The following is a 144,179-nucleotide window of genomic DNA, read 5'->3' on the forward strand; positions in this document are numbered from 1 at the left end:
GATACACACATTACCCTGAGGGTAAGGCCCTGCTGATACACACATTACCCTGAGGGTAAGGCCCCTGCTGATACACACATTACCCTGAGAGGTAAGGCCCCTGCTGATACACACATTACCCTGAGAGGTAAGGCCCCAGCTGATACACACATTACCCTGAGAGGTAAGGCCCCAGCTGATACACACATTACCCTGAGAGGTAAGGCCCCCGCTGATACACACATTACCCTGAGAGGTAAGGCCCCCGCTGATACACACATTACCCTGAGAGGTAAGGCCCCCGCTGATACACACATTACCCTGAGAGGTAAGGCCCCTGCTGATACACACATTACCCTGAGAGGTAAGGCCCCTGCTGATACACACATTACCCTGAGAGGTAAGGCCCCTGCTGATACACACATTACCCTGAGAGGTAAGGCCCCTGCTGATACACACATTACCCTGAGAGGTAAGGCCCCCGCTGATACACACATTACCCTGAGAGGTAAGGCCCCCGCTGATACACACATTACCCTGAGAGGTAAGGCCCCCGCTGATACACACATTACCCTGAGAGGTAAGGCCCCGCTGATACACACATTACCCTGAGAGGTAAGGCACCCGCTGATACACACATTACCCTGAGAGGTAAGGCCCCTGCTGATACACACATTACCCTGAGAGGTAAGGCCCCTGCTGATACACACATTACCCTGAGAGGTAAGGCCCCTGCTGATACACACATTACCCTGAGAGGTAAGGCCCCTGCTGATACACACATTACCCTGAGAGGTAAGGCCCCGCTGATACACACATTACCCTGAGAGGTAAGGCCCCCGCTGATACACACATTACCCTGAGAGGTAGGCCCCCGCTGATACACACATTACCCTGAGAGGTAAGGCCCCCGCTGATACACACACACACCTCCATCTCCTGGCCCGTGTGTGTGTGTGTGTGTGTGTGTGTGTGTGTGTGTGTGTGTGTGTGTGTGTGTGTGTGTGTGTGTGTGTGTGTGTGTGTGTGTGTGTGTGTGTGTGTGTGTGTGTGTGTGTGTGTGTGTGTGTGCACTAGCTGCTCAGCAGACTAAATTACAGATGTTTCAGTGGATTGGAGTAACGGGACATAATGAAGCAACGCTGCGCTCCAAGAGGTAATTACCCAGAAGCACCCTCTCCCTGCACCCGCCTGCCAGCCCCAACGAGGTGAGCGAGAGAAGATGAATAGCCCAAGTACAAAACCACTGACCCCTCAAAAGTTTCATTTACCGTCTCCCCTACCCCTCTATCTCCCCTCTGCCTCCCCCTGCCTCCCCCCTGGCTTCCCCTGCCTCCCCTGCCTCCACCCTGCCTCCCTCCTTCCTCCCTCCTGCCTCCCCCTGCCTCCCCCTGCCTCCCCTCTGCCTCCCCCTGCCTCCCCCTGGCTCCCCCTGCCTCCCCCATGGCTCCCCCTGCCTCCCCCTGCCTCCCTCCTTCCTCCCCCCCTGCCTCCCCCTGCCTCCCCCCTGCCTCCCCTGGTCCTCCCCTTGGTTTTGGGCTGGTTTGGAAGAGGTAATCATCTAGGGACTGTTTTGGTGGCTTGATGAATGATGTGTGTGGTTTTGGCACTCGTACACACACACAGCTATTTATCTACTGCTGGTCCGAATGCAGCCAAGCAGCTCCGGGAGGTGTGGAGCATGCTGGGACTTATTGAGTCACCAGGACCAGCAGAGCGGAGAGACAGACCAGGGAGGAGTGGAGATGGGGAGGGGGAGGAGAGAGGAGAGGGAGGGATGGATGGAGGACAAACTGGTGGTCAATGGAGGAGGAGAAGAGGAGAGAGGAGAGGGAGGGATGGATGGAGGACAAACTGGTGGTCCATGGAGGAGAGGACAGGGGGAGAGGAGAGAGGGTGACGGAGGGATGGATGGAGGACAGAGTGGTTGGCCAGGGAACGTAGGAGCCGATCAATTCTCTCCCCCACTCTATCAGTCATGTCCTCTCACTCTGTCCGTTTCTGCTGATGACACACTTTCTCTGGCCAGCCACTCATTTCCAGGCTAGGAGGGAGGGGAGGGAGGGGAAGGTGTGTGTGCGTTTGCTCTTGAGTGCATGCCTTTATGCATGTGTTAGTGTGTGTGTGCGTGTCGTCCAAGGAGACTGCCTGCCTTGTCGTTGGTTCTGTCAAAGTCTCCCCTCCCAGAAGAGAGTGGGCAAGGAGCTGAGAGCAGCCCAGATCCCAGTTAAGGCCCCCACAGGTAAGAAGGCCTATCCAGCCTCTCTCCTCCTCTCTCCCAGGCGTGCCAGCCAAGGTGGCAGCAGCCTCCAGGTTTCAGGGCTCTGTCAATGCATAATGCATTAGAGGCCTCTCCTCTCTGCTGTCTGACAGGCCCTCTGCCTCCCTGCTCACTCCAACAGCCTACACACTAATCAAAGACGACACATCCGAATGTCCAGACACACACACACAGAAATGTACTAATCAAAAAGTGTATTTCCTAGAGGCCGACTCCCAGGAGAAATCCAGCTGGAAGAAATTGGAATAATTTATTAGCTTACAAGTTTTCGTTGACAGTTAGCCCGGGGCTATTTATCTCAGTAATAGAGAACGGCTCCAATGTGGCAAAATTGACCAAATCAAACAGCTTTGATCAGAAAATGAATCTGGCAAGGCTGTCTGTCTTCGGGCATCCCGCGAGGCCCAGAGAGAAACAAACAAAACGGAAATAGGGAAGAAGGAGAGAGAGATTTAACAAGTGGCCGGAGAAAGAGAGTGAATGATAAGTTCACATTGACAGTGAAATCTCTTAGTATGACTTATTAAATCCACAAAGGGTTTGGTAATATTTAAAATGGAGGACAATGCTGAGGAATTGATGTGACAACATCAAACTAACTGGCAGAGTTTACACTCGCTCTCTCTTCATTGAGTTTGATATGACAGAAATTGTTCTGCTTTTTCACATTACCACAAGTGGATAACTAATACATTTTGTCATCTGCAAAAACAGTTGTGAAATAGAATAACCAAAAATAACCGTCTAACTGAAAATGTAACAGAAAGGGTTTTACACATAACTCTCTGTAGAGCTCTGTCACAGCTGGTGTGGTGGAGGAAACGCTGTGATGGTGTTTTTCTGTCACATCCATTCTCATCTCATTCAATTAACACTCCAAATACAGTATGTTGAGACTATAGAGATGGAAAGAGAACTAATGATTGTATCCGTGCCATTATGGTGTACGTGACATCTCCATTTTGAAGTAGTACATTTTCTTCTTCTCGATTAGCTAATCTCTCCTGATGACCCAATTGGACATGAATCCAACAGGGTCACCAGGAGGGATCTGCCAATGAAGTTGGAGTTCCACCCAGTTGACTACATTAAAATGGTGGAAGCCCTCAATGGTGCTGCCCATGCTAAAACAGCATTTTGGCCACTAGAGGCCTCTATCATTCTCTATGGTTGAGACAGGAAAAGTGACATGATTTCCAACTTACAGCTGCAGTTTACAAAAATAAATCTGGGTTGCTGGATACTTGGCTAGATAATAATACATTTAATTTATAAGCCACTTTTTATTAAAACACAATGTCAAAGTGCTACATTGAGTGTATAAACGATGATCTAGATATATAACGATGTGATAAATGTTGCTTTGTCCTTTTCCAAAACATCTGGATATCCAGTTTGATTGAACAGGCCCTTCAGTTCCACCACATATAACTTTTGATGGCAACCTGGGATTTTGTGCATTCACCATATGAGAATATAGTCTGACTTCTGTTCTGGGGATTTTTACGTTTCTTTTGGGACGTGAACCATGACACTGATCACATAGATATAACTGCCATGACAAGGCCTCACTTCTCTTCTCTTCTTTTTGTCTCCATGCCTCCTCTCTCTCAGGGACACACAATCTGTTTATTCCTAGACTGACGGAGGGATCTGCAGGGTCGTCAGGCTGACACTGAGAGGGACGTAAACACGCCACAGCCATCTCAATTAACAAGCAGGACTCTGATCCACACTTCACATACACACGTCACACACATCATACATGTGATCTGCTTGTGTTAAAGGCATGTCAATCACACCGACTCATCTCAACATCTCCTACTGACACTTTCAGCAAGACACACACAAGTTTTTCTGTAATTTGTAAACCGATGATAGCCCGTCTTCACATTCTAAATAAATCCTCTCCTCTATTGACACAATGGTGGGTTTGCAGGAAAACTGTAATGAGAGCATTGACAGAGTAGATCTCCCTACCTGCACTGTAGACTGGCATTGGAGTTAACCTGTCCTCCCTCCTCTCCTCCACCCTTTTTCTCTCCATCTCATCCTCTTCCTCCCCTCCCCTCCCCTCTCCTCCCCTCCCCTCCACCTCTTCCCTCCTCTCTTTCCCCCTCCTTTTCTTCCTCCTCCCTCCACCCCTTCATCTAATGAGTTTTTACCTGGCACAGTCTGCTGTAAACTCCATTTGGACCTGAGCCTACAATTACCTCCTCCGAGTCTCCAAAGTAACTGCGGCCGGCCTAATTAGTATGCATTATCAATTAAAAAATGTAATAGCTGGCAGATTGATTAGATCCTCTGTAGTGGAGGGGGCAGAAACTGTAGCGAAACACACAGTGCAAAATCATCTCTGGTCTCCCACACTATTTCACTCTTTCACTTAGAGACACACAGAGAAACACACAAAGGTAGAGGCAGGCTTGCACACACACTTACTCACGTGAGTGTATACACACACGCACAAATACACACATGCATGCATAAAAAAATATTTACTTATATATACGCTTATGGTTCACACATACGCACACTTTTTTAAAACACATTAATTTGCACTTTCTGCATATATATTCCAATATCTGAAAGGAGCAGGCTTGATAAGATACTTTACAGAATAAAGGCCAATGGACAGGCAGTAAAATACATACACACTGGTCTATTCAAGTCTGCACATTCAGGAAATATAGGCACTGCACAATTTCTGTCATTCAGAGGACTATTCATTGACTACAATTATTATTTAACAAACAAATAGGAAAATATTAAGTGGAAGGAGTAACTAGTATTGTGTGTATTGTGTATGCAAAGGTTTAATCAAATAATGAGTTGTGTTGTTATAGCTTGCTGCACAAATCTTGCAAAAATAGAAACCTGCTTCCTGGAAAGTAAGTGGAGCCATGGGAAGCGTTAGGCAAAGGAAACCAATTTGTCAGGGAAATGAATATCGCAGTTAAAGCAAGCATTCATTTTCTGGACATTGACGGCGCCATTAAATTGTGCTGTCTGACATAAAAGTCGCTGAATAGATAGGAATGTCTAAACTTTTCCCTCTCCTTCTCCCCATTTATCTTTTTCTAGACCTAATGGTTTTTTAAATAAATTGTTTACAAGGTAATCTGTTTTTGCACACCCATCAATTACTGTTTATTCAAAATCTGTAATTTTGTGTTGTGGACAAATATTACATTTCCATGTTCAACTGTTCCATGAATTGGTCATTATTTAAAGGCTCAGCTCACATCAAATGTTTCTCCATGTTCCGTATGTATTACCAAAGGCTTGGCATGTAGATAGAGTTGCTATATCTGATAATGAGAAAATAAAAGAGTTATAGAATCAAGAAAATATAGTCGTTCCAGGTTGGAGGCCAAGTCCTGTTTACATCAGCACAAATAATACAAGTAAAATAATTCAGCCAAATGACAGAGCATAAGTCACATTACAGCAGACAAACCATGGATTTATTTTCAAAACATTCAAATAAGATTAAATGATTTATGACTACACATGAACAGATTTGAGTGAGCAACTTTGTCCGAATGCTTCTTCTTCCTCGAGCGCTGTCCAAGGTGCTGAAAATTACTGCCGCCCTCATTTTCCACGTGCTCAATGAATTCATGCACGATATTCAAACGTTTTCATCTATCTTAAATGATTGAATTAAGAATAGTTGCTTATTTACATAAATATCAATAACGACACATTACGTGAATTACCCCCCCTATTGGCCACAAACTTTGTACGCCTGAAAATATACTTTATTTTCATTAGGAAGCATGAAATGCGATCATTATTGCATTCATTAAGGCCACTATAAACAATTACCCAGGTTCGCCTTTCCTTATCATGTAATGGGTCATTGTGGTAATGGAAGAAACTTCACAGTATCATTTTTACACATGTCCACTAATACAGAGGCCATTTCAGCGGAGTTGGGTTAGGCAGAGATGCAACAAATAGAATAAAAATCTGCCTTTTGGTGGGGCCTGTATCATTTATGTATAGCCAGGCCTATGCTGCATTTCTCTGGTATTTTCCTCACGCCAGTCGGTTCGGGCAGATCCATTACCTGGGTAGAGAAGCGACAAACGCCAGTTGTCCGGATAGTTCATAGTGCGGTAATACAGAGACAGGAATGGGCAGCAGATTCGGGGAAGCAGCGGAATTGAGGAGTCACATACAATGAGCGTCACACCGCAAGGGGACAGTGGCCGAGGGGAAGAGTGGCCCCCGCCACGTGCTCTTTGGTGACTGTCATCACGGTAACAACATTCTGAGGTGAGGGGACAGAGGTGGAGAGAGAGAGGAGAGAAAGTATAGGCCAGGTGATCTATCTTAACAGCAATGACAAATCTGTAGTAGAGGTTTAGGAGTGTGTTTGTGCTGAGTGTGTTATATTACACCGAAGGAAACTGCACTTCTCTGCGGATTGCACAGTTTCACTGAAAAAGCGGGAAAAGCGGTGTGCATTAGTGCTGACCCATGATATTGGACTAACAGTATTTTGTTTGTAGGTATAGGCTTACATTTGGATGCATTATTTCAGGGCTCTATAGTCATTCCCCAATGATAACGTTTTATACCATTTTACTTTCCCATTCATACCACTGGCCTGTGTGTGTTTGGGACTGATCTCACAAGATTGCAATTATGCAACCACTTCTTAGAAATAAATGTTAGTATGAATTAATAAATTACGTTAATAAATTACAATCTAAATGAATGAATTAATAAATAAACATCTAGATGAATAGCCTGTTTCTGAGAAATATGGCGGCACAGAAGAGTGTGGAGGCAATTCAAAGCATCTGAACCTAATGCAGTATTCTGCCTTCAGTGGTGTTTTTCTAAAAACTGAACGCTGCTGGCCATTTGAAAGTTCAGTAAACCTAAAGTCAATATGACATTAACCTTCAACACGTATTGTCACAGTTTCTTACAGATGTAAGTATGATTAGTACTGCATTTTAAGTTAACACAAGCCATCTGCTCCAAGGTAACAGTATAAAGAGTAGGCCCAGGCATAAAAGTACATACACAACAGAAGAGTTCGGCTCAGCTCACACACAGCTTGCTTCAACAGAACAGAGCATATGTCCCCGCAGTCGACGGTTGCGTTGCCTATGAGCCTGCTTCAGCGTCAGTTTTCACTGGTGTGTATTTCGTTGTCCACGAGCTTAATTTTGATTTATCGTCCGTCCATAAATTAGAAAATATGTTTTAGAATTCCATCCTGCGGAAAAGCGGCGCGTGATGTCAGGGGATTGGGTGATATTTAAGATGTCAGAAAAACGTATTGGATTAGCGCGCTTTGTTCCCCGGCAACAGCAGGTGTTTAATCACGGTTGATGGCTGAGGCTAAATGCGTTAGGACAGCACAGGCCCAAAACTGGAGCTGCGTTCCACGGATCGCGATAAATCATATGGCCGAATGTTGCTGCTTACCTCGCCACCCCCCATCAACACCCCCATGCCCCCCTTCCCACCACACACACATGGCAAGCGTCTTGGAACAGCAGTAACCTATTTCAGAAGCGCGTTTATGATGTGATGTCGTTGTGAAAATACCAATCCATTGAGAACCACGCACAGCCCAAAAGTCTATCCTATAATTCACACGGTGTTGCTTGCTTTCACTAACCCTTTGTCCGCTCTGTTTAAATAAAGTGATACCAACAGTGTACTATTAACATTGCAACCATTATCGAGGCCTGGGGTGATAACAACGGTGGAACATTTGTGGTGAATATAAGGCCTAATCTATTTTTTTCGGGTAATCATGATTTATGTAACATAAATATATCTGGATAATATCTCGATGCAACTCACAAAATTGGACTGAGTGTGAATGAACTAGTTTAGATTTGACACTTTAGCTCAGGCAGGAGTCTCAGCCTGCTCTGCTCCATCAGCGTGCTAGAAGTTTCTCATATATAGCCAGGCTCTCTCCCCATGCACCATCATCGTTATCATTATCACCTTCTAAAAAGTGATTACTTTGCCAATACACGCTTTCCCGTTTCACACTGATGTGTATTTACCCGGGTAGGTAGAAATGGATGAGACTTGGAGAGCTAGGCTGAGGGAGAGAAAGGGGAAAAGTGAGAGTGTGTGTGTGTGTGTGTGTGTGTGTGTGTGTGTGTGTGTGTGTGTGTGTGTGTGTGTGTGTGTGTGTGTGTGTGTGTGTGTGTGTGTGTGTGTGTGGGGGGGGGTGTGTGTGTGTGTGTGTGTTTTAGGAGAGCAAACATTTTCAAGGTCACCCGGTGAACTGGAACGAGCGTGAGGAGATGCATGGCGAAAATAGCGAGTTTTGACACGAGCGCGCGGTTTGATTAAAAGGCAAAGTAATGAGTTTAAACACACGCCACGAGCATGCCGCCAGAGTCCGTCGGATTTTTTCGCAAATTACTTAACGGTGCAGTGATGGAAATAAGATTGTACTGTTTGGTAATGGAAAAGAAAGCCCATATTCTTTTTCTGACATACACAAAATAAATTACACAAGCTAATGGTCATGGCGTACGTTTTTTCCCCTCTCCTCCCTGAATCCTTCTGGGGAATTCGAACGCTCCTTGCGGGTTCATTTTACATTGTTATCTCGGAACAATATTGGCTAAAATGAGGAAAACATCAAACACCTAATGTAACATTAACTGTTGTGACTGCTGAGAAAATAGCTGGTGTGGGTTTGCACAAAAAGCAAGTCAACCGTGGAAATAGGAGGCAGGAGCCTCGTTACAGAGCGCCTTTAAATATGCCTAATAGTGGAACCAGAACGCTGGGAACCTTCGTGGGTAGAACCCTCCGAGCAGAACAAAGGGGATTGCAAAACAAACTGCAGGATGATTTAATGCTGTGTGCGTGGGGAAAAAAATCCGGACCACATTAGCCAGCAGAGAAACGTGCTAATCATGCATACCTGCAAGTGGGAACTCTGACAAGCACGACCAAGCAAGAGCTCATGTCCATATAGCTTGCAAAATACACTATGGAAATGTATCCAGGTTTCTGATGTGTATGCTATGAAAAATAGGCTACCTGATAGACCAAAAGTCACTGAATAAGGCATCCAGGTTTACAAGCTGCAGAAGACAGACCAATGTCACTGAATATAAGCAGGTTTCCAATGATATGCCTATGCATATGAATATATACTGAACATAAATATAAGCCCAACATCCAACAATTTTCCTGAGTTATAGTTCATATAAGGAAATCATTCAATTGAAATAAATGTAACATGACTGGGCAGGGAGGCAGCCATGGATGGATCTGGGAGGGCATAGGCCCACCCATTTGGGAGCCAGGCCCACATACAGGGGAGCCAGGCCCAGCCAATCCAAAATATATTTTTGCTAGAAAAAGTATTTATTACAGATATAAATACTCCTCAGTTTCATCAGCTGTCCGGGTGGCTGGTCTCAGACGATCCCGCAAGTGAAGATGCCGGATGTGGAGGTCCTGGGCTGGTGTGGTTGCAGGTGGTCTGAGTTTGTGAGGCCGGTTGGACTTACTGCAAAATGATCTAAAATGACATTGGGGGGCGGCTTATGTTAGAGAAATTAACATTTAATTCTCTAGCAATAGCTCTGGTGGACATTCCTGCAGTTAGCATGACAATTACACATGCCCTCAAAACTTGAGGCATATGTGACTTTGTGTTGTGTGAGAAAATTGCACATTTTAGAGTGGCCTTTTATTGTCCCCAGTACAAGGTGCACCTGTATAATGATCATGCTGTTTAATCAGCTTCTTGATATGACTGTCAGGTGGATGGATTAACTTGGCAAAGAAGAAATGTTTACTGACAGGGATGTAAACAAATTTGGGCACAAAATAATATTACAGATGTCGGCTATTCTTTGTTTGACATCCGACCACAAGTAAAAAAAAAAAGAACAACCATTCAGTCCCCTCCTATCTACAGTATCTATCGTTTCTTAAACTCCTCTCTTTTCTGTCTATCCTGGAACTACCTCTTCATTGAGGCTCTTAATTCGCCTCTAATTCTGCGTGTCAGAACCGTGTTCCCCCCGCTGTCCCGCCAGCAACCCCCTGTCTCCCCGTTTTCAACCCTCTCTCTCTCCCGAGCTACTCAGCCCAATGACACAAGGCAAATTGCGTTTAATAAATTAGCTTAATGGATCCGGCGATCGGTTAGCGGCAGCGATGTTTCCTCTGGTTAAGCAAAACATTTATATCCTCCACATTCCCCCTTCTCTCTCTGTGAGAAGTGGAAACCGTGGAACCGGGCTTCCGGAGATGCACGTGCGAGCAATGAGGCCCAATATAAAACCCTTCTTTGGGTGGTGCACGCTTTCACTTCACTGTTGGTTTGCATTACAGGGATAGGCTATTTAGCTTGCCCTTGTTCGATGCGTAACTGGCCGTCCATGGCAGTTACAGCATGATGATGGTAATCAGGCCTATAAAGCGTAATTGATTAAAGTTGGTTTCGGATAAATGTTTTAATGCTGCTGTGCCAAAATAGTTCAGATTCATGCGTTTGGGAGCACAATTATTTTCATGGCGTGTGCCATTAGACTACATCATCATCTGAGGAAGTTGTCACCTTTAAAAATCACACCCTCTTTAGCGAGATCATCCAACCCAGTTTAAATGGTGTGCTGTGCCTATGCTGTGGGTTAAATGTCAATGACGATATGACCCTCTCCCCCCCTCCTTTACGGCCTCTGCATGTGTGGTTGCGCAAAACAATCTCATCGGACATTGATGTTACAGATGTTATAGTAATCAAATTATCGGCGTGTGAAGGGCCTCGTCGTCACTGTGTTGCCTGATGAATTACAGTAAAGGTCACAGACTGCTGCGACTTTATAGGAGCGATCTCCGGTTCACACAGCAACGCTCAGGTGAGCTCCTCCAGGGCCTTGCGCTGCTGACACATTTCCGTTCAGGTTAACGGGTTTCTCACCGAGGGGCAGAGGCAGGCAGGGTGCCCTAAATGGCTGTTGTATGGTCTGAACATCAGAGATTTTCAACGTCAACTTTAATAAAGTTACACTGGATAACTCTGTTTCAATTATTCGCAGATGTAGCCTCCCTTTTTACAATTCTAAAAGTTTTAACTAGTATGGCTGAATGGAGTACCATGGGGAGCCAACTACCTGTAGCGGTGTAGGCCTCTACATGGGCTTATCCAAGAGGTCAGTAATGTGCAGCGTCACATGAAACAGTCGCTATCCACTGACTTGTGGTGCTGAACATCATACAAGAGCCCCGGTTTTGTCGCTGCCAGTGGATCTGAAATGGTACCGAAAAGTTTTAAAGGAAAACAACGCATTGCCTTTATTTATGATTCAATACACACAAATCTATGCAGTCGTTTCGGTTTGTTCGAGCTCTGAAGCGAACAATATTCTGAGCTGATTATCCAATTACGCTACTTTTAATAATTTGTTTAGATTGCTGAATTTAATTAAAGAACCTGTCATAACAGTGGCGGATCAGAGTTTGATCGGAAAGGACTTTTCCACATTAAGTGCTGTTTTTATCACCGTCTTTTAAAATCAATGTTTATGGAAAAAAGTCGCTCTAAACCATCTGAGCATCCAACTGCTTTTGATAGTGTCAGGAGACTGCACCTGACATAGCCTCTAGGGAGGGATGTGTGTGACTTTTCGTACAAGGCAGCCATTCATAGAATAGGCAACACATGGGTCTGTCTGTCTGTATATATAAAAATCCTATTCTCAAAATCTAAATGTGGCGTCATCAAAGAAGTGACCATTCAAATATGAATTCATCGTTTTATCAAAAAGGCTCAATTTGGTAGAATATCAGGTCACTGTTGAGGTGCACCAGTCCTCGAGTTATGGCACTGTTGTGGTTATTGTGTCGGGGGAAGGGAGGAGAGATGCAGGGAGGGAGGAGAGAAGCAGGGTGGGACGGGGACGGAGGCTTTGCCGCTGTCACTCTCGGCCACATTAATTCACACGCAATTAGATGTCAGAACGCGCAGGGCTTCTCTGTTTGATGATCGCCTTGGGCTGCGCGAGCCACTAATCAGGAGAGTAAACTCCGCTATATTTCAATTTGGGAGAGCGCTCTTCCGCTAAGGGGGGCCCTGGCACTGCGATAAATAAAACGCCCATTTACTCCACAGCCTCGTGGAGTCATCCAAACTGCACGCAGCGCCTCGCCATCACCAAGCCCCCTAATCATAGCCTACATTTAGGGAACCCACATAAATCACACAATTGGAAACGAAATTATTAGGGATGCCGTATAACTACAGCCGATACACTGCCTGGCTGTTTCCGCTTTTCCTAGTCGTCGATTGGAAATAATATGAAATAATTTTCAATCAAAAACTAAATGACATTGACGATTAGTAACACATTTTCAAATAGAAGGCTAAAGCCTACTGTTTATTTTATAGTAGTCCATTTAGGCCTTGGAGTGATTTGGGCACAGGTCTAGTCTAGAATAGAAGAGCGTGAAGAGTGACAAGTTTACAACTATTAGGCGAGTAATCCCCGGTATTTAAACACATCTGTCTTTCACCACACGACACAGTCTCTACCGAAGTGCCCCGAACTCCTTTCAAATGTTAACCAGCCTGTTCCTGAGCTCGTTAAAGTATTAATTGTATGAATATAGTCCATTTTTATAAGCCCCATGGCTTCGCCGCCGCCCTTCCAATAGGTTACTTCTAACTCTCTAAACGGAGTGGATTTGAGTGAAGTACAGCACATAATCTCTATTCAAATATTTCCATATGACAACTGCTTACCGACCACTCCAATTAAAGGCCAGTCACTTTCTATTTGAGCCGTTCCATGGAGAGCCAGGCGGGTACGTGGAGAGAACAATACAACCCTTTAAAAAGCGTTTTATTTCTCAAAACTGCAGATCGACTGGACTGGCCCAAGAGCCGCCTCTGAGAACCTCTAAACCGCAGGCCAGGGACCTCAAGGGGATTAAGGGGTGGACATGGAGGTTTGGAGGGGTATCAAAACTGTCATTTTTTCTCTCTCTCCAAACAAAGTGGCAGTCTGTGCGGTGCTTGCATGCTCATCATCATGAAAATGAGATGCGCATTTAAATCTGAGAGCGTGAGCGAGTCCACCGCCTGTGGCCACTGCAGGAGTATACCTGCCCGCCCCACAAGGCCCGTGGGTTAATTAATTGGGCCTGAATGCGAACAAGCGCGAGGAGAAGCAGCCAGCAGCAGCGAGGGTTTGATACTCTACATCTGTGGTTTTTAGAAGAAACATTCAGTCCCCCTCCACACACCCCATCTACGCGCATGAGGGAGGATTTTAAATAGGAAATTAGCATTCAGATGAGAGCGCATGCATGGAGCGAGGCACTCGGACGGGAGGCCTCTGAAAAGAGAGGGAGCAGGGATGAGGTATATTAATGACTCCACGCGTACTCCCGTGACATAATCTCCAAACGCCGTGCTAAAATGGGAGTTCTCCATCGACACGCTATTGGCATAGTCCCCCGCTGGATCGGTTCTAAGTTCACACACACAAATAGACAATTTGTCAAACATTCTGATCTAGCGAGGTTGGTGTGTGGTTGTGCCTGGAATGGGATTTACACGGTTTGAGCTGGTTGTTCCCAATATAAATTACAGTAGGCTAATTGTTTGTTCTCAATACACATTCTAGTAATCTCCTCACCATTCAGTCACTGACTCCAAATGTCAAATGCTCTGTCATATTGACCAACATTTATCTTAATACAATTAATATTGAATGGAAAAAAGATGTATCCCTCATTTCTTGTCTGGTTGGACTTGGGCCTATATAATGTTAAATTCACTCTATAAGACAACCAAAATTTGGTGAAACATGTTCAAACATTTAATGTAAACATGTGAAGCGTCCATGGATTGAGGAGACCTCACTTCTTTGCTGCTGCCAACCATGTTATTGTACAGTCTTCTCAGTTCACAACAATAAAATACACTGATTTAACATGGGCCCTAAAACAACACATTTCATTTGTGGAAACGTTTTTAATTTAAAAACAGACCATTTCCTTTTTCATTTGGTGCAAATGAGAAAGTATTGTTTACTATTTGTACCCACTTTGCATCTTTTCATGCTTTTCGACAAACACATGTATCTCAGCTCAGAACCTTTTCAACCCTCATGGTCTGTCAATGAGACCCCTAATTTAAAAAGCTACATGGTGGATCAACCCAAATAGATATTGCCTGGCTGTGTGTTCTCCTTTTCTCCACTATGACTTTTACAGTCGCGGTTGGAGAGGGAGGAAGAGGCAAATGCAAAGTGCTTGTATAGGCCAGGAAGGGTACCAGCCCTGAGCACTCCACTCCGCTATGCTTTATTGTGTAGGCCCTGTGAAATACAGGTCTTCATTAGGGGCCTGCCTGGAGAGGAGGGCTGCCAGGGGCTTTGTGAGTGTGAATCATAGAGGTTTATGCGTCTTTTGTGTGGCTAATACTCCACTATTTCAGACTGAGTCTGTTTTAGTGCAAGCATTTATGGGCCCAAATTGCTACTGAATAGGACAGTCAAGCACTTTAACGCCACTCACCTTCCTCTCACCCCTTTTAACTTATTACCTTACATTAACACATTTTAACCTGTCAGGGGCCTCATGCCTAGCTCCTCACTACTTTCAAATAAATTATGATCACGGTAAATAAAGTGCTTGTGTAGGTGGGGCGCAAAATGTGTTTACCTCGGCTTGAATCAACACACTAAATCTTTTTATCCCCTCATCCTCGTTAATGAAGCCAATCTCCGTTTGGACTGCGTTGATCACTCTTTAATGCACTCCGCTGGTTTTTACAGCGCAATCAAACGCTAATTAAGAACTGGGGAGGGTGGAGGGGGTGGTTTCTTACAGAGAGCCATCAGAAAGACATTCTATGTTTCTATTGTGCGTTCACTTGGAGAGCACAGAGAAGAGAGGAGAGGCAAAATGCACCTGGCTGCATGCCGCTCCTCAAATGACTTGGTTTGCTAACACTTTACATGAAAGTATACTTTATAAAGGGTTTATAAATCGATGATAAAATATATAACATAGGTTTTGAAAACGTTGTAGTGGAATGTTTTACTGCAAAAAAGTTCAAATGCAAGTTCTTGGCAAATACATTTAAAGTAAATGTATATCTCATGAGACTGGGTTACTCTATCACTATGGACAGTTCTATTAGTGTGTGCGCTCACAGGTACAAATGCACGCATTCTCCCCCCCATCTCAACAGAACATGTTCTTCCCCTACTTCAGTCTGCACACAGCAGATAGATACACATGTGAAGCCAGAAAAAAGTAAAGTGAAAAATCTAATGTACTGAAAGCCTGAATGTGTGTGCGGTCCTAACGAAGACCTGATTGAACATTTCTGAGTGGGAAGATGTATTTCATTAGTCTCCATGCTTCAGAGCAGCATTTAAAAGAAACTTCAATGCAGAAAAAAATCTAATTACAATAAAGGAGAGTCACACAATAGCTGTGAAGCATCAATTTAAGCCTAATCACCACAATCACCATCCCCAGGGGTCCCCTGGTGACAGACAGAGATGGGTTTGGGGGAGAAGATTGTATTTGGGGTGGATATGACACTTTCCACTTCCCTCCAAAACATAGTATTCATCAAACCCTATTCTGTTCCACTTTATCTCACGAATGAATAAAATCAACGTTTAAGTATTATGGTTTGTAAATGGTCTCCGCATTGACTGAACATGTGAGTTTTTGTTTGCAAGTATTTATTTTGATTTGTTATCATATTGGAGGGTAATCAATGTGGAGAGACAATGTACATCTGCAAATACATCTGCTGTAATACATGTTTGAATGTACAGGTAAAATAAGTGGTGGGAGAGATAAGGAAAAACCTTGAAGTTGCTGAGGAATTAAGAGCAGGAGGTCTGACTGTGAGGAAGGAGTCTGGATTAAAGGCCCCGACTGTGAGGAAGGAGTCTGGATTAAAGGCCCCGACTGTGAGGAAGGAGTCTGGATTAAAGGCCCCGACTGTGAGGAAGGAGTTTGGATTAAAGGTCCTGACTGTCTACAGTTCCTGTTAGTGTACGGATGAAGACCTAAAAGGTCGAAACGTCACCTTTCAGTTCAGGTATAGGCTTCATATTTTTCTGGTAATATAGCCCTATATTATACCGTATATTACTGATATTCAAATGTGTGTTAGAGTGCAAGCTCGCTAGGGAAGGTGTCTTTGAAATGTAACGTGTGTGTGTGTATATGTCTGCACATCTGTGCACAGGGAGACACTGTGGTTAATGAGAAGTGCCTTATCTGCTCAGGTCAGACAGCAGTTTCCTTTAGTGTCTGTCTGGGACCCTCTCTATCCCCCTTTCTACCCCATCCCTCCCTTTGGCAATAAGACAGGCGTGTCCTTAACTGGGACCTTCTTTTTCCCTCCCTCATGTCCCTCTCTCCTATTCTCAGACAGACACCATGAAAAGTCCATATTAACAGGCCCATCATGTCGCCCTGAGAGAGCGAGCACGAAATCAAGCTGTCACCACAGAGGGGAGAGGGAGAGAAGGGGAGGAGGGAGAGAGGCAGGCCCCTCACCCCCAGCCCATTATAGTAGGTGCCAACCTGGGAGATGGATCACACATGCAGGGAGTGTAGACTAGTGGGTGTGTGTGTGTGCTTCTTAGTTCGTCTACATCAGCCTTTCTACAGTTTCTTATCCAGTCTAACATTCAGTCAAAGACATTGAATACAAGACCAAGAAGGCCCAGTTTAGTTGTTCTTCGTATTGTTTCCATTCACACAACTTAGCCGCTGCCTACATCAAATTAGGAAGATGACTGAACTTTGAGATAGATGTGGAGCTGTTGCCGTGGTGATGTGATGATCACATCAAGGAGGAGCAAAACAACCACCAACGTTTGGTATAATAAGCACTAATGTTTCCGTTCCTTTAATCAGTCAGATCAGGTAGCTAGTCAGATGAAAACCTTATCAACATAAGCATCTAAGATATGTCTGCTATCATGCTTCAATTTTGCCAATCCCCAAAAATAAACTTTTGTTTTAATGAGAGGAAAATTAATCAAATGAATATGAAATAATTAAGAACATTAAATTGCTACTTAGACTGCCTGTCTGTGTCCTGCTTGTGTTCTGTATTACAACGTCATTATAGTTACAACAGACAAAGACGTTTGTCCAACATGTTGATGATGTCGTTAACAGTAACTTTGACGTGCGACCCCATTTGGCAAAAAAATAAAACCACAACACCACCATGTAACAAAACATTATGTAATCAACGGCCAATGTTTACTTCTTTAATTGGAGCTATTACAAAATCAGCCTGACCGTACTTTTGACAGTATTCAATCGGAATGAAGTATGGTTGGAAGTAACTGAAATGCATCAGAAAGGTATTGGGATGTTCAGAAGACCATCAGGCAATCATTTTGTATGATCTTCAGTGTCTTCATTGATGAGGTTCTTTTCCCCCTCTGATTTAGTGTCTGGTCCTGTCCACTCTGTTCTAATGAGTCTTGAACAGCTTGTGGTCATTGTAGAGGGAAACAGAAGACACATGTGTTCCTGAGAGTCTTATCTTTTCAGTGATGGGGTCATAATATGTTGTAGCTTAATAAACCATGCAAAAGATAGAGCCATATTTGTAGGAAGAAAACAGAAACCACTCTGTTTATTAGAACTGCATCTAGTGTCTACTATGAAATAAGTGTTCATTTCAGAGTTTCACTCACGGACCGTTGTACAACATGTTGATCATCATGTTCTTTAAAGTAACAGCAGACTAAGAGGTTTGTACAACATACCTTTCACAATAAAGTAGCACATGCACAGAACGCATGGTTGTTTAGCTATTGGGGAGAGGCATCCAGAGAATCAGGTCACTCAGCCACTCAGAATATTTAAATGAACATGCTGTTGGTACCACCTTTGTTTGTTGTTATCAAATGATAATTGTCCGCTCTCACGTGTTTCCTGATTTGTGTTGTAATGAAAAATGGCAATCTAGTAAAAATGTACAGTCTGTTGGATGTTGACTTAGTGTTGCCAAAACAGACGTAAGCCCCCCCACACACACACCCACTAGAGGCTCTTTACTACACTACACCTTCTAATGCCCAAACCTTCTAATGCCCGAACATGAAGGGAAATTGCAATCACAGTACTTAAGCTTCCGTTTAGCGGGCTTACACAGTCTTGTGACCCACAGTCAATCCCGGCTCAAACCCAGTCTCTCACACAAATTCCTATAAATATGTCTGATAATGATAGCCTAGTGGTTAGAGCGTTGGACCCTTTCGGTTACTGGATCGAATCCCTGAGCTGAGAAGGTAGAAATCTGTCATTCTGCCCGAGCAAGGCAGTTAACCCACTGTTTCCCGGGCACCAAAGACGTGGATGTCGATTAAGGCAGTCCCCCGCACCTCTCTGATTTAGAGGGGTTGGGTTAAATGTGGAAGACACATTTCAGTAGAAGGCATTCAGTTTTACAACTGACTAGGTATCCCCCTTTCCCTAATGTTAACTGGAACATGAAAGAAAGCATCTAAGATACCGTACATATTCAATACAACAACATCGAACCAATCTCCATAGTGGAAACAATATCTAATGCAAACATACATGACTTCAGTTCAGCCCAGTAAGCTACAAGTATGAAGCAGCAGGCCAGGACGTCTGTGTTGAGTAAAGTCTGATTTAGCAGCAGGCCAGGACGTCTGTGTTGAGTAAAGTCTGATTTAGCATCAGGCCAGGACGTCTGTGTTGAGTAAAGTCTGATTTAGCAGCAGGCCAGGACGTCTGTGTTGAGTAAAGTCTGATTTAGCATCAGGCCAGCACGTCTGTGTTGAGTAAAGTCTGATTTAGCATCAGGCCAGCACGTCTGTGTTGAGTAAAGTCTGATTTAGCATCAGGCCAGCACGTCTGTGTTGAGTAAAGTCTGATTTAGCATCAGGCCAGCACGTCTGTGTTGAGTAAAGTCTGATTTAGCAGCAGGCCAGCACGTCTGTGTTGAGTAAAGTCTGATTTAGCAGCACCCCAGCACGTCTGTGTTGAGTAAAGTCTGATTTAGCAGCAGGCCAACACGTCTGTGTTGAGTAAAGTCTGATTTAGCAGCAGGCCAGCACGTCTGTGTTGAGCAAAGTCTGATTTAGCATCAGACCATTCCTTCTCTAAATGGGACATAAAAACGTCAAGCCGGGAGTGTAAAAGCTCCAGATTTGTGTGTGTGCGTGTCAGACGAAGCTGTAAGTTACCGCTGCAGTAGGCCTTAACGGCTTGTGTCATAATGGCAGATAAAGCCGTTTCTATACACTGCCAGTTGCAGCTCTCGCTGTGTGTGTCTGAGAGGAGAAAATGGCAGAAGAAGTGGGTGTGAAAAAATATTTTGCGGTCTGTTGTAGTGATTGTCTATGGCTTGTCGGTGTGTGTGTGTGATGAACAGCTGGCAGGGGGAGTACGTGCGTAGGGAGAGGTGATGGATGATCTAACAGGTGTTCTCTATAGCCCTCAGAGACACCTCGCTTATGAGCTGGAAAACACAGCCAGACAAACCACAACACAAACACTGCACCCAAGACACAAACACACTATACTCTAACACAGCCAGACACAAAACACAGCACCCTAACCCAACACAACGCATCCTAACCCAACCCAACATTGCATCCTAGCCCAACACCCACATAGCCAACGCACCGAAACCCAAGACCCAGTTAGTCACACTGCACCACAACCCTACCCATAAACACACTGGAAAACAACCCGACACACTAACCAAACACACAAAGCACCACAATCAAGAGAGACTCATTCAAAACAACTGTCAACAACCATAATTCACGTTACAGTTTTAATATATTCAGTTCTTTTCACCAAAAGTGATACAGACCTCATTGAATGATGAACACATTTTTGGTTACCTGGTCTGGGGAGAGACACAGAGTCTCAGGTCTGGGGAGACACAGAGTCTCAGGTCTGGGGAGACACAGAGTCTCAGGTCTGGGGAGACACAGAGTCTCAGGTCTGGGGAGACACAGAGTCTCAGGTCTGGGGAGACACAGAGTCTCAGGTCTGGGGAGAAACAGAGTCTCAGGTCTAGGGAGAAACAAGAGTCCTGTTGAAATGAACATTGATGCTCATTGCTGACAATAGACTGTCACAGTGTAAAAAAATATGATGAGGTGTGTGTATGAGTGTGTACCATATGAGAGGATGTTTAAGCATGAGAGAAACCATATCAATCTCTTTGCCTGCATGTAAGTGTGTATTTGCGTGACAGAGAATGAAAGAGAAGAAGAAGAATTGAGATTGGGAGACAGAAATAAATGTTGTGTATGTGTGTTTTTGCATGCATGTGTATGAGACCTCTCCATGGCAGCTGTGCATTTCTCCCCGTGTTGGAGGACTAGGGCTAGGGGGCGATGTAGACTCTAGGCCAGGGCCAGTTTAAGGTCTCGGAGCAGCATGGAGCCCATGACACTCTTCTCTGTGTTGATGGTGATCAGGGCTGTAGACGACTCCCTCAGCTCCACCATCACCAGCACCACAGCTCCACTACTGGCCGTCTTACCAGCAAACCTACAGGGAACAGGATATACAAGAAACAGGGTTACAGGACTGACTGGATACAAGGTTACAGGTCTGACTGGATACAAGGTTACAGGTCTGACTGGATACAGGGTTACAGGTCTGACTGGATACAAGATACAGGGTTACAGGTCTGCCTGGATACAAGATACAGGGTTACAGGTCTGACTGGATACAAGATACAGGGTTACAGGACTGACTGGATACAAGATACAGGGTTACAGGTCTGACTGGATACAAGATACAGGGTTACAGGACTGACTGGATACAAGATACAGGGTTACAGGACTGACTGGATACAAGATACAGGGTTACAGGACTGACTGGATACAAGATGAAGGGTTACAGGACTGACTGGATACAAGATACAGGGTTACAGGACTGACTGGATACAAGATACAGGGTTACAGGACTGACTGGATACAAGATACAGGGTTACAGGACTGACTGGATACAAGATACAGGGTTACAGGACTGACTGGATACAAGATACAGGGTTACAGGACTGACTGGATACAAGATACAGGGTTACAGGACTGACTGGATACAAGATACAGGGTTACAGGACTGACTGGATACAAGATACAGGGTTACAGGACTGACTGTGGTCCTTCTGTAGCTCAGTTGGTAGAGCATGGCGCTTGTAACGCCAGGGTAGTGGGTTCGATCCCCGGGACCACCCATACGTAGAATGTATGCACACATGACTGTAAGTCGCTTTGGATAAAAGCGTCTGCTAAATGGCATATATTATTATATAAGATACAGGGTTACAGGACTGACTGGATACAAGATACAGGGTTACAGGACTGACTGGATACAAGATACAGGGTTACAGGACTGACTGGATACAAGATACAGGGTTACAGGACTGACTGGATACAAGATACAGGGTTACAGGACTGACTGGATACAAGATACAGGGTTACAGGACTGACTGGATACAAGATACAGGGTTACAGGTCTGACTGGATACAAGATACAGGGTTACAGGACTGACTGGATACAAGATACAGGGTTACAGGACTGACTGGATACAAGATACAGGGTTACAGGACTGACTGGATACAAGATACAGGGTTACAGGACTGACTGGATACAAGATACAGGGTTACAGGACTGACTGGATACAAGATACAGGGTTACAGGACTGACTGGATACAAGATACAGGGTTACAGGACTGACTGGATACAAGATACAGGGTTACAGGTCTGACTGGATACAAGATACAGGGTTACAGGACTGACTGGATACAAGATACAGGGTTACAGGACTGACTGGATACAAGATACAGGGTTACAGGACTGACTGGATACAAGATACAGGGTTACAGGTCTGACTGGATATACAGCGGCAAGAAAAATGATGTGAACCCTTTGGAAATACCTGGATTTCTGCATAAATTGTTCATAAAATTTGATCTGATCTTCATCTAGGTCACAACAATACACAAACACAGTTTGCTTAAACTAATAACACACAAACAATTATAGGTTTTCATATCTTTATTGAACACAGTGTAAAAATTCACAGTGCAGGGTGGAAAAAGTATGTGAACCCTTGGATTTAATAACTGGTTGACCCTCCTTTGGCAGCAATAACCTCAACCAAACGTTTTCTGTAGTTGTGGATCAACCTGCACAACAGTCAGGAGGAATTTTGGACCATTTCTCTCTACAAAACTGTTTCAGCAATATTCTTTGGATGTCTGGTGTGAACTGCTCTTGAGGTCATGCCACAGCATCTAAAATCGGGTTGAGGTCAGGACTCTGACTGGGCCACTCCAGAAGGCATATTTTCTTCTGTTGAAGCCATTCTGTTGTTGATTTACTTCAGCCTAACATTCTCCTGCAAAATGTCTTGATAAACTTGGAATTCATTTTTCCGTCGATGGACTGACTCCAGGCCGAGGCAGCAAAGCAGCCCCAAACCACGATGCTCCCTCCACCATACTTTACAGTTGGGATGAGGTTTTGATGTTGGTGTGTTGTGCATTTTTTCTCCACACAGTGTTGTGTGTTCCTTCCAAACAACTCAGCTGTAGTTTCATCTGTCCACAGAATATTTTGGCAGTAGTGCTGAAGAACATCCAGATGCACTTTTGCAAACTTCAGACATGCAGCAATGTTTTTTTTTTTGGACAGCAGTGGCTTCTTCCGTGGTGTCCTCCCATGAACACCCATCTTGTTAATTTTTTTAACGTATTGTAGACTCGTCAACAGAGATGTTAGCATGTTCCAGAGATTTCCGTCTTTAGCTGATACTATAGAATTCTTCTTAACCTCACTGAGCATTCTGCGCTGTGCTCTTGCATTCATCTTTGCAGGATGGCCACTCCTAAGGAGAGTAGCAACAGAGCTGAACGTTCTCCATTTATAGACATTTTGTCTTACCGTGGACTGATGAAGATCAAGGCTTTTAGAGATACTTTTGTAACCCTTTCCATCTTTATGCAAGTCAACAACAACTCTTAATCTTAGGTCTTCTGAAATCTTTTTTTGTTCGAGGGATGGTTCAGATCTGGCAATGCTTCTTGTGAATAGCAAACTCAAATTTTATGAGTGTTTTTTATAGGGCAAGGGAGCCCCAACCAACATCTCCAATCTCGTCTCATTGATTGGCCTCCAGGTTGGCTGACTCCAATTAGCTTTTGGAGAAGTCATTAGCCAAGGGGTTCACATACTTTTTACAACCTCCACTGTGAATGTGTAAATGATGTATTCAATATAGACAAGAAAAACACAATCATTTGTGTTTTATTAGTTTAAGCACACTATGTTTGTCTATTGTTGTGACTTAGATGAAGATCGGATCAAATTCGATGAGTTGTGAACAACTGTAGCATTTTGGCGTTATAATAAGGTTGGTAGCAACATGGAAATCGTTGTGGAAATCTGTTGCTGCTCAAGTCCACTACAAAATCCACAATGCAATGCTCTTTCTATGGGCTGGCTAGCTACACACAATAATAGCAAAGACAATATCAGCATGTAACAGAGCTAAACTCAGCAAAAAAAGAAAGGTCCTCTCACTGTCAACTGCATTTATTTTAAGCAAACTTAACATACGTAAATATTTGTATGAACATAACAATATTCAACAACAGACATAAACTGATCAAGTTCCACAGACATGTGACTAACAGAAATTGAATACATGTGTCCCTGAACAAAGGGGGGGGGGGTTAAAATCAAAAGTAACAGTCAGCATCTGGTGTGGCCACCAGCTACATTAACCTCTTGAAACTAGGGGGCACTATTTTCATTTTTGGAAAAATAACGCTCCCAATGTAAACGGGCTATTTTTCAGGACCAGATAATAGAATATGCATATAATTGACAGCTTAGGATAGAAAACACTCTAAAGTTTCCAAAACTGTAAAAATATTGTCTGTGAGTATAACAGAACTGATATTGCAGGCGAAAGCCTGAGAAAAATCCAATCAGGAAGTGACTCTTATTTAGAAACCTCTGCGTTCCTATGCGTCCCTATTGAGCAGTGAAAGGGATATCAACCAGATTCCTTTTTCTATGGCTTCCCTAATGTGTCTAGTGTAACAAGACAGTTTCAGACTTTTATTTTGAAAAATGAGCGTGAGTGACAACATTGCGTCAGTGGTCAGCTGGTGGCTCTCAGAGTGATATGTGCGTAATAGACAAATGCGGCCATTGTTTCTCTCGCTCCTACTAAGAAGCCAACTGACCCGGTTGATATATTATCAATTAGATATTTGAAAAACACCCTGAGGATTGATTATAAAAAACATTTAACATGTTTCAGTCAATATTATGGATGTAATTTGGAATATTTTTTGGCGTTGTCATGACTGCAATTTCCGGTCAATTTCTCAGCCAAACGTGAAGAACAAATGGAGCAATTTCGGCTACAAATATAATCTTTATGGAAAAAAGGAACATTTGCTGTCTAACTGGGAGTCCCGTGTGTGAAAACATCCAAAACTCATCAAAGGTAAACGATTTAATTTGATTCCTTTTCTGATTCGTGACCAAGCTGCCTGCTGCTAGCTAGGCATAATGCTATGCCAGGCTATCGATACATTTACACAAATGCTTGTCTTGCTTTGGCTGTAAAGCATAATTTCAAAATCTGAGATGACAGGGTGATTAACAAAAGGCTAAGCTGTGTTTCAATATATTTCACTTGTGATTTCATGAATATGAATATTTTCTAGTAATATTTTTTGTCCGTTGAGTTATGCTAATTAGTGTCAGTTGATGACAATTCTCCCGGATCCGGGAGTGGTAGTTCCAAGAGGTACTGCAGTGCATCTCCTCCTCATGGACTGCACCAGATTTGCCAGTTCTTGCTGTGAGATGTTACCCCACTCTTCCACCAAGGCACCAGAAAGTTCCCAGACATTTCTGGGAGGAATGACCCTGACCCTCACCCTCCGATCCAACAGGTCCCAGATGTGCTCAATGGGATTGAGATCTGGGCTCTTCACTGGCCATGGCAGAACACTGACATTCCTGACTTGCAGGAAATCAAGCACAGCACGAGCAGTATGGCTGGTGGCATTGTCATCCTGGAGGGTAATGTCAGTATGAGCCTGCAGGAAGGGTACCACATGAGGGAGGAGGATGTCTTCCCTGTAATGCACAGCGTTGCGATTGCCTACAATGACAACAAGCTCAGTCCGATGATGCTGTGACACACCGCCCAAAACCATGACGGACCCTCCACCTCCAAATCGATCCCGCTCCAGAGTACAGGCCTCTGTGTAATGGTCATTCCTTTGACGATAAACACGAATCCGTCCATCACCCCTGGTGAAACAAAACCACGAATCGTCAGTGAAGAGCACCTTTTGCCAGTCCTGTCTGGTCCAACGATGGTGGATTTGTGCCCATAGGTGAGATTGTTGCCGGTGATGTCTGGTGAGGACCTGCCTTACAACAGGCCTACAAGCCCTCAGTCCAGACTCTTTCAGCCTATTGCGGATAGTCTGAGCACTGATGGAGGGATTGTGAATTCCTGGTGTAACTCTGGCAGTTGTTGTTACCATCCTGTACCTGTCCTGCAGGTGTGATGTTCAGATGTACTGATCCTGTGCAGGTGTTGTTACACGTGGTCTGCCACTGCGAGGACGATCAGCTGTCCGTCCTGTCTCCCTGTAGCGCTGTCTTAGGCATCTCACAGTACGGACATTGTAATTGCCCTGGCCACATCTACAGTCCTCATGCCTCCTTGCACCATGCCTAAGGCATGTTCACACAGATGAGCAGGGACCCTGGGCATCTTTCTTTTTGTGTTTTTCAGTCAGTAGAAAGGCCTCTTTAGTGTCCTACGTTTTCATAACTGTGACCTTAATGGCCTAGTCTGTAAGCTGTTAGTGTCTCAATGACCGTTCCACTGGTTCATGTTCATTAATTGTTTATGGTTCATTGAACAAGCATGAGAAACAGTGTTTAAACCCTTTACAAGGGATTATTATGAATTATCTTTGAAAGACATTGTCCTGAAAAAGGGACTTTTTGTTGTTGTTGCGGAGTTTAGTTAGCTGTAAAATTGCCTAAACAAACTGTACTATCAATTTAGGAGTCTACAATCTCACCATGTTGGGACAGCAGGTAGCCTAGTGGTTAGAGCATTGGGCCAGTAACTGAAAGGTTGCTAGATTGAATCCCCGAGCTGACAAGGTAAAAATCGGTCGTTCTGCCCCTGAACAAGGCAGTTTCCCATGCTACGTCAATGGACCGCGCGGTGCATTCTGGGCAATTCTGGGACAAGGAGCGCTCTCCTTCAAGGAGTGAATGTTAGTCTATTGGGTGCTAGCTAAAAAAAAAAAACATTAGCATGAATTTAATCAACAAGAAGTACAACAAATATTTTCCGAAATGTGTGATAATTAACATGCTGTCTGTAGTATTGTATAGCTTTGGAATTGTGACATAATGTACTTTAGAGGAAAATAGACACATTTCTCGACATATAGACTCACTTTGAGAAGGGATTGCGTGGCGATTAGCTTAGCAATCACGTGACACAGCATGACAATGTGAATGCGATTGGTCAAAAGTCTGCTGGGTGGGGTGTTATATGTTCCTTATTTCATTGGATTCCCATCTCCTTTCTATAATATCTCTGGCAACTGCACCATGCAATGCACCCTGGACTAAAGTGACAGACAAACAGGAAAAATGTGCTAGACCATCTGTTAAGTTAGACATTTGTCGAGGTAGGAATATCGCAAAATTATGATCAATGGCTCATTCGTGAGAAGACATCCTTCCAAGTTATGACATCAGCCAGTATTGAAATCTGACATGTATGAGACGTTTTTGCGATCTAAATGTCGTATTCCTATTAACTTCTAGTGTAGTGAGAGCGACTTTATCACGGTGCTACGTCATATTGGCCGGATTTCTGCCTGCGTGAACGGCAATAATTCAGATACACATGACAACTGAAATTACCCAGGGAATCGATAGAACATCACTCAGAGATGCACAAAAACAATAACATTCGAAATGGCTGAAACTTTCCTTTAACACACCAAGCAGGCCCTCATAAATCCTCCATTAATACAATTCCCAAACACTACAAATCATGTAATTACCCAGCATTAGTGAGGGGGTGTCGGAGAGAGGGAGAGACAGAGAGATAGCCAGTCTATTATCCAGCTGACTAAAAAGCCATTAAGGAGGAGACACACTCCTTTTGTCAATCAAACATTCACCCCCTTTCCCCAGAGAGAGCAATAGAGTGTGTGTGGGGGGACTCTCCCTCCCCCAGGAGAATTCTCAGCAGCCCGGTTTCCTAGGATACCAGCCCCACAGACAGGGGGACTAAAATGGGGCACACATGGTGCCCATTGAGGGTGCTAACAAGAGCCAGGCAGCGGGCCTGACCCGGGGTGACCCAACCCCTCTTTAGGGTGACAGGCCTGTGCTGGGCCCCCTTCTCCCTCTTCCCTGTCCCCTCTGGTGCCCCACGTGGCTGACAGGCTGACACCACCCAGCCATCTGCCTCCGTTTAGCACTACATCCCTGGGACAAAGGCCCCCCGTGGACCCCTGGTTAGGCCTGACAAATACCCCACAAAGACCCGCTCTTAGAACTGACAAGCAGCCCTCCCTCAGGCCTGACAATAACTCAGTGAAGAGGAGAGGAGCCCCCCACAGCAGATAGAGAAGGATCAGAGCATGTTAGGAACAGGCCTGCAGACAGGACCAGGGGCCACTGGGCTGGCTATGTCTCTGGGTACAGCTAAACACCACCACCACCACCAACTAACACCCTATGGGATAGGGAGGAGGACACACACGCACACGCACACACGCACACGTGTCTGGTTGTGCCTCTGGGGAGCAGCTAAATTACCATCAACAGAGGAGAGGGAGTTTATCAGGCAGCTCTCAGTCCTCTCAGACTTAATTAAAATATTAGCCACTTCAACAGGACACACTCCACTGAAAACACCACTAATCCCTCTCTCTTTCATTCTACCCCTCCACTCTTTCATTCTACCCCTCCACTCTTTCATTCTACCCCTCCACTCTTTCATTCTACCCCTCCACTCTTTCATTCTACCCCTCCACTCTTTCCTTTTCTCTTCTCGTTTAGCAATTGTGTAGGCCTAAATGTCATTTTTCAAATATACCAATCTAACGACGCCAATCTAAAAGCTCCGGCTACCAAAAACAGAGCTTTAGATATGGTTAAAAAAACTGCACAAACGATCATTTTAAAAGCCCTACCCAGCCACTGTGTCCTGTGCTATAACCTCTTTCCACGTAAGCTGCCTGAGGTGTGTGGTCACTGTGGCTTTATGATTTTAGGGACGGGGGGTATCTCTCGCTCTCTCTTCAGGCCAGAAAACAGTATGTTTGATTTGTCAGTGGTTGGTGTGCTTTAAGTGTCTCTCTGTGGGTGTTACTTCCGTGTACAGGTCTGTCTGGTTGGTGCATGGTAAAACATTTTATCCTATAGTTCTGAGCTGTAGGCATCTGGGCAGGATTCTCCCTGGTTCTGATTTCACACCGAGAACTAGAGACGACACACTGAGGTGACACCCCCCACACACACACACATCATGAAAAAAACAAAACGTAACGGTGCACAGTGAAGTCCCGAGGAGCATCCATTTACAAACCAGACGTGAGCCCAACTACACACACACACACACACACACACACACACACACACACACACACACACACACACACACACACACACACACACACACACACACACACACACACACACACACACACACACACACACACACACACACACACAGTAGGGGTGATAGTGGTCCTAACCAGGTCATTGGTATGCCCATGCTCTCCCCAGGCAGGCATGAGAGGGGCTAAACACTGGATTAATTGCAGCGTATGAAAAGAAAAGCAAACGATAACCCCCGGACTTAGAGAGGAGGGATTGGCATCGATCGGCAGACTGCTGCTAAGCATCACTCTCCAATTATGTGCGATTCTCCTCAGTGGAAAGAGCCTCTCCCTGATGCCATCTGCCTCCAGTACACCTCCAACACCCCACCATGCAAACACTAAGTGGGCTTCACCTTTACATTCAACCCCAGGCTGGGTCAGGAAGAACAAGGATCAGTCTGCCACCCACCACAACCCACTGGCTGTACGAGAGACGTTACTGGATTGGATTTATGTAGAGCTTTTCCAGCACTTTACATTATATGAATACTCAAACAAAAATTCCAGAAAAACATTCAAGCAAACATTTGAAGTAAACGTATGACTGGGCCGACATATAGCGGCTGCCTGGTAGACAACACTAACAGGCCCTGGCTGGTTAAAGCCATTAATGCAGCAGCATGCACCCAGCAACCCCACACTGAGCTGAGCTTAACTGGCCTTCACTGGCCATGTGGTCAGATGAGTGTCCAAAACCAAGTGTCCTTCAGCAGGGTGGTCAGATCAGACCAGCTACAGCCAGATGGGTACTGTTATTAACTCCTATTAGAGAGCAGTACATTTCCCAGAACACCGCCATACGGACACTGAGTGACCACACTGCAGCCCATATGGACACTGATGACCACTAGAGAGAGGGAGATCGAGGTGTGTCTGTGTTGACCACTACACAACAGGGGGAGATGAAGGGATAAAGAACACTTCACAAGGACAGTATACAGATGTGTTAACTAATGCTGAGTTGGGGATTGGGAAGAGAGAAGACTCAAACACAGACATTGTTAGCAGTGTTATTGGATATGTTCATAACCATTGCTACTACTGTTATTATTTGGTGGCACATTCAACAATAAAGCTCACAAACCCTCTAAAAACAGAATAATAAAAAATAAATAAAAGCGCTTTGGGCTGCAATTTGTTTGTATTATAGGTGATAATCAAATAATGATTTTTACGAGTAATAAAGTTATGGGATAAAATACTGAACATCCTCATTAATTTAAGACTAATAGGACAAAAAGCATATTTGCATTTAACTCCATTTCGGTCATCACCAAATGGAAATACAATTGGATATATAAATATGTTATATTGAAGCAAAGTAAACATACAGCTTAAAATTCCCAAGGTGCACTTTTAAAAATGAAGGTCTCTAACCAACCAATGCATACAAATACGATCACATTTGCTTTCAAACGGAGTGAAAAATAGAGCAGATTTATTCTATTCCCCCTGTTTAGACACAAACAAGAACAGCTTTTTCTACATTTGCTTTTCTGCTTGATTTATTGCCAGCCTCCTTTCCATCAATCTATTGGGCTGTGTTGAGGTGGTTAGGTTTTCCTCTGTTAGTAAGGGCAGCTTGTAGAGTAGCAGTGCTGCACCCTGCTGGTGATGAACAGGACTGCATGGCTGAGAGGGAGAAGAGGTGCATTATACACCCATGTACACACGCGCACAAACCAAAGATAAGGAAGAATGCTAGCTGCATATCGGGTTAAATTATTCTAATAGCCACAATATCAAATGTAATATAGTATTGTGGCTAATACCACCACACAATATAAACGTGATACCATGTAAGATCATCACTTCAAGGCTGAACCCTGACCTCCAGGGAGAGCGCCTCATTTGTGTGCTGGTGCCCAGGCAGGAGAAGCCTGTCCCTAGGGAGGAGGAGAGGGGGTCCTAGTGGAGTTCACCTCCATCACAGTAACATTAATGCAGTGTGACCTCCACAATGAGCTCTCAGTGTGTGTCTCCCCTCACATCGATCCTTCCTGTGTGCATTTATGTCAACACTGGTCTGTGTGTGTGTGTGTGTGTGTGTGTGTGTGTGTGTGTGTGAGAGAAAGAGTGTGCACTAGTAGTTGTGCAGCATCAATATAACCCCACCTATGAGATACCTCTTCGGTAATTTCAGATCTGAAGAAAACCGTGGACGGCTCCACCTAACGTAACTTCCAGTACACCTATCTGACTCCTTTAGATGTGCAGAAGGGGAGGCAGCTAGCCCAGGGGTTGTCTTTGGACCAGGTCCATGTCATCATTGCGAGACCAGAGGAGAGCGTGTCGTCATTAAAGGACAGTGAGGAGAGTGTAGCTTCCTCCCCAGCCGTCAGCCAGCCAGGCAGCAGAGAGAGATTGATAGCCCAGAGTCATTTGTCCTATTGGTTATTCTAAATGAAGTATGGGCTTATTGGAGGCAGGCCTCTCCCACCGGCTAACATTGATTTCCACTCACTCTCCTCCACTCCTCCTAGCTCCCTGTAACCTTGTGCTATTGTCTCATTCCTCCTCTTTCTTTTTCCTTCTCTCCATCTCTCCCCCTTCGTTTTTCTATCCCCTTCTGTTTATCCCCCGTCCTCCCTCTCTCCCCCTAAGATCCCTTATTTTCAGACAGTTGGATAGACAGGGAGGGAGGTAGAGACAAAGTAAAAGAAGGACAAAGTGGGAGACAGATGGAAAGATAGGAGAGACAGAAAGAGGGACAAAGAGGAAGTGAAAGAGAGACAGGTGAGGAAACGGAGAGAGAGAGCAGGAGAGAGAGAGATGGAGGGGTAATTATCCGTCAGGTGTGTGTGTGTGCGTGACGGAGAAGGAAGCTCATTAGCACACCCTGTGTACACCAATTACACAGCAAGACTTCACACACCGTTCTCTAGGCATTCCCCTGGCAGAACCATCTCAGGCAGGGACACACACAGATAGTGCACAGCAGAGCCGAAAACACACACACACACGCGTTTGTTTTACTATTGTTGTGGGGACCAAACAATTAATTCCCATTCAAAATGCCAATTGCTAACCTTAAATAGCCACACAAAAAACAAAAATACACACACCTGTGGACGTTGTCTTGACTGGATGGAACCACTCCCAGGTTGGCCACGGTTGCCACTAGTCTGCTGATTGGTTGGCTGGTCATGTTCTCTGCTGCCATGGTGATGGTTGCCGAGCTCTCGTTCATGCCCAGAAGTTTACCTGATTGGGTGAGGAACAGTTTAGTGAAATGATGCACTCACATCACATCTAGAGGTTGCTTTGCAGGTGCGCTGGAGAATACTATTCATTGACTGCACTCAATACCCAGTGACACACAGCCAGCACACTCTCCTCATTCTGACAGATGACAGGAAATGAAAATAGTGCTTGAGAGCTTGACTGTGCGGAAGATGAAGAAAGAAAGTGCACCTAACATGCCAGAAATGGTTTTTAATGAGGACTGGAGTGAATGGCATAGGGAGGCATGGAGGCAGGTTAGAGTGAGTGGGGTGTGTGTGTGCGTGGGGGGGGGGGGGGGGGGGGGCACACACTACTCCATTCAGGTCAAAATAACAAATCTGTTTAAAGGCCACCTAAAGAGAAGGAAAGTTGTTCAGTTGAAAGAATCTTCTTTAAAAGAGAGGGGTGGGTTAAATCTAGCCTTTGTCTCCTCTTCTCCCTGATTGCTGTGAGGAGTAGAGATCAGAATACAAATCTAGTGAATGAAGATTCATTAATGAATTAACCAGACGAGGAAGGCATTAGTAGACACTTAGAGAAGAGTGGTGGCCTACATACCACATTCTCTCAACAGCTCTCCTCTGTGTGTGTATGTGAGAGTGTGTGTTTACAAGATATTTCAGCTACTCTTGGAGGACCATTGAAGTTGAATGGAAAATGTATCTTTATTATGACACATTTCTGCATTAAAGCCTCCATAAAAAGCAGGTCTGTATTATTGGCATCACTTATGAAGCCATTAACAACAAACTGCCTTTGTTGCTGCTTTGACTGGTCTGACTACAGCACACGGCTCAGTAGCACTTTAAAAAAAAAGTGACTTATCCTAAACACCATGAAATACAGAGTGATTGGTCATTTTGATGATAATGTAGATAATGTTTAGTCTGACTGTGTAAGATAATGATTAGGATATTTTTTTGTAGTTAACGCTGTATGAAATCTCACCTTGCTCCTTGCGGAAGTCCAGTTCGGTCATGGTGATGGGCAGGAGGAGTTCCCCTATGGCAGGCTGGATGGACACACTGAAATGGTCCTCCTTCGTACTGATGGACAAACAGGACAACAGTGAGTGTTGAAGGGGCACAACTATGTTACTGTGTTATGTTTCTGTCTGTGTGTTTTATAGTACTGTAGTGTTTTGCGATATACCTAATAACAAAATCAAGCTACTGGTAATGCTAAAGAAATTGAAATTAGGGATGTGTGTATGTGAAATTTTCTCTGTTCTGATTGCCATACAAAACAAACTGGGTGATTGGCATTTTGGCACGGATTGATTTGCTCTGTACCCCCAAAAATTCTGATCAGCCTATTGATCAGCGAACGGTGCAGAGCAGAAAGGTGGTGGCATAGACTACTGTTCTTTTCTGCTCTGGGAAGTCAGAGCAGAGTTCATTAATGAGGGGAATAATTGTTATCTCTGAAACAGGATCAATGGCGGGTGATGCCTCACCTGGGAGTCAGGTCAGAAAGGAGAGGAGGAAGAGGAGGGGTAGAGAAGAGATAACAGACCGGAAAGGGGGAGTTTTCTTCTACAGCTAGAGGAAAAGCAAGTTAGGGATAGGAGGAAGAGGAAGAAGAAGAGGAGGGAGAAGAGGAAGAGAGCCATAGCTGTTTCAGCCTCACTGTGTATAAAGACAGGGTATCTTACCACAGCTGGAAGTTGGCTGCTTGTGTTGAGTCGTTGAAGTCGACGCCGATGAAAACAGTCACTGAGGCCTCTGGCTCCAGACACTCTGAGAACAGAGAAGAGGAGGATGAGAGGAGTGAGTGAAAAGGGCAGAGGGGGAGGGAGAGGGCAGAGGGGGAGGGCAGAGGGGAGGGGGAGGGCAGAGGGGGAGGGAGAGGGCAGAGGGGGAGGGAGAGGGCAGAAGAAGAAAGGGAAGAGAGGAGAGGAAGAAAGGAGTGAGTGACCAAAACAGATAGCGAGGGAGTGGTCAAAGGAAGAAGACAGGAGAGGAAGAGAGTGACAAGGGAGGGGGCAGAATGAGAGAGAGAGGAGCATTAGAGTGGAACAGACAGACAGGCATGCAGACAGACACTACTTGTGTTTTCTACTTCACAAAGCCAGGCCACTGCGTGTGAGAAATCCATCTTTCAATCTCATCCTCCGCAACAATGAGACCGAAAAAGAATAGCCTATTTCCAAAACAACAGGTTTGTCAAAGAGAACATCAGGGTCTGAAGAGAGAGTGAAGGAGAGGAAAAGAGAGAGACAGAGGGAGGGAGGAGATGGCTATGTATAAAGTAGGACAAGAGATAGGGATGAGGAATGAAGAGGGAGAGAAGGAGAAAGACATGGAGCAGAGAGATCTGTGAGGTAGATAAAGTGAGAAGGATGAGGGAGAAATAGGAGACAGATGGACAGAGTCATCCTCTATGCTCTCCTGAGCAGCCCTGTGTTTCTCTGTGGAGTGGAGGTGTTTTAGCGTGGAACTCTGTTTCACCAAGAGGAGAGGACCCTGGACACCAGAGGACAGACACTGAAAACAGAGACATCAAACACTCCTCTTCTCAACACTCCTGCCTTAAAGGTGCTTTATGTCACCCCTCTTTCTCTCTTCCTTTTCCATCTCTAACTTCTTCCCTCGCTCATCTCCCTCTTTCTCTCTTCCTTTTCCATCTCTAACTTCTTCCCTCGCTCATCTCTCTTCCTCTCTTCCTTTTCCATCTCTAACTTCTTCCCTCCCTCGCTCATCTCACTCTTTTCTCCTCCTCATCCCCCTCTACATTTTAGTTTTGAGAGGAAGTTGGACTTTACTACAGTAGATGAATAGATGTAGATGCAGGTGTGGAAGCGCCAGATATGTTGAAACACATTGTGAGCCATGCTACTGTAGGAACAGTGCTCCGTATCATTTATTTTTAAGACATTGTGATAGAGTAAGGTATTTCTTCCGCATTCACTTTCTTCTGCTCAATTTGAAAACCGACTCCACACACACACACACACACACACACACACACACACACACACACACACACACACACACACACACACACACACACACACACACACACACACACACACACACACACACACACACACACACACACACACACACACACACACACACACACACACACACACACACACACACACACACGCTCCAAACTCAATCGATCCCAATTACCCAGTGTTTGGCAGCCTGAGTTCCTTCAATGCCCAATCAATCCACAGCCAATTGAAGATTTTAACGTGCTTGGGCGCACACCACTTTTCTATTTTCATCTCTTCTTTTGCTTTTCTTTGATGTCTGCAGGGAGAGTTGGCCCAGAGGTGTGTGTGTTATGAATGGAGATATTCTCTAATCAATATGGCCTCCCAGGGATTATGTGGATTAATACGCACACTCTCAGCTATAGAAGATTATAATAGAAAACAAGGTCTTTATGGTTTCCTCTCATATAGGCTTATAGTCCTCCATAGTATAATGACCTACTAATACAGGGTCTGGAGTGACCAACAGAGAACTTATTTTAAAATGTCATGGAACATAAGAGGCCTCATATAGAATTGTAAGAACGAGAGGTCATACCTGTATGTGCAAATGAATTTGTTTTACATTAAAATCATTAGGTCCTGGATGGCAGTGTAATGCAGGGTAGTTAAGGCCTTTCCCTCGAGATGACATAATACGTAACCGGGCTCATTGTAATGGCGGGAATTGAATTAATGGAAGGAGTCAAACATGTGGTTTTCATATGTGTGATACCGCTCCATATATTCCATTCCAGCCATTACATTGAGCTTGTCCTATATACACAGTGTACAAAACATTAAAAACACAGTCGTCGTAATATTGAGTTACATCTACACTGATTGAAGTGGATTTGTGACATCAGTAAGGAATCATAGCTTTCATCTGGTCAGTCTCATTGAAAGAGCTGATGTTCTTAATGTTTTGTACACTCCGTGTTCATCCTCGATTTATTCCACATTTTGTGGGATTAAGATGGATTTAATAGTCATTTTTTAAATCAACGATCTACACAAAATGTCATGGCAAAGTCGAAGAAAAATTCTAACATTTGTAAAAGAATATCATGAAAAATAAAACACGTTGATTAGATAAATATTCCACACTGAGTCAATCAATAAATGTTAGAGTCACCGTTGGCAGCGATTACAGCTGTAAATCAAGAGCTTCCCACACGTGGATTGTGTAACATTTTCTCATTATTCTTTTCAAAATTCTTCAAGCTCAGTCAAATTGGTTGATGATCATTGCTAGACAACCATTTTCAGGTCATAGATTTAAGTCAAAACTGTAACCCGGCCAGTCAGGACCATTCACTGTCTTCTTGGTAAACAACTCCAATGTAGTTTTGGCATTGTTTTTTAGGTTGTTGTCCTGCTGAAAGGTTCCTGGTGGAAAGCAGGTTTTCCTCTAAGATGCCTGTGCTTGGCTCCATTCCGAATATGTTTTATCCTGAAAACTCCCCAGTCCTTAACGATTGATTACAAACACACCCATAACATAACGCAGCCACCACTATGCTTAAACATTTAGAGAATGGTACTCAGTAATGTGTCGTATTGGATTTCCTTCAAACACAACACTTTGTATTCAGGACTAAAAGTTAATTGCTTTGCCACATTTTTTGCAGTATTACTTTAGTGACTTGTTACAAACAGGATACATGTTTTGGAATATTTTTATTCTGTACAGGCTTCCTTGTTTTCACTCTGTCATTTAGGTTAGTATTGTGGATTAACTTCAATGTTGTTGATCCATCCTCAGTTTTCTCCAATCACAGCCATTAAACTATGTAACTGTTTTAAAGTCACCATTGGCCTCATGGTGAAATCCCTGAGTTGTTTCCTTCCTCTCCGGCAAGTGAGTTAGGAAGTAAACCTATATCTTTGTAATGACTGGGTGTATTAATACACCATCCAAAGTGTAATTAAAAACTTCACCATGCTCAAAGGGGATTTTCCATGTCTGTTTTGATTTTCACCAACCTACCAATAGGTGCCCTTCTTTGCGAGGCATTGGAAAACCTCCCTGGTCTTTGCGGTTGAATCTGTGTTTAAAAATTCACCGCTCGACTGAGGACCTTACAGATAATTGTATGTGTGGGGTACAGAGATGAAGTAGTCATAAAAAAATGGATGATAAAAACTATTATTGCACACAGAGTGAGTCCATGCAACTTATTCTGTGACTTGTTAAGCAAATGTTTACTTGTGATATCAGCTTCTTGGTATGCCACACCTGTCAGGTGAATGGATTGGATTATCTTGGCAAAGGAGAAATGCTCACTAACAGGGATGTAAACACATTTGTACACAATTTTAGAAAAATACATTTTTATGCGTATGGAACATTTCGGGGAATTTTATTTCAGCTCATGAAACCAACACTTTACACGTTGCGTTTATATTTTTGTTCAGTGCAAAAGTATGTGGACACCTGCTCGTCCAACATCCCAAAATCAAGGGCAATAATATGGAATTAGTCCAGCTTTACTCCTCTGACAGCCTACACTCTTCTGGGAAGGCTTTCCATTATATGTTGGAACATTGCTGCGGGGACTTGCTTCCATTCAGCCATAAGAGCATTAGTGAGGTCAGGCACTGATGTTGTGTGATTAGGCCTGGCTCGCAGTCGGCGTTCCAGTTCATCCCAAAGGTGTTTGATGAATTTGAGGTCAGGGCTCTGTGCAGGCCAGTCAAGTTCTTCCACACCAATCTCAACATTTCTGTATGGACCTCGTTTTGTGCACGGGGTCATAGTCATGCTGTAACCAGAAAGGGCCTTCCCCAAATTGTTCCCACAAAGTTGGAAGCACAGAATCGTCTAGAATGTCATTGTATGCTGTAGATTTAAGATTTCCCTTCACTGGAACTAAGGGTCCTAGCCAGAACCATGAAAAATAGTCCCAGACCATTAATCCTCATCCACCAAACTTTACAGTGGACACACAATTTTTACGCACTATGAGTTTCAACACTCGGCGGTCCCGTTCTATAAGCTTGTGTGGCCACCAACGCTGAGCTGTTGTTGCTCCTAGACGTTTCCACTTCACAATAACAGCACTTACATTTGCCCGGGGCAGTTCTAGCAGGGAAGAAATTTGACGAACTGTCTTGTTGGAAAGGTGGCATCCTATGACGGGGCCATGTGGAAATGTTCAGTTTTGGCATTCTACTGACAATGTTTATCCATGGAGATTGGATGGCTGTGTGCTGGATTTTATACACCTGTCAGCAATGGGTGTGGCTGTAATAGCCAAATCTACTAATTTGAAGGGGTGTCCACATACTTGGTCAGGTAGTGTATTATGTTATCTAACTCACCTATAGTATGTATATACTACCTCAATCAGCCTGACTAACCGGTGTCTGTATGTAGCCTCGCTACTTTTATAGCCTTGCTACTGTACATAGCCTGTCTTTTTACTGTTGTTTTATTTCTTTACTTACCTATTGTTCACCTAATACCTTTTTTGCACTATTGGTTAGAACCTGTAAGTTAGCATTTCACTGTAAAGTCTACACCTGTTGTATTCGGTGCACGTGACAAATAAACTTTGATTTAAAGCAGTGTATTATGTTATCTAACTCACCTATAGTATTGAAGCAGTGTATTATTGTTATCTAACCCACCTATAGTATTGAAGCAGTGTATTATGTTATCTAACCCACCTATAGTATTGAAGCAGTGTATTATGTTATGTAACCCACCTATATTATTGAAGCAGTGTATTATGTTATCTAACTCACCTATAGTATTGAAGCAGTGTATTATGTTATCTAACTCACCTATAGTATTGAAGCAGTGTATTATGTTATCTAACTCACCTATAGTATTGAAGCAGTGTATTATGTTATCTAACCCACCTATAGTATTGAAGCAGTGTATTATGTTATCTAACCCACCTATAGTATTGAAGCAGTGTATTATGTTATGTAACCCACCTATAGTATTGAAGCAGTGTATTATGTTACCTAACTCACCTATAGTATTGAAGCAGTGTATTATGTTATCTAACCCACCTAAATTATTGAAGCAGTGTATTATGTTATCTAACCCACCTATAGTATTGAAGCAGTGTATGTTGAGTCCTGTGGGGCTCCTGTCTCCAATGTGGATCTGTTCCAGAGGGTGGTCTGTGGTGTTGGTCAGGCTGATCTGGACTGAGACCATGGTGGGCTGGTAGAGACAGGGCTGTCTGGGGAACTGGTACTGGGCTGACAGACCTTTACCTGTCATATGGTGCAGCAGGTCATGGCTCTTCTCTGGGACAAACACTGGACCGCTCAACTGGAGAGGAAAGGCGAGAGAGAGGGGACAGAGCTGAGTAAACAGGGATACACACAGAGTGGACCAATGAGAATATGAGAAGGTCTGAAGAACAGAATGTTGGATGATAACATTGACAAATATGGTCTTTGTATGTTGTTGTTTGGTGACGTAGGTCCAGCTCTCTTCATTAAATATCTACTTAACATAGGCTACTCCACTTACGACTGCAGGATAACTGAGGTTTTGTTGACAACGTATGCCTAGCTCTGTTCGTTAACTATTAACCATTCTTCCTGGAAAAAGGCCCATTTCAGCCATGTCCTAGAAAAGTGCCATATAAACCCAATGTATTATTATTATTATTATTCCTATACAGTATGTCCCCAATCAAGCAGGTTAGTAGTGAGTGGGTGGGCTAGTCTGACGCGGCTCCATGGCAGGCTGATGGACTGCTCTGCCCTAATGAATGGGAACACTAGAGGACTGCTCTGGGCCTAGCCTGCCATTCAGCTTTCTATTAACAGAGCTTTTACCTTTTCAATAGCAGGAACTGTAATTACCATAGCATAGAGGCAGGACAAAACACCCTGTCAGGAGAAGAGGGGGAAACTTACTGATAAATTCTGGGGGTTAAGGAGTGTTTTTCTTCTTCTTTATTTTCCCCTAGCAACATTAGCATGGTCCCTTGTTCATTCTGTATTCTGTTCGTTCTTTCATTCATTCTATTTTCTGTGCATTCTTATTCTGATTAACCGGCCTGACTCTTTTGACTTGTTGATTTGACATTGGCAATGGCGTCCTCTCGACTCAAGATAATCTAGTCTACGTATAGTGGTACAAGCCATCTACTTTACACAGACAAAGACCGATGCAAGCAATCACAATTAGGCTGCATGCAAAAAAACAAATATATGCAAGCTGGCTAGGTGGTTTCATAACACTTTGCATAGGCACAAAACGACACTCCACTGCAATACCCCCATCAACAACTGTTACAAAATGATACTTTTAATGAAGATTGAAGCTACTAGGCCTAAATGGTGTTACACATCATTTTGAGTTATCGGATGCCCACATCATGTCTCATTCATGTGTGAAAAGGCAAATAAAATATATATATTTTTTACACTGCTTAGTGGCTCAATCTTCATTAACAGTAAAAGGCTACCTTGTTGACACCCAGCCATGCAGTGACAGAACCGTCTCAACATCAGGACAATCACAGCCATACAGTGACAGAACTGTCTCAACATCAGGACAATCACAGCCATGCAGTGACAGAACTGTCTCAACATCAGGACAATCACAGCCATACAGTGACAGAACTGTCTCAACATCAGGACAATCACAGCCATGCAGTGACAGAACTGTCTCAACATCAGGACAATCACAGCCATACAGTGACAGAACTGTCTCAACATCAGGACAATCACAGCCATACAGTGACAGAACTGTCTGTCTCAAAATCAGGACAATCACAGCCATACAGTGCATTCGGAAAGTCCAGGCTCTAGCTGGGCCACTCAAGGACATGGAGACTTGTCCCAAAGCCACTCCTGCGCTGTCTTGGCTGTGTGCTTAGGGTTGTTGTCCTGTTGGAAAGTGAACCATCGCCCCAGTCTGAGGTCCTGAGCGCTCTGGAGCAGGTTTTCATCAAGGATCTCTGTACTTCACCATAGGGATGGTGCCAGGTTTCCTCCAGATGTGACGCTTGGCATTCAGGCCAAAGACTTCAAACTAGATTTCATCAGACCAGAGAATCTTGTTTCTCATGGTTTGAGAGTCTTTAGGTGCCTTTTGGTAAACTCCAAGCGGGCTGTCATGTGCCTTTTACTGAAGAGCGGCTTCCGTCTGGCCACTCTACCATAAAGGCCTGATTGGTGGAGTGCTGCAGAGATGGTTGTCCTTCTGGAAGGTTCTCCCATCTCCACAGAGGAACTCTGGAGCTTTGTCAGAGTGACCATCGGGTTCTTCGTCACCTCTCTGACCAAGGCCCTTCTCCCCAGATTGCTCATTTTGGCGTAACAAAATGTAGAAAAAGGGAAGGGGTCTGAATACTTTCAGAATGCACTGTATATTGCCCATATACTAAGTATGCTACTAAGTAGGCTCCTCCCTGCCTCAGACAGATACATGGATATCAACCCTGTGTTAATGAGAGTAAAGTGAGAGAACGCTAAAACAAGTAGTTAACACCTCTTGAATCCTTCTGTTACACCTGCTGCTGTTGGTGCTATGCTTTTACCTTGACAAGCTGAGAGACGAGGGAGAGAGAGACGAGGGAGAGAGAGACGAGGGAGTGAGGGGGGAGAGAGAGACGAGGGAGTGAGGGGGGAGAGAGAGACGAGGGAGTGAGGTGGGAGAGAGAGACGAGGGAGTGAGGTGAGGTAGAGAGAGACGAGGGAGTGAGGGGAGGTAGAGAGTGACGAGGGAGTGAGGGGAGGTAGAGAGAGACGAGGGAGTGAGGGGAGGTAGAGAGAGAAGAGGGAGTGAGAGAGAGACGAGGGAGTGAGGGGAGAGAGAGACGAGGGAGTGAGGGGGGGGGTAGAGAGAGAAGAGGGGGGTAGAGAGAGAAGAGGGAGTGAGAGAGAGACGAGGGAGTGAGGGGGAGAGAGAGACGAGGGAGTGAGGGGAGGTAGAGAGAGACGAGGGAGTGAGGGGGGTAGAGAGAGACGAGGGAGTGAGGGGGTAGAGAGAGTGAGAGAGAGACGAGGGAGTGAGGGGGGTAGAGAGAGACGAGGGAGTGAGAGAGAGACGAGGGAGTGAGAGAGAGACGAGGGAGTGAGAGAGAGACGAGGGAGTGAGGGGAGAGACGAGGGAGTGAGGGGGGTAGAGAGAGAGGGGAGTGAGAGAGAGACGAGGGAGTGAGGGGGGGGAGAGAGACGTGGGAGTGAGAGAGACGAGGGAGTGAGGGGGTAGAGAGAGACGAGGGAGTGAGAGAGACGAGGGAGTGAGGGGGAGAGAGAGACGAGGGAGTGAGAGAGAGACGAGGGAGTGAGGGGGGGGGAGAGAGAGACGAGGGAGTGAGGGGGTAGAGAGAGACGAGGGAGTGAGGGGGGTAGAGAGAGACGAGGGAGTGAGGGGGTAGAGAGAGACGAGGGAGTGAGGGGGGTAGAGAGAGACGAGGGAGTGAGGGGGAGAGAGAGACGAGGGAGTGAGGGGGAGAGAGAGACGAGGGAGTGAGGGGGAGAGAGGGAGTGAGAGAGAGGAGAGGGGAGTGAGAGAGAGACGAGGGAGTGAGAGAGAGACGAGGGAGTGAGGGGGAGACGAGGGAGTGAGGGGGAGAGAGAGAGGAGGGAGGAGGGGGAGAGAGAGAGACGAGGGAGTGAGGGGGAGAGAGAGAGACGAGGGAGTGAGGGGGAGAGAGAGAGACGAGGGAGTGAGGGGGAGAGAGAGAGACGAGGGAGTGAGGGGGAGAGAGAGAGACGAGGGAGTGAGGGGGAGAGAGAGAGACGAGGGAGTGAGGGGGAGAGAGAGAGACGAGGGAGTGAGGGGGAGAGAGAGAGACGAGGGAGTGAGGGGAGAGAGAGACGAGGGAGTGAGGGGGAGGGAGAGAGAGAGGGAATGAGAGAGACGAGGGAGGAGGGGAGAGAGAGAGACGAGGGAGTGAGGGAGTGAGAGAGAGACGAGAGGGGAGAGAGAGAGACGAGGGAGTGAGGGGGAGAGAGAGAGACGAGGGAGTGAGGGAGAGAGAGAGAGACGAGGGAGTGAGGGAGGGAGAGAGAGACGAGGGAGTGAGGGGGAGAGAGAGAGAGACGAGGGAGTGAGGGGGAGAGAGAGAGAGACGAGGGAGTGAGGGGGAGAGAGAGAGAGAGGGGAGTGAGGGGGAGAGAGAGAGACGAGGGAGTGAGGGGGAGAGAGAGAGAGGAGTGAGGGGGAGAGAGGGGGAGTGAGGGGAGAGAGAGAGAGAGGGAGTGAGGGGGAGAGAGAGAGACGAGGGAGTGAGGGGGAGAGAGAGAGAGACGAGTGAGTGAGGGGGAGAGAGAGAGAGACGAGGGAGTGAGGGGGAGAGAGAGAGAGACGAGGGAGTGAGGGGGAGAGAGAGGGAAATTATAAAACGAGGTGTGTGAAATCTCACAACAGTGTCAAAAAACCTCACAGTCAACAAAGATAAAACGGGTCCAAGTAAACACGTGCGCAAAGGTGAGAGTCAAACGAGGGGACGAATATAACTCCTCATTTCTGACTTGTGATGATGTGATATGACATGGGAAAGAGTGTCTAAGTTGTTGACAGTAGATGGAGGTGGGTGGACATATTGCCAGTTTCTTTCAGATTATACTGATTGGAGAAGAGATGTGTGTGAGACATTCTCAGGACTGTCATGGTGTGGTAGTGTGGAGAATCAGTTTGAAATACAACAGGGTGGAACTCAAAGTGCTGACAAAACAAGTTAGTAAACAGAAACAGACTGGCTAATCACATTCAAAAAGTCCAGTTTTTCCTCCTACAATGACACACTATAGAGGAGAGCAGGTTATCCCCATCCTCCCCTGGTAATAGCCAGCTCAGACGTGTCGTGTACCCCCAGACAGGAAGGGGGTCAAACAAACATTTGTCACGGTGCGGCGCCCTCACACTCGCCCGTCACGCCAACGGGGGAAATTTATCGGGCCACTTTTGTTCGTGTCAGAGCAGTCGTTGTCGATAAAGCTGGCCGTAATGTCTGCCACGCCTTCACAGAGCAGATTTACCTTCCTGACAAGCACATCCTGCTCCCTCCGCACTCAAGGTCCTGTTTAACACCCCCGTGAGGAGGGAGGGATGGAGGCTAGGACAGGGTTTCAAACTGCTTATCATCACCAATTTGACACAGCAGACAGTAATGACCTAACACACACACACACCCTCGCCCAGTCTTCCGTCACTGTTGGCCTGTGAGGCAGGACGCATCCTCCAAACCCAAAGTGTAAATAACAGCAGGCTAGGGATGTAACCTTGCCTCCCGTGTCACACACACCCTTGGTGGATCTCTTTTTGTCTGGTCTCCTGGACTTGGGGGAAGGTGACAACGGGAGAGGAAGTTGATTGAGAGGCTCTATTATGTCTCAACTTAAAGGAAGCTACTGTGATGGATGACACACACTCCAGTCACCTTCAGAGCCCGGACACACACACCCACACAGTGGGATGACACGCTCACCCCCTCCCAGCATCCTCTCTGGTAAATGACCTGAAAATCTCGCTGACATATTCAAAAGGGGCTAACCGTAACTTGGCATCTGGCGAGCATGTGGACGCATAACATGTCCAATTTAAGAGAACGAGTGTGTGTGAGGAGATGTATGGGGATGTATTGAAAATCCATTTCTGTTTTTGTGACATTGGCTGCTTGTTACTTCAGAAAGAGGATTTCATTATGTCGTGAGATTGTATGAGAGAGAGGTGTAAGAGACGTGTGTTTGACTTGATTTTAATTGTTCCCTCAGTCAGTCAGGAGATGACAATTAATTGAGTCAATCTATCAGAAGACCTTGACTAGGAGTCAGCAAGATGTCACTGCAGTCACCTACAACCATATTAAGCCAACATGAGTTAGTTAGCTCAAAGCACACAGACAGAGGTTGGCTCACCTGGGACCATTCATCACAAAATTACATTTTTAAAAAGTGATTCATCTTGGTACTTTCAAAGAAACATGGAGTGGGAGTGACCTTTCAAGCGTAAAAATGTGTTGTAACTATCTAGTCATGGTACACCAAGACAAGGTGGCATCAGTTTAATTGAAGTGTTTGCATCAGGGGCTTGATTCAGACAGACAGACCGACAACCACCCCTACCTGTGGTGGAAAAAGTACACAAATGTCATACATAAGTAAAAGTATAGATAACTTAATAGAAAGTTACTCAAGTAAAAGTCACCCAGTAAAATACTACTTCAGTAAAAGTCTAAAAGTATTTGGTTTTAAAAATACTTAAGTATCAAAAGTAATTATAATTGCTAAAATATACTTAATATATATAAATAATTTAAAATGTCTTCTATTAAGGAAAGCAGACACTAAACACACACTCACACACACACACACATCCCATCCAAATCAACCAATTGCATATTTCCTACAGGCATTTAAACCTATTTATACCCAGACAGTGTGTGTGTGTGTGTGTGTGTGTGTGTGTGTGTGTGTGTGTGTGTGTGTGTGTGTGTGTGTGTGAGTGGCAGGTAGGGGTGTGTGGAGGGCAGTTCTGCTATATTCCTGCCTCTCCCAGTCCACTGCTGATTCATAATTAGACCTGAACCCAGCACACCCACACTGGGGGAGGTCAGGGGGGTGAGGCGTGGGGAGGTGCGGTCCGCCTGATGGGCACCAAATGAACAAATTATGATGGCCCCCTCCGGGCGTGATGGGGTCAAACGGCCCGTGCCCCGCCGCTGACAGTTCAATTTCCCCCCAACGCAGCCTCATTCGCCCAATGCTAATTATGAATGAAACGTTATCAGCCTTTGACAATTCCCCCCCCTACACACTTACACACGGACAACGGAAGGAGGGTGTGTGTTTGGAGGGGTGGGATGGTTTAAAAGGCATTTGTGAGAGATCCTCTAATGTCAAAATGTTATTAGAGAGAGGGAGAATGAAAAGAGAGAGAAAGTAGGAAAGAAGAGAGGGAGAGAGAAAGGGAAAAATAGGGGGGAGAGGGAGATCGAGGAGAGGAGGGGTCAGAGACAGTGACCAGGGTTAATGTAAATGTCTTTGATAACCAGGCAGTAATTCTCTAAAAGGGCCGAAGCGCTCAGCTGAGACACACTCACCGCTTCTGTGGGCTGATTGGTGAGAAATAGAAATGACACCGGGGCAAGTGTGTGTCTGTGAAGGATATTGGTGGGTGTGTGTGTGTGTGTGTGAGAGAGAGAGACAGATAGGAAGTGAGTGGGTGAAACTATGTGTGTGTGTGGGTCTGCTCGCACGTCTTTGAAATAAGTAGCGAGAGGGTTGTGAGGTTATTTACCCCAGTCTATGAATCCTGATGGCCATCATGTATTTATGCATAGGATTGACTCTCAATCAGATGCTGATGTGCAAACAGCACCCTGTTTAATCTGCATTTCTATTGTCTATTACTGCCTGGCCTTAACCTATCAGTAAACACACCATTCTGCCTGAGACAGGCTGTCAATCACACACACACACACACACACATGCGCGCACACACTGATAAATGCACTGTATAAGTGACGTGTATACGTACGAGAGAGAACTTATTTGTCGGTAAGACAATGAATGTAATGGGAACATTATGGGACGTTATAGTGATGTTATGTTATAGGGACATATCTACTCTCTATAGAATTAGCTCATATTGGTTGATTGGTAGTGCTGGTATAATCTAACACCAAAGAGAAAAGGAGCCATTCATCTGGGAAAAGGTCAACCATAATGCATAGACACACTGTAGACTACAGATACACCAGGGAGAGAACTGACAGAGAGATAGAGAGAGAGAGAGATAGAGAGGTAGAGAGAGAGGTAGAGAGGTAGAGAGAGAGGTAGAGAGGTAGAGAGAGAGGTAGAGAGAGAGGTAGAGAGGTAGAGAGAGAGGTAGAGGTAGAGGTAGAAAGAGAGGTAGAGGTAGAGAGGTAGAGAGAGAGGTAGAGGTAGAGAGAGAGAGGTAGAGGTAGAGAGAGAGAGGTAGAGAGAGAGAGAGGTAGAGAGAGAGAGGTAGAGAGAGAGAGAGGTAGAGAGAGAGAGAGGTAGAGAGAGAGAGAGAGAGAGAGAGAGAGAGAGAGAGAGACGGAGAGAGAGACGGAGAGAGAGACGGAGAGAGAGACGGAGAGAGAGAGACGGAGAGAGAGAGACGGAGAGAGAGAGACGGAGAGAGAGAGACGGAGAGAGAGAGACGGAGAGAGAGAGACGGAGAGAGAGAGACGGAGAGAGAGAGACGGAGAGAGAGAGACGGAGAGAGAGAGACGGAGAGAGAGAGACGGAGAGAGAGACGGAGAGAGAGAGAGACGGAGAGAGAGACGGAGAGAGAGAGAGAGAGAGAGAGAGATAGAGAGAGAGAGATGGAGAGAGAGATAGAGAGAGAGAGAGAGGCAGTTCGAGAGGGAGGTGGATGGAGGTTGGCACTGGGTGTTGTATGAACAGGCCACATGGAGAGAGGAAAACAGAAAGACTGTAAAACAGGAAATGCAATTGTATGAGTGGAGAGGGATATTATTTATAAATACAGTATCAGTCAAAAGTTTGGACACCTACTCATTCAAGTGTTGTTCTTTATTTGGCCGTGTAGCCAGCTCGGGGAGGGTCTTGGTGGTTCCAAAATTATTCCATTTAAGATTGATGGAGGCCACTGTGTTCTTGGGGACCTTCAATGCTGCAGAAATGCTTTGCTACCCTTCCTCAGATCTGTGTTTCGACACAATCCTGTCTTGGAGCTCTATGGACAATTCCTTTCGACCTCACGGCTTGGTTTTTGCTCTGACATGCACGGTCAACTGTGGGACCTTGTGTAGACAGGTGTGTTGCCTTTCCAAATCATGTCCAATCAATTAAATTTTCCACAGGTGGACTCCAAACAAGTTGTAGATACATCTTAGGGATTATCAATGGAAACATGGTGCACCTGAGCTCAATTTCGAGTCTCATAGCAGAGGGTCTGAATACTTATGTAAATACGTTTTTTTGTGGTGTATTGTGTGTAGATTGATGAGGAAATTGTTTTATTTAATCAATTTTAGAATAAGGCTGTAATGCAATAAAATGTGGAAAAATGCATGGGGTCTGAATACTTTCCGATGGCACTGTAAATATGTCCAGGAAGGAGGAAAGGGAGATGATTTATAAATATGTCCAGGAAGGAGGAAAGGGAGATTATTTATAAATATGTCCAGGAAGGAGGAAAGGGTCAACAGCCAACTCCAGGAGGAGATTCCAGCCACTGGAGACAGTCTTTTAAAGACACTCGACTGTACAGCATGATCCAACACATTTCTCTCTCCCCCCCCCCCAGGGAGGGATAAACAGACAGACAGATCTCCACACACACTCTCACCTGGATGGTGGAGGAGACATTGGAGAGTGACAGGCCCTCCAGATCTCCTAGAAGGCTAGGAGAGAGGACAGGAGACTTGTGCTGGGTCACTGGTGCAGGAGTGACTACAGGACACACACACAGAACACTTATGAGATGAATTCCAACTGGTAATCTTGTGGTATTTTTCCCAGCTACATGCTGTTTTACAGACAGAAAACTCAGTCACCCAAATCCAACAGAGACACCTCCTTTGTTGACTTCACCTCCACCTGGAGAAAAGACCAGCAGAATGTATGAGAAACATACTGTCCCCCTAGACTGACTTTGAACAGGTGCTGGATAACATATTAATTAATGGTCGACCCTTAGGTCTGTATCAGATTGTCAAACATATTTATAGTACAAAACACTTGAGAGTACAGCACAGTATATCATAACATAAGTTGTATTTTTTAGCAAATGTTCCAACATGAATGTCAGATGAATGAAGGCTATAGATGAAAGAGAAAGAAGAACTAGTGGGAAAGAGAGAAAGATGACAGGCAGAATATTAAAGTAAAGTCTGTTTGTATTTGTGGGAATGTAGCCTACACACTGCCCTATTTGACTGACAGTGTTTCTACAATGCACTTAACCTCGCCTTATGCCCTTGGGGGAGTCCCCGTCACCATCTTGGCCATCAGTCCAAACAATTAGCCAAACAAGGAAACTTCGCAATGTAAGCCCCTCAGCCCTTATTTTTGATAGACTTTGCGAGGGTACAATTATGTTCACTTCGGGGCCTGAAACACCCCATAATTCAATTTGCGATGATTGTACATCCGCTAAGAAAAGTCAGACAAAACTTAAAACCTCAACGTCAATATGGAGTCAACATACAAGTGTAAGTAAAAACTAATGTAAATAAGTTACAAATTGTGCTACTAATGCACAAACACGTCTCATAAAATAGGACGTTTTTGTTTGGTTAGCTATTGGAAATTGTAGAAATAAATGTTTTTCTTCTTCAGAAGTTCCAGCTAGGCAGGCAAACGTTAGTTAGCTAATTCATTTGCTAGCTATCATACAGTAGGTGTATATTCATAATTATATAGTTAATATAAGTAGACATGGAATCATAATGAAGGCCCTCGGAGTGTGGTGTCAGGAAAATAACCTCACACTCAACGTCAACAAAACTAAGGAGATGATTGTGGACTTCAGGAAACAGCAGAGGGAACACCCCCCTATCCACATCGATGGAACAGTAGTGGAGAGGGTAGCAAGTTTTAAGTTCCTCGGCATACACATCACAGACAAACTGAATTGGTCCACTCACACTGACAGCATCGTGAAGGCGCAGCAGCGCCTCTTCAACCTCAGGAGGCTGAAGAAATTCGGCTTGTCACCAAAAGCACTCACAAACTTCTACAGATGCACAATCGAGAGCATCCTGGCGGGCTGTATCACCGCCTGGTACGGCAACTGCTCCGCCCTCAACCGTAAGGCTCTCCAGAGGGTAGTGAGGTCTGCACAACGCATCACCGGGGGCAAACTACCTGCCCTCCAGGACACCTACATCACCCGATGTTACAGGAAGGCCATAAAGATCATCAAGGACATCCAACCACCCGAACCACTGCCTGTTCACCCCGCTATCATCCAGAAGGCGAGGTCAGTACAGGTGCATCAAAGCTGGGACCGAGAGACTGAAAAACAGCTTCTATCTCAAGTCCATCAGACTGTTAAACAGCCACCACTAACATTGAGTGGCTGCTGCCAACACACTGTCATTGACACTGACCCAACTCCAGCCACCTTAATAATGGGAATTGATGGGAAATGATGTAAATATATCACTAGCCACTTTAAACAATGCTACCTTATATAATGTACTTACCCTACATTATTAATCTCATATGCATACGTATATACTGTACTCTACATCATCGACTGCATCCTTATGTAATACATGTATCACTAGCCACTTTAACTATGCCACTTTGTTTACTTTGTCTACATACTCATCTCATATGTATATACTGTACATATGTCAGGATGGTAAGTTGGTGGTTGAAAATATCCCTCTAGTGGTGTGGGGGCTGTGCTTTGACAAAGTGGGTGGGGTTATATCCTTCCTGTTTGGCCCTGTCCGGGGGTATCATCGGATGGGGCCACAGTGTCTCCTGACACCCCTGTCTCAGCATCCAGTATTTATGCTGCTGTAGTTTGTGTCGGGGGGCTAGGGTCAGTTTGTTATATCAGGAGTACTTCTCCTGTCTTATCCGGTGTCCTGTGTGAATTTAAGTATGCTCTCTCTAATTCTCTCTTTCTTTTTCTCTCTCAGAGGACCTGAGCCCCAGGACCATGCCTCAGGACTACCTGGCATGATGACTCCTTGCTGTGCCCAGTCCACCTGGCTGTGCTGCTGCTCCAGTTTCAACTGTTCTGCCTGTGATTATTATTATTATTATTTGACCATGCTTGTCATTTATGAACATTTGAACATCTTGGCCATGTTCTGTTATAATCTCCACCCGGCACCGCCAGAAGAGGACTGGCCACCCCTCATAGCCTGGTTCCTCTCTAGGTTCCTTCCTAGGTTTTGGACTTTCTAGGGAGTTTTTCCTAGCCACTGTTCTTCTACACCTGTATTGCTTGCTGTTTGGGGTTTTAGGCTGGGTTTCTGTACAGCACTTTGAGATATCAGCTGATGTACGATGTATAAATACATTTGATTTGATGTACTTCCGGGCAAGGGCAGTCCATTTAAAAAAGAATTCCTTCCTCCCTTGCCCTGCAAGTGTAAACTCGTCAGACGTCATCAGAAGTGCCCACTTAATTTGAGGCCTGAGGGGAGAGGGTGTGTCTGTTAAGTGTTTGGAATGCAGGCAGGGATAATCAGACAAGAGAATCAGAGAGAGATATGGAATCAGAAAGAGAGAGAGGGGGAATCAGAAAGAGGGTGAGAGAGGGGGAATCAGAGAGACAGAGAGGGGGAATCAGAGAGAGAGAGGGAATAAGAAAGAGGGTGAGGGGGAATCAGAAAGAGGGTGAGAGAGGGGAATCAGAAAGAGAGAGAGAGGGAATCAGAAAGAGGGTGAGAGAGGGGGAATCAGAGAGACAGAGAGGGGGAATCAGAGAGAGAGAGGGGGAATCAGAAAGAGAGAGAGGGGGAATCAGAAAGAGAGAGAGGGGGAATCAGAAAGAGGGCGGGAGAATCAGAAAGAGGGAGGGAAGGATGAGGTGAGAGAAAAAGCAAGAATAAACAAATAAGCAGACCAAATCATATCCCGCTGTGTAAAATGTGATTTCTCTGCCTCCAGTAGCTCTTCAAAGACACTGTTCACACTCACTAACACACTGTATTCTGTTGTATCATGATGAACAGAGGGTTGGTTCATACTCTCTTATTTACGGCGTGGAGAACAGCTCAGATTGGACACAGGTCAACAGACCTTCATCTGTTCAGTCAGACCACAGCCTCAATTCAATCAACTGCAGATTAAGGAACACTCGAGAGTTAACGCTAGCTGTATCTTAGATGTTAAGCATGCTAGAACGGACACACCTAGCAAGTGGTTGTCTCACCTTGGGTTTGGCTTTAGACTTGGTCTTCTTCTTGTGTTCGGTGCCTGAGTCAGAGTCTGTGTGGGTGTCAGAGTCTGATTCTGAATCAGAGGAGCTCTCTTCTGCAGACGAACTGTTGGCTTCTTTAGCAACGTTCCCATTCTCATCCGAATCACTGACACAGGAACACGCACACACATAAACGAACACACATTGAGGAGAGAACACAAAATGTCGTAAGAGTTCAACCTCCAAATCACATTCCAACACTTTTCAATCTGTAACTGATAAAGGAGTGTTTAAAGATGATTTCCCATGAGGATATCTAAGGAATAGGGCACCTTTAACATATCTTAAACTGAAGACTGTAATACATTAACTCGTGTTTCCTATAACCAAAACATAAAAAACATGACTAATTTTCAATACGAAGGGGAAAGTGTTACGCATCTATCCATTCAAACACTTTCCATTCTGCACCACGTAGTGCAGTCTGCTGGAGCTCACTCTCAAACTCTGTCAGAACAACCTAGATCAATCTGTTTTGGTTCGCCCACTTAATTTAATATCGCTTTGGCTAAAAAGTTATCCTCCTCCCTCCCTCCATCTCCCTCTCTTCAATTTGTCCTGATAATGAGTGTTTACTGGGGCTGCCTGGAATTTTCAGCTGTTAAATTAACGAGGAGAATTGTGACGGTAACTGGCTTTTTAACTTGGCCGATGATGAGAAGCCAGTATTAATTTGGCCTACAGATTTCATTTGTTTCGAACAGGAAAAAGCGATATAAATCAGAGTGGGCCTGATTAAGCCCTGCCTGGAATGACTGGGCTGTAATGAGGGCATTATGCTGGGTTTGTTGTGGAAGCACTGGGGTGAGCTGGGATAATTACTGTGTGTGTCGGTGTGTGTGTTTGCGAGAGAGAGATTGTGTGTGTGTGTGTGTGTGTGTGTGTGTGTGTGTGTGTGTGTGAAATCACTGGGGTGAGCTGCTCTAATTACAGTCTAATGGAGGGAACAAGGTCAGCTGCCGGCCTGTCATACAGCGAGAGCAGGTAGGGTGTGTGTGCGAAAGAAAGCTGGGGTGAATGAAATAGAACATGTCAGGGACAAAATTTGCCAATGTGTAACCGTGTGTGTGTGTATTCAGCAGTAATGACTCAGATCTCATTCATTGGTACCACCAGGCAGCTAAATGACCAATCCACAGTCATTATCTATCAGCCATGTAAATCCGGACCACTGCTGAATGACCTTCTTGATCCAAATCAGTCAGGTTTCAAGACTAGTCACTCAACTGAGACTGCTCTCCTCTGTATCACGGAGGCGCTCCGCACTGCTAAAGCTAACTCTCTCTCCTCTGCTCTCATCCTTCTAGATCTATCGGCTGCCTTCGATACTGTGAACCATCAGATCCTCCTCTCCACCCTCTCCGAGTTGGGCATCTCCGGCGCGGCCCACGCTTGGATTGCGTCCTACCTGACAGGTCGCTCCTACCAGGTGGCGTGGCGAGAATCTGTCTCCTCACCACGCGCTCTCACCACTGGTGTCCCCCAGGGCTCTGTTCTTGGCCCTCTCCTATTCTCGCTATACACCAAGTCACTTGGCTCTGTCATAACCTCACATGGTCTCTCTTATCATTGCTATGCAGACGACACACAATTAATCTTCTCCTTTCCTCCTTCTGATGACCAGGTGGCGAATCGCATCTCTGCATGTCTGGCAGACATATCAGTGTGGATGACGGATCACCACCTCAAGCTGAACCTCGGCAAGACGGAGCTGCTCTTCCTCCCGGGGAAGGACTGCCCGTTCCATGATCTCGCCATCACGGTTGACAACTCCATTGTGTCCTCCTCCCAGAGCGCCAAGAACCTTGGCGTGATCCTGGACAACACCCTGTCGTTCTCAACTAACATCAAGGCGGTGGCCCGTTCCTGTAGGTTCATGCTCTACAACATCCGCAGAGTACGACCCTGCCTCACACAGGAAGCGGCGCAGGTCCTAATCCAGGCACTTGTCATCTCCCGTCTGGATTACTGCAACTCGCTGTTGGCTGGGCTCCCTGCCTGTGCCATTAAACCCTTCAACTCATCCAGAACGCCGCAGCCCGTCTGGTGTTCAACCTTCCCAAGTTCTCTCACGTCACCCCGCTCCTCCGTTCTCTCCACTGGCTTCCAGTTGAAGCTCGCATCCGCTACAAGACCATGGTGCTTGCCTACGGAGCTGTGAGGGGAACGGCACCTCAGTACCTCCAGGCTCTGATCAGGCCCTACACCCAAACAAGGGCACTGCGTTCATCCACCTCTGGCCTGCTCGCCTCCCTACCACTGAGGAAGTACAGCTCCCGCTCAGCCCAGTCAAAACTGTTCGCTGCCCTGGCCCCCCAATGGTGGAACAAACTCCCTCACGACGCCAGGACAGCGGAGTCAATCACCACCTTCCGGAGACACCTGAAACCCCACCTCTTTAAGGAATACCTAGGATAGGTTAAGTAATCCCTCTCACCCCACCCCCCCTAAGTTTTAGATGCACTATTGTAAGTGACTGTCCCACTGGATGTCATAAGGTGATTGCACCAATTTGTAAGTCGCTCTGGATAAGAGCGTCTGCTAAATGACTTAAATGTAAATGTAAATGTAATGATGGAGCTCACAATAACTGCATTCTAACTGCTCTGAACTTGTGTGTACAGTAGGTGTCATCGTATGTCTTCCACATGACCAGAAAGAATGTGTGTGTGAGAGAGAGAGAGAGAGTGAACAGATGGAGAATGACATTGATGCCACAAAGCACTGATCACGTTGCTGACTGTGACCATGACTTCAGACAGCTGCACTGTTGTATGAACACAACACACACACACACACACACACACACACACACACACACACACACACACACACACACACACACACACACACACACACACACACACACACACACACACACACACTTTGCCTAATTATCACGCTCAGCCTTCGATAAAACAGGTAAGACCTCAATAGATAAATTCAGCAAGAAGATAAATGATAGACAAGCAATACATATAGGTTCCAAACCAAGGACCTAGTCAGGGGAGTGGGCATGTTCCATGATAGTGTGGTACCCGTCTTTGGCGGTTGGTTTTACTGTCTTCTTCTGTAGTGGGGTTTTAGTTTTCCTCTCCTTCTTTTCAGAGTCAGATTCACTGGAACTCTTCTCTGATTGGCTGGAGGACTTGTCTGACTCCTCACTGCTCTGACTGCTGTTCTTCTGGACATGGCTCTCTGCATCGCTGCCTGACTCTGGACACACACACATTCATTTTGTAAGATGTGCAGTCTTACAGATAAAATGGATTGGATTGGCAATGCAAACACTCACAAGAGAACTTTATGTTACACACGTGGACACACACCTTCACTATTACTACTGCCACTGCCATCCTCACTGCTACTGCTCCCTGATCCCCTCCTCCTCCTCCTCCTCCTCCTCCTCCTCTCCAGAGTCAGAGTAGAACTTGTCATCTGATGACTTGGCAGGCTTGGATTTCCCAGTCTTCCCTAGAGATGGAGCCCACTCCTTCCCCTAGCAACAGAACAGGAAGTGACGTCAGAGGAAGTGAGGTACAGTAGAGGAAGTAAAGTAAGAGAAGGGAGGAGATTTGGGAGAAATGCAAACATATTGAAACGTAGCAAAATGGATTTGTAGTTTGGGTGACAGAGTTGACCATGACCACCCTTGGTGTGGGGCTGGGGTGAGGTGAGCAGTAAAAGGAAAGATAGAATGATGGATCTTTACCGGCTCAATCACCTCCACATTCCTCACTGATTTGTCAGGAGCCACGGCGGGCCAATCAGAGAGCTCCAGGTAGCCACTGGCTTTGGTGTTGATGGTGTGGGACAGGGTTCCCAACTGGTAACGATCGCGGTCTGACAGAGAGAGGTAAAGAGAGGTAGAGGGTGACACAGGGGAGAGGAGAAGAGAAAAAGATGGAGACGGCAAGATAGAGGGAAGAGAAAGAGGAGAAAGAGGGAAGGAGAAAGAGAGGAGAAAACGTGTCAGGAGAAACATTGGAGTTAGGGAGAGAGCAAGAGAAAATAAGGAAACAATGATTAACATTGGAGGGGGGAGAAGGGTTGAGAGGCAGGGGTCTCAATGTCACAGCAGTGCTCTCTCAATATGCAGGACAGAGTAAATGGCCTTAAACACTCTGAAATGTCACTGTATAAACACATACACAACTCTGTTTAATAAAGGGTCCAGGAGACCACAGGAGCACATACACGGCAGCGGGCAAACAGATTAAAAGGATTCTCCCTCTTTAATGGTGAATATAGGAGGTGTAATCAGTCAAAGTGCCTGGGGAGGTCTGCCTTCAAAACAGGCTTTCTCTAACTAAAAAGATGGAGAGAAAAAAGAGGCGTTAAAGTGTGAATATTAAGAATGACAGGAGCGGTTAACGTTTTCCATAAACATCTAGCAGACGCAGAGACCACCGCAGAATAATAATGTTTAGGAGGCTGCTTCTGTCTCTTATCTGGATTAAAGTCAAGTGTGTGTGTGTATGTGTGTGTACTCTGCATCTCAGAAAGGTTAGTATTAGCCAGGTAATTCATCCATCTCATATGAGTCAGAGAGAGAGCCCTGACCCCAATGCCATTCAGAGAGTCCCACACAATTCCCTATCTAGTGCACTATTTAAAAAGTACCTTTGTAGGCAGACTCGAGGACAGGTGCTGGTTTGGGCGCCAGCAGAATGCGGTGGGCGTACTTGCTGAGCGCTCCGTTATTGTCATTGGGCACAATGAGCTGGCGGATGAATCGCGTGCGGTCTCTGATGTCATAGTTCTGGTCATATTTCCCCAGGTTCAGAATGTACTGGGTCAACAGCTTAGTCTGGATGGAAGAAAGGAGGGAGAGAGGGAAGATATGGTTGGAGAGAGGGAAGGAGAGATGGAAGGGAGATGGGAAGATATGGTTGGAGAGAGGGAAGGAGAGATGGAAGGGAGATGGGAAGATATGGTTGGAGAGAGGGAAGGAGAGAGGGAAGGAGAGATGGAAGGGAGATGGGAAGATATGGTTGGAGAGAGGGAGGGAGGAGAGAGGGCAGGAAAAAGAGCAGGGGAAAGATGGAGGGATATGGGAAGTTATTCAAGGAGATGGGGAGAAAACACACACACAAAAAACACACAGCTCTGGGGCATCACACTAAATGTTCCCTCTTCTCCTCGTCTTCTCCAGCTGAGACTGCTCCTCACTAGCTGTATGAGGTGGGTTTATGGTCTGAGACGGGAAGTGCTTTCCTTACACTAACATATATTATTTAGAGAGGAATAAAAACAAGAGTTACTACCTGAACGGAAACATTACAACTCTCTCTCCACCCCCTCTCTGAAACATTACCAGGGGATACCGGTGTAATAATGTGCTCATTTGAGGCGGCAGCAGCAGCGTCTGCAGTGTGGTCATAATCCGAGCTTGGCAGCCATATTGCTTCCCATCTGATAGAATGGGCCTTCAATTCTCATACGAGGGGAGGCAGGGAGATGGAAGAATGTGCTACATTGAAGCCTGCTCTTAACAAAGCATTTAGCTCTGAGGTTATGGTATAGGACTTCTGTTAGGCCCAGCAGGCTGAACCAAACCGGAATACTTAGGAAAGACACTGGCGAAACTATATTAGCAGCTAGTGCCTAAGTAGCCAAATAACTAGAATAACTGGAAGTCATCATAAGCTGAATTGACATGGTAATAACAGCTTAATAAAATCTTATAGGCTACTGCACAGTTTAGCGTAGACTATGTATGTAGGTATGTTTTACCTGTTTGGAGTTGGTGAGGTAGAGTTTGGCAGCCAGGTTGACAGTCTGGAGCTTGACGATGTCCTCCTCAGAGGTGAAGCTCTTGGCCATCTTGCGGAGAACGTCAGGGGCGATCTTAGGGACCCTCTCACAATACTCTCCCATTAGCCACAGGATGCTGGCCCGCGCCATCGGCACCTGGAGACACAGAGGGGTTAGTCCTCACTGTACTCTCACATCAGCCACAGGATGCTGGCCTGCGCCATCAGCATGGGTTACTCTATGCACACAATTAAATGTTCCAACTCACACAAGCTCAGTCTCATGAAATGCACACTCGGACACAGACACACAAATGTTCAAATAGTGGTAGACGTACAGTGATGTTGTCAAAGAGTTTGGCCATGTGTTTGATGATATCACTGTGCTGGGTGGGCTGGATCTGGAGCAGCTTCCTGATCACCACCACACTCTCCGCGACCACCGTCTCTGTAATGACTTCATACGGTTACATTTAAAACAATACCTACAAGAGGATTTCACACACATCAAACTTTGGAAAGACACTGGACAAAGAACCAATCAGTCGATCAATCAATGGACTGGATCCCTCCCCCATACCGTCTCTGTTGGAGAGCAGCAGCACCAGTCCATTGAGGCAGGTGTCTGTGACCTCAGAGATGTTGGTGGCACACCTGCCTATGGCCTGGATGGTACCGGCAGCAAACTGCTTGTCCTGGCTCTTCACATATGTCTGGAAAAAGCAAAGCACAAGTCGGAGCCATTCAATGTAAAAGGCAATAAATACATGTGCCAGAGATGGGTAAAGGGTTTGAATGTAAAAAAAGAGGAAAAGAGAGCGAGAAAGAAAGAAAAAGAGAGAGAAAAATAGAACGAGGAGAGAAAAACTTACCTGGAACTCTCTAAGGATGGTGGAGATGTTGGCTTCGTTGGCCAGGCTGGTCAAGATCTCCAGCTGGGGTGTCGAGACAGATCTGATCACACACCTGAACTCATCTCACAGTTTACTTTTACATTAACTAGGTCATCATGAGGGCGCTTACCTTGAGTGATTTGATGTGAGTGGCATCTGTGGATCTCACATAAAAACTCTTCATGTAAGGTTCAAACATGCCCTAGTGAGACAACATCAAAACATACAGTTCAGAACATACAGTGTGCCAATACATCTATGCACGCTAAACTACAACTAAAAGGACCTACTACTACAGATGTAGGATCTTAATTTGACCTAGATAGTCACATCAAAATAATCCTGCATCAACAGGATTATAACGTTTAATCCATAATGTTGCTTGATTGGTGGTTAGGCTATTAGCTGGCCATATGTAGGTTACATGAAAAGTGCAATACTGTTAATATACAGTGCACTCCCAGTATTCAGACTCTTCCCCTTTTCCACATTTTGTTACAGCCTTATTCTATTTTCTTCCCTCATCAATCTACACACAATACTCCATAATGACACAGTGAAAACAGGTTTTTAGACATTTTTGAAAATGTATTAAAAATAAAAAAACAAATACCTAATAAGTATTCAGACACCTATGAGAGACTATAATTGAGCTCAGGTGCATGCTGTTTCCCTTGATCATCCTTGAGATGTTTCTAGAACTTGATTGGAGTCCACCTGTTGTAAATTGGTCCTTCTGTAGCTCAGTTGGTAGAGCATGGCGCTTGTAACGCCAGGGTAGTGGGTTTGATCCCCGGGACCACCCATACGTAGAATGTATGCACACATGACTGTAAGTCGCTTTGGATAAAAGCGTCTGCTAAATGGCATATATTATTATATATTAAATTCAGTAGATTGGACATGATTTGGAAAGGCACACCTGTCTATATAAAGTCCCACAGTTCACAGTGCATGTCAGAGCAAAAACCAAGCCATGAAGTCGAAGGTATTGTCCGTAGAGCTCAGAGACAGGATTGTGTCGAGTTACAGATCTGGGGAAGGGTACCAAAAAATGTCTGCAGCATTGAATGTCCCAAACAAACACAGTGGCCTCCATCATTCCTAAATGGAATAAGTTTGGCACCACCAAGACTCTCCCTAGAGCTGGCCGCCTGGTCAAACTGAGCAATCGGGGGAGAAAGGCCTTGGTCAGGGAGGTGACCAAGAACCCGATGGTCACTCTGACAAACCTGGCACCATCGCTACGGTGAAGCATGGTGGTGGCAGCATTATGCTGTGGGAATGTTTTTCAGAAGCAGGGACTGGGAGACTAGTCAGGATTGCGGGAAAGATGAACGGAGCAAAGTACAGAGAGATCCTTGATGAAAACCTGCTCCAGAGCACTCAGGACCTCAGACTGGGGTGAAGGTTCACCCTCCAACAGGACAACAACCCTAAGCATACAGCCAAGACAACGCAGGGGTGGCTTTGGCACAAGTCTCTGAATGTTATTGAGAGGCCTAGCCAAAGTCCGGGCTTGATCGAACATCTCTGGAGAGACCTGAAAATAGCGGTGCAGCGACGCTCCCCATCCAACCTGACAGAGCTTGAGAGGATCTGCAGAGAAGAATGGGAAAAACTCCCCAAATACAGGTGTGTCAAGAAGACATAAGCCTGTAAAGTACTGAGTAAAGGGTCTGAATACTTACGTAAATGTGTTAGTTCAGTAGTTTTTATTTCATTCATTTCTAAAAAACAGTTTTTGCTTTGTCATTATGGGGTATTGTTTGAAGATTTATGAGGGGGGGGGGCTATTTAATCCATTCTAGAATAAGGCTGTAACATAAATTCTGGATCGGAATTCTTTCCGAACGCACTGTAACCGTGTGTTTTCAGTGAATTTATCTAAATCAAATATCATCTACATTTCCTGCAGTAATCAAATTTAGACCCTACATCTGTAAGGGTGTCTGTCCTGACTAGGGATTTTAAATGGTTAACCGTTAGCCAGTTAGCCACTGAAAATACATTTGACCAGTCATGCTTGGTATTTTGGTATTTATTAGGATCCCCATTAGCTTTTGCAAAAGCAGCAGCTACTCTTCCTGGGGTCCACACAAAACATGAAACATGACATAATACAAAACATTAATAGACAAGAACAGCTCAAGGACAGAATTGAATCCATTTAAAAATAGCACACGTATGCTACATATCAATACATAAAAACTATCTAGATCAAATAGGGGAGAGGCGTTGTGCCATGAGGTGTTGCTTTATCTGTTTTTTTAAAACCATGTTTGCTGTTCATTTGCGAAATATGAAATGGAAGGGAGTTCCATGCAATAATAGCTATATAATACTGTATGCTTTCTTGAATTTGTTCTGGATTTTTGGGACTGTGAAAAGACCCCTGGTGGCATGTCTGGTGGGGTAAGTGTGTGTGTCAGAGCCGTGTGTAAGTTGACTATGCAAACAATTTGGAATTTTCAACACAATGTTTCTTAATAAAACAAGTGATGCAGCCAGTCTCTCCTTAACAGTCTATAGGTTAATTTGCATAATTTTGTGGAATTAAATTGTGTCAGAATTGAACAAAATCATCAGTCAAAACAGGAACAGTGTCTGGGTCAATCGGAATCATTATTTTGCAGACATTTGTAATGTAAGGTGGGTTTATAGAGTCAGAGGGTAGCTTTCTCATGTCAACTATATGGCCAAAGATTTGTATAACTAAACCGATATGGCTGTCTCGGCTGAGCCGCAAGCAAGCCAGAGACTCGTTGCTAGGCAACTCACAGATGCAGGCTGCAGGCAGCAGTGGGAGAGAGAGGAGCAGCATGAAGCAGCCAACAACAGCAGCTAAGCTAGCAACCAAAAAAACTTTCATAGCCTTTCTCTCCTGTCCTACTGGTTTTCATATCAACTTTCCTTCGTTGTTCAGAAGCCAAAGGCACAATCCTAGTCATATTAACAACCCAGCCTAGTTGTTACATATTTACATTTGCTCTCTTTCTAAGTTTCGAACCGAGATGTTAATCTCGGTCACATGAAATGGATTGCATCAGGTGTCTTTTAGAACACAGTCTTCCTGCTAATTGCATATATTGAAAATGATCTATTCCATTCTCTACTTCACTACAGTAGTTGCATGTTCAATAATGAGAGGAGAGGCTTGCTATTGTCACAAGTTTTATAAACTCTTAATGAAAAATGGCTGTTCCTTCCATGCATAGTATCTTTTGTTGGTCAAGTCATTTTACTGTTTGGAATAAATATAACTGTTTGCTAACTGGTTAATGGGGGTTGGTTTGTCAGCAACAAAATGGAACAAGATTTGCATCCCTAGTCCTTACCTTTCTCTGAATGGACATGGTGGCTATGTTCTGTAACACAATGTATTGCACCTCTCTAAGAGGGAGAGAGAGGAAATATTAAGCCATCGTAAATCCTCAGGAACATTTTTTGGGGGAAAAATGGATAGAGATTACCTGTGGCTTCTGAGCAGTCTGACCAGAGATTTGGTGACGATGCTGACCTCGTTTTTAGGAGCCAGGTGCCAGTACAGCTGGGCTACAGACATCACCACCTGACAGACCGAGGACAACAGACAACAGACACATCCAACATGGCCGCTTAGCAACACCTCAAATACAGACAGTGTTTTTCACCTCCAGTCATACTGTTCCCACTCTTCTTATTTAGGATGAGTCTCTTCACTCAGGACACAAAGCACTTTAAAGCTCCATATATCAAACAGCAAAGTAAGTAAAGTGCCATGTGTTTTAAAATGAGACGTGTCATTGAGAAGGTAACAGATAGCCGGAGTACAGACTGAGAAGTCACATTTGGAAGAAGTGACGGTAAGTGCCGGTAAGATGGAGGGCCGCAGTGTGTTTTCTCTGGTAAAGACATAACATGTCACATTGTAATCAACACACTCATTTGGGACCATTTTTCCTCCTGCTCCTACACTGCCACACAGACCTTGAGTCTCCTGGGTGATGGAGCTCTGCTCACAATGTGTGCGTGTGTTACATGATGGGTGTGTTCCTGTGTAGCAGCGGCAGAATCAGTGGTGGCACGGCGTAGCCTTGGTTCCAGAGACAGCATTGAGGAAGGAGTGAGAACTGAACCACACACTCAGACGCCTTCATCAAGGCTGCCTGTATCCCTCACAGCAGGTTGAAGAACAGACACACCACTTACTTCTGTGTATGTGTATATTTCTATGTGTGTGTGTGTGTGTGTGTGTGTGTTGTTTGACTCACGGCAGTGTTTCTGCTCTGTAGTAGAGGCTTGGTGTTCCTGAGCAGCAGTCTGTGGTCAGGGTCCATCATGTAGGGCTTGGCCTCCGTCTCATTTCTAGTATTTTCCTCATCAGACTCATAGAACGCCCTCTCATTGTGCTCATCAAACACACCGTCCTGAAACACACACACATTACACATTTCATTTCACTCTGTTATTCACATCACACACATTTACTTTCACTGTGAAACACAGCACACGCACAACCACCATAAATCTGATAGCACATCAGCCACATCCACCACCAGGTGTCAACTCATCATATTCAAAGCCAGATGCACACACACATCTAGAGGTTGCTTGAAGATGAGCTGGACACCTGTACAACAGGTAAAGAGACTTCGCACACTGTGCTCACAAAATATCACTAGTTTTTTTACTGTGCTAATGGCACATTTTTTGCCTTTCAACCTTGGTAAAGTTATAACATTAAACAGCTACTGAGGACACGTTGTGTGTAGGGGTTCCCTTTCAAATCCTCATGTTCACACAGTAACTGCAACGCTGGGTGAAAAATAACTGACTATAGACTTACATTACCAACACATACTTACTGACAAATGTCTCCCAGTAGACAAAATGTCTCCCAGTAGACAAAATGTCTCCCAGTAGACAAATGTCTCCCAGTAGACAAATGTCTAACGTTGTGATTTATTTACTCTAGGTTATATTTGACACATCATATTGAAGAAATTATTTCTTTATTACTTTAGTGATGATGATGTCTATTGGTCATTTACCTGAGACATGTCCTGGTTGGCTTTAAAGAGACATTCAAGACAAGCCATTATTTAAAGGGACAATCTGCAGTTGCTACATACATTTTTGGACTTAATTATTTGTACCCATTTATTCTTGAAGAATATAACTTATAAATGCCTCATGAGCTTTGTTCAACTGTCGTTGAATGCAAAATATAAGCCTGTTACTCCAATATATAAGCTCACTCCAAAATATAAGCCTGTTACTCCAATATATAAGCTCACTCCAAAATATAAGCCTGTTACTCCAATATATAAGCTCACTCCAAAATATAAGCCTGTTACTCCAATATATAAGCTCACTCCAAAATATAAGCCTGTTACTCCAATATATAAGCTCACTCCAAAATATAAGCCTGTTACTCCAATATATAAGCTCACTCCAAAATATAAGCCTGTTACTCCAATATAAGCTCACTCCAAAATATAAGCCTGTTACTCCAATATATAAGCTCACTCCAAAATATAAGCCTGTTACTCCAATATATAAGCTCAATCCAAAATATAAGCCTGTTACTCCAATATAAGCTCACTCCAAAATATAAGTCTGTTACTCCAATATATAAGCTCACTCCAAAATATAAGCCTGTTACTCCAATACATAAGCTCACTCCAAAATATAAGCCTGTTACTCCAATATATAAGCTCACTCCAAAATATAAGCCTGTTACTCCAATATATAAGCTCACTCCAAAATATAAGCCTGTTACTCCAATATATAAGCTCACTCCAAAATATAAGCCTGTTACTCCAATATATAAGCTCACTCCAATATATTAGCCTGTTACTCCAATATATGAGCTCACTGTAACGGCGTTCTTCGTTTGTCGAAAGAGAGTCGGACCGAAATGCAGCGTGTTTGTTACTCATGATCTTTAATGAATGAAAACGGAACGATACATGAAATAACTCAATACAAAAACAACAAACGGAACGTGAAATCTAATTACAGCCTATCTGGTGAAACAACACAGAGACAGGAACAATCACCCACAAAATACAAAGCGAAACTCAGGCTACCTAAATACGGTTCCCAATCAGAGACAACGAGAATCACCTGACTCTGATTGAGAATCGCCTCAGGCAGCCAAGCCTATACAACACCCCTAATCAGCCGCGATCCCAAATACTACAAACCCCAATACGAAAAACAACATATAAACCCATGTCACACCCTGGCCTAACCAAACATATAACAAAAACACAAAATACAATGACCAAGGCGTGACACTCACTCCAAAATATTAGCCTGTTACTCCAATATATAAACTCACTCCAAAATATAAGCCTGTTACTCCAATATATAAACTCACTCCAAAATATAAGCCTGTTACTCCAATATATAAACTCACTCCAAAATATTAGCCTGTTACTCCAATACATAAGCTCACTACAAAATATTAGCCTGTTACTCCAATATAAGCTCACTCCAAAATATAAGCCTGTTACTCCAATATATAAGCTCACTCCAAAATATAAGCCTGTTACTTCAATATATAAGCTCACTCCAAAATATAAGCCTGTTACTCCAATATATAAGCTCACTCCAAAATATAAGCCTGTTACTCCAATATTTGTAAACAAAGTAAATGTAAACAAAAACTATAATTTTGATATCATGGATTGTCAGTCCTTGCATACATAGCAGTCAATGAATTTGAGAGTGGTTACATTTCTCCAGCCCCATCGCTCAGCTTTTTACAGAAACAGGGAAACCGCTTTGTTACTGTTTTAACTGCTGAGTTCCACTTTAAATGATCACACCACATCTCACACTGTTCTTGTACAATCTTATAAACCATGTTTCCCCTTTGCTTCCCTCTCCCCTTCCCTCCATCTCTCACCTCTTTCCAGGGGCTGGTGAACTGTGTCCTGGCGTAGCGTGTCAACATGGAGATGATGACCACCTGACCCCACTCCTCCACGTCCACTAGCAGGTTACAGAGTTTACGGTAGTTCTTATGGATCAGGTCAATACGGTCCGGACACACCTCCTCAAAGGCCATCACAACACTGCCTGCTACCAACTAGAGGGCAGGAGGAGAGAGAGGTGTGTTACTGTAGGGCTGGAGCAAAAGCCTCATTAACTCCAGAATCGGCGTTGGAGACCTATGCTCTAGCCTGGGCACATCATAAGCCACCTTGGTTAGAAAGACTGTACTTCATGATCTAACAGAAATAATGAGGATGTACAGTTAGATTAAAATAAACAAAAACTCAGGCACCACACAGGAGAATAACTGGGTAGAAAATTACAGCATTTTAAGTCTTCACTAAACTAATCTAACTTTTCATTGCCATGGGCTCCCGAGTGGCACAGTGGTCTAAGACAGTGCTAGAGGCGTCACTAGATAACCTGGTTCGATTCCAGGCTGTATCACAAACCTGGCCGTGATTGGGAGTCCCATATGGCGGCGCACAATTGGCCCAGCATTGTTGTAAATAAGAATTTGTTCTTAACTGACCTGCCTAGTTAAATAAAAATAAATCAAATAAATCCATCACTAACATAACATTTCTCATAATTATTATTTCAGCTCATAACTAATTGAATGTTCTATTCATGAGACAAGAGAAAGGGGGAAGCGGGGGGATGGAAGGGGAGGGGGGCAATCAAGTACATTTTATTGGGAGAAAAAAAATCAATTTGTCTGGTCCATGTTCTATCCCTATAGTGCTGCTGGCTGGCTGACTCGCTGGCTGGCTGACTGGCTGGCTGATTGACATGGCTATGTATTAATATGCAAACAGTTCCAACATAGAGAGACGAGGGGGAGAAGGAAGGAGATAGGGAGCAGAATTCGGTCTCTCTCATTACAACAGATGGGACCCTGATGGCCACTGCAGAAACCCTGTACATTTACTCATCAGCCTCGCCATGCAGCTGTGTTGATTGTGTATGTGTTTGTGTGTGTATGTTTGAGGCCCTCTTACAACTGGGTAGCTAGAAGGCAAAGTGTTAATCATTCAACAATCTGGACAGCTTTAGAGAGAGTAGGCTGCTACATGACTTTTAAAACTTTATACAATGGGTGTGTCTAACCCTGGATGCTGATTGGTTAAAATCGCATTCCAGCCATTGTCTATGCCACAAGTTACCACCGGCTAAAGCTATGATGTTGAAATGCCTATTTATGCTGTTACATCTCACTGCGCAATCCACTGTCTCAACAGCCCAACCAGAAATTGTATAAACTTGAACTCCATTGTAAAAAGCATGTAGATATGATTTCCCATTTCTTTTAGACTAGAAATTGGTTTTCAATAACGGAGATGTGTATAAACCCCGTCTTTCTCTCTGACATTGGCAACATTGTTTCAATATTAAAATTCTATCTCCGGCTGTCCCATAGTAATGAATGTGAAGGGGTCGGGAAGAGACAGACAGGCAGGCAGATTTTCACAGCCAGTCTAAATCATAAATTAGCATCATTTTATGGATATATACAAAGTAATTTCAATAGAAAACAGTTCAAATGAAACAAAATGCAGCAAGTTTGTAGTCTTTCCAGCTTCCGTTTGAAGTGATTGTGTTAGCTGTGTTGTTGGCTAGCTCCTCTGTCCTGAGGAGAGAGCACATTTTCTTAGCCAGGGGAAATCACACATCATTAGCTTATTGTTATGGATGTCTCCAAATAAATGTCACAAGAAAACAGCTTAAACAAAGGCAAATGCAGCTACTTTGCTGTTATTCTGGCTGCACTGTAAGTTAGCCTTAGTTGACAAGTTAGCAAGCCAGGGATAAGAACATTTAAAACTAACGACTGGGTCACGTCTCTGACAACCGAACTGATAGAACGAACGAACGATCAGCCAACCGACTTGGCTAGCAACCCTAGATTTGTGTTGGGACTATATATTGTGGAAAGATGAAATAGTATGAATCAATTCATTAAAATAATTTTCATATGTTGGTAACCCATTCGTGGCGGCCCTCGAGTTCATCTCGGGCCTAACACCCATGACAATATATCCTCCAGAACCCAGCATCCTGGGCATTATCACTTAAATAGAAAGGTGTGTGAGAAAATGCATGTTTGGGAGCAGCCTAACTTTGCAACCACAAGTACGTTCTTCAACCAAAAACAAGCTGTTGTGTACAAAAACAACCATATGGACGAAATGAATCAAAACAGAGGCAAGGAACATAACATTGTTTAAGCACTCAGTTTAGCAAGCAATTAGGAAATCCACAGGCAATAAGAAAACTCATAAGCAGAGTTTAACAGAGCTTGTGGTTTATAATTGGAAAGCGGCCTAATTGGGTAGTGTGTGGTTTTTAATTGTTTTGCACAGTGTGCTTGGTCTCAGAACTAACAGATGCTGGATGTAAAGTTCCAACTCTGCAAACTTCATCTAGTTTAGAGACCTCATGTTGGAGTAAAGTACTGTCAGGACTTGAACAGGAACTTTGCGAGTGTAAGTGTGTGTGTATCAGTGATGTTACTGATGTTCCTAGTATCTCAGGCCTGTTGTGCTCCCTCCCCCTCTCTCAACTACCCCCATTAGACACAGCACCAAGGTAAACTACATGCACCATCAACAAAACTGACACCCCAATCTATGGAGCTGGCACCCATACTCCCTCCTTCCTCTCCCCTTCACCCTCCTTCCTTGCCCCTTCTTCGCCCTCCCTCCCTCATCCACCAACATATTATCTACACTGCGTGACAAGCCAGTAATGGAAAAATCACACTAAGCAAATGGTTCCTCTAATAATACATTTCCTATAAAATTATGAAGGGCCCAAAACGTTTCCTTGCATCTATTTTGTCATGAATTCTAATTAGGGTGCCAGGTAGGTGCCAGGAAGGTGCCAGGGAGGTGCCAGGGAGGCAGCGAGTGCTGGGTCATCACACCAGAGACAACGCCTTGATTGATGGCATGGCGCAGGGTCGGTGGGCCTACCCTCCTTGCATTCTCTCTCTCCTCCCTTGCCTTTTCTCTTAAATTAATGGGTATCACACCTAGCCCCTAATCATACCACACACATATCTCTGTTCTCATTTCAATTTTGCAGGGGGAAGCAGGGGGTGGGATGGGATGGGAGGGATCGATCATTTATCTTGTAATGGCTGGATAATAGATCCATCACAGTAAAACAGCTGCACAACCTCCTGTGTTGTTTCTCTCGCAACAGCCCTTCTCTTCTCATTCTTTTATACCATCCCCTCTTTAACCAGGGGTGTCACACACATTTAGCCTAAAGGGGCCATCACTGTTCAGACCAACGTCAGGAAGGCCACTTATTGGCTCAATAACTGAAAGTGTATTATATTTTTTACACCTATACAGATTTATACTACTTACATCAAAATACCCCATTGTCTTAACAGCACAACTGGGAATTCACTTTTGTTTCTTCTGAGAATTCAAATTTTCGCAACACCCAATCACTTTGAATAATCAAGGCTAGTTTTAGAGTACAATTTGGGTATGGATGGTAGGCCATAAACGGCTACCAAGCCGCATGTCTGTCACCTCAGCTTTATACATTCCCTCATTAGGCTAATCACACGGACAAGGAGTCTAGTTACGGCAGATCTGAAATTCTAAATCTGAGCGTGAATGGAAATATCAGCTTAGGTGTTTACTTTCCTCTAGGGGAAAACTGCTAAGTCTGCAAAGAGCATTTTGTGACACACACATCAAATGCACTTGAAATACTGCTGTGGGATCAACAGTCATAAAGCAGGTAATGTAAGACACATGTCAAATATATCCAGAAGTGATTGTTATGACACTCCTAAGAGTGAATAAATCCAAATAGGCTTACACTTTGAATTAAAGACCAAAGGCAATACGATAGATCACCAACAAAAAGCAAAGAGACTAAACCGACAATAAATATGATAAAAGCTCTGAAATTATTATAAATCATAAAACAAAAATACCCCTGAAAATACATTAGCATTCCTCTTTTTTTTAATCACAGCACTAGCACTTCTGTGACTGTGCCCTCCATCTCTCTCTGTCCCCCAGCCAGCCAGCCAGCCAACCAGCCTCAGTGAGAATGTGTTACAATGGGGAGAAATCATCTATCTTCGTTAGTGAATGAAGCCAAATATGCTATGCATCTGGTCCTGGGCTCTCCAGCCCCCACTGGCCTTAGTGCTACGGATTTGTTTATATAATGAGAAATGTATGCAATGAATACATAATTGAGAGGGGGAAGAGCGTGGATGGCCTGTATGTGGTCCTCTGTAGCTCAGTTGGTAGAGCATGGTGCTTACAACGCCAGAATAGTGGGTTCAATTCCTGGAACCACCCATATGTAAAACATGTATGCCCACATGATTAAGTCGCTTTGGATAAAAGTGTCTGCTAAAATGTTTTAAATGTACAGGGCATTCTATATGCTAACTTCAGCATGTGCACAATTGACATTTAAATAGCCTTGATAAGAGCATTTAGCTATGTATTTATGGTGACTTTCTGAAGAGCATGCACTATCTATTATCCTAATAGGGGAAGGAGATGCTGTATTAGTGATGGGCTGGGCTGCTTTAAACACTGGAGTTGGAGAATGCCATTCAAGCTAATCTAGAAAAAATAACTTAACCGTGGAAAGCAAATTAAGGTGACACCAGCATCAGTGGGAGAATGCCTTTCTAAATGGGAAGTTACCTGGGAGAGTCTAAGGATGTGGGTTTAAGTGGGTGCTAACAAAGCATTGCATTGGTGAATGAGCTAAGCTGAGGGGAGAGATGGCTAAAGATTGGGGGAGACTGTTCTGTTGGACTGGAGCACCCTCTGGTGGCTGGATGGAATTACTGCACCTAGTGGTAGTAGTGACATCATGGATTTGGTTTCAATTAATTAAGAGAGAGGGACTGACTCTTGAACAGATATGATATCAAATAGAAGACACCCCATCTGATTTCAGACTGAATACAATATATTTAATCCATGATTATTGCAATGCTGCTTTGTTCATTGCAGGTTTTGGTGAATGAAGACGTTCATTTTGGTCGCTATTTTGGTCGCTAAAAATAAATTAGAGTTATTTCATCCTTTGTTATTGTTAGTTATTATCAGTCGACTAAAACCCGGGACAATATTAGTCTAGTTTTAGTCACAGCCATTTTAGTCACAATGGTCAGGGCATTTTTTCTATTAAACAATTAACATTTAGGCTAACTTTAGGCTACCTCTAACTTCCATCATGTGGACATTCAGACAGCGTTGTCCAACTAGGCCTATTATCTCCTGGTATACCTTAGCTGGCAACATTGATATTGCAGCAGATTGCAGTTATAATTAACAATATAGGCTATAAAATCCTTGGCGACAGGTTAAACAATTTACAGCTCTGATTTTCTCCCCATCGTAACCGTCAAGGGGGGTGAGTAAGCATTTGAGCTTTACAAAAATGCCAGAAATATTACTGTAGTCCTACTACTAAACTAATATATATATTTTTTTCCCATAGGAAAAAAGCAACCACAACTCGCATTTGTGGACTGTGGCTCGAGAGCAGCGACACCGAGGAATGAATAATAGATCTTCTGATGTGATCAAAGCAAAAATACCTTACATGAAAGTAAGAGTAAACATTGTTTCTAGTTGAAGTTAGTTACAAGTCAAGTGTCCTGGCATCGAATTAGTTCAAAAGATTGACGAGTGACGGAAATGACCGACTGGGAGCTGTGTGAGAGAGCAGGGCATATCAGCTCAATCAGACTGTGTAACTGAAAGATGTCAATTCTGCCAATGAGAGGATTGCATGAAATATTCTTCACGTATGCATGCTCGTGACTGGACTATATTCTTCACGTATGCATGCTCGTGACTGGACTATATTCTTCACGTATGCATGCTCGTGACAGGACTATAAATTCTTCACGTATGCATGCTCGTGACAGGACTATAAATTCTTCACGTATGCATGCTCGTGACTGGACTATATTCTTCACGTATGCATGCTCGTGACTGGACTATATTCTTCACGTATGCATGCTCGTGACTGGACTATATTCTTCACGTATGCATGCTCGTGACTGGACTATATTCTTCACGTATGCATGCTCGTGACTGGACTATATTCTTCACGTATGCATGCTGTGACTGACTATATTCTTCACGTATGCATGCTCGTGACAGGACTATAAATTCTTCACGTATGCATGCTCGTGACAGGACTATAAATTCTTCACGTATGCATGCTCGTGACTGGACTATATTCTTCATGTATGCATGCTCTTCACGTGACTGGACTGGACTATATTCTTCACGTATGCATGCTCGTGACTGGACTATATTCTTCACGTATGCATGCTCGTGACTGGACTATATTCTTCACGTATGCATGCTCGTGACTGGACTATATTCTTCACGTATGCATGCTCGTGACTGGACTATATTCTTCACGTATGCATGCTCGTGACTGGACTATATTCTTCACGTATGCATGCTCGTGACTGGACTATATTCTTCACGTATGCATGCTCGTGACTGGACTATATTCTTCACGTATGCATGCTCGTGACTGGACTATATTCTTCACGTATGCATGCTCGTGACTGGACTATATTCTTCACGTATGCATGCTCGTGACTGGACTATATTCTTCACGTATGCATGCTCGTGACAGGACTATAAATTCTTCACGTATGCATGCTCGTGACAGGACTATAAATTCTTCACGTATGCATGCTCGTGACAGGACTATAAATTCTTCATGTATGCATGCTCGTGACTGGACTATATTCTTCTGCTCGTGACTGGACTATATTCTTCACGTATGCATGCTCGTGACTGGACTATATTCTTCACGTATGCATGCTCGTGACTGGACTATATTCTTCATGTATGCATGCTCGTGACTGGACTATATTCTTCACGTATGCATGCTCGTGACTGGACTATATTCTTCACGTATGCATGCTCGTGACTGGACTATATTCTTCACGTATGCATGCTCGTGACTGGACTGTATGCATGCTCGTGACTGGACTTATTCTTCACGTATGCATGCTCGTGACTGGACTATATTCTTCACGTATGCATGCTCGTGACTGGACTATATTCTTCACGTATGCATGCTCGTGACTGGACTATATTCTTCACGTATGCATGCTCGTGACTGGACTATATTCTTCACGTATGCATGCTCGTGACAGGACTATATTCTTCACGCATGCATGCTCGTGACTGATGCATGCTCGACTATATTCTTCATGCATGCATGCTCGTGACTGCTATATTCTTCACGTATGCATGTGATATTCTTCACGCATGCTCGTGACTGGACTATATTCTTCACGTATGCATGCTCGTGACTGGACTATATTCTTCACGTATGCATGCTCGTGACTGGACTATATTCTTCACGTATGCATGCTCGTGACTGGACTATATTCTTCATGTATGCATGCTCGTGACTGGACTATATTCTTCACGTATGCATGCTCGTGACTGGACTATATTCTTCACTGGACTATATTCTTCACGTATGCATGCTCGTGACTGGACTATATTCTTCACGTATGCATGCTCGTGACTGACTATATTCTTCACGTATGCATGCTCGTATGCATGCTGTTCTTCACGTATGCATGCTCGTGACAGGACTATAAATTCTTCACGCATGCATGCTCGTGACTGGACTATATTCTTCACGCATGCATGCTCGTGACTGGACTATATTCTTCACGTATGCATGCTCGTGACTGGACTATATTCTTCACGTATGCATGCTCGTGACTGGACTATATTCTTCACGTATGCATGCTCGTGACTGGACTATATTCTTCACGTATGCATGCTCGTGACTGGACTATATTCTTCACGTATGCATGCTCGTGACTGGACTATAAATTCTTCACGCATGCATGCTCGTGACTGGACTATATTCTTCACGCATGCATGCTCGTGACTGGACTATATTCTTCATGCATGCATGCTCGTGACTGGACTATATTCTTCACGTATGCATGCTCGTGACTGGACTATATTCTTCACGCATGCATGCTCGTGACTGGACTATATTCTTCACGTATGCATGCTCGTGACTGGACTATATTCTTCACGTATGCATGCTCGTGACTGGACTATATTCTTCATGTATGCATGCTCGTGACTGGACAAAACAGATGAAAAGGAGCTTCATGTCAAATTAAATGTCAATTAATCTCACGTGGAATTCTCGTTTTTCCCCCAGGGCATCTCGTCAACTTTATTTATTTATAGATTTTCAGATATGAGAACAGAAAAACAGTACAACCTCCCCCATCAACCCGCTCCCTCCCTCCCACCCCTCCCTCCCTCCCATCCCTCCACCGACAGGCTCTCCACACATATTGTATTAATGGGGACCAGGTTAAGACTAACTTGCAGTGAACCTGACCTTCTCCAGTGGCAAAGATGACATCACCTCCTTAACCCACTGCATAAAGGGAGGGAGGCTTTGCTTTTTCCAGTGGAAGAAGACAAGGTGGCGAGCTAGCAGATTTGTGGTAGTAAACAGGAGTGAACAGGTTTGGGTTAACAGTTGTATTACACATATGTGAGAATGCCCCCCCCCCCCCCCCCCCCCAAAAAAATGGGGTCCCAGAAGCCACTCAAATATTGGCATGACCAAAACATGTGTCCCACAGTCGCTGGACTCCGGTGGCATCTCAAACACTTGGGGTCAACATTTAGACATATTTTTGCCAATCTGTTATTTGCGTAATGGAGACGGTGCAAAACCTTCAACTGAATGAGCCCATCCATGCCTTATGCAAAATGATGTGTGGATACGCTCAATACTGTGTTGCCATATATCATCGGGTAGCTCACCACCAATGTCTTGCTCCCATGTAGATTTTGTATTTGCCAAGGAGGTGGATTAAATGTTCTGTATTATGTTGTATAATCTGGAGATTGTGCCCTTCAGATACAAGTTAAGATCTAAGCACCTATTGACTGGACACTTAGTAGGCTCCAGTGGAAATGAAGGGAAATATTTTTTGGCAAAGCTGCGAGTTTGCAGGTATTTGAAAGTGGGAATTGGGAATATTATGGTCAACCCTCAAGAGTATCGAATGAGATGGATGTGGGTCACAAAAAAACACCAGACCATTCCTATGCCACAACTGGAATGCCGTGTCAATCTGTGATGCTGGGAAGAGATGATTAGATGTTCATGAGGAGAAGCCGCTTGCTTGTTTAAGGCTAAAGTGATTTCGGAATTGGGACCAGACGTTAAGGGAGTTCTTGACTATGGGATTCAAAACATGGGTGCCAATGTTCATGGGTATCGAGGAGCACAAGAGCGAGACAGGAGAAGTTGGAAGGCTTGACAGTAACTCAATGATGGCCCAAGTTGGACCATCCTTGTTTTCAAATGTAGAAACCAATAAACACATTTAGATATACCACCTTATGAAATCCTGCTTAATGCGCCCCAGGAGTGTTTTTAAGTTGTTTAAACAGAGCCTTGAATGAGTGTGTGACCTTTATCCCCAAGTTAGTAAAGACCTGAAGCTCCACCTTAAATGGGAAATCGGCATACCCAATTCCTTCTGCTAACTGATTAATGGAGTGCCGTGGAAACTTACAAAATTAGTCATGCTATCCCGTGTTTTCATGCTTAAAGAATAGTCTCTTGTTATATGCTAGTGTTTTCCTAACCTGATACAAACTTGTCTTGGTGTGACTTAGTCATAAGACTAGGCTTACAGCTAAGAAACGTTTGGGTGCAACCGCAGCATGTGAAATCCCGTGGGTTTACCATCTAAAGAAAGTCACATGTATGGAACCTTGCAGAAAGGAGTACAATATAGTGGTTGTTGTTGTTAATAGACAGTTGAGCACTTGGGCTATCAACCTTGTGCTATCTTAAATTTACACAGGCAACGAATGACCTTTTTCACACTATCAGCTGACTGCCACGTATACAGAAAGGGGTTTTATGTATTTTCTCTATAAAAGCATTGAACCAGCACTGTTTGTTGAGCTTTCAACTATGCACCTGATGCTCTACCTTGATTCACAATTTTTGCTAATCTCATGATGAAGGGTTGTTTGAAAGAATCTACAGTCTCTTCCCTTTGATTAAATATTCTGTCACAATAAATTGGTGACAGCGGTGGGATACTAACTTCGCTTGCCGATTGCTCCCAGGAGACCGAAGTTAAACTGCGCGCATGGGCTTTGTTAAATGTGGCTCAGGTTACCACACTCTCTAACTACTAAAACGGAGCAGAGGGGGACCCACCTCGGACCTGCCAGGAGTGTCAGTGACTGGATACGTCATTCCGGACAGATAAGATAAATTCAGAGTGACACTGATTTTTTTTAAACATCGAAAATCCTGTTCTAAGAACAGGTTGTGCACATTATGTTGTTTGTTGTTGTAGAAAAGACACCCCTAGTTGTAGCAGAGTTATTTCTGAATAGGGAAAGTCCTAGAAGTAATTATAGGGCGAACATCCTGTTGAAGCAGAGTAACCCTGTAGGAGTAGGGGACATCTCCGATTGGGATCTTTTGTTGAAGCATAAGTATTCTGGTTACAGACGGGGGTTGTGTTTCTCTGCTGAAGCAGAAAAGCAGCCATGGAATGATATGACACGGTTACGTATTATGTGATTCCAGGGCACAATCCTGAGATAGAAAACATATTCCTGCTAAAAAAATATACAAAAATAATAATAAACATAACAGGAAAAAAATATAAATATATATATATATATATATATACAGTGCTCAAAAAAATAAAGGGAACACTTAAACAACACAATGTAACTCCAAGTCAATCACACTTCTGTGAAATCAAACTGTCCACTTAGGAAGCAACACTGATTGACAATAAATGTAACATGCTGTTGTGCAAATGGAATAGACAACAGGTGGAAATTATAGGCAATTAGCAAGTCACCCCCAATAAAGGAGTGGTTTTCCAGGTGGTGACTACAGACCACTTCTCAGTTCCTATGCTTCCTGGCTGATGTTTTGGTCACTTTTGAATGCTGGCGGTGTTTTCACTCTAGTGGTAGCATGAGACGGAGTCTACAACCCACACAAGTGCCTCAGGTAGTGCAGCTCATCTAGGATGGAACATCAATGCGAGCTGTGGCAAGAAGGTTTGCTGTGTCTGTCAGCGTAGTGTCCAGAGCATGGAGGCGCTACCAGGAGACAGGCCAGTACATCAGGAGGAGCACTGCCAGAGCCCTGCAAAATGACCTCCAGCAGGCCACAAATGTGCATGTGTCTGCTCAAACGGTCAGAAACAGACTCCATGAGGGTGGTATGAAGGCCCGACGTCCACAGGTGGCGGTTGTGCTTCTAGAGAACACCAAGATTGGCAAATTCTTTACAGATGAAAGCAGATTCACACTGAGCACGTGACCGACCCCTTTGTGAGACCATATGCTTGTGCAGTTGGCCCTGGGTTCCTCCTAATGCAAGACAATGCTAGACCTCAAGTGGCCTGAGTGTGTCAGCAGTTCCTGCAAGAGGAAGGCATTGATGCTATGGACTGGCCCACCCGTTCCCCAGACTTGAATCCAATTGAGCACATCTGGGACATCATGTCTCGCTCCATCCACCAACGCCACGTTGCACCACAGACTGTCCAGGAGTTGGCGCATGCTTTAATCCAGGTCTGGGAGGAGATCCCTCAGGAGACCATCCACCACCTCATCAGGAGCATGCCCAGGCGTTGTAGGGAGGTCATACAGGCACGTGGAGGCCACACACACTACTGAGCCTCATTTTGACTTGTTTTAAGGACATTACATCAAAGTCGGATCAGCCTGTAGTGTGGTTTTCCACTTTAATTTTGAGTGTGACTCCAAATCCAGACCTCCATGGGTTGATAAATTTGATTTCCATTGATAATTTTTGTGTGATTTTGTTGTCAGCACATTCAAAAAATGTAAAGAAAAAAGTATTTAATAAGAATATTTCATTCATTCAGATCTAGGATGTGTTATTTTAGTGTTCCCTTTATTTTTTTGAGCAGTGTATATATAAACACTAAAATAAAATGAATCAGTGTACTGGTAAAACAGTTGGTTATGAAAGGGAAACCAGCTATACATTTCAACCCTACACGGAAATGTGCATCAGAACGACCATGTGGCTACAACATTTAAAATTACATAGAGAAAAAATTATTTTGATGGAGGAGAAATTACTATTTTCAAATTATAAGAAAGGAAGACGTTCCTAACCAAATACTGTTTATTTGTTTTTGTTTCCTGACTGTGTTCATTTATTTTTTATTTCACCTTTATTTAACCAGGTAGGCTTGTTGAGAACAAGTTCTCATTTGCAACTGCGACCTGGCCAAGATAAAGCATAGCAATTCGACACATACAACACAGAGTTACACATGGAATAAACAAAACATACAGGCAATAATACAGTAGAACAAAAGAAAACAAAAAGTCTATACAGTGAGTGCAAATGAGGTAAGTTAAGGAAATAAATAGGCCACGGTGGCGAAGTAATTACAATATAGCAATTAAACACAATTAAACACTGGAATGGTAGATCGGCAGAAGATGAATGTGCAGGTAGAGGTCCTGGGGTGCAAAGGAACAAAATAAATAAATAAATAAATACCAGTATGGGGATGAGGTAGGTAGATAGATGGATGGGCTGTTTATGATGATGACTCCTTGCTGTCCCCAGTCCACCTGACTGTGCTGCTGCTCCAGTTTCAACTGTTCTGCCTTATTATTATTATTCGACCATGCTGGTCATTTATGAACATTTGAACATCTTGGCCATGTTCTGTTATAATCTCCACCCGGCACAGCCAGAAGAGGACTGGCCACCCCACATAGCCTGGTTCCTCTCTAGGTTTCTTCCTAGGTTTTGGCCTTTCTAGGGAGTTTTTCCTAGCCACCGTGCTTCTACACCTGCATTGCTTGCTGTTTGGGGTTTTAGGCTGGGTTTCTGTACAGCACTTTGAGATATCAGCTGATGTACGAAGGGCTATATAAATCAAATTTGATTTGATTTGATTTACAGATAGGCTATGTACAGGTGCAGTGATCTGTAAACTGCTCTGACAGCTGGTGCTTAAAGCTAGTGAGGGAGATGGGAGTCTCCAGCAGCAGAGAACTGGAAGGAAAGACGACCAAAGGAGGAATTGGCTTTGGGGGTGACCAGTGAGATATACCAGCTGGAGCGCGTGCTTCGAGTGGGTGCTGCTATGGTGACCAGTGAGCTGAGATAAGGCGGGGTTTTACCTAGCAGAGATTTGTAGATAACCTGTAGCCAGTGGGTTTGGTGACGAGTATGAAGCGAGGGTCAACCAACGAGAGCATACAGGTCGCAATGGTGGGTAGTGTATGGCACTGTGATAGACTGCATCCAGTTTGTTGAGTAGAGTGTTGGAGGCTATTTTATAGATGACATCACCGAAGTCGAGGATCGGTAGGATGGTCAGTTTTACGAGGGTGTTTTGGCAGCATGAGTGAAGGATGCTTTGTTGCGATATAGGAAGCCGATTCTAGATTTAATTTTGATTTGAGATGCTTAATGTGAGTCTGGAAGGAGAGTTTACAGTCTGACCAGACACCCAGGTATTTGTAGTTGTCCACATATTCTAAGTCAGAGCCGTCCAGAGTAGTGATGCTGGACGGGCAAGCAGGTGCGGGCAGTGATCGATTGAAAAGCATGCATTTAGTTTTACTAGCGTTTAAGAGCAGTTGGTGGCCACGGAAGGAGAGTTGTATGGCATTGAAGCTCGTCTGGAGGTTAGTTAACACAGTGTCCAAGTAGGGGCCAGAAGTATACAGAATGGTGTCGTCTGCGTAGAGGTGGATCAGAGAATCACCAGCAGCAAGAGCAACATCATTGATGTATACAGAAGAGAGTCGGTCCGAGAATTGAACCCTGTGGCACACCCATAGAGACTGTCAGAGCTCCAGACAACAGGCCCTCCGATTTGACACACTGAACTCTATCAGAGAAGTAGATGGTAAACCAGGCGAGGCAATTATTTGAGAAACCAAGGCTGTCGAGTCTGCTAATAAGAATGTTGTGATTGACAGAGTCGAAAGCCTTGGCAAGGTCGATGAATACGGCTGCACAGTAATGTCTCTTATTGATGGCGGTTATGAAGTTGTTTAGAACCTTGAGCGTGGCTGAGGTGAACCCATGACCAGCTCTGAAACCAGATTGCATAGCAGAGAAGGTATGGTGGGATTCGAAATGGTCAGTAATCTGTTTGTTAACTTGGCTTTCGAAGACCTTAGAAAGACAGGGTAGGATAGATATAGGTCTGTAGCAGTTTGGGTCTAGAGTGTCTCCTCCTTTGAAGAGGGTGATGATCGTGGCAGCTTTCCAATCTTTGGAAATCTCAGATGATACGAAAGAGGTTGAACGGGCTAGTAATAGGGGTTGCAATAATTATGGCAGATCATTTTAGAAAGAGAGGGTCCAGATTGTCTAGCCCGGCTGATTTGTAGGGGTCCAGATTTTGCAGCTCTTTCAGAACATCAGCTATCTGGATTTGGGTGAAGGAGAAATGGGGGATGCTTGGGCGAGTTGCTGTGGGGGGTGCAGGGCAGTTGACCGGGTGTTACGGATACCAGTATACTGTGTGTGTATCCTGTGTGTGTGTCCTGTGTGTGTGTGTATCCTGTGTTCTTTTCTCTCCTTCTCCCCTCACAGGTGAAAATCATCACTCCCTAATCAGTCACCAATCCAATCATCAATCAGAAGACACACCTCCTCCTGTTTCCTACCCTATCACAGTTCCTTTCCCTTGGTTTAAAAACCCTGTCAGTTGTTTGCTCTAGAGGTCAATCTCTCTGAAAATGCCATGTCTGTAGATCTCGCTGTTTCACTCTCTTTGTGTATTGAGCTATCTTTTGTTTGAGCACCTTCATAGCACTTTGTCATCACCTGTGAGTATTGTTTTTGGTTATGGTGTTTGTTTGCTGGTGGGAAAAGGGGGAACCAAGACAAGTCGCCCATGGGCATACACTACCCGTAGGTAAACTTTGTTAAATACACTAGTTAGAACTGGGCAGACCACCCACTGTATTTTTGGTTAGTTAGATGTTGTTAAAGTAGGCTAGTCTAGCTTAGGGGTGTTTTTGAATACTTATTGTTTCTTTCCTTGGGTCCAGCTCAGCCCCTTTTCCTGCTCCCCCCATTACTGTGTGTTTTACAATAAACCCTGAGTTTGATGAAGATTTCAGTTGTGGTTATTTCATTCTCACTTTGTCACCATTATAAAATTGCATGAGTTATGTTACGGGTCTCATTACCATCCCCCTAGACTGTCGGGCCAAAAGGGATTCGTAACACCGGGGTAAGGGTAGCCAGGTGGAAAGCACGGCCAGCCGTAGAAAAGCGCTTATTGAAATTCTCAATTATAGTGGATTTATCGGTGGTGACAATGTTTCCTAGCCTCAGTGGGCAGCTGGGAGGAGGAGGTACTCTTATTCTCCATGGACTTTACAGTGTCCCAGAACTTTTGAGTTTGTGCTACAGGATGCAAATTTCTGTTTGAAAATGCTTGCCTTAGCTTTCCTAACTATTGGTTCCTAACTTCCCTGAGAAATTGCATATCACGGGGTCTATTCGATGCTAATGCAGAACGCCACAGGATGTTTTTGTGCTGGTCAAGGGCAGTCAGGTCTGGAGTGAACCAAGGGCTATATCTGTTCCTGGTTCTACATTTTTTGAATGTGTCATGCTTATTTAAGATGGTGAGGAAGGCACTTTTAAAGAATAACCAGGGATCCTCTGACGGGATGAGATCAATATCTTTCCAGGATACCCGGGCCAGGTCGATAAGGCCTGCTCGCTGGAGTGTTTTAGGGAGTGTTTGACAGTGATGATGGGTGGTAGTTTGACCGCAGATACAGGCAATGAGGCAGTGATCGCTGAGATCTTGGTTGAAATCAGCATAGGTGTATTTGGAGGGCAAGTTGGTCAGGACATCTGAGGGTGCCCATGTTTACTGACTTGGGGTTGTACCTGGTAGGTTCATTGATAATTTGTGTGAGATTGAGGGCATCAAGCTTAGATTGTAGGATGGTCGGGGTGTTAAGCATGTCCCAGTTTAGGTCACCTAGCGCCGCGAGCTCTGAAGGTAGATGGGGGGGCAATCAATTCACCTGGTGTCCAGGGCACAGCTGGGGGCAGAGGGTGGTCTATAGCAAGCAGCAACGGTGAAAGACTTGTTTCTGGAAAGGTGGATTAAAAAAAATAGAAGCTTGAATTGTTTGGGTACAGACCTGGATTGTAAGACAGAACTCTGCAGGCTAACTCCGCCAGTTCTATCTTGTCGGAAAATGTTATAGTTAGGGATGGAAATTTCAGGGTTTTTGTTGGTCTTCCTAAGCCAGGATTCAGACACGGCTAGGACATCCGGGTTGGCAGAGTGTGCTAAAGCAAACTTAGAGGAGGCTTCTAACGTTAACATGCATGAAACCAAAGCTTTTACGGAAGTCAACAAATGAGAGCACCTGGGGAATAGGAGTGGAGTTAGGCACTGCAGGGCCTGGATTAACCTCTACATCACCAGAGGAACAGAGGAGTAGGACAAGGGTACGGCTAAAGGCTATAAGAACTGGTCGTCTAGTATGTTCGGAACAGAGAGTAAAAGGAGCAGGTTTCTGGGGGCGATAGAATATATTCAAGGCATAATGTACAGACAAAGGTGTGGTAGGATGTGAATACATTGGAGGTAAACTTAGGCATTGTGTGATGATAGAGATATTGTCTCTAGAAACATTTAAACCAGCTGATGTCACTGCATGTTTGGGAGGTGGAACTAAAGGGTTGGCTAAGGCGTATTGAGCAGGGCTAGAGGCTCTACAGTGAAATAAGACAATCACTAACCAGAACAAATAAAATACTATATTGTTCTTGTGAGAACATGTCACCCTATACATACCATCATTGTTCATAACATTAAGTTGCTGGAAGAATAATTGTAATTTTTCTGGCAGCAGGGTGGAGGCACATTTTATTTTATTTGTTCCCAATTTCATGGAATCCAATTGTTAGTTAGTCTTGTCCGTACGGGAGTTGCAGCGATGGGACTCGGGAGAGGCGAAGGTCGAGAGCCGCATGTCCACCGTAACATGACCCAGCCAAGCCGCACGGCTTCTTGACACAATGCCGCTTAACCTAGAAGCCAGCCGCACCAATGCGTCAGAGGAAACCCTGTACACTTGGCGACCGTGTCAGCGTGCATGCGCCTGGCCCGACAACGAAGTTGCTAGAGCGCGATGTGACTCGTAGCCATTGTTGTTTTGACATTTTACGATGAAAAGGACAAAAAATTTCAGAAAAAATAGGCTAATTAGTGAATTGGATTTGATTCCTAATTAATTGTTACAAAATTAACATGGTAGAGAGTGTTGGTCAAGTATTAACAGTAAATTGTTCGCCCTGGACAGGAGCACAGAGAAAACGAGTACACATTTTTATTGTCAGTTTTAGCCAGGAAAAATATATTGTTGACAGTATTTTACATCATAGCTATTGTTGACAAGATTAACACTGTATGGCGAGCATGTTGTCTACTGAGGTCTTGTAAGAAGTCTCCTGTGGGTAATTATATATGACCTGGTACTGTAAACTGGTTCTACTCACTGTGCTTTTGTCCTTCAGCAGTTTCTCAATGACTTCTATCAGGAGCTCCTTCTGATCCTGGTCCAGGCTGAGGAGCAGGAGGAAAGCTTTGATACAACTCCAAGGTCCAAAACACACACACACAAAAACACTCACGCGTGCACAAACACACCCACCCACACCCTACCTGTAGAGTTTCTGGATGGCGTGGGCGGATGTTTTCCTGACGTAAGGGGACATGTCGGAGGCAGCCTCCTTGATGGCCAGCATCATGATGGGAACGATGATTGGGACTCTGATACTGGACAGAACCCTGAGAGCACTGGCTCTGATCAGCTGGTTAGGGTCCTGGTAGAGGGAGAGAGAGCCGGTATTAGTATTATCTACACCTTGAGACAGAGGAAAGTAAAATAGAAAGAAAGGAATGGAGACAAATCATGTGGTTAGAGATCCTGACGACATGATACAGCACTACACAAAAACGACATCACACCCACCCACACAGGTAGGAAGTGAAGCATGGTATGGAGCTAGCAGGGGTTGAAATCAGGGGTTGAAAGTAGTTTTCCAGCTATGGTGTATGATGATGGGGTGGCCTCTAAAAACACTATTGTTGGCCCGTGACCTCACATAGAGACAGACAGACTCTTTAACGGCTCAATACTTCTCCACAACACACACACACACACCTTTAAACACAAATACACACACCAAACATGACACTTTCGTCTAAGAGTACAAGTGCGTGGGAATTCAAATGGTAGAACCCTTAGCATCAAAGCTCGATGCGCGCACACACACACACACACACACACGTTACCTTGAGGGCCCTCTGAAAGGTGCTGATGGACAGTAGAGCCAGGTCCTGCTGCTCCTCTGCATACCTCACCAGGTACACATACACCAACTTCTTCAGCTGGAAAACACACATACTTTGAATTAGTCATTAATACACCCTTATTTTTAGACAAATCCTAAATCCATTCATTAGCTTTCGGGTTGAGCACAGACCGTCCACATTACAGAATGTGTAGGTAACACTATTCTTTGACAGTGGAGAGAACAGTGCTTTGGCTAGATGTCAGATGTATGTCTTGATTTAGTTGTTTTAAAGGGGGAAAGTGGAGGATGAGTGTTCCTGTTTGATATTATAACAGTCTAGATGTTGTTTCAGGGAGAGCAGAGAATGAGCAAAACTATCTTTTGTTTGAATTCAGAAAGTTTCAGTAGCGTTATCGCTTCCTCCCTTCCTCCCTCTCTCTCCCCTCTCCTCCCTTGCTTCTCCCTTCACACGTAAGAGACTGAGCTAATATTTGTCCACTGTCCGACTGGGGGTTAAAGGTTGGCCCTTTCATGATTCACCAGTGTTATTCGGTGTGTGTACGGGGAGGTTCAGCTGTGGTGAAACAGTTCTCAATCACTGCAGTAATTAGTGGGTGAATTAACAGCATTAATGACTAAGAGGGGACATATAACCCATCTTGCCTAGTTAAGGGAATCACACATCATATTGACAACATCACAGAAAATAGATGTTAAAAACTAGGAATACTAATCAAATAAGCTAGTGATTGAATATCCATTAGATCAGTCATATAGTCTAGCCCCTCCTCCCCCCATACTACCCTCGTGTTCCCACTCATACACACACCTCCAGTATGTCTCGTATCAGGGTGTTGTTTCTAGAACTAGTTGAGGAAAACAAAGCATCCTGATATTAAATCACATTATTTCTTCAATACTCTGTGTCCTGTGCTGCTTTCTGATTAGAGACAATCAATAACACACAGCACTACACAGGCCTGCAGAGGAGAGAACAAACAGGAGGGGGGGGTGGGGGGTGGAAAGAGGTGAAGACAGACAGAGAGATGCAGAGGCCCAGAGAGAGATCTACCACTACCCTAGCCCTAGCAGCTGGTGTGTGTGAGGGGGGAGAAAGAGGACGTGACCATGGGCTCACCTCTGCCAATTACCCCCACCAACCTGCTCCAGTTCCCTACCATTGGCTGCCCTGTCACACACACACACCCTTTCGTACTGCCTGTTTATTCTCCTGATCAATATTACCAGGAGTGGGGAACTCATCTGGCCGGGCAGTGGTTCTGTGGTCTCATACTTGCAGTGGGGAGATGTCCTCTGTGTTCTTTTAGATAGAGCCTTCTAAATGTTTTCAACCATGTTGTGCAAATAGAATGAATGCTCAGTGTGTGTGGATGAGGCCCTACCTCTATATTCTTACTAGCCACGTTCTTCACCACTGCTGGGAATAGCTCAGAGGCATTCTTCCCCTTTGCGATCAGCTGTAGACAGAAAATCACTTACATGTTTCACCACGGTATTCAATTGACTATTTTATTGTCAATATCATACTACAGCAATGTACTGAATCTATTTAAACTTTTTTCAAAGGAGGATTTTTTTTTAAAGTTCAGTTTTATAGTCTCAATTAATTTACTGAAGTACACTTGAACTGAGTTTGCAGTGCACTTAGCTGATGTGCACTTATCAGGCTTGGAATGTGTGTATAGGTTCTACTACTCACCCCAACAACCCTCTTCATGGCCTCCAGTTTAAGCGACTCCTTGTTGCTCTCAAGCATCTCTTTAAGGTCTTCATTCCTGGAGGGGGGAGAAAGAGATTAGAAAATGTACAATATGCTATTTAATATTATCACGCGGCTTATTTAATTAGCAGATGCGCTTTTGTACACCAGACCACTCTCACTGATGTAGTCAGGAATGGATTTTTTAAAACCTTTATTTAACTAGGCAAGTCAGTTAAGAACAACAAACAAATTATTTTCAATGACGGCCTAGGAAGTTGGTTAACTGCCTGTTCAACAACAGATTTGTACCTTGTCAGCTCGGGGGTTTGAACTTGCAATCTTCCGGTTACTAGTCCAACGCTCTAACCACTAGGCTACCCTGTCGCAACGATTAATGAATTTCATTAACTTAAGAATGGAAAACTGTGGTGCACAGAGTTTGACTTGGAAATTGTGTTTGCATAGTCAACTTAGACACACACTTACCCCAACAGACATACCACCAGGGGTCTTTTCACAGTCCCCAGGTCCAGAACAAATTCAAGGAAACATACAGTATTATAAAGAGCCATGATTGCATGGAACTCCCATCTTATATAGCGCAAGTTAACATCAAACCAGTTCTTTCTTTTTTTTTTTACAAATAAAGCAACACCTCACGGCACAACGCCCCTCCCCATGTGACTTACTTGTTGTGTATGTACTGACATGTATTTGCAACTGTTCATGTTTTTATATCTACGTAAATTGTAAAGTATTTTGTCTGTAATGTCTTTTTAGTCCCTAGTAAGACTAGATGTCCCCAATGGCGTCGGCTAATGTGGATCCTAATAAATCAAATTGAACAACATGAGGGAGAGAGGGGGATGGGTAGAGAAAATGAAAACCACAAAACACAACCATATTAGGTGTTGTTACCAGGCACAGAGAAAGCAATGTCAGGTCTTGAGTGACTCACAATGTCACAATCAACTAATCACTAATCAGCTAGTGATCAGGAAACGCTAGGCTACTTGGTAAACTTGAAGACACACATCACAAGCAAGTGCCAAGACTCACACTTCTGTACAGTACCCTTTGGTGTGTGTCTCATCGGGGCCTCCATTGGTGTGTGTGGGGGTGTGAGGTGCTGCTCCTCCTGGCTGAGTTCAGTCTTTAAGGTGAGCTGGAGGTTCTCAGCAGACACCAGAGCTGTCCTCACAGCCCCTGCTGCCTCAGAACGCAGCACAGAGAAACCCCGGTGACCATTCATACTGCTACAGTTTCTACAGGCCTGTCTGTTGCTCTCCTCTCTCTGTCAGTCTTCCTCACTCTTCTTTCTCCACTTCTGTCAGTAGGTAAGAGGAGACACAGGATGCCCTTGCAGCTGGCTAAACCTCTGGCCCTCTCCCTGGCACAGACAGCTCCCCCTGGTCATCCAGTTATACTCTGTTCTGCTTTATTTCAGTCCTGTGACTCCAGGCGTTTCCTGCCTGTCATCTCGCTCTTGCTTTCTCTCTCTCTTTCTCACTGTCTCTCTCTTGCTCCCCAGCTCTCCTTCTCTCTAGCTTTCTCTCCCTCTCTCCACCTCTAGCTCCCTCTCCCTAGCGCTCTCAACCCAGCTCTCTCTCTTTCTCCCCAGCTCTCTCTCTCACCGCAGCTCTCTCACATCAGGCTACTAAACTATTGAGCACCATCTTAGCTCGATGTCGATAGAGGGAGTTGCAAGTTGAAGTTGCCCTCTTTGCAGACTACTAGTATGACTCAGTCTTCACTGTTTTAAATCCAATTTGGAGAAGGGATGAAGTTCCCTGTCTGACAGATCCTTGGCCCACCAGACAATGGCTTCTTCTTCCGCTTCTCCTCCTCTTCTCTGGACATAGATTAGTTCTCTGTCCGTGTGTAGCTGTAGGGTGGTAGCTCAGTTGGTTCTCTCTGCCAGAGTCAGTGCTTGTAGGGTGGTAGTTTAGTTCTCCGTGTCTCTGCCTGTGACTGTGGCCACTTCCCTCTAGGGGAAACGGGAGGGCCTTATCAGCCTCAGGGTAAACACACAGAAGCTTTCACCACCTCTGTCCACAGCACAATACACCACTTTACACCCACGCCTGCCTTGTGCCCTCCCAGGGAACTGCTGCCAGGGCTGGGCTAGATAAAGGCCCTGCCAGCCTCACACACTGCCAGGGGAACCACAGAGTTAGGACAACACCCAACAACTATACATGTCATTCTTCACATTTCAACCAGCCTAGTCTCTTTTCCTAGGTTTTTAATTCTGGGAAGCGATTCTACAAATCAACCAGCCCTGAGAAAGCTATGTTAATTCACTCACATAACGACCAGCAGGATAAGGTGCTGTAAACTGCTCCAATCAGCTGGTTTATTAGCTGCCGTTACATAGGCTACTATTGTCTGCCATTAATTTCAAAGTTTAACTAAATCTATGGACAAGGACTATTTTGAACAATTTACATAGAACATTTAACAAAAAAACATTTACTGGAAGAACTGTGCAGATGCAAAGTTTAGTAACAGAATTACAGTCAAATCTACCTCACTTTTTTATGCGACCAAAAAAAACTAAAATATCTGCTTTGAATTATGACTCAAAGATGTCTGCAGAAAGAATGGGGTTTCAGCTAAAAGTTTGAAGAAATGTATTTTGATTATGGAATTACAGCAAGTGAAGTGGATTTACATTCGGTAATGGAATTACTGTAACGGAATTACATCATGGTCCCTGTTCTGTACTATCCAGAAATGCATAATTACGGATATGAATATCATTATCTTCATGGTGATGTTTTCCGAATAGATATACAAAGGTAGAAATTAGTGACGCAAATTTTGTTCGATTTTGCTGCCGACTAACTGTAAATCATTAACAGTAAATTAACAAAAAAAATCCAAAAACAGTCATGTGACCGACTGACTCAAATCAGTATCGGGTAGAAAATTTGAAATGGTGTCTATTTTTATTTTTATACATTGGATAAAAGTAGAGACTCAGAGCTACAAAATGGTATATCATACAGTACAGTTGAGGAACAATGAGAAAGTAATTCTGCTTTGAAAGTTGATAAACTTGTAAACTCACTTTGGAGAAGATGGCCTTTTATTTTTTTGGTACTACTACTGGAGAGCCCTTTGTCTACACCCTTTCAGCATTGTTTGCACCCTCTTAAACTGTAGACCCTCCCATCTCTTTAACAGCAGCAGTCAAGCACCTAAGCTAACTTTCTAGCTACTTCCAGACATAAATATGAGAACAGCTCACTGAACATTTCCTGCTCAAGCAGAGCTGGTTAGGCTGCTATGTTATCCAGAGCGTTGGTGATTGCAACTGTGCGGTCAGATTGTCCGATCATAAATTTGGAGCATTCAGAGCGCACACTGGACGCTCTGGCCGATGAGTAGGGTTGATCTGAATGGACTGACCTCACAACGGCAGTCAAGCACCCAAGTTAACTGGCTAACATTGGCTAGCTACTTCCAGACAAATGAGAGAACCCCCCCATTTTACTAGCCCAAGCAGAGCTGGTTAGGCTGTTTTCATGTTATCCAGAGCGTTGGTGTCTAATTGTGCTGCTGGCAACAATTATATTACAAATATTTCCCGACGTTTACTGACACCAGCCATATTCAACGGGTGTTGAGCGTTCGTAAATTCATCAGTTATTCTGCGCTTTGGCACACTCAGATGTGAGTGCTCTGAAATCGGTGTAGATGGCCAGACTGAATTTACGAACGCACCCGAAATGGTTACTTGCAAAGTGGAGTCTAGCTAGCTAGCTAAACAATGAACCATAATACCAACTCATGACGTTACTACCCTGCATGAATATGCAGCTAGCTAACCACCCAGGTTCAATGTTAACTAGCTAACATTAGGCTATACCTAGCTAAGCAAATGGCTCAGATACCAGGAGTGTCATACACATACACCAACTATAAATGAAAATACTTTGTCAAAATTAGAAATGTGTAATATCTGAAAATGTAGCTAGCTAGACTACCTTACCCATGGTCTGAAATTGGAGTGGATAGCCAGAGAGAATATACCAGCTAGTACATCTATCAACAATTGTTGCAGTGACATTCTATTGAAAATGGTTACTTGCATAATGGAGTCTTTTGTTAAGACATGTAGCTAGCTAAACAATTAACCAGAACATTTCTACCCTGCATGAATCTGCAGGTAGCTAACCAACCAGGTTCAATGTTAGCTAGCTAACATTAGGCTATAAGTAGCCAAGCAAATGGCTCTGAGATACAAATAATATGATCGTACAGATAACATTAACGTTTCTGTACAGCACTTTGAGATATCAGCTGATGTACGAAGGGCTATATAAATAAAATTTGATTTGATTTGATTAGCTAGCGAGCCAGCCAGCTAACGTTAGCTAGCTAACAGTACACTTTAAATTGAAATTAAAGCACGTTTACCAAAATTTGAAATGTGTAATATCTGAAAATGTAGCTAGCTAGACTATCTTACCTGCATACATCATGGATGGACGCGTCTCCTGTCGGATGCCATGGTTGCCCTTAGTTTGAAGATGTGATCAAGAGACAGGCGTTTTCTCCATCTCCTTAGCTATCATACTCAAATTCCACTGATTTCAAAAATCGGTCCTCCAGAAAGTGGAGAGCAACACTTACGCAGTTTTACTACACGATACAATAATTATTTTATTAAAGCAGTCTTAGACAGGATTACCTAGACAAACAGAACAGCTCAAATAGACAGAGGCGTGCTATATGGCAGACACAATCCGAACTCATCTCTCGGCAAGTCCAGCCCACTCATTATCTCAGCCAATTACAGCTAGCAGGAAGGTTGCAGCCATTTTTTCTGTGGCTAAACCAACTAGGCTTGTAATTTAATCATTTTATTCGTATTTACAGATGGCATACAAGTTTGCTATTAAGGTACATGAGTTCTGTGCTTTACTGTACTATTCTTTACAGTACTCTATTGTTTTGTCCAAACGTGTGAAACAGACGTCCATGATTGGTTGACTTTTCAACGTCCATGGACTTCCGGTGCTCAGTGGGTGAGGGTGCATGCTACAGTAAATGCAAAGAGGGTAGGTCACCCTCAATGTGAGCAAGACAAAGGAGCTTATCATGGACTACAGGAAAAGGCGGGACGAACAGATCCCCATTAACATCGACGGGGCTGTAGTGGAGCGGGTCGAGAGTTTCAAGTTCCTTGTGTCCACATCACCAACGAATGATCATGATCCAAACATACCGACAGTCGTGTAGAGGGCACGACAACACCTTTTCCCTCTCAGGAGACTGAAAAGGTTTGTCATGGGTCCCCAGATCCTCAAAAGGTTCTTCAGCTGCACCAGTGAGAGCATCCTGACCAGTTGCATCACCGCCTGGTATGGCAACTGCTCGGCATCTGTCCGTAAGGTGCAACAAAGGGTAGTGCGAATGGCCCAGTACATCACTGGGGCCAAGCTTCCTGCCATCCAGGACCTATATACCCAGTCGGTGTCAGAGGAAAGCCCATAAAATTGTCAGACTCCAGTCACCCAAGTTATAGACTGTTTTCTCTGCTACCGCACAGCAAGCGGTACCGGAGCACCAAGTCTTGGACCAAAAGGCTTCTCAACAACTTCTACCCCCAAGCCATTAGACTGCTGAACAACTCATAAAAATCGCAAGGTTACCTCAATTGTACAGGTTACCTCAACTAGCCTGTACCCCTGCACACTGACTCGGTACCGGTGCCCCCTGTATATAGCCTCGTATTGTAATTCTTATTGTGTTACTTTTTATTATTATTTTTTTATTTTTAGCCTACTTGGTAAATATGTTCTTCTTCTTGAACTGCACTGTTGGTTAACAGCTTGTAAGTAAGCATTTCACGGTAAAGTCCACACTTGTATTCGGCACATGTGGCAAATAAAGTTTGATTTGATTTGTTAGGTGTCATGGTAATAATATAATAATGTGTCAGTAAGAGCCAGGAGATGAGACATTAACTGAAGAGAGGGAGGAGACAGCGCGGAAGGGAGAGCGAGAGGGAGACTTATCAGTCTTGCTTTGACCACCAGATGACAGAAAGTTGAGAAGAAAAAAAACATAACAGTATGCCAGTGGAAAGGAGGAAAGTAGCAGGTGACCCAACTGGTTTGTGACTACTATGATTAGCGATTTGGTAACAGAATTACAAGTTAATTACTTAATAATTCATAAACAAGCTTAACATCAGTAAAAACACTAACTAATTGGTACAGTAGTCTATCTTTACTTGTTACTTCTGAACTTTCATTAGAAATGTTTAAATATCTTAAAGATGTGGGTTTTTGGTAAGGAATTACAAGGTTCAAGGCAATGTTTCTTAAACTTCAAAACAATAATAATTTTTAATTACAATTATAATAATTTCTCCAAAATGAAATATAAGTGTTGATATTAGTTGGCAGGGGTATTTGTGTTTCAATGTATTTCTAATACCCTTCAAGACTTTCTTTAATATTTCTAAAACCCCTTTTCCATCTGTTTGACCAGAAATTAAAGCCTTTGCGTATTCCAAATTTCTAGGATGGGAAGTTGAAAAATGCACATATGCTTTAGTAAAAAAAAAATTGGTGCAGAGGTCCTTTAAAATGGAAATGCCCGCCCCATTGACATAAACCAGGTCCTCATTAAATCCCTATAACATGGGAGACTGAACCACAATAAAATAATATGGCGTTTTAGGAAGCAGCTGATTACTTGAGGACAACCAGACAGTCAGTCACATGTTGCTGTGCTGTGATGCAGAGAAGCAGAGTAGACCATGAGGTAACAAGAGCCCAGGCTAATCAGCATAATCTACAGGAATGTGGCTTTGCCCCTGACTGTGTCACACGACAAACATTATTTAAAACCGCAAACGGACTAATTTTATTTCATTGGAGAAAGCCGACTCAGACAAAGGCCATCTATTAACTTCTTATATGGCTGGGGACAGTATTGAGTAGCTTGGATGAATAAGGTGCCCAGAGTAAACTGCCTGCTACTCAGTCCCAGAAGCTAAGATATGCATATTATCAGTATATTTGGATAGAAAACTCTTAAGTTTCTAAAACTGTTTGAATGATGTCTGTGTGTATAACATAACTTATATGGCAGGCAAAAACCTGAGAGAAAATCCAACCAGGAAGTGAGAAATCTGAGGTTTGTAGTTTTTCAACTCTTGGCCTATCAAATACACAGTGGGATATTGGTCATGTTGCACTTCCTAAGGCTTCCACTAGATGGCAACTGTCTTTAGAACCTTGTTTGATGCTGAAGGAGGGGGGAATGGGAGCTGAATTAGTCAGGGCTCTGGCAGAGTGCCATGAGCTGGCCACGCTCGTTCACGTGAGAGCGAGCTCTGTTCCATTGCATTTCTACCATCAAAGGAATTCTCCCGTCGGAACATTATTGAAGATTTATGTTAGAAACATCCTAAAGATTGATTCTATACTTCGTTTGACATGTTTCTACGACCTGTAATATAGCTTTTTGGACTTTCGTCCATACTTTCTGCTGGACTTGCACGCGTGTCGTGAGTTTGGATTTGTTTACCAAACGCGCTAACAAAAGAAGGTATTTGGACAAACGATGGACATTATCGAACAAAACAAACATTTATTGTGGAACTGGGAATCCTGGGAGTGCATTCTGATGAAGATCATCAAAGGTAAGTGAACATTTATCATGCTATTCCTGACTTCTGTTGACTACGCAAAATGGCGGATATCTGTTTGGGTTGTTTTGGTCTCTGAGCGCCGGACTCAGATTATAAAATGGTCTGCTTTTTCCATAAAGTAAAAAAAAAATCTGACACAGCGGTTGCATTAAGGAGAAGTGTATCTATAATTATGTGCATAATAGTTGTATCTTTTATCAATGTTTATTATGAGTATTTCTGTAAATTGATGTCTCTAAAATCACCAGATGTTTTGGAACTACTGAACGTAACGCGCCATTGTAAACAGATTATTTTATATAAATATGAACTTTATCAAACAACATGTATTTCGTAACATGAAGTCCTATGAGTGTCATCTGATGAAGATCATCAAAGGTTAGTGATTAATTTTGTCTATATTTCTGCTTTTTGTGGCTCCACTCTTTGGCTGGAAAACTTGCTGTTTTTCTGTGACTTGGCTCTTATCTAACATAATTGTTTGGTTTGCTTTAGCTGTAAAGCCTTTTTGAAATCGGACACTGTGGTGGGACTAACAAGAAGTGTATCTTTAAAATGGTGTAAATTACTTGTATGTTTGAGGAATTTGAATTATGAGATTTCTGTTGTTTTGAATTTGGCGCCCTGCACTTTCACTGGCTGTTGTCATATCGATCCCATTAACGGGATCCCAGCCCAAAGAGGTTTTTAATATCTTTGAGCAAAAAGGTGCAAGAGAGGATTAAGTTTACTGCCAATAAATGAACAAAGGCAAGTTTTTAAAAAAGCCATAAAAACTCAGTGATTCACTGCTTTCTGATTTACCATTCAAGTCTGCCATCTAGTGTTATGGTACAACCATTGCAAGATAGAGAACTACACAGAGCAACATTCTCAGAAATCAATCTTCCAGTAAGTCTTAAACTATTAAATGGGATAAAACCTTCACCTACCCTATGCTAACACCCATTCAATCAATACAGATATACGAGAGGTGTGGGGCTAGTGAGTTGGTTTAATACAACAATGCTATCGGTCACTGACTTGAGTTTGGGAAGTTCCGGAAAAACCCCTCTTCATTTGAACAATATAATGTAAAGGGAATTAATGCCTGTGAAAGACTGAGTTAATGTATGATTGCCTGACATAAGCCAAGGTTAGGTTACTAGCTTGATAATCCTTTAGGACAGACTCCCTATTAGATCTCAGAGTAAAGCCTAGGTATCATGTGTCACAGTTTGTAGAGAAAGAGTGGAATCATTCACATCCAGGCATCCCCCCCCATCTAGTCTCCATTACCAGACCTGGCCTACTGGCCCTGAACCACCAAACAGGCCAACTGTCATGTGAGAGGAATTAAATAATTCACTGAGGGCCACACCACATTAAACATCAGGCTGACGAGTCACTGCTTGATGAAAACTGAGATAGTTGAAGCTGTTCTACTGTCTGCGGCAAAACAGAGCAACAATAGGCTACATGGAACACTGAAGAACAGATATAAGTAGAGACATGCCAGACATACCAGTAGACATTACATTATATGATGGCATTTGCACAGCACAAACATTTTCAATGAAACCTTTATACTAGTACCTCTTAAAACTGCTAGAATGATTAGTCTACATGGGAAATAGGCCCAATTGTAGAGACAAACTAACAGTGGCTAATTCAGCTTCAAAGATACTCAGGTTGAATTCAATTTAATAATGGCTGACTGTCTGAGACTTTGCGAGACAAAATAGCCTTGTCTGGAGTCAGCTGGGGAAAAGATTAGCCTACTGATAGTAAAATAATAACTGATCCCAACGCCCAGGGTATGGTTTGGGAAACACAGTTATCACTCTCAAATCATACAAATGAGTAACTAAACTATTGGGCTCATATTCAAGATCATAATGCATAAGATTAGGCTATACAAAACTGATCATAATTCAGCACACCTTCCCTGAGGTCCTACGTGAATACAGGCCCTGGTTTACAGTAAAGCCACATCATGACAACAGGATGGCCAAACTGATGATGGACTGCCCTCTAGTGGTATCATCACTTGACGCTGACAGCGGAGGACCACCTTGTACACTTTGTCAGTTCCATTTCATCTCTCTTTTTCAAATGTAAAGGTTCTGAATGGGTAGTTTAAAGGATTTACAAGTGTTGGGAATGTATAGAAGTCACTTTAGTTTATGACAGTGAGAGGGGAAGATGTGGTATTTTTCTACAACTGAGGATAGCCTATGTGCATAGCACAGCAAGCATTATTTTGATGTAGCTATTCATTTAGAATAATCTGACGCAGTACAGCTCTACAACATAAAACGACGTGATGGTGTGTAACGTAAAATGTGTGCTAGTATTAAAAAGGGTGATTATGTCATCTTTTTTTTGTTTATGTCAACATGTCTTCCATGCAAACTGCATCTTTGATAAGTGCTGGCTATCAACAAAATCGTTTAAGCCTGAAGCTACCATAAAATCTATTGCCAGCTAGACTAGCTAAAGATGCAACTGGGTTGACAGCTGTATATCTAGCTAGCTACCACCACCAGCCATGTTAGCTAGCTAATTAAATTGAAAACATAGCTTACACAAGCAAGTTACTAAAATGCTTTCTAACTAACTGGCTTACTTTTTAAAGTCGACGCTGAACAGGCCAAATCCAGCCCCAGCGTTGGAGGAGGTCGGGGTAGTCTCCTGCCCAACCTCCACCGCTGAATCAGTTCCTCCTTGGTCGCTGTACGACAAATTGTTCGTCGACATACTCAACATTTGACGTTTCGCAAGTGTACAGAAATGTTTATTGTGAAAAGCTAAACTATCGTAAAACAAAATTGCAGTCGTTGACAGTTTTATGATGCTAATTAGAAGGGGAAGCGATAAAAAAAACTTTATCATGAACATGCAACTTTTTTCCCTCATCCATGCAAAACCGGAAGTATGAGTTGGATAAGTTTTAGTCACATGACAGGAGGGAATGATGAAGCACCTGACCACCCCGTTACCATGGTAAATATGGTCGCAAGCCAATCAAATTAGCTGAGGGGCGTATTCAATGACGCGCGTGCGCGCTAAACGAAAGTGGGAGCGTGCAGCATTTTATTTTGCCCGACTGTTGATGCCCCATTTAAGTTGAGAGCGTATGAGAACGTCTGTGACAGGGTTTTGTACATGTAGGAAGAGTCATGTATGCTTTTTTACATAATAATGTAGGCTAGGAGAAAATATAATGATATCAACATTATGTCAAATTGTCAATTGTAATAACCTATGGAACTCTTTATACCTTGGAAGGAGGGAGGGAGTAGGTCTTTATAAACGTATTACTTGGTTCAGTGGTCTAAGGCACTGCATCTCAGTGCAAGAGGTGACACACAGTCCCTGGTTTGAATCCAGGCTGAATCACATCCAGCTATGATTGGGAGTCCCATAGGGCAGTATCCAATGTTGGCCGGGGTAGGCAATCATTGTAAATAAGAATTCGTTTTTAACTGACTTGCCTAGTTAAATAAAGGTGAAAATATATATATATATATATATATATATATATATATATATATATATATATATATATATATATATATATATATATATATATATATATATGCATGGGAAACTAAGTATTTAACACTAGAGTATTTTACTGTGAGTCTTTCAGTTGTCTTTTAAAAACAATTTATATCACTGTTCTTTTGTTTCTTATTCGGAGAAGAAGCAGCTTGGAAGCCTTGCATGCCTCTGTGATCGACGAACACTTGGGGTAGTGTTCATTCTCAATGGTGGAAAAGCCACCAACTGTTCCTGAGCCGGGCTCTGAGTATGAAATTGGATTCTGCTCCTCTGTTACAGTCTCAGTCTGCACCACAGAAGCACTTGGATAGCTAGAGAAACAGCCTGTCATCACACCTGGTAACTAAATGGTTGTTCCTTCTCGTCTGACAAGAATCCAATCAACATGTCTACGAACCATTTTATCATCTCCCAACATGACTTTGTAGGAGACAGGACCGGTCACTGAGTCTATGAATCCAGGAATCCATTTTTGCCCATGACTGAAATTTCTGGTCAGGACAGGGTCTGTGTCTCCAAAAACTTCGGCCCTTGGTGCGATTGTTCTCTTTCAGTCTGTTTTGTTTGGGTACAACTTTCATTTTCAGGTCCGGATAGACTAGGTACAATTTGGAGTGTAGTCTATACCTAACAACATCTCAGCAGGAGAAAGTCCTGTTGTGGATTGAGGACTTATTCTGTAGCTACACAGAATATGTGATACCTTTGCTGCTATGCTCGCTTCTGCACTTTTCGTCATCATTTCTTTGTTCGCCTGTACTGCGTGTTCCACCAGTCCATTTGGAGATGGATGATGTGGAGCAGATGTCACATGCACAATACTGTTGTTTCTGAACAATTCTTGTGTTTCTGTACTTACGAAACAGGTCGCATTGTCGCTCACCACCATCTCAGGTATCCCTTGGTTACTAAAGCTCTATTGTAGGCCCTCTATAGTAGTGGTGGATGAAGCAGAACTAACAGAATACACATCCATCCATTTTGAATGTGCATTGGAACATTTTCCCCATTAATGGCCTTGTGTAATCCATTTGCAATTTTTCCAAGGTTTTTCTGGAAACTCCCAAGGATGGAGTGGAGCTGTTGCCTTTTTGTGTTCCTAACACGTGTTACATGTCTTGACTCAATTCTCCATCTCCTGATCTTTCATATGCAAGAACCCCAGGTGACTCTGATGTGCTGTGGGATATCCTGGCATGCTGGCTGTGGAAAATCCCCACAAAACGCAACCATCCTGTATACTCGTCTCTGTTTTCCTGACACTGTGTGGTGTGAGTTCAGTTACTTCTGTTTGTTGTGGTCATCCCCTTACCACATATTCTCTAACTCTAGACTGCACTGGATCTTTACCTGTCCAGGTTTCCACTTGCTCTGCAGTCATGAGTGCTGTGTCTGTGTCCACCAACATCTGCACTCCTGAGCTGTTATGATGGGCATGTACGGCAGCGGAAGAAGGCTCAAGGCATCTGCATTGCCATGGTATGTTCCTGCCTTGAAAACAGTGACATACTCCTATGTCTCTAGATTCTCAGAGACACCATCTGTGGAACTGCCTTCGTTTCATTGAAAATTAACAGTCAAGGTTTATGATCTGTTCAAATGGTAAACTTCCTGCCATATACACTGTATGTATTTGTGGAACCTCTGAACCCCAAACATGACTGCAAACTCCTCTTTGTCTAATTGGGAATAGTTATTTTTTTCTGGGTTAAGAGTTCTCGACATAAACCTTATTGGTCTCTCAGTTCCATCCTGCACATGGTGTGACAGAACTGCTCCTACCCCGTAGGGTGACGCATCACACAAGCAAATGAGGTCCTTCTCTCCATCGTAGTGAACCAACACATCTGATGACTGCATCAGTTTCTCTGATTTTGCAAGCGAAGCCTCCAGCTCTTGCCCCCACTGCCACTGTCTCTTTACACAGTAGTGTTTGAAGCGATGCTAACACTGTTGACAAGTTTGGCAAAACCCTGTTATAATAGTTTAGCAGTCCCAAGCAAGCTTTTAACTCAGTCACATTTGTAGGAGCAGGTGCGTTCTGGATTGCTGGGACCTTGTTGTTGAGTAAATGGATACTCGTGGCGTCCACTTTTTGTCCTAGGAACACTGCCTCGTTCCTCATGAAGGTACACTTACTCCACTTGAGACTTAAGCCTGTGTCACGCCTTGGTCATTGTATTTTGTGTTTTTGTTATATGTTTGGGTAGGCCAGGGTGTGACATGGGTTTATATGTTGTATTTCGTAATGGGGCTTGTATTAATTGGGATTGTGTATGATTAGGGGTGTGTCTAGTTAGGCTTGGCTGCCTGAGGCGATTCCCAAATGGAGTCAGGTGATTCTCGTTGTCTCGGATTGGGAACCGTATTTAGGTAGCCTGAGTGCGCGTTGTATTTTGTGGGTGATTGTACCTGTCTCTGTGTTAGTCACCAGATAGGCTGTAATTAGTTCACGTTCCGTTTGTTGTTTTCTTATACAGTTATTTCATGTACCGTATTTATCTTCATTAAAGTCATGAGTAACCTACATGCTGCATTTCGGTCTGACTCTCTTCATTCAACAGAAGAACTATGTTACAGAATCACCCACCATTCACAGACCGAGCAGCGTGTGAACTGGCAGGATCTGAAGGAGGATGTTATGGACAGCAGAAGCAAGGAGTATACTACGTGGGAAGAAATCGACAAGTGGGCGGCCGACCCAGAGCGAGTGCAGGAGCCCGCCTGGGATTCCCTACAGCAATGCGAAGAGGGCTATGCACGTATGGAATCGAAAAGGAAAGTATGGAATCGAAAAGGAAAGCACGGCTATACAGAGCGAAAACCGAAGGTAACGGCAAAGCGCAGAGAGAGAGTGGCTGAGTCAGGAGTCAGACCTGAGCCTACTCTCCTTGTTCATTGTGAGGAGCAGCAATATGAGGACTTCTGGTCTTGGGAGATGATATTAGATGGTAAAGGACCCTGGGCGCAGCCGGGAGAATATCGCAGTCCCAAGGAGGAAATAGAAGCAGCTAAAGCGGAGAGGCGCAGGTATGAGGAAGCAGCACGGCGACCGGTTGGAAACCGGAAAGTCACCCCAAAAAATGTATTGGGGGGGGGCTAAAAAAAGGGAGAATAGTTATGCCAGGTAGGAGACCTGCGCATACTCCCTGTGCTCACCGTTGGGCAGGCACCGTGTTATGCTATGGAGCGCACGGTGTTTCCAGTGCGGGTGCAGAGCCAGCTGCGACACATACCAGCTCTTCCTATTGGCCGGGCTAGAGTGGGCATCGAGCCAGGTAAGCTTGGGCAGGCTCGGTGCTCAAGAGCTCCTGTGCGCCTGCACGGTCCGGTCTATCCAGAGCCACCTCTACACACCAGTCCTCCGGTAGCAGCTCCCCGCACCAGGCTTCCTGTGCGTGTCCTCGCGCCAGTACCACCAGTTCCAGCACCACGCACCAGGCCTCCAGTGCGCCTCGCCTGTTTAGCGCAGCCAGAGCTGTTCTCCTCTCCTGCGCTATCAGAGTCTCCCGCCTGTTTAGCGCAGCCAGAGCCTTTCTCCTCTCCTGCGCTGCCGGAGTCTCCTGTCTGTCCAGCGCCACCAGTGCTCCCAGTCGGCCCAGCGTGTCCAGTGCGCCTCGCCTGTTCAGTGCAGCCAGAGCCTTTCTCCTCTCCTGCGCTGCCGGAGTCTCCTGTCTGTCCAGCGCCGCCAGTGCTCCCAGTCGGCCCAGCGCGTCCAGTGCGCCTCGCCTGTTTAGTGCAGCCAGGGCTTTTCTCCTCTCCTGCGCTGTTGGAGTCTCCCGCCTGTTTAGCGCAGCCAGAGCCTTTCTCCTCTCCTGCGCTGCCGGAGTCTCCTGTCTGTCCAGCGCCGCCAGTGCTCCCAGTCTGCCCAGTGCTCCCAGTCTGCCCAGTGCTCCCAGTCTGCCCAGTGCTCCCAGTCTGCCCAGCGCTGCCAGTCGGCCCAGCATCACCAGTCTGCCAGGATCCGCCAGAAGTGCCAGTCTGCCAGGATCCGCCAGAAGTGCCAGTCTGCCAAGATCTTCTAGATCGGCCAGACAACCTGAATCATCCAGTTCCACCAGCCAGCCAGGATTTACCGGAGCCTACTACCTGCCTGAGCTTCCTCTCAGTACTGAGCTTCCTCTCAGTACTAGGCTTCCTCTCTGTACTGGGCTGCCTCTCAGTACCGGGCTTCCCCTCAGTACCGGGCTGCTTCGGTCCCGGGCTGCCCCTCTGTCCCGGGCTGCCCCTCTGTCCTGAGATGCCCCTCTGTCCTGAGCTGCCCCTCTGTCCTGAGATGCCCCTTTGTCCTGAGATGCCCCTCTGTCCCGAGCTGCCCCTCTGTCCCGAGCTGCCCCTCTGACCCGAGCTGCCCCTCCCTCCTGAGATGCCCCTCTGTCCTGAGCTGCCCCTCTGTCCTGAGATGCCCATCTGTCCTGAGATGCCCCTCTGTCCCGAGCTGCCCCTCTGTCCCAAGCTGCCCCTCTGACCCGAGCTGCCCCTCTGTCCCGAGCTGCCCCTCGGTCCCGAGCTGCCCCTCGGTCCCGAGCTGCCCCTCAGTTATGTGGGGATCAGGGTGAGGACTATTAGGCCATGGTCGGCGGAGAAGGTGGATTATCCCAGGACGCGTAGGGGAGGAACTAGGACATTTATGGAGTGGGGTCCACGTCCCGAGCCAGAACCGCCACCATGGACAGACGCCCACCCGGACCCTCCCTATGCTCTTGAGGTGCGTCCCGGAGTCCGCACCTTAGGGGGGGGGGGTTCTGTCACACCTTGGTCATTGTATCTTGTGTTTTTGTTATATGTTTGGGTAGGCCAGGGTGTGACATGGGTTGATTTGTTGTATTTCGTATTGGGGTTTGTATTAATTGGGATTGTGTATGATTAGGGGTGTGTCTAGTTAGGCTTGGCTGCCTGAGGCGATTCCCAAATGGAGTCAGGTGATTCTTGTTGTCTCGGATTGGGAACCGTATTTAGGTAGCCTGAGTGCGCGTTGTAATTTGTGGGTGATTGTACCTGTCTCTGTGTTAGTCACCAGATAGGCTGTAATTAGTTCACGTTCCGTTTGTTGTTTTCTTATACAGTTATTTCATGTACCGTATTTATCTTCATTAAAGTCATTAGTAACCTACACGCTGCATTTCGGTCTGACTCTCTTCATTCAACAGACTAATGATGTTACTGCCTGCACTTTCCAATCTCTGTAGTACCTCAGTCAGCGTGCACAGATACTCCTGGTCACGCCTCCCCGTCACTAGGATGTCATCCAAGTAAATGGCAACGTGGAATTCCTTGAAGTACACCCTCGTTGGTGCTCTGAAAATTAGCAGGACTACTGGAGACACCAAAAGGTAAATGTTTATACATAAACAACCCTTTGTGTGTGTTTACTTTACAATACTTATTAGATTCCTCATCCAGAGTGATCTGTTGATATGCATGGCTCATATCTAACTTTGTAAACCTCTGTCCACCAGACATATTTGCAAATAAATTACCTGTTTTTGTAATAGGATAGTGCTCTAACTGGGATACTCTGTTAACAGTCAGTTTGTAATCCCCACAAATTCTCACAGTATTGGCAGGTTTCAAAACATGCACTATGGGAGCTGCCCATTCTGAGAATTTGACTGGTTCCATAATGTCCACTTTCAAGAGACGGTCAATCTCTGCCTCTACCTTTGACTTCATGGCATAAGGCACAGGTCTTGGTTTGTAAAACCTTGGTGTGTCCTCCTTGTCTACATATATTTTAGCTGGGCGGCCTTTCAATGTTCCAAGTTCCTCTTTGAACACATTCTCATGCTTTGTCAACACCTTTTTCCAATGTCCACTATTGACCCTCATCAATCTGATTTACTGTTCCTTAGTTAATTTATTCAGCCCCGACCTAGCAGGTTTGGTCTGTTGCTTGATATGATTACTACAGGTAGCTGAGTCATTGTGTCTCTGTGCTGCACAGTTACATTAGATGCACCCAATGTGTCTAGTCTACTCTCTCACTTGTGTATGTTTTGAGATGTAGAGAACAAATATTTAAGTCTGGAACTTTTGCGCTGTCCCACAAATTTGAGTACTCTGATCTATTCATTATGATTACACTGCACCCTGTATCCACTTCAAACTTCAAATCTGATTAATTGACTTTACATTTTTATGTGCTAAACATGTGTATGTGGTCAACAACATTTGATTTTATTTAGATTTGATAGGAGCCACTTTTGGAATGTTTTCTGACATGCTGTTCATCTGTCAAGATCGTCGTAATCACATCAGACCAAAGCGCAGCGTGAAATTGGTTCGACATCTTTTATTTGATGTGAACCGCACAAAACAATAAAGAACAAACGAAATGTGACGTTCTGGAGTGCTCACAAGCAACAACACAAAAACAAGATCCCACAAAACACAGTGGGGAAATGGCTGCCTAAATATGATCCCCAACCAGAGACAACGATAAACAGCTGCCTCTGATTGGGAACCATACCAGGCCAACATAGAACTAAACAACCTAGATAGGAACACGCCCCCCTAGTCACACCCTGACCTAACCAAAATAGAGAAAAAAAAGGCTCTCTGTGGTCAGGGTGTGACAACATCAGCTAAACTCAACTGACGGACCATGGTCTGGACCCGGACCATGGCCAATACGGACCCGGATAATGGCCAATACGGAGAACATCGCATTTTGTTATATAGAAGTCAATAAATAATTTTTAGACAACTTTCAAAATTAAACCGAGTGCAGCGGCCTCTCTAACTCATCAACCTCTTTTTCGCTCTCTCTTGAAGCAACGCCTGCCTTTACTAGTGCCCAGTCTAATCCAATCGCATGGTTATATGCAAATATAACAAGCAGCATCTTACCCAATCACATCAATCCAAATTTCCTCTGCGGAACCTTGGGACAAGTAGGCAAAAAGAAACAGAAAGATTTGACCGCGGTTCAACTGTTAAATACCACAGATAAAAGGAGCTTAGTTACCAGTATCTTTGTTAATATGTCTGGTAAAAAAAAATTTAAGGTTCACGCTGAAAACGGTATATTCAAAGACGAGTGGACGGAACAGTATGTATTCATTCGCCCCGCTACTACTGCAGCACAAAACCAATGTGCTTGATATGCATCGAGTCCAATGTTAAGCGCCATTATGACACCAGGCATAGTAATTTCGATCAGACGTATCCCCTGAACACAGAGGTGAGAACAAACAAGATTAACCAACTCGAATCCCAATCTGAGAGGTCCTACAAAATCCTTGTCAATTCCCTGGCAGCCCAACAATGTGCAATGGAGTGTTCACTGAGGATAGCTTGGGTTTTGGGAAAACACACCAAAAAAAAACATTTTCAGATGCTGAGATAGTAAAAAAAATGCATGTGTGAAGTTGCTGACACCTTGCTAGAAGGTAAAGAAAAAGATGAGCTCAGGAAAAAGATCAAACCGATCCCACTGTCAGATTCCGAAGCAATGAGTAGAACTGAAATATTAGCTGAAGATTTAACTTCACAACGTGATGAGGCATTTCAGAATGCAACATGCATTTCATTAGATAAGGAGAAAAGATGGTGCCGACAGACATGGCAGCTCTGCTTCTAGCTCCCAAGCAACTTTGCAGTATTATTATTTTTTTGTGTTATTTGTTGTATTATTAGCCCAAAACTGTCACGAATATTACCGAAGGTGACTCCCCTTCTTGTTCGGGTGGCGCTCGGCGGTTGTCGTCGCCGGTCTACTAGCTATCACCGATCCGTTGTTCTGTGTTCCTTTGGTTTTGTCGAATTGGTAGCACCTGTTTCTTGTTTGGTTGTTAGGGTAGGGTTATATATAGTTTGTTCAGCCCGCTTCTGTTTCGTGCGGGCTTGTTCGTCTGTTCTTTGTTTGAGTGTATTTTGTTTGTATTTTGGGTTTCACGCTGTCCGTTTATATTTCTTTTCATTTGTTTTCCTACTATTATTCATGTTGTTTATCCGGGACATTAAAGCGTGTTTTTTTCCCCACATCTTTTGCTCTCTGCGCCTGACTCCACACCTCCTCACTCATCTACTGTAACAAAAATGTTTTTTTTGTGTTATTACATACAGCTGGAAAGAACTTTTGGATACCGGAGTGGCGGTAAAACCAGCATTACGACCAGGAATACGACTTTCTACTGTATTTTAGTCAATGCCATTCCGACATTGCTTGTCCTAATATTTATATATTTCTTAATGCCATTATTTTACTTTTAGGTTTGTGTGTATTGTTGTGAATTGCTAGATATTACTGCACTGTTGGAGCTAGGAACACAAGCATTTCGCTACACCCGCAATAACATCTGCTAAACATGCGTATTTGACCAATACAATTTGATTTGATAACACTGATAATTGCCCAGCTTCTGGTGATTGTCAGATTTTATAACGAAACAAAGAAGGAATTCTGTGAGGAACTGTTGGGCTTAACAAATCTAGAAGAAGACGCACAGGAGAGGATATCCATGAGGCCATCAAAGGGATTCTGACAAAAAGGGGGAGAGATCTGAAGTCAGTGGTCTCCACAGATGGAGCTCCAGCCATGATAGGAAAGGGAGGGGACTGGTTGCACTTTTGAAAGAGGACCACCCTGATCAGACATCATATCACTGCATCATCCATCAATCTGTCCTGTGTGCCAGTGGGGGAAAAGAGTATTCTGAAGTCATGACAACGATAATGAAAATGATCAACTTTTTGAGAGCAACATCATCCCTACAACCGCATGGTACGAGGCATTCTGACAGAGGCCAATGCCAGTTTTGATGACAACAATGTCAGATGGCTCAACAAAGGCAGGGTTTTGGGAATCTATTGGGCCATTCGGGCAGAAATCTAAGCTTTATTATCAGAGCAAAAGAGTGACAAAGCAACTCAGTTTTCAGAGTTTTTAGTAGATGAAAACAGTTGCATTTTTGACAAACATTACATCACATCTTAACCAACTGAATGTTTAGCTGCAGGGAATGAACAACACAGTGTGTTATATGATAACAGCAGTCCAGGCTTGTTGTAATTTATATTTTATTAGGATCCCATTAGCTGTTGCAAAAAGCTGCAGCTACTCTTCCTTGAGTCCATATGAAACATGACATTATACAGAACATTAATAGACAAGAACAGCTCAAGGACAGAACTACATAAAATACAAAATACAAAAGGCACACATAGCCTACATACTGTATCAGTACATACACACAAACTATCTAGATCAAATAGGGGAGAGGTATTGTGCCATGAGGTGTTGCTTTATCTGTTTTTTTGTAACCAGGATGACTGTTCACTTGAGCATTATGAGATGTAACGGAGTTCCATACAATAATGGCTCTATATAATAGTGTACGCTTTCTTGAATTTGTTCTGGATTTGGGGACTGTGAAAAGACCCCTGGTGGCATGTCTGGTGAGGTAAGTGTGTATGTCAGAACTGTATGTAAGTTGACTATGCAAACAATTTTCTTATAAAAACAAGAAGTGATGCAGTTAGACTCTCCTCAACTCTTAACCAAGAGAGACTGGCATGCATAGTATTTATATCAACCCTCTGATTACAATGAAGAGCAGAAGTGCCGCTCTGTTCGGGGCCAGCTGCAGCTTAACTAGGTCTTTCCTTGCAGCACTTGACCACACGACTGGACAATAATCAAGATAAGACAAAACTAGAGCCTAGGGGACTTGCTTTCTGGAGTGTGGTGTCAAAAAGCAGATCATATCTTTATTACGGACAGACCTCTACCCATCTTTACAACCATTGAATCTATATGTTTGACGATGACAGTTTACAATCTAATGTAACGCCAAATAATTTAGTCTCCTCAAATAGTTCAACAGCTGCACAACTCACCACCAGATTCAGGTCTAGAACTTAGAGAATTATTTGTACCAAATACAATGTTCTTAGTTTTAGAGATGTTCAGGACCAGTTTATTACTGGCCACCCATTCCAAAACAGACTGCTCTTTGTTAAGGGTTTCAGTGACTTTATTAGCTGTGGTTGCTGATAGTTGTATGGTTGAGTCATCAGCATACATGGACACACATGCTTTGTTTAATGCCAGTGGCAGGTCATTGATAAAAATAGAAAGAGTAGAGGGCCTAGAGAGCTACCCTGCGGTACACCAAACTTGACATTAGAGAAGCTTCCATAAAATAAAACCCTTTGAGTTCTATTAGATAGATAGTTCTGAATCCACGATATGGCAGAGGTTGAAAAGCCATACACACATACATTTTTTCAACAACAGGTTATGGTAAAAAATATCAAAGGCTGCACTGAAATCTAACAGTACAGCTCCCACAATCTTCTTATTATCAATTTCTTTCAACCAATCTTCAGTCATTTGTGTCAGTGCAGTACATGTTAGAGTGCCCTTCTCTATAAACATGCTGCAAGTCTGTTGTTAATTTGTTTGCAGAGAAATAGTATTGTATTTGGTCAAACTTGGCTCTCTCATCCCTTCCAGGGTTCTGGGAGGGAGGGTGGACAATGAGCCTGTCAGCGGATGTAAGCAATGCCCCCGCACTCTCTGGCAGCTGTCATGGCTGGGATAAGTTATTTCCTCTTCTGGCGCACAGCTTTAGGATAGTCCTTGTTGAGGAAGATACAGTGCCTTGCAAAAGTATTCATCCTGTAACAACCTGTAATTTAAATGGATTTTTATTTGGATTTCATGTAATGGACATACACAAAATAGTCCAAATTGGTGAAGTGAAATGAAAAAAAGAACTTGTTTTAAAAAATGTAAAGAATTCAAAATGGAAAATTGGTGCGTGCATATGTATTCACCCCCTTTGCTATGAAGCCCCCAAATAAGATCTGGTGCGACCAATTACCTTCAGAAGTCACATAATTAGTTAAATGGAGTCCACCTGTGTGTAATCTAAGTGTCACATGATCTCAGTATATATACATCTGTTCTGAAAGGCCCCAGAGTCTGCAACACCACTAAGTATGGGGCACCACCAAGTAAGTGGCACCATGAAGACCAATGAGCTCTCCAAAAAGGTCAGGGATAAAGTTGTGGAGAAGTACAGGGTTATAAAAAAATTATCAGAAATTTTGAACATCCCACAGCACCATTTGAATCCGCTCTTAAAAAATGGAAAGAATATGGCACCATAAATATGCCAAGAGAGGGCCGAGCAACCAAAACTCACAGACCAGACAAGGAGGGCATTAATCAGAGACCAAAGATAACCCTGAAGGAGCTGCAAAGCTCCTCAGTGGAGATTGTAGTATCTGTCCATAGGACCACTTTAAGCCGTACACTCCACAGACCTGGGCTTTACAGAAGAGTGGCCAGAATAAAGCCATTGCCTAAAGAAAAAAATTAGCAAACACGTTTGGTGTTCACCGAAAGGCATGTGGGAGACTCCCCAAACATATGGAAGAAGGTACTCTGGTCAGATGAAACAAAAATTGAGCTTTTTGGCCATCAATGAAATTGCTATGTCTGGCGTAAACCCAACACCTCTCATCACCCCGAGAACATCTTCTAAAATGAAGCATGGTGGTAGCAGTATCATGCTGTGCTGAAGTTTTTCATCGGCAGGGACTGGGAAACTGGTCAGAATTGAAGGAATGATGGATGGAGCTAAATACAGGGAAATACTTGAGGGAAACCTGTTTCAGTCTTCCAGAGATTTGAGACTAGGACAGAGGTTCACCTTCCAGCAGGACAATGACCCTAAGCATGCTGCTAAGTAACACTCAAGTGGTTTAACTTTTTATGGCTGCAGGGGCAGTATTGAGTAGCTTGGATGAAAGGTGCCCATATCAAACGGCCTGCTCCTCATTCATAGTTGCTAATATTTGCATATTATTATTAGTATTGGATATAAAACACTCTGACGTTTCTAAAACTGTTTGAATGATGTCTGTGAGTATAACAGAACTCATATTCGCATGCAAAATCCTGAGTTGAAATCAAAACAGGAAGTCAGAAATCTGAGCTTGTATGTATTCACCAGAGTCCCCAATGAAATTCCCTTGAGATATGAATGATGTTGCACTGCCTAGGGGTTCCACTAGATGTCAACCATCAATAGAAATTATAACGAGGCTTCTATGTTGTTGTGGGAGTGAATGAGAGCAGAATATATCAGATGTCCATCAAGCAGCCATTTTGTGATCGCGCTTTTTCCTCATGGTAGTCACTTGCTCACGAAGACAAGAAGGAATACTCCGGTTGGAACATTATTGAAGATATATGTTAACATCCTAATGATTGATTCTGTACTTAGTTTGAAATGTTTCTTCTACCGGTAATATTACTTTTTGAAGTTTTTGTCCGATATAACGCTGACCAGAATGAGCTTTTGGATATGTATACCAAACGCGCTAACAAAAGAAGGTATTTGGACATAAATAACAGACATTTTTGAACAAAACAAACATTTATTGTGGACCTGGGATTCATGGAGTGCCTTCTGATGTATATCATCAAAGGTAAGGGAATATTTATCATGTCATTTCTTGTTTATGTTGACGCCATCTTTGCGGCTGTGGTGTTTTTTCTTTTGAGCTGAGATTATTTCATGCATTTCTTTTTCCGTAAAGTTTTTTTTAAATCTGACACAGCGGTTGCATTAAGGAGAGGTATATCTATAATTCCATGTGTATAACTTGTATTATCATCTACATTTATGATGAGTATTTCTGTTGAATGATGTGGCTATGCAAAATCACTTGATGCTTTTGGAACTAGTGAATCTAACGCGCCAATGTAAACTCCAATTTTTTTTATATAAATATGAGCTTGTATTGTGTAACAGGAAGTCCTATGAGTGTCATCTGATGAAGATAATTCAAGGTTAGTGATTGTATCTTTATCTGGTTTTTGTGAATGCTATATTTTGCTGGAAAATGGCTGTGCTTATTGTGGTTTGATGGAGACCTAACATAATTGTTTGTAGTGCTTTCGCTGAAAAGCCTATTTGAAATCATACACTTTGGTGGGATTAACAACGAGAATAGCTTTTAAATTATATAAAACACGTATGTTTTAGGAATTGTAATTTCTGTGGTTTGAATTTGGCGCACTCTATTTTCACTGGTAGTTGTCATATCGATCCCGGTATCGGGATTGCAGCCATAACAGGTTTTAAGGGTAAACATTTAAATGTCTTGGAATGGCCTAGTCAAAGCCAGACCTCAATCCAATTGATAATCTGTGGTATGATTTAAATATTGCTGTACACCAGCAGAACCCATCCAACTTGAAGGAGCTGGAGCAGTTTTGCCCTGAAGAATGGGAAAAAATCCAAGTGGCTACATGTGCCAAGCTTATAGAGACTTACCACAAGAGACTTGCAGCTGTAATTGCTGCAAAAGGTGGCTCTACAAAGTATTGACTTTGGGGTGGTGAATAGTTATGCAGGCTTTTATTGTCGTATTTCTTGTTTGTTTCACAATAAAAAATATTTTTCATCTTCAAAGTGGTAGGCATGTTGTGTAAATTAAATGATACAACCCCAAAATCAATTTTAATTTCAGGTTGTAAGGTAACAAAATAGGGAAAATGCCAAGGGAGTTGAATATTTTCGCAAGCCACTGTATAAGTTCCTCTCAAGTTCTTTACTCTTTCCAGAACAGCTACCTTGTCCTTGAAGCTCAGGAACCTGACAACTATTGGCCTGGGTCTGTCACCTTGGCCGGCGATATGTTTTCCAGTCCTGTGGGTGCGCCCCACCTCAAACTTCCTGTGGTCCATCTTCAATTTCTCGGAGAATATTTCCCTCACTTTGTCCTCAGACTCCATCCAGGTCTCATGTGGAGAATCTGCAATTCCATCCTCAACCATGTTATTCCGCCTTGATTGTTCCTTGACTCTAATTTATCCATTATTGTTATCATGGATTCCCACACAGAACTGATGTCCTCTCTAAATTACTTAAAGATTTCTGTCATTTTGCCATTCTCATGTTTCAAATCATCGAGCTGACTCTGGGAGAACTGCAAGCTGTTCTTCAGGTCCTGGACCTCTCTGGTCAGGTCATCCATTCTTTTATTAGCTGAATCCACCAGTATTTGGACAAAACACTTCAAGCTATTTTCTTGTTGTTGTAACAACTGCATGTAGAACTGTTTTTGATCGCTGGCTTTGGTCTTTGTCATGGTAGCTAGCAACGTTAGTTACGCTATTACTCCTTGAAGTTCCAGACAGGGCATGACATAGGGAAGATTGAAAACAACAAACAGTAGGGTTCAGGACAATCCAAGGTTCAAACCACAATGGCTAACCGCGTCGCGGGGTGCATTCAAGACCTCAAGAAACCCCTTTGGCTTGATAGGCAGCTAGTTAGCAGCTAGGCTAGCTGCTACGCCAAATAGCTCCTCAGACCCGGCCTTAGTCGGCAGGATCACTGGACAGAGTAGCAGTCCCAGCAACTGATGCCAACTACGTTGTGGGATCCAAACTAAAAAGTTAGCTAGCTACTAAGAAACATTCCAATACACTTTTAAAACAACAAACTGTGCTCTCCCTCATTCCACATTTCAGAGTAAATAGGAGGAAATTTGAGCTTTTCAAGAATGATCTCCAGGGAGAACTTGTCCACTTCCCCAATCTTCTGGTGCAAACGCATGGAGAAAAACATGTTCCCAAACATGTTGATTTCACCCAGAAGCTGATGGATAACTTCAAAGCTCGCTTTGATGACTTCACTGTTGGAAGAAAAGTGCTGCTGCTCATCCAGAACCCCTTCTTGGTCACAACTAGGGCTGTTGTGAAAAAGTTGTTGTGGGCTGTTGTGAAAAAGTTTTTTTGATGCCAGCGGTTGTATTAAATTGGGATGTATCGCATCCCACAACTGTCCCAGACTATACTTAGAATATTTATTTCTCGCACAGAATAGAACAGGTAAACTTTTGTACTATGGGGAATAGTAAATTGACATAGGATATTGATTTTGCTGTTCCTTAGTCCTACTCATCTTGTTGGCTGACAAAAAGTAAATGTAAACAGTTCTTCCAATGTTTTCAATATGCACCTCGGAAGGTAATTGAGGTAATATGTACATGTAGGTAGAGTTATTAAAGTGACTATGTATAGATAGAGAGTAGCAGCAGGATAAAAACAAAAGTGGGGCTAATGTATATAGTCTGGGTGGCCATTTGATTAGATGTTCAAGAGTCTTATGGCTTAGGGGTAGAAGCTATTTAAAAGCCTCTTGGACCTAGACTTGGCACTCCGGTACAGCTTGTCATGCAGTAGCAGAGAGAACAGTCTATGACTAGAGTGACTGGAGTCTTTGACAATTTTTAGGGCCCTCTGACACCGCCTGGTATAGAGGTCCTGGATGGCAGGAAGCTTGGCCCCAGTGATGTACTGGGCTGTATGCACTACCCTCTGTAACGCCTTACGGTCGGATGCCGAGCTATTGCCATGCCAGGCAGTGATGCAACCGGTCAGAATGCTCTCGATGGTGCAGCTGTAGAAGTCTTTGAGGATCTGGGGATCCCTGACAAATCTTTTCAGTCTCCTGAGTGGGAAAAAGTTGTTGTTGTGCCCTCTTCACGACTGTCTTGGTATGTTTGGACCATGATAGTTTGTTGGTGATGTGGACACCAAAGAACTTGAAAATATCGATCAGCTCCACTACAGCCCTGTCAATGTGAATAGGGGCGTGTTCGGCCCTCATTTTCCTGTAGTCCACATTAAGCTCCTTTGTCTTGCTCATGTTCAGGCAGCGGTTATTGTCCTTGCACCACACTGCCAGGTCTCTGACCTCCTCCTTATAGGCTGTCTCATTGTTGTGTCGTCAGCAAACTTTCTGGTGTTGTTGGAGTCATGCTTGGCCACACAGTTGTGGGTGAACAGGGAGTACAGGAGGGAACTAAGCACACACTCCTGAGGGACCCCGGTGCTGAGGATCAGCGTGACAGATGTGTTGTTGCCTACCCTTACCATCTGCTGGCGGCCCGTCTGGAAGTCCAGGATCCAGTTGCAGAGGGAGGTGTTTACTCCCAGGGTTCTTAGCTTACTGATGAGCTTTGTGGGCACTATGGTGATGAACACTGAGCTGTACATTCATGGCCAAAAGTTTTGAGAATGACACAAATATTAATTTTCACAAAGTCTGCTGCCTCAGTTTGTATGACGGCAATTTGCATATACTCCAGAATGTTATGAAGATTGATCAGAAGAATTGCAAATAATTGCAAAGTCCCTCTTGCAAATAAACTGAATCCAGGCAAGGATATTGCTGCCAGTAAGATTGCACCTAAATCAACCATTTATATCGGATCATCAAGTACTTCAAGGAGAGCGGTTCAGTTGTTGTGAAGAAGGCTTCAGGGTGCCCAAGAAAGTCCAGCAAGCGCCATGACCGTCTACTAAAGTTGATTCAGCTGCGGGATCGGGGCACCACCAGTACAGAGCTTTCTCAGGAATGGCAGCAGGCAGGTGTGAGTGCATCTGCACGCACATTGAGGCAAAGACTTTTGGAGGATGGCCTGGTGTCAAGAAGGGCAGCAAAGAAGCCACTTCTTTCCAGGTAAAAACATTCTGCAAAAGGTACAGGGATTGGACCGCTGAGGACTGGGGTAAAGTAATTTTTTCTGATGAATCCCCTTGCCGATTGTTTGGGGAATCCGGACAAAAGCTTGTCTGGAGAAGACTAGGTGAGCGCTACCATCAGTCCTGTGTCATACCAACAGTAAAGCATCCTGAGACCATTCATGTGTGGGGTTGCTTCTCAGCCAAGGGAGTGGGCTCACTCACAATTTTGCCTAAGAACGCAGCCATGATTAAAGAATGGTACCAACAAATCCTCAGAGAGCAATTTCTCCCAAACATCCAGGAACAGTTTGTTGACGAACAATGCCTTTTCCAGCATGATGGAGCACATGCCATAAGGCAAAAGTTATAACTAAGTGGCTTGGGGAACAAAACATCGATATTTTGGGTCCATGGCCAGGAAACTCCCCAGACCTTAATCCCATTGAGAACTTGTGGTCAATCCTCAAGAGGTGGGTGGACAAACAAAAACCCACAAATTCTGACAAACTCCAAGCATTGATTATGCAAGAATGGGCCATCAGTCAGGATGTGGCCCAGAAGTTAATTGACAACATTGACTATTGCATCAACTTCATGTAATTGTCAATAAAATACTTTGACACTTATGAAATGCTTGTAATTATACTTCAGTGTTACTATGGAATACTGAAGTATAATTACATCTGACAAGAAAATCTAAAGACACTGAAGCAGCAAACTTTGTGAAAATGTATATTTGTGTCATTCTCAAAACCTTTGGCCCCGACTGTAGTCAATGAACTTTTACTCTTCGTTGAAGCGAGCGGTCGCATCCGCATTTCGCTCCGCAGGTAGTATAACTTTTTCATTACATTTCATTATAGTACAACGGTTTGATTTGTCTAATCTTAGCAATTTCTTCTTAGCTAGCTACACAGCCGTCTTTGTATCAAAGATAATTGCGTAATTATCGTATTTCGTCGTCCTAACGTAGTCTTCACTGCTCTGCCCAGAAGCTAGCCAGCTAGCAAACGTCCACCGATTAGCAGCACTGTAGAAACTATTACACTCAACTGAACGACTTGATTAGTGTAGTGTTAGCTAGCTACATAGCTGTCTTTGATGTCTTCGTATCCAAGATAATTGTGTAGTTTAGAGTGTGTAGTCTTAGAGTGATTATCTTAATTTACCGAGGTTAGCTAGCCAGCTATTTGTCGTCCTTAATGTAGGAGACACTGCTAGCTAGCCAACAGCTAGCCAACGTCTTCCGAATAGAACTCAACAACCCGGTCGCATTCCGCTTCGCTCCACAGGTAGTATCACATTTTCATTTCATTTCAGTACAACTGTTTGATTTGTTTGATCGTAGCTAGCTACATAGCAGTCTTTGTATCAAAGATAATTGTGTAGTCTAGAGCGATTTTCTAGGTTAGCTAGCCAGCTATTGTCGTTCTTTTAACGCAACGTAACGTAATCAACACTGCTAGCTAGCCAGCTAGCCCCCGAATAGCAGCACTGTAGAAACTATTACACTCAACGGAACGACTTGATTAGTGTAGTGTCAACAACGCAGCCACTGCCAGCTAGCCTACAAAGTCAACAACGCAGCCACTGCCAGCTAGCCTACTTCAGCAGTACTGTATCATTTTAATCATTTTAGTCAATAAGATTCTTGCTACGTAAGCTTAACTTTCTGAACATTCGAGACGTGTAGTCCACTTGTCATTCCAATCTCCTTTGCATTAGCGTAGCCTCTTCTGTAGCCTGTCAACTATGTGTCTGTCTATCCCTGTTCTCTCCTCTCTGCACAGACCATACAAACGCTCCACACCGTGTGGCCGCGGCCACCCTAATCTGGTGGTCCCAGCGCGCACGACCCACGTGGAGTTCCAGGTCTCCGGTAGCCTCTGGAACTGCCGATCTGCGGCCAACAAGGCAGAGTTCATCTCAGCCTATGCCTCCCTCCAGTCCCTCGACTTCTTGGCACTGACGGAAACATGGATCACCACAAACAACACTGCTACTCCTACTGCTCTCTCTTCGTCCGCCCACGTGTTCTCGCACACCCCGAGAGCTTCTGGTCAACGGGGTGGTGGCACCGGGATCCTCATCTCTCCCAAGTGGTCATTCTCTCTTTCTCCCCTTACCCATCTGTCTATCGCCTCCTTTGAATTCCATGCTGTCACAGTTACCAGCCCTTTCAAGCTTAACATCCTTATCATTTATCGCCCTCCAGGTTCCCTCGGAGAGTTCATCAATGAGCTTGATGCCTTGATAAGCTCCTTTCCTGAGGACGGCTCACCTCTCACAGTTCTGGGCGACATTAACCTCCCCACGTCTACCTTTGACTCATTCCTCTCTGCCTCCTTCTTTCCACTCCTCTCCTCTTTTGACCTCACCCTCTCACCTTCCCCCCCCTACTCACAAGGCAGGCAATACGCTCGACCTCATCTTTACTAGATGCTGTTCTTCCACTAATCTCATTGCAACTCCCCTCCAAGTCTCCGACCACTACCTTGTATCCTTTTCCCTCTCGCTCTCATCCAACACCTTGCACACTGCCCCTACTCGGATGGTATCGCGCTGTCCCAACCTTCGCTCTCTCTCCCCCCCCGCTACTCTCTCTCCTCTTCCATCCTATCATCTCTTCCCTCTGCTCAAACCTTCTCCAACCTATCTCCTGATTCTGCCTCCTCAACCCTCCGCTCCTCCCTTTCTGCATCCTTTGACTCTCTATGTCCCCTATCCTCCAGGCCGGCTCGGTCCTCCCCTCCCGCTCCGTGGCTCGACGACTCATTGCGAGCTCACAGAACAGGGCTCCGGGCAGCCGAGCGGAAATGGAGGAAAACTCGCCTCCCTGCGGACCTGGCATCCTTTCACTCCCTCCTCTCTACATTTTCCTCCTCTGTCTCTGCTGCTAAAGCCACTTTCTACCACTCTAAATTCCAAGCATCTGCCTCTAACCCTAGGAAGCTCTTTGCCACCTTCTCCTACCTCCTGAATCCTCCTCCCCCTCCCCCCTCCTCCCTCTCTGCAGATGACTTCGTCAACCATTTTGAAAAGGTCGACGACATCCGATACTCGTTTGCTAAGTCAAACGACACCGCTGGTTCTGCTCACACTGCCCTACCCTGTGCTCTGACCTCTTTCTCCCCTCTCTCTCCAGATGAAATCTCGCGTCTTGTGACGGCCGGCCGCCCAACAACCTGCCCGCTTGACCCTATCCCCTCCTCTCTTCTCCAGACCATTTCCGGAGACCTTCTCCCTTACCTCACCTCGCTCATCAACTCATCCCTGACCACTGGCTACGTCCCTTCCGTCTTCAAGGGAGCGAGAGTTGCACCCCTTCTGAAAAAACCTACACTCGATCCCTCCGATGTCAACAACTACAGACCAGTATCCCTTCTTTCTTTTCTCTCCAACTCTTGAACGTGCCGTCCTTGGCCAGCTCTCCCGCTATCTCTCTCAGAATGACCTTCTTGATCCAAATCAGTCAGGTTTCAAGACTAGTCATTCAACTGAGACTGCTCTTCTCTGTATCACGGAGGCGCTCCGCACTGCTAAAGCTAACTCTCTCTCCTCTGCTCTCATCCTTCTAGACCTATCCGCTGCCTTCGATACTGTGAACCATCAGATCCTCCTCTCCACCCTCTCCGAGTTGGGCATCTCCGGCGCGGCCCACGCTTGGATTGCGTCCTACCTGACAGGTCGCTCCTACCAGGTGGCGTGGCGAGAATCTGTCTCCTCACCACGCGCTCTCACCACTGGTGTCCCCCAGGGCTCTGTTCTAGGCCCTCTCCTATTCTCGCTATACACCAAGTCACTTGGCTCTGTCATAACCTCACATGGTCTCTCCTATCATTGCTATGCAGACGACACACAATTAATCTTCTCCTTTCCTCCTTCTGATGACCAGGTGGCGAATCGCATCTCTGCATGTCTGGCAGACATATCAGTGTGGATGACGGATCACCACCTCAAGCTGAACCTCGGCAAGACGGAGCTGCTCTTCCTCCCGGGGAAGGACTGCCCGTTCCATGATCTCGCCATCACGGTTGACAACTCCATTGTGTCCTCCTCCCAGAGCGCTAAGAACCTTGGCGTGATCCTGGACAACACCCTGTCGTTCTCAACTAACATCAAGGCGGTGGCCCGTTCCTGTAGGTTCATGCTCTACAACATCCGCAGAGTACGACCCTGCCTCACACAGGAAGCGGCGCAGGTCCTAATCCAGGCACATGTCATCTCCCGTCTGGATTACTGCAACTCGCTGTTGGCTGGGCTCCCTGCCTGTGCCATTAAACCCCTACAACTCATCCAGAACGCCGCAGCCCGTCTGGTGTTCAACCTTCCCAAGTTCTCTCACGTCACCCCGCTCCTCCGCTCTCTCCACTGGCTTCCAGTTGAAGCTCGCATCCGCTACAAGACCATGGTGCTTGCCTACGGAGCTGTGAGGGGAACGGCACCTAAGTACCTCCAGGCTCTGATCAGGCCCTACACCCAAACAAGGGCACTGCGTTCATCCACCTCTGGCCTGCTCGCCTCCCTACCACTGAGGAAGTACAGTTCCCGCTCAGCCCAGTCAAAACTGTTCGCTGCTCTGGCCCCCCAATGGTGGAACAAACTCCCTCACGACGCCAGGACAGCGGAGTCAATCACCACCTTCCGGAGACACCTGAAACCCCACCTCTTTAAGGAATACCTAGGATAGGATAAAGTAATCCTTCTACCCCCCCCCTTAAAAGATTTAGATGCACTATTGTAAAGCGGCTGTTCCACTGGATGTCATAAGGTGAATGCACCAATTTGTAAGTCTCTCTGGATAAGAGCGTCTGCTAAATGACTTAAATGTAATGTAAATGTAATGAACAGCATTCTCACATAGGTGTTCTTTTTGTCCAGGTGGGAAAGGGCAGTGTGGAGTGCAATTAAGATTGTGTCATCTCCTGGGGCGGTATGCGAATTGTCATATGATAGACATTATGAAGCGAAATTACAGATAAAACATATCGGTGCTCATTGGCCATTGGACATAAACATTACACAATAAATTTGAAATCGCAAATTCAACAATGAATGGTTTGGAAGGAATCAGTGGCTAACTGCAAGCATTGAAAAAGCAATCACTAGCCTACTGTTCAGTGGAGTGGATGTATGGTCCAAGTCTGGGTTTAAGGGTCTCTTGTCCAAGCTTAAAAGGATAAACATTCAGCGTTGGATATGCTGTCAATCCAGCATGACTTCTGCTGCTTTCAAAACAACTGGAAAATCGGAACTGGTAAATCTCAGACTTCAGTGTGGTCAAGACAACAAGGAACAAAATGAGCTCCAACTGGGAAAATACGCTTTAAACGGTCATCCAACTTGGAATTCAAGTCAGGAACTCGGGCCTCTTTCTAGAGCTCCGACCTGAAGATCACTAACATCATGATTCAACTTTGTTTTTTTCGGAGTTCCCTGTTGTCTTGAATGCACCATAAATACAGATGACAGACTGTGATGACAAAGTTTGATGACAAACTTTGCCCACGAAAGACCTCCACGCCACCTTTCTGTTCAAGTGAGCACAGCACAACAAGGTGAGTCCAAAAATGTATTGTATGTTGCTGCATACATTATGTAATATGCCAGGGAGATATGGATACTGTAGCTAAGAAAGTAATACTAAGTGTATGTTGTGTAGTATAAGCTGTTAGTTACCTATGCCTCACCCTAACAATTTGGTCCCTTTTCCCCATATAATTTAGCCCACTGTTCTGATTTGGTGGTGCACATTTATTGTAAGAGATTTAACTGTCTGCTTATATGCCTCTTTTTTTATCCTATGGTTCTGACTTGATGTACAGGGAGAACACTGTAAGAACGGCCCATGTTTTGAATTCTGTCGCTGTATATTTCAAAAGTGCTGAACAAATAGTTATCCTGACTACGTCCGTCCTAGCTCGCTCATTAATGTCTTAATCTAAATTACGGATTGCCTCTTATCTGCTCGTCGTCCCCTTATGCCATAGTTTTTACATCTCAATTGTCAGAAGAAACCACATTTGTTCAAGCAAGTCAGCCATATCAGCTATGATTTTCTTAAAAGTCAGTAAATGAGGCTGAATGAACTATTTCGCTGCCAGACAAGACTCCACTGATAGCCAGGTGTAGCAGTGGTTAGGTGTTGGGACTGCTGTTGGGACTCTGCTGTTGGGACAGGTCTCTCTTTATGTAGTGTTGTTTCTTTTGTCGTGATGTGTGTTTTGCCCTATATTTTTATTTGATTTTTAATCCCAGCCCCCGTCACCGCAGGAGGCCTTTTGCCTTTTAGTAGGCCGTCAATGTAAATAAGAATTTGTTCATAACTGACTTGCCCAGTTTAAAAAAAAGAAGTTTTCTAAAAAACTGCTTTATGTAGGCCCTAACAGATGATGGGTTATGTCGTGGCTTTGCTGGCATGCAACTTGTAAAAAATAAAAAAGGTTTCCCCAGCAAGATTTAAATCTTAAAATTGCCACTGACCAGGACAAAGCAGATTTCTCATACGACTGTAAGTTTGGCTTCCGACTGAACTCAACAGAATGGCTCTTTTCCTGTCATCATCTTCTATTTAGTTTGACCAAGTATTTCACAGTATTCCTCCCATGATTGATCATCGAATGCAAAAATATATACCGATCCAACCATGGCAGCCATTTCTCTGTTAGCAACTAGCTTTAGCAGTCCAGCTCCTGAATACCTGGAACGTGAACTTTTCATGTTCAGCGGCTCCCAACTCCAGTCCTTTAATACCCCCAACATCACATATTTTTTGCTGTAGCCCCAGAAACATACCTGATTCAACTCAAGAGGGCCTGATGATTAATTGACAAGTTGAAATATGCATGTTTGTCCGGGGCTACAATAAACTGTACTGTTGGGGGTTCTCGAGGACCGGAGTTGGGAACCATGATGGCATTAGCCTTATGAGCATTTGCAATGCACCTCTTGACATTGTGCATCTGAATCAGAGAATAGCTTAACTCACATTGTTTACATATTGTTCAGTTTACATATTGACTTCTTGGGTATGACGCTACAAGTTTGGCACACCTGTATTTGGGGTGTTTCTCCCATTCCTCTCTACAGATCCTCTCAAGCTCTGTCAGGTTGGATGGGGAGCATTGCTGCACAGCTATTTTCAGGTTTTGGTCATCTCCCTGACCATGGCCATTCTCCCCAGTTTTCTCAGTTTGGCTGAGTGGCCAACTCTGGGAAGAGTCTTGGTGGTTCCAAACTTCTTCCATTTGAAAATGATGGAGGTCACTGTGTTCTTGGGGACCTTCAATGCTGCAGACATTTCTTGGTACCCTTCCCCAGATCTGTGCCTTGACACAATCCTGTCTCAGAGTTCTATGGACAATTCCTTCGACCTCATGGCTTGGTTTTTGCTCTGACATGCACTGTCAACTGGGACTTTATATAGACAGGTGTGTAACTTTCCAAATCATGTCCAATCAATTGAATTTACCACAGGTGGACTCCAATCAAGTTGTAGAAACATCTCAAGGATGGTCAATGCACTTGAGCTCAATCTCGAGTCTCATAGCAAAGGGTCTGAATACTTATGTAAATAAGGTATTTCTGTTTTTATTTGAATAAATGTGCAAAAAAGACTAAAAACCTGTTTTCACTTTGTCATTATGGGGTATTGTGTGTAGATTGATGAGAAAAAAATAATATTAACTCAATTTTAAAATGAGGCTGTAAGGTAACAAAATGTGGAAAAGGTCTAGGGGTCTGAATACGTTCCGAATGCACTGTATACCAGTAGACAATTTACGAGGCTAATCATTATGCAAGATTTTGTACATGCCTTGTGCTGACATGAAATTGTTTAGTGCAAATCCACCTCTTGTAACCTAGGTAGTGAAATGTCTGGAGCAGGAGATGATGGGACCCTTCTCTTCAAACATACACACAACTACTACCACCAAGTTTAATGCCAGATACTTTTCTCCCAGAAGGTCTGAGCGGCACTTGGAGGTGCTACTATGATAATGAAGATAGTTTTCCTAAGACTACCATAAAAATTACATTGTCTATGTTAAATATGTTTAAATTGTAAAAGAAAGAAAATAATCAGGCAATAAAACATATTTTTTATTCAATGGGGCTAGGCATAGCAGAGATGACAATCCTTTTCATTTCATCCATACAATATGATAGCCTATTATTAAAGTATAGTATGTTTACAATATCATAAATAATAGTATTTTACATGTTCCAGATTACATTTTATATATTCATATTGTTTAAGGTGGTACTTTTGTCATGACAACAAGGTGATAGTACTTTCTACTCAAATGGCACAGAATCATGTGACAACCATCTCATAACTAAGGGATGTTTCCTTTCATATCTGGAAAAGGACAAAGTATAAGTAGAAACTGATGCTGCTGCAGCATTGCTCATCTTCACGGGGAATCCAGTCAACATGGGTGTCTTGATAGAGGTCATCTGGTGAGCCTACAGTAGAATATAAACGAAAAACACACCCGATGTTAGAATAGCACTTCTTTAGGTCACCTATACCATCTGGCTCTTAATTGTTTGGATGTGTTTAATTCATTCAGGTGTTGTGTTATACAGTGCCTTGCGAAAGTATTCGGCCCCCTTGAATTTTGCGACCTTTTGCCACATTTCAGGCTTCAAACATAAAGATATAAAACTGTATTTTTTTGTGAAGAATCAACAACAAGTGGGACACAATCATGAAGTGGGACGACATTTAATGGATATTTCAAACTTTTTTAACAAATCAAAAACCGAAAAATTGGCCATGCAAAATTATCCAGCACACTTAAGTTAATACTTTGTAGCGCCACCTTTTGCTGTGATTACAGCTGTAAGTCGCTTGGGGTATGTCTCTATCAGTTTTGCACACCGAGAGACTGAATTTTTTCCCCATTCCTCCTTGCAAAACAGCTCGAGCTCAGTGAGGTTGGATGGAGAGCATTTGTGAACAGCAGTTATCAGTTCTTTCCACAGATTCTCGATTGGATTCAGGTCTGGACTTTGACTTGGCCATTCTAACACCTGGATATGTTTATTTTTGAACCATTCCATTGTAGATTTTGCTTTATGTTTTGGATCATTGTCTTGTTGGAAGACAAATCTCCGTCCCAGTCTCAGGTCTTTTGCAGACTCCATCAGGTTTTCTTCCAGAATGGTCCTGTATTTGGCTCCATCCATCTTCCTATCAATTTTAACCATCTTCCCTGTCCCTGCTGAAGAAAAGCAGGCCCAAACCATGATGCTGCCACCACCATGTTTGACAGTGGGGATGGTGTGTTCAGGGTGATGAGCTGTGTTGCTTTTACGCCAAACATAATGTTTTGCATTGTTGCCAAAAAGTTCAATTTTGGTTCCATCTGACCAGAGCACCTTCTTCCACATGTTTGGTGTGTCTCCCAGGTGGCTTGTGGCAAACTTTAAAGGACACTTTTTATGGATATCTTTAAGAAATGGCTTTCTTCTTGCCACTCTTCCATAAAGGCCAGATTTGTGCAATATATGACTGATTGTTGTCCTATGGACAGAGTCTCCCACCTCAGCTGTAGATCTCTGCAGTTCATCCAGAGTGATCATGGGCCTCTTGGCTACATCTCTGATCAGTCTTCTCCTTGTATGAGCTGAAAGTTTAGAGGGACGGCCAGGTCTTGGTAGAATTGCAGTGGTCTGATACTCCTTCCATTTCAATATTATCGCTTGCACAGTGCTCCTTGGGATGTTTAAAGCTTGGGAAATCTTTTTGTATCCAAATTTGTATCCAACAGTATCTCGGACCTGCCTGGTGTGTTCCTTGTTCTTCATGATGCTCTCTGCGCTTTTAACGGACCTCTGAGACTATCACAGTGCAGGTGCATTTATACTGAGACTTGATTACACACTGGTGGATTGTATTTATCATCATTAGTCATTTAGGTCAACATTGGATCATTCAGAGATCCTCACTGAACTTCTGGAGAGAGTTTGCTGCACTGAAAGTAAAGGGGCTGAATAATTTTGCACGCCCAATTTTTCAGTTTTTGATTTGTTAAAAAAGTCTGAAATACCCAATAAATGTCGTTCCACTTCATGATTGTGTCCCACTTGTTGTTGATTCTTCACAAAAAATACAGTTTTATATCTTTATGTTTGAAGCCTGAAATGTGGCAAAAGGTCGCAAAGTTCAAGGGGGCCGAATACTTTCTCAAGGCACTGTATAAAGATTAAATATATTGTTGGGCTGGAACAACCAATAGTCAACACAGCAGGTTGTCATATCCCATTGAGGTTTTTGTCCTCAAAATGTTGTAATGTCCAATGTTGTTATGTCCATACATTTTCCCACCTGAATAAAGTTCTCAATAGGTTATCGTATGACTATATAATAACCACTGGAGTTTTTTGGGGACAATAATGTCCTCCAGGCTATTTAAATGTCATGTTGTACAAATTGCTTCTCCCCTTTTCATGGTCATGGCTAGAAGGGATCCAGTTTTTGTCAAATTAACATCATATTTAGATTACATGGTTGCATTCAAGACAAGGTCGTTTTTATTGATATGTTGTCAGTCTCAGTTGAGTAGGCGTACGCTAACATCGTATTAAAAAAATATTCTGCTAATGTCTCCAGTCATATAAAGTGTAATAGAATTGCATCAAATGTTTTTCAAATGCCACATTTTTCCAGTGGAAAGGAAAGAAATGTATCTATTATAGCATATAAACCTATGCCACTACTGTAACGGTTTTCCTCCTCTTCTGAGGAGGAGTAGGAAGGATCAGACCAAAACGCAGCGTGGTAAGTGTCCATTTTAATTTGATGAAATAAACTGAACACTGCAATAACCAAAAAACAACAAAGAGAGAGGGTGAACGAAACAAAACTGTCACGAATCCCGCTTCCTGAGTCTGTGTTTGCCTGTGTTTCTGTCCTGGAGTGTGTTTCCGGTGTCCTGGAACGCACCCTGTCTGGTTGCCAGGTGAATTAGCTTGTAGGGAGATCGATGTTCACCCGCACCTGTATCCCATCAGTAATCTGCACACCTGTCCTGATCATCACCTCTCCCCTTCAAAAAGCTCTGACCTGACATCCATTCCCTGCCGGATCGTTAGCCATGAACAGTATGTTGTGCCCACGAACCAGCCTCCAGTTTATAGTGTTTGTTTTATTGTTTTGTACGTCTTGCTTGCCTTTAACTTACCGCCGTTTGTTTTGTCTACAGCCATTCACCCGGAACCCATACCCCATCCCTGTCTGCTCGTCGCCAGTGTGTTGTTATCCATTGGATCTGCCTATCCACTCCCATCAACCCACCTCCGCTGCCCGCTCCTCCACCCGGAACTATCTACCTCCACGTTCTCATTGATTAATAAATACTCACCATCTTTATACTCACCTTGTCCTGGTCTGCTTCTGGGTCCAATTCTGGTAAACCCTGACAGAAACAGTTCTGTAAGGTGAAGACACACAAAACAGAAAACAACTACCCACAAATCATAGTAGGAAAACAGGCTGCCTAAGTATGGTTCTCAGTCAGAGACAACGATAAACAGCTGCCTCTGATTGGGAACCATACCAGGCCAAACATAGAAATACAAAAACATAGAACAACACACAGAATGCCCACCCCCAACTCACACCCTGACCAAACTAAAATAGAGACATAAAAAAAGGAACTAAGGTCAGGACGTGACAACTACGAGTTTATTAATAGCTTAAATATGGAATAGTAGGTTTACATAAGTCTGCAAATGTGACTACATAGGCATGCAATCATTTGTTATAAAGGTGTCTTTTTATGGTAAATAAATTGCTTCCCCAAGACTTGAAACTCACTCGATACATGCTAATAGCTAAACTACAAGCTATCGAGCTAGCTAATATTGGTTTACTTAGTGTTGTTAACACCTGGTTAGATAAACTAAACTCAAAATAATCTGTCAGATTTACCAGTGATGAAATTATTGTAGCAGACCCTGTACTGACAGCTGTCTGTGTTCAGGTGTTGATGGGCAAAAAGGTTTCTTTGCTTTTCTGACTTGAGTCTTATCTCCTTGGTGGAATCTGTAAACATTTGGTTTCTTTTTCCGTTGTCTTTCGTGCCTTGTAAGAGCAGCCAAATAATCAACAGAAAATTACTGTGGCTGCCAGGAGGCATTGTAGGCTGAAATGGAATGGTATCAAACACATCAAACATATGGAAACCACATGTTAGACTCCAGTCCATTCATTCCACTCCAACCATTACAATAAACCCATCCTCCTATAGCTCCTCCCACCAGCCTCTTCTGATTGACACACCAAACAGATGGGCTGTTTATCCTCCAGGCAGTATAGAGGCCTCACCTCACACAGTTTTTTTTTAGCCAGGATACAGGGAGGATTACCCATTGAAAATCTCTTCCTGAAAATGGGACATTCCTGAAACCCCTTCGACTCCCAGCATTGCTGCAGACAGACTTTACAGTAGCGGTGGCTACACGGTAGGATGACGGGATCCTTGAAGATGTCACAGCACAGAGGATACATTTTCCTCTGGGAGAGATGATCTGGAAGCCATTTTCTCAGTCCCACTCACCCCCTGAAAAATCTCAATAACATAAAAACATCAAACACAGTGCCATGAGTGTGCAAAGCTGTCAAGACAAATGGTGTCTACTTCGAAGAATCTTTAATATAAAATATATTTTGATTTGTTTAACACTTTCTTGGTTACTTTTTTGATTCCATATGTGTTATTTCATTGTTTTGATGTCTTCAGTATTATTCTACAATATAGAAAAGAGTACAAAAATAAGAAAAACCCTTAATAAGTAGGTGTGTCCAAACATTTGACTGGTACTGTATATAGTGCTATTTCCATTTCAATTGTTGTTGTTTTATTGCCATTTTCATTATTTTATTTCACTTCGTGCTGCATATTGGAGCTCGGGGCTAAGATTGTCATTGTACCCTGCAATCACACATGCAACCCTGTACATGTGACTATTAAACACTCAGAATCTGATAGGGCATTTATGGGTGAGAAAGTGAACTTGCCATTTCCAAAAAGGAGTTCAGTGGGGAATGGGGATTCCCTAATTTGTGATCTGATGCATACATCTACATCCAGGGTTTCCTTAAATAGGCATAGGCACTATACATTTTTATTGCACATTTAACTAAACTGACACATTTGGCAAAGTTCAACGGCACAAAACGTTCGTCAAACAAAAATATGTTTCTGTCTCTGGCTTGCATAGCACAGGTGGTCACCTTCACTGTAGTAGGCCAGCCTAATAAACTCAGCTAAAAAATAAACGTCCCTTTTAGGACCCTGTCTTTCAAGGATAATTCGTAAAAATCCAAATAACTTCACAGATCTTCATTGTAAAGGGTTTAAACACTGTTTCCCATGCTTGTTCAATGAACCATAAACAATTAATGAACATGCACCTGTGGAACGGTCGTTAAGACACTAACAGCTTACAGACAGTAGGCAATTAAGGTCACAGTTATGAAAATGTACGACACTAAAGAGGCCTTTCTACTGACTCCGAAAAACACCAAAAGAAAGATGCCCAGGGTCCCTCCTCATCTGCTTGAACGTGCCTTAGGCATGCTGCAAGGAGGCATGAGGACTGCAGATGTGGCCAGGGCAATAAATTACAATGTCCGTACTGTGAGACGCCTAAGACAGCGCTACAGGGAGACAGGACGGACAGCTGATCGTCCTCACAGTGGCAGACCACGTGTAACAACACCTGCACAGGATCGGTACATCCGAACATCACACCTGTAGGACAGGTACAGGATGGCAACAACAACTGCCCGAGTAACACCAGCAATGCACAATCCCTCCATCAGTGCTCAGACTGTCTGCAATAGGCTGAGAGAGGCTGGACTGAGGGCTTGTAGGCCTGTTGTAAGGCAGGTCCTGCAACAACGTCACATATGGGCACAAACCCACCATCACGGGACCAGACAGGACTGGAAAAAAGTGCTCTTCACTGACGAGTCGTGGTTTTGTCTCACCAGGGGTGTTTCTCAGATTCGCGTTTATCGTCAAAGGAATGAGCGTTACACCGAGGCCTGTACTCTGGAGTGGGATCGATTTGGAGGTGGAGGGTCCATCATGGTCTGGGGCAGTGTGTCACAGCATCATCGGACTGAGCTTGTTGTCATTGCAGGCAATCTCAACGCTATGCGTTACAGGGAAGACATCCTCCTCCCTCATGTGGTACCCTTCCTGCAGGCTCATCCTGATGTAACCGATGTAAAATGGCTAGCTAGTTAGCGGTGGTGCACGCAAATAGCATTTCAATCGGTGACGTCACTCGCTTTGAGACCTTGAAGTAGTGGTTCCCCTTGCTCTGCAAGGGTCGTGGCTTTTGTGGAGCGATGGGTGACGATGCTTCGTGGGTGTCAGTTGTTGATGTAAGCAGAGGGTCCCTGGTAGGGGTAGGGCCGAGGAGACGGACTAAAGTTATACTGTTACACTGACATGACCCTCCAGCATGACAATGCCACCAGCCATACTGCTCGTTCTGTGTGTGATTTCCGGCAAGACAGGAATGTCAGTGTTCTGCCATGGCCAGCAAAGAGCCCGGATCTCAATCCCATTGAGCACGTCTGGGACCTGTTGGATCGGAGGGTGAGGGCTAGAGCCATTCCCCCCAGAAATGTCTGGGACCTGTTGGATCGGAGGGTGAGGGCTAGGGCCATTCCCCCAGAAATGTCCGGGAACATGCAGGTGCCTTGGTGGAAGAGTGGGGAAACATCTCACAGCAAGAACTGGCAAATCTGGTGCAGTCCATGAGGAGGAGATGCACTGCAGTACTTAATGCAGCTGGTGGCCACACCAGATACTGACTGTTTCTTTTGATTTTGACCCCCTCCCCCTTGTTGAGGGACACATTATTAAACTGTTAGTCACATGTCTGTCTCAGTTGTTGAATCTTGTTATGTTCATACAAATATTTACACATGTTAAGGTTGATGAAAATAAATGCAGTTGACAGTGAGAGGACATTTCTATTTTTGCTGAGTTCATATAGGCTAGTGTAGGAATGGTGCATTAATAGTCCAGCCTATTAATTCATTTCTAATTTACACATCTGTCTTCACTGTTTCATTCTTGCACAATTTATGCATCTCTGTTGGCAGCTCCACTGGCCTCTCTCTCTTCCGTTTATAGCTCTTGAACCAGCAGCCTAGTCCAATGCGTTCCTAGAAATATATCAATATAATATATCAATACCTTGCTCTTGCTTGATGGATATAAAATAGGTTACAGCGTTCAGAATGAACTGGCGGGAACGTTTGAATGGCTAGAGCTTTGGTGTGATTGTGATCACATTGGCTGGTGGTAAAAATTAAATAAACGTGAATCCTCTTTTCTCTCTCACCCAATTTTTATGTTTACAATTACATGTATTACGTCAGAATACCCCATGTTTAAATGTTTCCAATCAAATGCATGAATGAAACTTTAGAACGTTTTCATATCAATCGAATTTGCATAAATATTGTGATTGGATGATAGCTGTGCGGGTAATATCAGGATAAAATCTTCTTATCTCTTCGAGCTCATTAATGATATAATGTTCATATTTGAAGGTTGCGGAAAGGCAAGTCTCTTTGGAAATGGCAATGAGTGGCAAGAAGTGGAATGTTCGCTAAAGAGACTGGTATCCATGTTAGCCATTTTGCTGCCCAAGACCCGCTGTGAAATAAGCAAGAATAACTAAGTACTTCCAGGTCACAGATTTTTGGAATCATTCAGAATAAAAGTCCCATCCTGTAAACTTTGTAAATGAATAGTTTTTACTATTTTATAGTAGTTATCATACAAAGAATAATTACAAGTATTTCTATAAGATATTATGTCATTCTAGTTCCTAATCCACAGAGGTTACTCCCAGAGGAGTGTCGCTGCTCATTTGGCGGCCCTTGTTCACCTTATTCTGGAACGTCACAGTAATCTCTATGCCCGTTAGCCCACTGGACACTGCATTCTGCACCTGTGATAGAATGATTGTTATAAAAAAGACATTCAGTGAAAATCCCATTACTAACAATTGTGTGACTGAGGACTATGTGATCAATTTAATCAAAACACATGCAAGTCTCATCATAAACTTACATTGCTATTGTTCCCAATGAGATGAGACCACTTATACTTACCATACTTTAGGCATTACCGCCAACTACAAGGATATTTTACAAACCTTATTCACCCAGAAAAACAATAACACTAGACACTAATAACACTAAAAAAAAGCATGATGCTTAAATACATGTTTAAATACATTTTATACCCTACTCACCTGGACTCCATAAACCTACCTTGCTTCACCAACATGAGATTTGACAGAATACTTACAGATTCCCCACATTCATACAGCAGTTCTATTAATACACAAATACATGTTAACATATCCAATACATCATAACATTCTCAATTCAGCTTTCATCCAACAAAACGTTTGGTCTAACTGCTATGTTTGTTTGGTTTTGCAGAGTACTCTATTCAAGCCAATAGTTTAAGTCGTTTCGTCAAAACAACATGATATGATGGATGCCTACAGTCATTTGATGTGCTGCTGTGATGTCCTGAGTGGCGAAGTGGTCTAAGGGACTGCATCTCAGTGAAAGAGGCGTCACTACAGTCCCTGGTTCGATTCCAGGCTGAATCACATATGGCCATGATTGCGCACAATTGGCCCAGCGTCGTCCGGGTTTGTCCGGGGTAGGCCGTCATTGTAAATATAAGTTTGTTCTTAACTGACTTGCCTAGTTAAATAAAATAAAGGTTAAATAAAAATGTTAAGCCTGGCTATTTTATCATTACATAAGGCAGTATTGCGCACTTTCATCTATACAAGGAACGAAGAAAATAGGCTACAATTACAAGACCAAATGTCCGAACTGAATTTGGTCAAAGGGCTTTTATGTACTCTGCGCCATCGGCTTGGAACGCCTCACAAAATACTTTTAAACTGGAAGAATTTGTCCCGATTGGTGTTTTCAATGATGCAGGATTTTGAGGCTGATTCCCTGACCAGTCAATATTTTAAATTAGCTGTTTTACGATTTTGTTATACTCTTGTGAATTCTATGTTTTTTTTACTAGATTAATTGTAGTTTTTAATGTTGTCTGTCTGTAATTGTGTAATGACTTGGTGCTGCCTATCTTGGCCAGGGCGCTCTTGAAAAAGAGATTTCAAATCTCAATGAGCCCTTCCTGGTTAAATAAAGGTGAAATAGAAAAGTATTGCAGAGACTGATCATATCATCTAAGAACTCTATCATAACGTTAGCCTATGGATTATAGTAACTGTCACCACAACACATGTAGGCTGCTTGTATGCTGTAATCGCTTATGTTAATGTTAGATTTAGAACTGTAAGTGGCTTTGCTTATTAGCCTACCTTCCACAAAATTGAGGCTGCATGAGTTTCCAAGTCCAGCGATGCAAGCGCATCCAGCCGTCTCTACTGATCCGTTGTTGGATACAAGTACACAAGCAGGTAAAAGCTAGTAAACTGAGCTGCTTGATTGGCTGGGCTGAACATCGGCCTTCAAAAATACCAATCCTGTCCTCTCCTCCTGTTGAAGCCGTTTGTGTGTGTTCCCAAATGTGAGCCCTGTTTTGTTTCCTGAGTAGAATGGAACCCCCTTTTACTGAGACACAATGTAAAGGGAATTGTGTACAATGGTGTAGTATGTCCAATATGAAACTGCACTGAACATTGTTCAATACCAACAATGGGCTAATTGGGGATTTAAAAGTGTTTTCCAAAGTTGATTATTATAATTATAATATTATTATTACTATTGTTATTATTAGTATTAATAGTAGCATTATAACAAATGTTTTTTATTTGTATTACTGTTACAGTGATAACTATCTGGTAATCATTACTTTTAATGATGTTAACATTGTCAATGCTATAATGTTATTTGTGCTATAAAGGCGATTCACTTTATTCCCTTTTTATATTGTTAAACAACATTATACGCCTGCTAACATTTCCTCATAAAATGTTAAGATTTTCGACCATTTGTATTATTTTTCACAATCTTCATTGCGGAACTTTTATTTTGAAGGACAATCGCCGAGGTCACGGCTTTATTCTGGCTAGGTCTTGCTTATTCTTGCTGGTGGAACGGAGGTCAAAGCAATCCGCGACAAGACGAGCTGCAGCCGTTGTTTTGAAGTACAGCTGTTTATTTTTTTACTACCACTTTGGTTTTTAATAATTGAAGACATCATCGAAGTACGATGTCAGATTTCGACCACAACCCGTTCGCGGACCCTGAATTCAATAATCCTTTTCAGGTAGGTGTAATACTCACCGGTCTGTCATTTGGCTATGCTAACTGGTTAGTCTGATTATTATAACTAGCAAGCTATGTCATCTCTGTTGAGTGCATGTTAGCTTACTAAGCTAACGTTAGTTAGTTTTCTAACGATAGTAGTGTCAGGTCGTTTCTCCTGGCATGACTGACAACATAGCAGCAGTAACGTCCGCTAGCTAGCTTGCAATACTTTCTAGCAAACGTTTAACATTAGCCTAGGTCGGGTATTCTTGTCATGTGTGATGTTATCAGTGTCAGTATGCTTGCTGCTACATCTAGCTAGCTAACGTTAACTTGCTTATGATTTGCCACCCATCTATTGTGGTGCGTCTTCACCTGAACTGTTTATCTCTGCTAGACTGGCAGCGTATATGGTCACACACACACACACACACACACACACACACACACACACACACACACACACACACACACACACACACACACACACACTTATGTGGCCTCATCTCATGTTGATTCATTAAGCACTTGTGAGTTATTCATTTAGGACAACTCATTTAGGACAACTCACAGCAGTGTTACAGACATGGTGGACATGACAGCAGTGTTACAGACATGGTGGACATGACAGCAGTGTTACAGACATGGTGGACATGACAGCAGTGTTACAGACATGGTGGACATGACAGCAGTGTTACAGACATGGTGGACATGACAGCAGTGTTACAGACATGGTGGACATGACAGCAGTGTTACAGACTTCACCGGCCAACGTGTTGCTTGTATTGGACTGTGTGTAGCATTGACCATTTTTTATGTTATGGGAAACAAAATACCTTTTATATGTCCAAAACACGCCCTTTCACAACTGACACAATGTAGATTAATCTTCAATGGCCACACGCTGATTCTTACTAATGTGAAGTCTGCAGAGTAGAAGTCTGAGCACAACCTACATGCTACAAAAATGTGTGTCTATGATGTATTTGGAATAAATAATCCAGGGGATTTGAAGAGTGGGTGAATGGGAGCACTGTTGGGGCACCTTTTGTTGTCAGTGATTCTGGGAATGATAATCCCAGTCTTTGAGGGTGTCTATCGGCTCAGATCGCTTTGGACACAACATAGGTAGTTTGGTCATCGTTCTGGTGTTTGGTGACGGAAAATAGCAATACCACAATATAACTGACATCACATAAATAAATGTTTCCTGACAACGGGCATATGTATAATTTCTAGGAACTGTATTTACCAGACATAAAGTGAAATGTCTTTTGCTATCAAATAAACATCTGAATCCAACTTTGTCCAAACTGCACCATATTACTGCTGTGTGAACCGTGGTAGATTGTGTGGTAGGAAGTCTCTCATGAGGTGTGTGTGGTCTAATGGTAGCCCGCTGTCTCAACTGGTGTCTAGGAATTCAATCACCACATTGTGATTGACAGGTAGAATACTCTATTCAAGCCAATAATTTAAGTTGTTTCGTCAAAGCAACATGATGGATGCCCACAGTCATTTGATGTGCTGCTGTGATGTCCTGAGGGTCGCAGCAGTCTAAGGCACTACAGTTCCTGGTTCAAATCCAGGCTGAATCGGGAGTCCCATAGGTCGGCGCACATCTGGCCCTGCGCCGTCCGGGTTTGGCCGGGGTAGGCCATCATTGTAAATAAGAATTTGTTCTTAACTGACTTGCCTAGGAAAATTTAAAAAATGTAAAAATACAACAGTTCTGTGACCACACCACATTTGCTTTCCAGGAATTCTGCATTGACACCTGCTACTGTGGTGGTTGTAAGATGAGATGTTGCATTGCTTTCATTATGATAATTGTAGCCTATTTGTTATGTACGCCTCTAGGAAGAGTGAACACAACACCCTGCTACAACTCGAACTCCCCGTGGAGTGAAAGGGATATGGGATTGTAGGTGCGAGTAAGGATGGCAAAGGCAGAGAATGATACCGGTTACATGGAATTTATTCCATCACATGGTAATTTTGGGGGAAAGGGGCTGGACGGAACTGAAGAAAGTAAATGTCAAAGCCCCCTCCTACCTTACCTGCCTACCCACTACTTACCTAACCTACCCTCTCCTACATTACCTGCCTACCCACTACTTACCTAACCTACCATCTCCTATCTTACCTGCCTACCCACTACTTACCTAACCTACCCTCTCCTACCTTACCTGCCTACCCACTACTTACCTAACCTACCCCCTCCTACCTTACCTGCCTACCCACTACTTACCTAACCTACCCTCTCCTACATTACCTGCCTACCCACTACTTACCTAACCTACCCTCCCACTCCCTAACCTACCTTACCTGCCTACCCACTACTTACCTAACCCACTACTTACATAACCTACCCCCCTCCTACCTTACCTGCCTACCCACTACTTACCTAACCTACCCCCCTCCTACCTTACCTGCCTACCCACTACTTACCTAACCTACCCCCTCCTACCTTACCTGCCTACCCACTACTTACCTAACCTACCCCCTCCTACCTTACCTGCCTACCCACTACTTACCTAACCTACCCCCTCCTACATTACCTGCCTACCCACTACTTACCTAACCTACCCCCTCCTACATTACCTGCCTACCCACTACTTACTTAACCTACCCCCTCTCCTACCTTACCTGCCTACCCACTACTTACCTAACTTAGCACCACCTGGTGCGCTAACCAAAATAAAGGAGGTCTTACCTAGTGTGTATAGACAGTAAATACTGCGGGTTATGTACGTTCAATAATCAAAACAGTCCTTTGGACATAAACATACCTCCGCAGGACCGTTACAAAATAATTAACAAAAACCAACATAGGACATACTAATCAAATCTCTCCTAACAACAACCAACACAGGATCTCTCCCTTCTGAGCAACAGAACACTGGCTTATATAGCTGGAGAAGGAGTTGGTAATTGAAGACAGCTGTTTCTGATGAGAGGGTGGGGTCAGCTCCAATCATCAATGGGGCAGACCAATCGGCTGCTTAGAGGAATCCGGGAAGCCATCCTGAAATGCATACAAACAAAACCACAACACAGAAACTGAGGAACGTAACACTATTACTTAGATCTGTAGACTGTCAATGTAGAAGTGTCTTACCAGGTAGAAACTGTGTATATTTGATCCTCACAGCACATTTTACCCTGTTTGTTTGGTGAACAGGTCCTGCTTTGTATTGTTTGCCTAGACTGCTTCCTAGCTAAGTCAAACTCAACTCGATGATGTAGCCAACTTCATATCAACGGAGTTGAGCGGCGCCTAGTGTGGGCGGACTGGAGCTCGCAACATCACATGGACATTTACCCGTGTAATTGCGGGCTATTTGGTTGCTGAAATCTGTAGTTTTGATTACTTAATTTTATGTGATGTCGCGACCTGCAGTCGGCCCACACTAGGCGCCGCTCAACTCCGTTGATGAGAAATAAACTGAACTCTGCAATGCAGGCCTAACTTGGTTAAGTTAATTCCCAGGCTAGTTGTTCCTTGTTTTAGACACAAACCTCTTTCTCTGTTTCAATTAAATTATAGTTTAATCACTGCCACGGTTGCTTGCTAGCTCTCAACACACACACACACACACACACACACACACACACTTGTCCTTTAATCATTGCTTTGTCAATCCTGGGAGCAGCAGTTACCCTCATTTTAATTTTTTTATTTTTTTATTTCACCTTTATTTAACCAGGTAGGCAAGTTGAGAACAAGTTCTCATTTACAATTGCGACCTGGCCAAGATAAAGCAAAGCAGTTCGACAGATACAACGACACAGAGTTACACATGGAGTAAAACAAACATACAGTCAATAATACAGTATAAACAAGTCTATATACAATGTGAGCAAATGAGGTGAGAAGGGAGGTGAAGCCAAAAAAGGCCATGGTGGCAAAGTAAATACAATATAGCAAGTAAAACACTGGAATGGTAGTTTTGCAATGGAAGAATGTGCAAAGTAGACATAAAAATAATGGGGTGCAAAGGAGCAAAATAAATAAATAAAATACAGTTGGGAAAGAGGTAGTTGTTTGGGCTAAATTATAGGTGGGCTATGTGCAGGTGCAGTAATCTGTAAGATGCTCTGACAGTTGGTGCTTAAAGCTAGTGAGGGAGATAAGTGTTTCCAGTTTCAGAGATTTTTGCAGTTCGTTCCAGTCACTGGCAGCAGAGAACTGGAAGGAGAGGCGGCCAAAGAAAGAATTGGTTTTGGGGGTGACCAGAGAGATATACCTGCTGGAGCGAGTGCTACAGGTGGGAGATGCTATGGTGACCAGCGAGCTGAGATAAGGGGGGACTTTACCTAGCAGGGTCTTGTAGATGACATGGAGCCAGTGGGTTTGGCGACGAGTATGAAGCGAGGGCCAGCCAACGAGAGCGTACAGGTCGCAATGGTGGGTAGTATATGGGGCTTTGGTGACAAAACGGATTGCACTGTGATAGACTGCATCCAATTTGTTGAGTGGGGTATTGGAGGCTATTTTGTAAATGACATCGCCAAAGTCGAGGATTGGTAGGATGGTCAGTTTTACAAGGGTATTCTGTTCCCTTCTTGCTCTTTGAATAATGTGGCTTGGTCTGTAGGTTGATGCTTAGGCCTATGTGTAAGGAAGATTGATAATTGATCGTAAGCATGGTTTTATTGTTAGAGAAGGTATGAATGGTGTACTTCCCACAGCTAACTGTGCTGTATAGAAATGTGTGTAACTCAACACGAGTTGTGGAGTGGTGTGCTAACCACAGTGCCACAAACAGTCATTTATTTATTGGGCTATACATGATTAGTCCCTCTGCATTTCTCTGCTCTCACGTATTGCTGCAGATTGTGGACCCCAGGAAGAGTAGCTGCTGCTATTGCAACAGCTAATGGGACCCTAAAAAAATATATATATAGTACCAGTCCAGTTTGGACACACCTACTCATTCTTTTTAGTTTTTCTTTATTTTTTAACTACATTGTAGATTAATAGTGAAGATATCAACTATGAAATTACACATGGAATCATGTAACCCAAAATGTTTTAAACAAATACAAATATTTGAGCTTCTTCAAAGTAGCCATCCTTTGCCTTGATGACCGCTTTGCACATTCTTGGCATTGTCTCAACCAGCTTCATGAGGTAGTCACCTGGAAGGCATTACAACTAACAGGTGTCCCTTGTTAATTTGTGGAATTTATTTCCTTTATGCGTTTGAGCCAATCGGTTGTGTTGTAACAAGGTAAAGGTGGAATACAGATGAAAGCTCTATTTGGTAAAAGACCAAGTCCATACGATGACAAGAACAGCTCAAATAAGCAAAGAGAAACAACAGTCCATTACTTTAAGACAGGAAGGTCTGACAATCTGGAAAATGTCAAGAACTTTGAAAGTTTCTTCAAGTTCAGTTGCAAAAACCATCAAATGTTTCAGAATTCAAATAACAGACACATCTCAACATCTACTGTTCAGAGGAGACTGTGTGAATCAGGCCTCCATGGTCTAATTACTACAAAGAAACCACTAAAGGGCCCCCATTAAGAATAATAAAAGATTTGCTTGGGCCAAGAAACACGAGCAATGAACATTAGATCGGTGGAAATCTGTCCTTTGGTCAAATTTGAGATTTTTGCTGCATTCTGCAGCGATACGCCAGCCCATCTGTTTTGCGCTTAGTGGGACTATCATTTGTTTTTTCAACAGGACAATGACCTATAACACACCTCCAGGCAGTGTAAGGGCTCATTGACCAAGAAGGAGTGTGATGGAGTGCTGCATCAGATGACATGGCCTCCACAATTAACCAATCTAAACCCAATTGAGATGTTTTGGGATGAGTTGGACCACAGAGTGAAGGAAAACAGCCAACAAGTTCTCAGCATATGTGGGAACTCCTTCAAGACTGTTGGAAAAGCATTCCTCATGAAGCTGTTTGAAAGAATGCCAAAAGTGTGCAAAGCTGTCATCAAGGCAAAGGGTGGCTACTTTGAAGAATCTTTAATATATTTTGATTTGTTTAACACTTTTTTGGGGGTTACTACATGATTCCATATGTGTTATTTCAGTTTTCTATTTGTATAGTTTTCTTCACTATTATTCTACAATGTAGAAATTTGTACAAAATAAAGAGAAACCCTTGAATGAGTAGGTGTGTCAACTTTTGACTAGTAGTGTGTGTGTGTGTGTGTGTGTGGACATCCAGGATTGGTCAGATTTCAGAGCTGGAAGGCTGTCGTGATTCCATCTGAAGTGCTCACATTTGTCACTTGAATTGGGACATGAGTGCCTGCCTTACCCCAGTCCTAGTGGGCCGCTGTCCTGTTTGGCTCCTCCCTGTCATGGATCAATAAATCACATATTGCACAGAGTGTACAGCACACACCTAGTTTCTTAGTGATTTAAAAGGCATGGATGTGAAGCAGCAGGGACTGCTGTCCTCAATGACCAAATCTGTGCACCCCAGAATTAGGCCTAGGCTAACCTAACAGAACACAGGATTTCTAAGACTACTGTCTGTAATGGCATTGTTAGTTCAATCAATCAATCAATCAAATGTATTTATAAAGCCCTTTTTACATCAGCAGATGTCACAGTGCTATACAGAAACTCAGTCTAAAACCCCAAACAGGAAGCAATGCAGATGTAGAAGCACGGTGGCTCGGAAAAAACTCCCTAGAAAGCCAGGACCCTAGGAAGAAACCAGGTTATGGGTGGTAGTTAGTCCTCTTTATTTTTAACTAGGAAAGTCAGTTAAGAACAAATTCTTATTTTCAATGACAACCTAGTTGACGCTGGGCCAATTGTGTGCCGTCCTATGGGACTCTCAATCCCGGCCGGTTGTGATACAGCCTGGAATCGAACCGGGGTCTGTAGGGATGCCTCTAGCCCTGAGATGTAGTGCCTTAGAACCCTGCGCCACCCGGGAACCCTGGCTGTGACAGGTGGAGCTTATAAGAGTACATGACCATTTACGGCCAGATTGTTCATAGATGACCAGCAGGGTCAAATAATAACCAGTGGTTGTAGAGGGTGCAACAGGTCAGTACCTCAGGAGTAAATGTCAGTTTACTTTCATAGCCACTTTTCATTGACTCCCCATTTCAGCCTGTTTAAGCCTTGAAGCCAGTAGCTTTGTGATGAATTCCCTGCAACTCCGGGCTCTCTTCAATAGTTCATGAAATCATATGGTGCTGTCATGGTGACAGCTGGTGCTTCGGGTATTTTTGGCTGCTTTCCCCTGACTTGCTTCCTGCTCTTTCATGGTAGTTTCTCTTATCAAATAATTTGCCTTCCTAAAACCCATCTACCAAAGAGCTGATGAAGAAGTCGTTGTTGCAATGTCTCTATGAGATTGATGTAGGGAGGCTACAAGTTATCCCTATCTAACACACACACACACACACACACACGTGTTTGTGTGTTTACATTGTGCACGTCAGCGTCATTGTTGCTGTGGCAGTAGTGGCTGCCTGTACGGCTGCTTTCTCTGTGAGATGCTCTCAGAAGGAGAGGAATACTTCACCTGCTCGTGGAGCTATGTTAACGGCCCCTCATTTCTAATATTAACTGAGATGTTTTTTGTGTTTCACATAACCTAGATCGGTCCAACCTGTTGAATCTGTTGTACTGTAGGCTAACAAAAGCAGTAGCTTATCTTGTAGTTTTGAAGTTCCATGTGCTGTTTGTGGCTGTGCGTCAGGACCGTATTACAGATTCATCACTATATACCCTGAAATATTGATGACTGACCTGTCCTCGGGACAAGGAGCAGCCTGCTTCTGTTAAACACAGACATGAGACTCAGTCAGAACAGAGGAGGAGGGTTGGACTGGGTGATACTGGACTGTACTGGCTGTAACTGGCTATACTCTACTGCACCAGTCTGTAGCCAATAAATCCAGTATAAACTGCTATCTTGGACTGCACTGAACCTGAGTCTCATCTGAATTTATGCTGTATGAGTGAAACATCTTGTCATTGTAAGCTGGCTACCTGAAATGCACCCTACACCATGCACACACACACACAGTGATGATATAGACTACACCAAAGCATACCTTATTCTCTGTTTCAGAGCTGACCGCAGCACACACCTGTAGACACAGTGGACACACAGTAGTTAAACAATGCATCAGTCCTGGGAGTTGCACCTATAGGCCTACTTTTAGCACTTGGCAAATAGCCTAGCTGTTGCCTGCTGGATTTACAAGGAGACTGGAGAACAAAGTAGGCCAATGAAACTGAGATTTTAACCGACTGATACCAACATGGAATCTGCATAGCCTAAAATAAAGGTTAATGAAATATAATGATTAGCCTAGACTGTATCTGTCTACACTGCACAGCATGCCAGCAGCAGTACCCAGTCTTTTTTTCTTAGCAGAGGAAGGCGTTCTCTTCTCTAACTAGTGGGCTCTGACATATTTATAGCTGTCTGTGGTGGGGAAAATGATTGGAATCATCCTGTCTTTGCCAGTTTTGTATTATAGCCCTGGGTTGACAGTGAAGGGTAGCCTGCTGTTGGGGTCGGTCTGTCTGCAGCCTTGTAATTGTGGAGGAATTCTCTTCTTCAGATGAAAAGTATGTTCTGTTTGTTCTTTTGAAAAGCTGAGGCCAGGTTAGGTAGATGAGGCTGGTGGTGCTCTTGATTTGTAAGCAGACATCATAGATTGGGTTGAAGTAAGCTTAGGCTAGTCTGCCATCCACTGCAGATGATCCGTTCACGTCACACGAGTGGCTTTAGCGTTCATTCATCACCATGGTAATGCAGCAGATATAGGCGAGGCAATTTGAGAGCCTGTTATTAAGGCCTGATTTACTACATGGGAGTGCAGTCTGTTGACTGCCTCACGGCTTCTGGTGATATACTGTATGGACACGGACTTTGTTCTCTCTTTTCCTTTCCTCTCAGGATCCGTCAGTGACACAAGTAACACAAAATGCTCCTCCGGGGTTGGAAGAGTACAACCCCTTCACTGATGCCAAGCCGGTGAGAACTGCACAGTACACTGCACACTGTTAGACGTGTTGAGGAGAGGTGGGCTGTTGGATGTGAGATAGCGACACCATTGAGATAAATAGAAGAGCTGATATGGTACTGATGGTGACTACAGATGATTAGTGTTCATTATGGTATTATATTCAGAGTTACCTTCCAGGAGGAGTGATTGAAGATTCTGATTCCTGAATGTCTGCTTCTCAGCTAACACCCTATTCCCTCGTTAGTGATATATGACATTTAGCAGTCATATGTGCATACATTTTAAGTGGTCCCGGGAATTGAACTCACTATCCTAGGGTTGCAAGCACCATGTTCTACCAATAGAGGACCACTAATACACTACCTTGTTTTGAGCTGAGCTACATGGGGTTCTTGTCAGAAGTAGTGTACTACATGGAGGATGGGGTGTGGGTTGACACTAAACCAGTGTGTGATGATTCTATTTTCTCCCAGGTCCCTCCTGGCACTGCACCCAAAGTACCTGCCCCCACCACCAACACACAGCCAGCCATCATGAAGCCTACGGAAGAACCGCCTGCATACTCGCAGCCTCAACAGACACAGGTAGCCCCGGCTCCCCCACACACACCTCACAACCTCTTCTGCCCTTTTACACCATGCAATTCCACCCCTCTGAAGAAAAGAGAGGAGAGCTCTACGGCTGCACCTTTTCGCAATGGAATGTATTTCCATATAAACACCATGCATGCCCCCCCCTGGGGTGGGTGTGACAGCTCCTGGCTAGGAGGCAGCAGGCTCTCCCTCAGCATGTGGAGTGTTCTTTGCCACCTTGCCTCCTGAGGGAAATGTGTAACTTAGTGTTTGCAAAAAGAGAGTGTGATAGAGAGACAAGCAGACAGATAACACAGGAAAAAGAAAACGCCTTAATCTAAAGTTTTAGGAACTTTGTATACCTCTACTGACACGGTTTTGTCCTTGATCATACACACAGAGAGTTTCAGAATGCCGCACCAGGAAGTTGGCAGTAAGGCATGTGACTAGTATCCTTCCTCTTCACTGTTTAAATACAAATCCTTTGTACTTTAAATATGCATTGTTCAGCATTCTTTTTCAGTAGATGGCTAGTGACTAGCGATGGCTAATGATGTCAAATGCAGATATTGCTTCACCTGCAGCTGTAGCAAAGGTACAGATGAGGCACACACGTTAGCGAGGCAATTAGCATTTTGTAAAGTAAGAAGCAGAGCGTTAATTATTCTGTCTTGCATGGAGAGAGCTGTTGGAGCTGACGACTGGGACTGTGCTGACACTAGTCTCTGCCAAACACACACACACACAGATACAGTTGAAGTCGGAAGTTTACATACATCTTAGCCAAGTACATTTCAACTCCGTTTTTCACAATTCCTGACATTTAATCCTAGTAAAGATTCCCTGTTTTAGGTCAGTTGGGATCACCACTTTATTTTAAGAATGTGAAATGTCAGAATAATAGTAGAGAATAATTTATTTCAGCTTTTATTTCTTTCATCACATTCCCACTGGGTCAGAAGTTTACATACACTCAATTTAGTAGCATTGCCTTTTAAATTGTTTAACTTGGGTCAAACGTTTCAGGTAGCCTTCCACAAGCTTCCCACAATAAGTTGGCTGAATTTTGGCCCATTACTCCTGACAGAGATGGTGTAACTGAGTCAGATTTGTAGGCCTCCTTGCTCGCACATGTTTTTTTCAGTTCTACCCACAAATGTTCTATAGGATTGAGGTCAGGGCTTTTTGATGGCCACTCCAATACCTTGACTTTGTTGTCCTTAAGCCATTTTGCCACAACTTTGGAAGTATGCTTGGGGTCATTGTCCATTTGGAAGACCCATTTGCGACCAAACTTTTAACTTCCTGATGTCTTGAGATGTTGCTTCAATATATCCACATAATTCCCCCCCCTTCATGATGCCATCTATTTTTTTGAAGTGCAACAGTCTCTCCTGCAGCAAAGCACCCCCACAACATGATGCTGCCACCACCATTCCAACCGTGAAGCACGGGGTTCTTCAGCTTGCAAGCCTCCCCCTTTTTCCTACAAACATTGGTCATTATGGCCAAACAGTTCTATTTTTGTTTCCTCAGACCAGAGGACATTTCTCCAAAAAGTACAATCTTTGTCCCCATGTGCAGTCGCAAATCGTAGTCTGGCTTTTTTTATGGCGGTTTTGGAGCAGTGGCTTCTTCCTTGCTGAGCAGCCTTTCAGGTTATGTTGATAGAGGACTCGTTTTACTGTGGATATAGATACTTTTGTACCTGTTTCATCCAGCATCTTCACAAGGTACTTTGCTGTTGTTCTGGGATTGATTTTCACTTTTCGCACCAAAGCACGTTCGTCTCTAGGAGACAGAACGCGTCTCCTTCCTGAGCAGTATGAAAGCTGTGTGGTCCCCATGGTGTTTATACTTGCATACTGTTGTTTGTACAGATGAACGTGGTACTTTCAGGCGTTTGGAAATTGCTCCCAAGGATGATCCAGACTTGTGGAGGTCTACAATCTTTTTTTGGCTGATTTCTTTTGATTTCCCCATGATGTCAATTAAAGAGGCACTGAGCTTGAAGGTTGGCCTTGAAATACATCCACAGGTACACCTCCTTGACTCAAGTGATGTCAATTTGCACTGTTTGGCCTTCTAAAGTCATCACATTATTTTATGGAATTTTCCAAGCTGTTTAAAGTCAGTCAACTTAGTGTATGTAAACTTCTGACCTGCTGGAATTGTGATACAGTGAAATAATCTGTCTTTAAACAATTGTTTTAAAAATGACTTGTCATGCACAAAGTAGATGTCCTAACCGACTTGCCAGAACTATAGTTCGTTAACAAGGAATGTGTGGAGTGGTTGAAAAATGGGTTTTAATGACTCCAACCTAAGTGTATGTACACTTCCGACTTCAACTGTACATTACAAAACAAGGTCAGCTGCCTCAATTTCAAGTTGACTTGAAGTTAACTGTCAGAGATCAACTCAGACTTGTCAGCCATATGGAGCCTCAGTCTGCATAACGTCCGCAACATCTCTGTGTACTGTAGTGTCAGTGCCCCCTGTTTGACTGTGTGCTGTGTGTGTAGGAGCAAGTGCGGGCTTCAGCAGAGCTGCTGAGGAGACAGGAGGAGCTGGAGAGGAAGGCAGCAGAGCTAGACCGCCGGGAGAGAGAGATGCAGTCCCTCAACGCATCAGGAGGTTGGCACCAACCTTCATACAACATTCAATGTTTCCACATTAAAACATTGTTAAGCTTTGTCAGACCTAAAAGTTCAAACAAGATCTTAGCAACA

At 43.9% G+C, this 144,179-nt stretch overlaps 2 protein-coding genes and 1 long non-coding RNA gene across 3 annotated transcripts in view; 1 reads left to right on the forward strand and 2 right to left on the reverse strand.

The window, feature by feature from the left end:
* Positions 1-20,079: 20,079 nt before the first annotated feature.
* On the reverse strand, positions 20,080-96,475 carry LOC124049087 (AP-3 complex subunit beta-1-like). Its single transcript, XM_046370432.1, is given in 28 exon segments — positions 20,080-20,821; positions 32,088-32,226; positions 33,196-33,293; positions 33,902-33,986; positions 39,293-39,521; positions 48,501-48,604; positions 48,703-48,751; positions 52,053-52,206; positions 55,139-55,298; positions 55,430-55,469; positions 55,471-55,599; positions 55,813-55,943; positions 56,724-56,910; positions 57,837-58,013; positions 58,195-58,304; positions 58,437-58,569; positions 58,729-58,791; positions 58,880-58,951; positions 62,088-62,142; positions 62,223-62,320; positions 63,003-63,158; positions 65,648-65,830; positions 83,362-83,428; positions 83,528-83,688; positions 84,161-84,256; positions 85,566-85,640; positions 85,883-85,958; positions 96,169-96,475. Coding segments are annotated over 28 exon segments (3,465 nt in total). The 5' UTR covers positions 96,459-96,475; the 3' UTR covers positions 20,080-20,673.
* On the reverse strand, positions 37,577-39,283 carry LOC124049088. Its single transcript, XR_006841354.1, has 2 exons — positions 38,864-39,283; positions 37,577-38,823 (listed from the first exon to the last, which is right to left on the reverse strand). It is a non-coding gene; the product is annotated as an uncharacterized LOC124049088 (long non-coding RNA).
* Positions 96,476-131,742: 35,267 nt separating the features above from the next.
* Positions 131,743-144,179, forward strand: part of scamp1 (secretory carrier membrane protein 1) — a 20,670-nt gene continuing 8,233 nt past the window's right edge. Inside the window, exons 1-4 of the mRNA XM_046370433.1 lie at positions 131,743-131,918; positions 140,806-140,883; positions 141,349-141,459; positions 143,973-144,084. Of these exons, the coding sequence (XP_046226389.1) occupies positions 131,862-131,918; positions 140,806-140,883; positions 141,349-141,459; positions 143,973-144,084 (358 nt within the window). The 5' untranslated portion in view covers positions 131,743-131,861. The remainder of the gene's footprint in view (positions 131,919-140,805; positions 140,884-141,348; positions 141,460-143,972; positions 144,085-144,179) is intronic.

This window comes from Oncorhynchus gorbuscha, linkage group LG11 (genome assembly GCF_021184085.1).
Source record: "Oncorhynchus gorbuscha isolate QuinsamMale2020 ecotype Even-year linkage group LG11, OgorEven_v1.0, whole genome shotgun sequence".
Taxonomy (NCBI): Eukaryota; Metazoa; Chordata; class Actinopteri; order Salmoniformes; family Salmonidae; genus Oncorhynchus; species Oncorhynchus gorbuscha.